The sequence below is a fragment of the Rutidosis leptorrhynchoides genome, chromosome 5, assembly GCF_046630445.1.
Source record: "Rutidosis leptorrhynchoides isolate AG116_Rl617_1_P2 chromosome 5, CSIRO_AGI_Rlap_v1, whole genome shotgun sequence".
Taxonomy (NCBI): domain Eukaryota; kingdom Viridiplantae; phylum Streptophyta; class Magnoliopsida; order Asterales; family Asteraceae; genus Rutidosis; species Rutidosis leptorrhynchoides.
The window spans coordinates 80,992,867-81,137,045 of NC_092337.1; the positions used below are offsets into that span (position 1 = coordinate 80,992,867).

Consider the following 144,179-nt stretch of genomic DNA (forward strand, 5'->3'; position numbering starts at 1 on the left):
TACGAAGATTTTCTTTCCGTAAATTCTAGAAATCAATCATATCTACGTCATCGGTTAAAACAATTTCATATTTACCCATTTCACTCTTTTGTGATAGCTTCACTCGTACGCTTCACATGATCGAATCGTTTTATCCATATCTTCCAATAATGATAAAACTCTATTATTACCTCATATTCTTCATGAAAACATTCTATTGTTATTTATGACAACCTCTACCAAATTTCGGGGACGAAATTTCTTTAACGGGTGGGTACTGTAACGACCCGGAAATTTCCGATCAAATTTAAACCTTAAACTCTATATGTTTCCGACACGATAAGCAAAAACCTTAATGTTGAGTCTAGAAAGTCTGAAATCCATATTCGGATAATTAGTTACCCTATTGACCATGCCCGACGATTCACGAACAATTATGTGTATATAGATATTTATATACAATATATATTTGTTAATTGAAAACGTTAATAAAGTATTAGATATATAATATTATACTTTGAGTATATGTGTTTCAATATATATAATTGATAACTACGCATAAATAACACTATATGAATAACTATTAAATATATATAGTATGTATTATATAAATATTAAATATTTTATCAGTATTATATGATATAATAATCTGACACATTTAAATTGTTATATTATTATAAATAAATATTACTAATATTATGATTATCTTTATTAATATTACCATTATTATAAGTAATTTTTTTTTTTTTTTACAATTTTAGTTATTAGTATGATTAATTATTATTAGTATTTTTATTATCATTATTTATAGTATAGTATTAAAAATATTAATATTATTAATATGAATTATAACATATCAAATACAGATAATTCATAAATACAAATAAAAACAGATAAATATAAAGACAGATATATGAATTAAATAAATATATATAAAACCATATATTTATATATATAATATGTATATATTTTAACATAAAATACGAGTACATATATATATACCTGCAATTTTTTTAAAACATAAACAAATAAATAATAATATTCAGCTCCCTATCTCCATCAAACGTGATTCTTTTGATTTTTATACAGCTCGACTCCAATTGATACATGACAAAATTTGTTATACATCATTGTTAATTGTTCAAATCAGATACAGCAAAACTAAACTTTTATTTTTGTTTTTATTTCATTCTTCTGTTCTTGTGAATTATTTTGTCTATATATATTTTGCTGTTGTAAAAGAAAATCAATTAACTTTTTCAAACTCTTTATCAGACATTAATAGCAGCAACTAGAAACTGTTTAGGATTAACGAGATTAAACAGAAACCAGAAGGGGGAACACGAGAACACTGTTTTTCCAGCTTTTAGGTCATAAATCGAATTCAGGTCGTTTTTCAAAAAGTAACAATGCAGAGTTGTGAGGAATCCCTCACTCAAACTCTCTGTAAAATCTTAAGTCTCAACTCCTTTTAACGAATTCCAATTTCGAAATCAATGTATTTTTTTACAAAAAGTTCAACTTTGAGTTTATAAGGAAATTCGAAAGTGTTATAATGTTTTCTGTTAAATTAAAGATAGATAGAGATTATAGGTACGGTTTAAAACCTTTTTCGTTTAGGGATAATGAACTAAAACAAACTCAAATCCAAAATCACGATTTGAGTTTTTATTTTAATTTTTTTTCTTCAGCGTGTTCTTAAATTTTTTTTTTTCTTTTTCTGTTCGTGTTTGGTAATTTGAATCATCATTTAGTTGTTTCTGTCCCAACCCAAGCCTTAAATTCGTTGTGAGGTTCATTGGATGAATTCAATGGTTGACTAGTTCTTTTGAGGAAGAAGATGAATATGGGAAACAAAAGCTTGGTTTAAAATAATATGCACCTAAAATAAAACAGAAAGATTGAATGGCGTATTGGTTAGGGTGTTTGTGTTGGAGCGGGAGGTCTCGGGTTCGATTCCGGCTTGAGACATATTTTTTTTAGAAAACCATTTATGAGGTAGTTCTATGTTCTAAAAATTATTATTATTATTATTATTATTATTATTATTATTATTATTATTATTATTATTATTATTATTATTATTATTACTATTATTATTATTATTAAGAGTAACCCTAATATTAAGAATGTCATTATAATTAAAACTATCATTTTAGTTAAAAGTATTATCGAAAGTATCATTATTATTATTTTTATCATTGTCTTTTTATTATTAAAAATATTAAAATTATCCTTTTGATTATTATTATCATTATTACTATTATTATTATTATTATTATTATTATTACTATCATTATTATTGTCATTAGGTATTAACTATCTTTTCAAATAAATGTTATATATAAATATATATATATATATATATTTAACAATTACAACATAACAAAAGTTATTTTTTTTAAAAATGTATAAATATGAACGTATGAAAATATATATAAATAATGTAATTAAATAAATAATTATATATATTGTTTCATTACAACTATGTATATTAATAAATAAACCAATGATATAGGTTCGTGAATCCGAGGCCAACCTTATACTTGATCATTGATGTTATATGTATTTTTACTACAAAATACATTAGGTGAGTATATAGTCCCTTTTAAACTCTAAATATTTTGGGATGAGAATACATGCATTTTATGATTTACGTTATGGACACAAGTGATCAAAAATGAATTCTAAGTTGAGTTGTACCATGGCATATTTCTTTATACTTGGTAGCTAATATTTACATGAGGAATGTAAACGCGAATCCTGTTGATAGATCTATCGGGCCTGACAACCCCAACCGGGCTGGACGACCAGTTTTCAACGGTTGCACAGTACTTCGTTTCTGTATACTACACTTGGTACGGTGTAGCGACTATTTAAGAATATGCTGCGATGATTTAAATGTTAAGTATGGTTACCAAGTGCTCAACTACTTTTACATACACTTGCGAGTGTATTATGTTTAAATATATGAAATCTTGTGGTCCATAGTTATAACGCTGCTAGCATCAAACCTATATCTCACCAACTTTATGTTGACGTTTTAAAGCATGTTATTCTCAGGTACGAATTAAGTCTTCCGCTGTGCATTTGCTCATGTTAAGGACAATACTTGTAGTCGATCATCGCAAAGGAACCAAATGTTGATGACTTCGTCCGGATGGATTAGGACGGGTCCTTTCATCAGCCCAGCAGCAGAAACATTCACGTAGAAACAGCTCTGGATATTCTTGGATTCGGAAGCCATTGATGTTCAAAGGCGGCTGCTAATGCGAAATGGCTGATGTTACACATAACAAAATATGAAACATGATGTTATTCAAATCAAAATATCTACTAAAATAACATTAAATTACACTAATAAAAATAGTTTAGAGATGCTGCATAGATACAGGCTAAAAAGATACCTTGAGGGGGCAACCAAGAACAACACCCATAGCGTTGCAAGCTGATAGAAACAACGAAACGATATGCAAATTAATAGCTACATGTATATAAAATCCAAAAAAAATACTTAATTCACAAAACATTGTCATGACTTTGTAATTCAAATACAAATACATAAACTTTAAGACTTACATCTGGTTGGTTCCTTTCAGTATTTGACCTGAGATAATAGACCAACACCAACATCGAAACACATCGATTCAAAACACTCGATATTAAATAAGTATCATCATATAACGGGCGTTGTGAACTCACCATTGCTGTTGCTACTGATTCGGTTGCTGCTGAAATTACGCTGTTTTGACCAAGGCCTTAACTTAGCCAACTAAGTTATGGTACCAACATTAGCATACCCAGTTTCCCTTATTTCTTCAAGATCTTCCCCAACAACTTAAAGTAGCTTGTTGTGTTGTGTGATCTTCCGCTAAAACAACTTAAAGTATCAAACCCCAAGTTTTAACCTGCAACAAAAAAGGGCGTAAAAATATTCAGGTTTCATAAACTTAAAAGGTTGATATTCAACTGATTGCACATGATGATGATATCCTGATAATACTCAAAAAAATACATGTATCGTCCACTTTAATGGTACTTAATTGCATTATCATGGAAGTCTATGTTCAGGTCATACAATAAAACCCGCAATTTCATAAAAAGAGTATACAAAAAATTTGACAACATAAAGCTTTTGGTCAAGAAATAAGCACGAACGTAATACTTGGGGTATGTGTTATGAGTACATAACTTGAACCTTTTTCAAGCATAAGACAAACACGATAAAACTTCATTAGTAATCCAAAGCATAACAATTACTCATAATATCCTCATGTAGTGATTCTAGAAGCGTGCGTTGATTTGATAAAACATTTTATTCGAGTGACAAAAAAAGTATTAAAGTTATGGACAAACTGGAGTTTCGGGTCAACCCATGTTTTGACCCATTACTTAACATGACTTCAGCCTATAACACTTTTTAGCAAATTATTGATATGCTCGTCATAAACAGTAAATAACTGTCAGTAGTACATCATATTTGGCACTTCAGTGATCAACTATATGCGTTGTCTTCACAGTTGAACTGTATTTGATATAAGATAGTGCCCAACAGAACAGTGCAATGAAGTCATGACGTTATGCTTATAAAAGAGATAACAGATTATATATATATAAAGAAAAATTAATCAGTTGATTGATGAACTGGTAGGCTTAGATAGTATTGATCCCATGTGGTCGAAAAGTTAGCTAAAAAACGATATTTAAAAAAGTTTTGACAGGTATATTGGGTTAAATGGGCCAATTCTAAGTGTTTTTTTTAGTATATAACCCGTTGAAAATCAAATGTGAGTTTCTCGAACCGTTAGTCTTGTGAGCTATGAGCTACCTATATGCAAGCATGTTCGATCTTATTTATTAATTGTTTTACCTAAATTCCAACATAAAAAAATCTGAAGAGAGACTAAAGCATAAGATTTATAGATAAAATTATCTGAAGAGAGACTAAAGCATAAGATTTATAGATAAAATTATAATTGTTGCTTCATATATACAATTATAATTTATTAACACATAAGATAATTGTCATGTAAACTTACTTCGAGTAGACATCGTTAACTTACATTCAAATACTCGGTCAACAGTGGACCATTCACCTTGGACACTTCCTACCCACATTTCATGCAACCATAGGCGAACCAACCTTCATCAAAATTCAAAACATATCTTCACAACCATAGCCTTTTACACACTAAGACACCTAAATAATTTCACCCAATTAAAACAGTGATGATAGTAGTTAGACTCGAAGTCTACAAAATGAATGATGCTCTCAATATCTATGTACTATCAATTAATTAACTGCATTGTTGATCGAACTTCATTAATTGTCTTAGCTGGGTCATCCTTATAGTCATCCATGGCTGTGATAAAAAATGGATAAAGATCCAGATTGAGGACTTCAAGTTAAATCGTCTCTGTCTCTAACATTATCGTTCAAAATGTTTGACATAAATAAAGTTCTAAATATTACTATGCATTAGCTATTACATATTATATCCATATTGTTTCAAATTTCAAATTTAACACTTAAGATGAGCTTACGTTGTCCTGAATGCTAGAGAGTTATGTCACATTGATAATTTGCAGACCCGCCCAAGATTACACCAACATTTATCTCTCATTTTTGAAAGGCCCATCATAGTTGAATAAAACGTTGGTTAACTATAGTAGCACCTCTTATAACTTACAAAATCTCTATCTCCACCATAAATAAAATAAGAGCATCCCAAAAATGCTTCAATTGATTCATGGCAATGTCGAACCATAGTGTGATAGTTTCATATTTTGATTCATGCAATATCCAAGTCATAATATCCAAGGCATAAGTATAAACTTTGTCTACCATTGCATCATCTAAAAAACACCATTCGTGTGACTTTACAAAATTTTCAGTAATCAACAACAATTCTTTAAGTGTAATGGTCAGATAATGAAAATAGGAAAATGGTCAGACCTGATGCTCTAGAAAATGTTTCTAAAAAATTAATATTTGACCAAAATGTATAATCCAGCTAAGACTGAAAATTGATATTATTATTATCATATTCAAAATGGAAGAACTGTCTTACAACTAAATACACATTTTCAAAATAGTGTTGCTAAATCTAAATGTGCAAGTACCAACGAAATTTATGAAAAATGGAAGAACTGTTAAGGTCCAAAAATGAAAATTACTAAGTAGAATAAGTAGTGTTACACAAAGAATAACAACTAAAATAAGCTAGTCACCTGTAATTGTTAATTTATCTCCTTTCAGTTTAGCACTGCCAAATCCAAAAATCCTTGTAAAATACATCTCGCCATATACAATTCGAAATCCAGGCATTCAATTGATCGATTTCTGAATGATTAATAAAACAACAAAATTGTCAGAAAAAAAACATATTCGTAATTATCCATAAATCAAGGTGAAAAAAAAATATTTGTTACCTCATCAATTTTAGATCAAACAATTTGAACCCTAACAATTTTTTTCAACCACCAAAAACAAAGAAACATGAGCCGATAGAATAATTCGATGGAGGACGAAGTTGATGTGCGTCAACCAACCATTGTAACTTAGGGTTTTTTACAAATCGAATACCGACGGACTACATCGGTCACCACCACCACACTGCTTAAAACCACCACAGTAACAATCGATTTTCTTTGCCATCTAATCGTCGTCCTCCGCAAGCCGATTTAATAAATGAAGAAGCTTCCGGCGACTTAAAAAAAACTGGTTATATAATATAAAATTTATACCGTTTTGTGAATTAAAGATGGCCAGATTCAATTGAATTAGTATTGATTGCTGATTTATATTAAATGAAAGGAGAATGGCGTACCTGAGTTCACGAGAAATTCAATTGAAGATATTAAAGCACAAAATTAAGCAAAACATGACTGATCCGTATGAAGAAATTAGGGTTTAAGAAAACGGTGAAGGGTCGGAGCAAATCATGTCGACGTGAATAGTGTGAAAACAAATTTAAAACGTAAAAAATCGACGTGAATGGAATTTCGATTTAGATGTCAGGCGATTGAGAAGATTGAAGATGAAGAACAATTAAATTATTAGGATTAATGAAGGAAACCGACTGAATTGGTGTATGTGTGAGAATAGGATTTTTATGTTCTTAATTTTTTTATACAGTTGATGTGTGTTTTTTTTTTTTTTTTTTTTAAAATTCGTATCTGGAAAAGTTGTAGGGCTGACACGTGTAAGCATTGTAGGGGTATAGTAGGGGTACTGTTAGATTGTGACACATTGGATTTATATGTCATGCTTTATGTGAGGTAGGGGATTTATGGAGGGCTGCTTGTAGTGACTGCAAGTATACGAACAATCAGATTAACGATACTTGAAAATCCTACAATCGACGAGTATGATCTTATACTGTATGAACAAACAAAGGCAAAACTTGTGTTTACATGAAGATTATGATAAGCCACCAACAATAATATGGAATCAAGTAACAATTTTATCTAACTAAAAGATCCTGACTATATGGGTACAGAACACATGGTACATCTTCTTTTATATATCACATAAAAAAGAAATAAAAAAAAAATACTAAAGATCGAATTGAGGGATAATGTTCACTTTATAGATGACCTTTTAGAAAGTCCTTGAGTATTTTCGAATTTCATGCACAGTGGATGATATGGAAACAAGATCTTTGTTAAGGGTAGATCCACCTACAATTCACAAACGATAGTGCGTTTACTTGATGAAGAACCCACGAAATAACCCCCAAATGATAGTGCGTTTCTCAAACGATGTAGTTCTAAGTTTCAGAATTGAAATATTTTATTTTGATTGTGACGCCATGTGCATCATTATGCTTCCATATTCAATACACAAAAGAAGAAAAGGCAGAAGTAGTTTGTTACTAATTTGTTCATAAACTTGCCCCAGTGACGCTAGTTCATACACAGTACAAGTAATGATAATACAAGTATAATCATGCACAATATAATCATACGACAAACTCATGCACCCTACATAATTTTATATGAATAATGTCCTAAGCAGGACTCGAACCCATTACTTCAAGGTCAAAGGGACTTCCTGATACTGCTAAGCCAAAAGCCCTTTGGTAGTATAATCATACAATACAATTAGGATTCATTACCAAGTAATAATAATACAGCCATTTTAAACGTAACCAAATCATACCCAGCTTGATTTAGATACCAATTTTCAAACACTATTCCTTGCTTGCACCATACAACTTGAAACCATTTGTATGAACTAAGAGTTATCGATTGAAGACATATTGCATAAATTCAAATATGTCATCTGTTTACAAAATCATTAATGACGATGCCACAAATAAACATTGCTAGAGCATACCCATATAGCCACTGTACCCATATAGAAGAGGCTGATCGCGGTACTACTTTTCATTACAAAAGTTTCAAAAAGTAGTTAGTGTCTATGCTTCCTAGTATTTGAAGACACTAAAAAGCCAATAAACTACAAAATGTCTACACTTCAAAGAACGTCACTAGTAGATACAAACGACAAACACGAGTACCTCTAAATTCTATAATGACCAGGAACAAGACTTGTTAGTGGTCGCTCCCTAGTTTGCAGCAGCTGCCTTTAGCTTCTCCTCCAGTTCACCCTTCTGCAAAAGAAGGTTTAATAGCTTACGGGGAAAAAAACTTAAAAAAAAATCAGATACGAAATAGGCGTGAAAGGAGGTTAATTACCTTATGCATATCAAGGATTATATCTGATCCTCCAATGAATTCTCCATTGATGAATATTTGTGGAAACGTAGGCCAAGAGCTGCATACAAGTAAAGCTGAACATTTAGTTTATCAACTTGGGAGCTTCAATTACTTCAAGAATGTGATTATACTACCTGAAAGCTTTTACTGCATTCTTGAGCTCAGAATCTTCCAATATATTCCTGGAACTTATGGGAACTCCTGAAAAAAAAATTACACAATTTAGAGTCATCTTATATGTTTTTTTTTGTTTAAAATTTGATTTTACCTTTGCATGCCAACAATTCCAATATGAAAAACTAAAGTAAAGTTAAAAATTATAATATCATTCTCAAATTCATACTGTAGAAAATCTTTTCAATAGTATACATTTATAATTATAATTATAATTTATAATCATAATGATAATGATAATGATTAGCCTGTTGCTGTCTTACAACACCCTCAAACAACTTAAGGTATATGAGTAGTAGAATTTCAGTAAATGAAAGGAGGTCCACGAATTTACGCCGCACGTCAATAACAAAAGTTTTAACAAACAACAAAGGGGTCTGCAAAAAGCTATCAGCATGGGAACAAACATAATACAACAAAATTACATATATATTTGTGTAAGAAAAGAAGAATAAAAAAATACAAAATCATGAATGGAAAACTTACTGTATTCTTGCAAGATTTTAACAGCTAGCGAGCTGAATCCACAAAGAGGACGGTTAGGATCTCCTTTCATGTAAACCATCACAGGGTTGTCCTTCACATCCTACACACATTTAACATCAATAAAATGAACAAACCAATATCTTATATCTACCAGGTAAGTTTTACAAATCATCGAGTAAGAAACTTTCACAGCACGAGAGGACTTTGAATAACAACCTACCTTCTCAATGATTTCTCTCAGAGTAATTCTTGTATTTTCAACCTTACTTGTTGGCTTAAAATCGTCATGCGTATCAGGATCATTGGGCGCAGCAGTTGAAAATTGCATCCCATGCTGGTATAATGATCCAGACACCTGAAAATTGAAACACGTCAAGGTTGAAAAAGGTGCAAGACGGGGTCGAGACAGACGTTGACTGACGTTGACTTTTAAATATATAAATATATATATACACACATATTTAAAAGCCACAAAACTTTCGCTGACCAATTTGTATCTATAATTGCTATTTGCTATTACAGCTAATATAATACAAAAAATTGACACTAAACTACGTCAAATTTGATTGATTTGACTGACTTAAACCGATTTTTCGAGTTTTAACCGGCGTTGAGCCGATCTTTCCCGCCTTTCACCCGACTTTTTACCTTTGATGGACTTATTAGACGCCAAAACGAAGACGAGACGGACTACCGCGACCAACTACCGCGATTTTTTCAACTAAATTTCCACAAATACCACAAAACTACAAAACAAGTAATTTTCATGGTTTCAGTTCTAATATATAATATGATATGATATGATTGTTTAACCTATTACAGCATTTCGGCTTATGAGGGGAATAGTGACTTTTGTAACTCATTACCCAACTAGACGCAATAGTAAACGGGTTTGCATCCAACTATGAACTATCCAAGTATATAGCTGTTCTGACCAGAAATAGTAAAAGATTCATTTACAATGCGCAACTTACCTATGTTACCAAAAACAATTCGAACAATTCAGATATGTGTGTTAAATTTAATGATCTGCACAACTGCTCGCTGTTCAGATGCGTTAAGTCCATCATATACACTTACAATTTGAACTAACTAATGAAAAGAGGATTCATATTCATACCAGTGCAGTTGCATGAGTAGTTTTAAATGATTCGATCCCCTTTAAGAACATACTAGATAATGCCTTTGCCATTATTGTAGAGACGAAATCAAAGCTACAGAAAGGCATAAAATACACAATTAGTTTCAACAAATCGTACAATCCAAGTCTATAAATGTGGAAAATATTGCAGATGACATGATATACTACTGTTATATATCAATATCAATTATAATTATGTTTACTGTACTGAAAACAGTTAATTGTAATCACGAATCGCGCATCAATTCATTTGTTTTACATACTTATTTATAGGGTTCTGAATTTTCTAGAACTAGAATTTAAATAAAATCATGAAATAAAGCTTCTATAGTGCAAGAAAACTAGAAAATTTAACAATAAATTTAGGGATTACATGTTTATGAGAATATAGAAAGATGAAAAAGTGGGGAAATGTTACCGACGATGAAAGGGTTGTACGGCCAGGCGAGGGGATACCTCTGCGTTCTTCGGAGCAAATAGAGGGTGCTAGATGTCTCCTGTCTATTTTATTTTCTAGTTATTATTATTATTATTATTATTATTAATTATTAATTATTATTATTATTATTAGAGCTGGATCAACTGCGCGATGCGGAGAGACGTCGCGTATTCATATTTAACGTAGCGTTATGTATTTACATAATTAAAAACGCGTTGTTGCGGGTGTGTTTGAATACACCTGGATAGTACCTAGTATACTTAATGGTGTGCGCGTTTCTGACGCCGAGAATATTGCGTAAAGAAGGGGGACGGAACCATATGTAGTTAGTTTGGGTTGTTTAGCATACGTGTATATATATGTACGGCACATAGCCCGAAATATTTAGCGTTTTTTAAAAAGCATCTGTTTCGCGTGTAGTTAGTTGCGTTGCGTTCGTGAATTTATTTCGAGTTGAATGGTGATGTCCGAGAGATTTAACTGTTGGGGAGCGGGAAGATACGGTCCGTTAAAAAATTTTGAGAAGTTTGTTTAAGTGTTTTTAATAAAATAGTGTTATAAAAGTAATAATTGGATGATAATTTTATTATTATTATAGATATTGCATAGTATATTTCTTTTTGAGTATAAATAGGTGTGTTGAGTTAGAGTTTATGGTATGTATTTTTTTGGTTAACAAAAACACACTCTCTCTCTAGATTCCAAATGCCACCAAACTCTCATTGTACATTTTTCTATAAATAAAAAACCAATTACTCATACCTTTTGTTCAACCTTTGTTTTCTCCGTTTTACAGTATCTCTATCTCTATATACCTTCTACAGTCAAGAACCACTAAAGGTAGTTATAAGCCTACTGAATTATAACACGTTATCAGCACGAAAAGCTTAGTGTAATTAAAAGATATCTCAAACGATCACGAATCACTAATCAAGGTATGAAATTATTAATAATTTTCAGACTCGAATATATCAAATTTTGGACTACTAACATTTATATTTATGTTATTTAAGTTATATATGGTCGGTTATACCACCTAAATTATATTTCTGTAATCTAACTTTTACTAACTTCACTAACATTTATATTTATGTTATTTAAGTTATATATGGTCGGTTATACCACCTGAATTATATTTCTGTAATCTAACTTTTACTAACTTCACTAACATTTATATTTATGTTATTTAAGTTATATATGGTCGGTTATACCACCTGAATTATATTTTCTGTAATCTAACTCTTATTAACTTCACTAACATTTATATTTATGTTAATAAGACCTCATGATTGTACGCAACACGTCATTTGACAACACGGTACTTTATGTACGCAACACGTCATTTGACAACACGGTACCATGGGTCGAGATTAATTCCGATCAATACGAATACGACGGGGTCTTTATATGTTATCTAACATTTATGATTACTTATGCAATTAATCATTATTTATTTCATGCATATTAATGTTTATTCTTAAATTTATAATTTTAAAAGTTAAAATAAAAAAATAGTTTGTATTTTTATTAAAAGTAAATCTTAAAAGTTAAAATAAAAAAAAGTAGTTTGTACTTTTATTAAAAGTAAATCTTAAAAGTTAAAATACAAAAAGTAGTTTGTATTTTTATTAAAAGTAAATCTTAAAAGTTAAAATAAGAAAAAGTAGTTTGTATTTTTATTAAAAGTATATCTTAAAAGTTAAAGTAAGAAAAAAAGGGATGGTAAAATGGAATAGTTTTTTTTTTGTCAAAAATGAAGTATTGAAAATGAAGTGGTCTCCTTCTATAACTAAAAAAAAAAATATACTTTTATCAAATGAATTTTTTTGTGGCCGACAATTTCAAACACGAGTCCGTGTTTAGTTTATCAAGAATATCTCTTGCTTTGGTGAAAGGTCACGATCACGATATCAGGTGTTGTGAAAGAATTAAAAAATTGGTCAAGTGGCCTTTTAAAAACTAGAAAAAAAAATTTAAACAAAAAGTTTTTTTTTATATATTTATAATTTACGGGTAACGTAAAAAAAAGGAAGTTTTTTTAAATAAAAAAAAAACAAAGAAAGTGTTTAAATGAGTTTTACAGAAAGGGGGAAAGCAAAGTAAAATTTTTTTTTTTTTTCCAAACAAAGGTAAATGAAAGTAGGACTTAATATAAGAAAAAAAGTAAACATCTCCTAGACGTGATAAAATCTATCAATGATAAGTATTAGACTTGATGAGCTAAATGTGACAAAAATGTTTCAACATGTCTTATGTTAATTTTCTAAAATAAGTTATTATTATTCCGAGTTTAACACATATACATATGTTAATTAAAAACAACCTTTTTGTTCTTATGTAGTGTTGGGTTGCAATTTTGGTTGTATGCCATAATTCCATCCAGTAGAGTGACAATAGAAAATTTTTGATGATAATCAATAAAAAACTTTTTTCCAAACTTGTCAAATGTTTTGTTAAAAACGTGACCGTTGAAAAAAGGAGGTTGAATAATAAAACTTAAAAAATAAATTATTTTTTTTAAGAGTGTGCATCAAAATGGCCCGTTTAATAATGGGGAGTAAAAATATAGTCAAATTGTTTCAACGAACAAGGGTTCAATTGGATGTCTCTTAAAAACAAATTCGCGGGTACGGGTGATGGATCCAATGGATCCGCATCCACGACCCGCGGGTGCTATCCCTAATTGTGACAAGTACAAATCAACTAAAAGTCTAAAAAATAAATGCTCTTATAGGGACCAAATGTTCACAATAATTGCCTAAGCTAGATATGAAACAAATAGTTCATAAAAAAAAAGGTCGTTGTGCGTTTTCGGGATGATAGCCGAAATACACTTACAAAAGTAGGTCAGCCGTCAATTCTTTATGGCCATATCAACGTAGATCAATAAAATCATTTATGGTTTTGATAAAAGATTAATTAAAAATTAATTGTTTTTTTGGTCTTGGATTCTCGGTAACAAAAGCAAAGGTTGTTTTTGGTTGCCACAACAAACAAGACAGAGGTTGTTGACTTTTGTTGTTAAACATGGCACAAGTGAACAATAACAATAGATTATTGTTTTTGAAAAGAATAATGATGCGTTAATTTTATTGTATAAAATAAAATTAAAGAAAATGGTTTTCATTGATGACTATGAACAAACGCAAACAAAGTGTTTGTGGTATTTGGTGATTAAAAAAAAAAGTGCATCTAAAGCTTCTACTGAAAATAATATGCATCTAAAGCTTCTACTGAAAATTAATGTGCAAGGTACAACGTATAACTATATGGTCAAATTCATTTGAGCCTTCGGAGTCACAAGTATATGATGTATATATATATTACTCAATTAACAAAATAGTAAATCTAAATTAATTCATATGAATAGTAAAACGAAATTAATTAATTTACTATTCACATAAAAAAGCGCATATGATAAAAAGCGCATCGCATATGATAAGCGCATATGATAAAAAGCGAATATGATGAAAAGCACAACGCATATGATGAAAATCGCATATGATTAAAAGCGCATATGGTGAAAAACACAGCGCATATGATTAAAAGCGTATATGGTGAAAAGGATATATGATAAAAAAAAAAACACATATGGTGATTTATAAAAAAAAAAAAAAAAACACATATGGTGATTAATGGAAAGCACATATGGTGATTAATGAAAAGTATATTGTGAAAAAGAATCACAAATGTTTCTTGAAAGAATTCAAGGTAAGATATATGAACCAATTCATCCATCATGTGAACCATTTTGATATTTCATGGTTCTAATAGACGCATCTAGCGGATGGTCTCATATTTGTATGTTATCAAGCCGTAATATGGCATTTGCAAAGTTTCTTGCACAAATTATTAAATTGAGAACACATTATTCTGATTACACCATTAAAAGGATGAGACTTGATAATGCTGGTGAGTTAACATCTCAAGCATTTAATGATCATTATATATCTACAGGGATTGTTGTTGAACATCCAGTTGCTCATGTGCATACACAAAATTGGTTTAGCTGAATCAATAGATAAACGCTTACAGCTAATAACTAGACAATTGATAATGAGTACAAATCTCTCAATATTTATATGTGGACATGTAAATTTACATGCTGCGACATTAATTCGCATTATACCATGTGGAAGTCGTAAATATTTTCACTTAATACTTGATTTTGGCCAAGAGCCAAATATTTTCTACCTTAAAACATTGGTTGTGCAGTGTATGTTCCAATTGTATCACCACAACACAATAAAATGGTTCTTCAAAGAAAGATGATAATATATTTTGGATATAAAACATCTTCAATCATAAGATATATTGAACCCATGATGGGTGATGTTTTTACAGCACGTTTTGCTGATTGTCATTTTAATAAAACATTGTTCCCTAGATTAGGGGGAGAAATAAAAATAAAAAATAAAATGATGCTTCATGATGTGAACATCAATTAAGGTATATTGAACTCGCACAAAAGAATGTGAAACGAAAGTTCAAAAATAATGCATATGCAAGAACTTGCAAATTAATTACTTTATGCATTTACAGATATAAAAAAGTGACTAAATCATATATACCAGCGATAAATGCTCCAGCTCGAACTGAAATTCCAAAAGCTGGCAATAATGTCACTGTTGAGTCTTTGCCACGCATCAAACGTGGAAGATCAATTGGTTCCGAAGATAAAAATCCTCGAAAAAGAAAATCAGCTGATAATGAGGTAAGAGAAAGTGTTCAAGAAGAACCACAAATCAATATTCCTTCTGCAGAGGATATTGATAAATGTAAATACTAAAATTGCGATAAATTATGCAATATTATGGAACCGAAATGAAACTAAAATCTCTATGAGATATTTTCATATAATGTTACAATGACATCATGAATAAAGATGATGATCTGGAACTAAAATCTGTCATTGAATATACAAAATGGACATGATTGAGCTCAATGGACAGGAACAATAAGAGCTGAATTAGAATCGCTCGATAAAAGAAAAGTTTTCGGATCAATCGTTATCACTTTTAAAGATGTGAAACGTATGGGATACAAATGAATTTTTATCCGAAAAGAAATGTGCAAATGAAGTTACAAGGCAAAACTAGACTTGTAACTCAATATTTCCCACAAAGACCAGAAATGAATTAGGAGGAAAAATTATCCTCCTGTAATGGATACAATTACTTATTAGATACTTAATCAACCTGGTAGTTATTTAAATGCATCTCATGAATGTTGTTACTACTTATCTGTATGGATCACTTAATAGTGATATATATGAATATACCTAAAGGGTTAAGGTATCATAAGCATCTAATGTAAAACCCAAGGGAATATATTCCATTAAATCACAAAGATTTCTAAGTGGGTTTATACAAACGGGACGTATGTGGTATAACCGATTAAATGACTACTTGATAAAAAAAAGGGTATAAATATAAACTTATTTTGCACGTATGTTTTATTAAAACAATGTTCGGATATGAGATCGTAGTTGTTTATGTCAATGTTCTTAACATCATATGAACAAATAAAGAGATCTATGAAATCATTCAACTTCTAAAGAATTATTTTGAAATGAAAGATCTTGAAAAAACCAAGTATTACCTTGGATTGAAAATTGAGCATATGCCTAATGGTTTACTTGTACATCAAACAACTTATACCGAAAAGATTTTAAAACATTTTTTTTTAAGACAAACTCATTGTTGTTAGATCACTCAATATTGACACTGATCTATTTCATCCCTGCGAAGATCATGAAAATTTTAACAGATCGGAAGTTCTATATTTTAGTGCAATTGAGGTTCTTATGTATCTTATAGATTATACAAGATCTGACATTTCTTTTGCAGTTAATTTGTTGACAAGGTTCAGCTCAGCCCCTACCAAAAGACATTGGAATGGGATCAAACAAATAGTTTGATACCTTCGGGGAGCTACTGATTTATAATTATTTTATTCTAACAACTCGAAACAAGATTTGTTTGGTTATACAGATGCAGATTATTTATCCGATCTACATAAAGCTAAATCTCAAACTGGATATGTATTCCTAAATGGAGGCACCGCAATATCATGACGTTCTCAAAACAAACACTTGTTGCAACATCATCAAATCATGCCGAAGTGATTGCATTACATGAAGCTACTCGGGAATGATTTTAGTTAAGATCAATGATACAAATCATTATTGATTCTTGTGGACTAGAACGCTATAAAAGCGTAACAACTATCTATGAAGATAATACAGCTTACATAATACAAATGAAAGAAGAGTATCAAAAATGACAGAACAAAACATAAATGCTGACGAGGCGCTAAAGCTATAAACGGTCTTAACGGTCATAAGTTTGATGGAAAAGAATGGTATATTGGTAAGGCTCAGAAAAAGACTGAAAGGGAATAGGAACTGAAACAACGGTTTGAACAAACCATGAAGGAGACTGTAGACAAATCACGAGGGCCAAACTTGTACATAAAAGATTTAGATGATACAGTTTCAGATGAAAACCTCAGATTTTTCTCATATACTCAAGATATCGTAAAAGACAACCAGATTAAAATGAGATACGTTCAATCAACAACTCTGCTGATCTTTATACCAAAGCACTGCTAACTGCTATTTTCAGAACACACGTTCATAATATTGGCATGAGGCATGTTCAGAAGATGTAACAACTCAGGCGTTGCCTACTTGAGGGGGAGTCAACTCTATGCTGCACTCTTTTTTCCTTAGCTAAAGTTTTATCCCAAAGGGTTTTCTTTAGCAAGGTTTTTAACGAGGCAGTACTAGTTATTCACTAATAAAATTATCATCCAAGGGGGAGTGTTATAAAAGTAATAATTGGATGATAATTTTATTATTATTATAGATATTGCATAGTATATTTCTTTTTGAGTATAAATAGGTGTGTTGAGTTAGAGTTTATGGTATGTATTTTTTTGGTTAACAAAAACACACCCTCTCTCTAGATTCCAAATGCCACCAAACTCTCATTGTACATTTTTCTATAAATAAAAAACCAATTACTCATACCTTTTGTTCAACCTTTGTTTTCTCCGTTTTACAGTATCTCTATCTCTATATACCTTCTACAGTCAAGAACCACTAAAGGTAGTTATAAGCCTACTGAATTATAACAAATAGTTTGTTTACACTTTTTACCTCTATAAAGTTTGTCCATTGAATAGTTCAAGGGGGCGTTTTGTAATTTTTTTTGGTGTCGTTTCATGGTGAGCCACTCACTAAATTTGGTTGGTCTTTTAGTATATAGGAATAATAATAATAATAATAATAATAATAATAATAATAATAATAATAATAATAATAATAATAATAATAATTATTATTATTATTATTATTAATTGTTATTATTATTATTATGATTATTATTATTAATTTTGAACGGTAAACTTTTGCATCAATGTATCATTTATTTAAACGACACTCGTCATTTCTACACATACGCCTTCGGGAGGAAACCCGAATCCCCATTACAGGAACCTAATTCTTTAACCATCCGGAGGGGCAGGCGGACTGGGTTTGAATCCTGAACGGATCCGGGAGAAAACCACCTGGAGTCCATCTGAATATACATATTTCACGCAGATTAACTAATAGGATGGGTTGAGCGAGGCTCGAACCCATGACCTAACCCTCAGCTCCAACACACAAGGTGAAGGGATGGCGTTGAAACAATGCTTCGTTGGCATTATTATTATTATTATTATTTTGAAAGACGATACACGCTTCGGACGAAAACCCGAACTGCATAACAGGACCCGATCCATCAATCCATACAGACATGTAAATCAGGCCGAATTCTTGAATGCAGAACAGTAAAACCTCTCACTGGGACTTCTTAGGATGCATGGTAGACCAAAGGATCGAACTGATAACCTCTACCCACCGAATACACAAGGTATAAGTATTAGGATGAACAACTCGGCCTCGAAGGCTATATTATTGTTATTATTATTATTACAATTATGAGATAAATATAAATAAAATTTAATTGATGGCTTATAGAGTGTGGTTAGTTATCTATTTAGGTGTATGGAAGAGTAGTTTATTATTATTATTATTATTATTATTATTATTATTATTATTATTATTATTATTATTATTATTATTATTATTATTATTATTATTATTATTATTATTATTATTATTATTATTATTATTATTATTATTATTATTATTATTATTATTATTATTATATACTAAAATGCATGGCCAAAATCGTAGTTTCAGTTAAATTCAATTGTTGTTTTGAGTTTGCGTTCACACTACAACCGGTTTCTCAACTTCGCTTTACTTTACACAACGACCCCTCGAGTTTACACTTATGCGGGGGTAGAAAGCGTAATTATATAATTTTATTAAAATAAAAGAAACTAACTCCACCCGAAATTTTAACGGGCCCTATCTTCTCGCTCGGTGCGAGTTAAATTTTTCCGAGACCACCGTTCAACTCGAAAAAAATCTGATGAACACAACGCGACTAACTATACGCGAAACAGACATCGTTAAAAAACACTAAATAACGGGCCCTATATTGTCGCTTGGTTTGAGTTAAATTTTTCTGAGATCACCGTTCAACTTGAAATAATTTTACGAACACAACGAGACTAACTATACGCGAAACAGACATCGTTAAAAAAACACTAAATATTTCGGGCTGTATTTCATACATATACATACATGTCCAACAAACAACTCAACCTACTAGATATATTAGGTACCAAACAACGTATATTCAAATTCGACCGCGCGTCGAATACAACCGCAGCAACGCGCGGTCCAATTTTTTTCTAGTTATATTTATTTATTACTCTGTATTAAGTATTCTTTCTTTATTTTTTAACGTCTAATCAATCAATCACTAATCAAACAAAACAATCGATTATTAAATCGATCAAAACTACCCGCAACGAAGTGTGGATTTGTTTTGGAAGGGGAAATTTCCGAAGTGAAGTTTTGGAGTGGTAGAAGATATGCGTTCGTGACTTTTGTTCAGCAGGAATGTGCAAGGTCTGCCGTCTCTAGACTTAACGGTTCGGGTTACTTTGGTCGTGCGATCTATGTTGGGTAGCCTAGGGCCCGGGTTACTCATGACGGTAGGTCCTCAGGTACTCCTATTCGTGCTTACATTAACCTTGATCTCAATCATTCGGTTGTTGCCGGTTTAAATAGGAGTGTTATGCTTGTGGATAAAGTGCCTTTGGATGTTCTCAAACTTAAATGCTTTCTGCTTAAATACAAGATCTTAGTCTCGTCAATTTTTAAAGTGGGTATGTTTGGGTGTATTGTGCTTTGTCAAGACGTTGCTTGTTTCGGTAAATTGCTTGAGAATTCGAACAATGATGAGTTTGTTTTGACCACCCCTTTGGAGGATAAGGCAAAATGTTTCTTCAGGTTTGTGTGGTTAGAGATACGCGGGGTCCCGATTGCTTTTTTGTCAAGTGAAAATGCTACGAATATTGCTAAACATTTTGGACAAGTGTTATTTGTTGCAAATGTTTCTGCTTCTACTGTGGTTAATGCAGGTTCTATGTTTGTCTTTATCGAGTCTCGGTCCGTGAAACACATTCATGAACTTTTGGAGGTTGCCTTGGTTGAGACGAATGTGAATCGTAAGTCAAATGTTTGGGTTAACGAGTTGAATGATCCAGTGCTTATTAATCGCTTGGTTAATGATGAGTTATCTTCGGAGTGGGTGTCAACTTTGAATCGTGACATTATGTTGGATGCTGCTGATTGTCCTATTGCTCCTCTCCATGTGCCGAGAGATGGTGTAGTGGATGGTGGCTTAGTTGATTTGCTTGATACAGATGAGGACGATGGCGTGAAGGTTGTGAATGATTCTAGGGTCTTGGAGGATGACACGGCTCTTAGTAATTGTGGTGATAAGGTGGATGTTTCGGTCACTTCTGAGACTCATAACAAGCTTGGTAATGAGGCTTGTGCAAGTATAAAGGCGACTAATGTTAGGGTTGCTGCTTTTTACATTCCGTATAAGGCTCAATATAAGGCTTTCGATAGTGCTCTTGAGGGCCAAGGTTTCATCAACAAAAAGAGGAAATTGAAAGAAGTCGCAACATTTGAGCCGTTACCGGATGGGGTTCAGCAGGACGATGTGGTTACAGGTGATCTTGGTATGAAGGCATCGACTTCGGGTTTCGTTGCGGGTAAAGGATCTGCAACAAATTTAGATAGAGATAGACTTGATTCCTTTAAGAATAGACGAGTTCGGAAGGTTGCCTCGGTAAAGAGCAAATCAAAGTCTTCGACTAAGAAGAAGATGACATCAGATTTATCGTTTATGTTACGGGATGATATTGAGGATGAGGAAGACGTGGGTGCGACTAAAGGGGACGGGTCGTGTAAGTGGTCTTATGTGGGCTCAGGATCGGGACGTTCATTAGAAAAGGATGGTTTTTTCGAGGTATTCAGAAAGAACTGTTTTGACTCTCCTCCGCCGGGATCTACCAACGGCGAGGATTCGACTTTTTCCTTCAAGGCTTTTGCAGGTAATGGTGAAGACGTGAACAACACTGGCGATGGAGTTTGATTTTGTGTGTTTTGGTTGTGTAGTTCGTTTGTTAGTTTGGTCTCCTTTTTAGTTATTTTCATATTTGTTGTGTATTGTCGTTCTGTTTTTTGGGCCTCAGTTTAGCTCGGGCTTAGGTAGTTGTAGTTCAGTGTTTAGTCGTCTGTTCTCGAGCCCGTCCCTGTTTTGCTTCTTGTATCTTGTTTCTCTTTTTCTCTTTCCGAGAAAAAGATTGGTTATATAGTTTTCGTTTTTAGCAACAAAAAAAAAAAAAAAAAAAAAAGTGTGGATTTGTTTTTCTTGTTATTGTCATTATACTGAATCTATGTGGTCTCATGCATGTGGTGTGTTTTCTTTTTTGTCACATAGTTATGCAACTTGTTGCTTAATTGGTATCAGTGGGATTGATCTCAATCATATTTGACACATACATCTGAAGCTTACAAAATGTTACAAACACCATTTATTTTTATATCTTTTACAATACTGTGTACAATCAAACGTTAAGAAAATAAATGAACACTCTTTTCAGTGCATCATTATTCAATATATTGTAGCTAGCTACCACAATCAAACATTATTAAAAGATAGATGAACACTTGTGGAATGTGTCAAACCCTAGACGACATGTCGAATTGAAACTCACTCGACGCTCATAGAATGAACGAATAAACCTCTGATGTGATCTTTCAACTCTTCGCTCACAAATGTGAAGTGATCTTTGTGTTTATATAGAACATCTATCACGCGAGCCAAGTTGATCGCACAGTTTCTTAGCGTATTGGGACGTCTTTACACATAAGGAACTCATATGAAATATCTTTCCATACATCTTCTATTTTCTTATGTATTACATCATATGCATTCTCCTCTGTAACATCTATTTTCTTATGTATTACATCATATGCATTCTTTTCAGCCATCTTCTGGTGATTCTAGGCGGGATCAAACGCCGATCACCATGGTTGGGAATACTAGATTCGTATCTCTTAACAACGGTTGGTCTGCTAAAGAAAAACGCAACAAAAAAACAACATACAAGGTTGATTCGAAGCGATCGGTGAAAGATTTACAATCTTTCTTTGTGATATATATATATATATATATATATATATATATATAAAGATTTACAATCTTTCTTTGTGACTAACTTCCCTGATCACGCTGATTCAGATGCGTTAAGGAAAGTCTTCGATACATACGGTTATCTTGTTGACGTGTATATTGCTAAGAAACGTGCTAAGTCGGGTAAACGTTTTGCATTTATTCGATTTATGGGGGTTAAACATATGTTAGCCATGGAAAATAGGCTTGCAGATGTGTGGATGGGTACCTTTCACTTGTTTGTAGAAGCTTCTAAATTCGATACCCCTAGTAACAAACAGGTCAACATTGCGCCTACGTTGAAGACACATAGGCAGGCTGCTGTTCCGACCATTGTTTCCTCGTTAAAGACTCCTGTGCAACATACTGTTCCGACATCACCGGTGAGAGATACCGACCCTGTGATATTGAACTCTGTTTCTAAAGGTCCCTCATATGCTTCTAAAATTTCGGATCCTTTTCTGCCACCGAAGAAGATAGTAATTGAAGATGATGATTTGATTTCTATAAAAAAGGAAGATATGGTGGTGATGGTTAAAGTCAAAGAAATAGGTACTCTTTATACTTTATATCAAATGTTAATTACTGAGGGTTTCTCTGACTTTAAAATCCAATACATTGGAGGGTATTGGGTATGGATCAAGTTTGAAACCGTATCCACGTTTAATGACTTCAAGAGTAATTCAAATTTGTTATCAGTTTTTTCTTGTATAAAGGACGCTTCAGACGATTTCATTGTTGATAATAGGATCGTTTGGATTGAGGTGTCAGGTTTACCTACGTGTGCGTGGGGTACGAATGCATCCAAAAAAGTGGCAGCTCTTTTTGGTCGTTTCCTATTCTTCGAATCAAATTGTAAGTTACCTTTATCTTCAACTCGTATGTGTATTGCTACTAAGGAGAACGAGCTATTTCATCGCCTGCTACTGTTGGTATTAATGGGAAGGATGTTGAAGTTTATGTTCATGAAGTAGGTACATGGGCTTTTGATATAGATTCTACCATTGTTTCTGAATCTAAAGACGATGTGAGTGATCAAGGTGACGAGTTATGTAGTAACCAGTCAGAAAATTCTCATTATGTTGAAATCGGGAGTAAGTTTGATCACCTAAAGGAATTCGACGGGGTGGAGTTTGTCACAGTAACCGATAAGCCTAAAGCAAATGTTGAGCCACATGAAGCGACACGGGAAAGGGTTCACAGTTCTGCCTCTAAAAGCGTTAACCAAGACCCTGTTTATTCTTTTTATTCAGGTTCAGGTTCTAGCAACTCATATCCGCCAGGTTATACTGAAGAGCATAACAATAAAAGACTAAATATGGTTTCAGGAAGTTCGATTAATTGCCATACGCCGTTTACTGTTTTGAATCATGAGTTTGGGGCTAAGGGTATGGAGTCAAGTGATGATATTTTTGGTATTGGTGAATTACTTGGTTTCAAATTGAAAGGTTGTACCAATATTTTGAATCGAGAACGTGTGTCTAACTGTTTTAAATGAAGATCATGTCCATTAATAGTTGCGGGTCAAAAGCTTTTGAGAAACGGAGATGGATTCGCGAGTTGTGTGTGTCGATGAAAGTTCAATTTCTTTGCATTCAAGAATCTAAATTGTCTAATTTACAATTGTTTCGTTTAAAGTCTTTTTGGGGAAATCCCAATTTTGATTTTGCTTTAAGTTTGGCTCGTGGATTTTCTGGTGGTATCATCTCGTTATGGGATCCGAATGCGTTTATTAGAAGTCAAATTTGGTGTGACGTTAACTATGTGATAGTTAAAGGTACTTGGATTCGGGAGAATGTAGATGTGTTTATGGTTAATGTTTATGCCCCGCAATCCTTAACGGATAAAATGTTATTATGGGAGATTCTTTCTTCGTTTATGACGGCCAATTCGGGCAATTATATTTGTATGGGGGATTGGAATGCGGTCAGAATTCCGGGCGATAGATGCGGTTCAGAGTTTTATTCTCAAGATGCCCGTTGTTTCAATGATTTTATTGAGGCAAATGTGTTATATGAAATGTTTCTCGGTGGTCCTCACTTCACTTGGCGCACCAAAGATGGTACCAAACTTAGCAAACTTGATAGATTCTTTATTTCTAACAATATTTTTAATGTTGTAGATGATTTAAAAGGTTTGGTTCTTCCCGGCGGATACTCGGACCATGCGCCTATTCTGCTTTTCCAAGATAAGATTGACTTTGGCCCGACTTATTTCAAGATTTTTGATTCTTGGTTTAAACGTTCCGATTTCAATTCTGTGGTGTTAAAGTCGTGGGAATCTGTTATTGCTGCTGGCCATTCTGATATTGTTTCTAAAATGCGTGGTATGAAGGCTTGTCTTAAACAGTGGGCTTTCGACACTCGTGTCAAAGAGGCAGGTCGTGTTAATGATATTGCGAAACAGATTGTTGATCTTGATGCCATCATTGATTCTGGTATTAATCCTTCTGATGTTGTTTCGAGGCGTAATTCTCTTTTCAATGAAAGGCATGATTTGTTGATTCTAAAAGATTTAGACGCTATTCAAAAAGCTAGAATAAAATGGGACGTAGAGGGTGATGAAAACTCGAAGTTTTTTCATTGTTCTCTTAAGCACAAACGTAGTTGTCAACAGATTCAGGGTTTATGATTGATGGCAATTGGGTTGATAATCCTACCACTATTAAACAGAAGTTCTTCGACTTTTTTCAAGATAAATTCGATGTTGTTAATACAGGGGCTGAATTTCCCAACATTGTTCCTCGATATAAACTGTCTAGGGAGGAGGCTGGCTTTCTAGAAAGAGATGTGGACGATTTAGAAATTAAAGACGCGATTTGGAATTGCGGGAGTTCCAAGGCGCCTGGGCCGGATGGGATTTCTTTTCGATTCTTAAAGACATATTGGGATTTATTTAAAGTCGATATGTGTAGAGACATCCGTTTGTTTTTTTCTACTTTTTCTATGCCTCAGGGTGCTAAATCGGCTTTTATTTCTCTTATTCCGAAGGTAAAAAATCCTGTTCTTATTAATGATTTTCGGCCTATTTCTTTGGTGGGTTTTTTCTACAAGATTATTTCTAAGATTCTTACGAACCAGCTTCTGTTTGTCATTGATAAAGTTATTAGTCCCGTGCAATCTGCGTTTATCACAGGTCGTCAGATTCTGGATGGTCCGCTAATTCTAAGTGAGATTTTAACTTGGGTGAAAAATAATAAACAACGAAAATTGTTATTCAAGGTTGATTTCGAGAAAGCATACGACTCTGTTAATTGGGAATTCCTCTATTTCATGCTAGATTCTTTGGGCTTCGGTCAAAAATGGTGTGCTTGGATCAGAGGGTGTCTTGAATCGGCCAAAACGTCAGTTCTTATTAATGGAAGCCCGACTCGTGAGTTTACTATTAAACGTGGCTTAAGACAAGGAGATCCGCTCAGTCCGTTCTTGTTCCTTATTGTTATGGAAGGTCTTCACTTAGCTTTCCAACGTGCCATGGAAAGTAACTTTATTTGTGGAATTAGCATCGGTAACGATAATATGAAATTGTCTCATTTTTATTATGCGGACGATGTTATTATAATCGCTGATTGGTGTTTGCTAGAATTAAAAAGGATCCTCGTTATCCTAGAGATATTCTTTTTGGTTTCGGGCCTCCGGATAAATGTTTCCAAATCGCATCTTTTCGGCATCGGTGTTCTTGATAGCGAGGTAATTTCTTTTGTTAATGCTACAGGTTCTAGAGTTGGTACGTTTCCGGCGAATTATCTTGGGATTCCTATTGGTTTAAATATGAAATTAAAATCTAGTTGGGATTCGTTGGTCGATAAGTTCCGCTGTAGATTATCTTCTTGGAAAGCAAGTCTCATTTCTGTAGGTGGTCGTCTGACTTTAGTGAAATCAGTTTTGGGTAGCATCGCCATTTACTATATGTCTTTATTCAAATGTCCAGAAACGATTTTAAAAAAGATTGAATCTATTCGAGCAATTTTTTTTTTTGGGTGGTAACGGTGACTCTAAGAAATTATCTTGGATTAAGTGGGATAAAGTCCTAGCTCCATTTGACAAAGGTGGTCTCAATGTTGGAAGTTTAAAAGCTTTTAATTTAGCTTTGATTAACAAATGGAGGTGGCGTTTTATTTCCAATTCGGATGATTTGTGGGGTAAGGTAATTATTTCTATTTATGGTAATAATGTTCTAAGTCCCACGTCTAATTGCTCTAGTACGTGGGGAAATATCATCTTAGCTTGTTCCAAAGCAACGAGGGACAGTTTGTTACCTTCAGATATTTTTAAGATGGATATTGGTAATGGTCGCAACACTAGTTTTTGGCACGATGTGTGGTGTGGTAATACAACTTTGGCCAATCAATTTAATCGTATTTATCATTTGGATTTGGGTAAAGATGATAGCATTGCTGATAAATACAATAATGGCGATTGGCAATTCATTTGGTCTAGAGAATCGATTGGAAGCCGAAATATCGATTTCGTCAATGATCTTCGTAGTAGTTTGAATGATTTTATTCTTACGGACCGCGATGATCGTTGGTTGTGTACTTTGAGTAATGATGGTTTTTACACGGTTAAAATGGCGAGAGATTTTATAGATCGATGCAAGCTCCCAGGTTCTGGCATTTCTACTACATGGTTCAATTTCTTGCCTAGGAAAGTTAACGTTTTTTGTGGCGTTTTAGACTTGATGCTTTAGCCGTTCGTTGGAACCTATCCGCGAAAGACATTAATTCTATTGTGTGTCCTTTATGTTCTAATGGGGTCGAAACACGGGATCATTTATTTTTTGGTTGTTCGGTGGCGAGAAATCTTTGGCGTAAAATCAGGGTTTGGTTAGATTGTAACATGCCTTGTTTTACTTCATGGGATTCTTTTTTAGATTGGATACAGGGGGTTCATTTTTCTACTTCATGTCAAAGTCGGATCGTGGCTATCATGTGTTCTTCGTTATGGGCTTTATGGCGATTTCGTAACGGTGTTGTTTTTAACGAACCATTTTGTAATCTTAGTAGTTTGTTTGATGTTATTAGATTACTTACTTTTCGTTGGATTAAACATAGGAGTCATTTAGTTTCAAATTGGAACTTATGGCTTTCTATGCCGTTGTAATCATCCCTTAGCGTCTTGCTAGGGATCGTTTGTTGTTTTTTTTTATATAATATTCTTGGCCGTTAAAAAAAAAAACATCATTTATCTTCATGTAACTTTCAACAAGAGATGCAATATGCATTCTTTCTTGCTCTGTCTACATTTTCATTGACACGATATATAAGCATCAAGTCATAAAAGGTAACGATTATTTTAAATTCATGATCACATATTTAACAATATACCTTGTGGGTGACAATATCGTTCATGAGTCTTGAAATCGCGCAAGAATATTTGCAAAGTTGAGGTTCTGTAAACACCCATTTAAATGACTCTTCTGTGACTATATCACCCATGCCAACAAAAGACGTTGCAGTAAACATGATGTTTCCGCTAGTAAGTAACCCAAGTGCGTTTTGCTCCTCCATTGTTGGTACATACTTTTCGTTAGCCCATTTTGCTTCCAACATGTAGCCTTTAATTAATAAACTCTATCATCTGTTCATCACAAATGACTATCATTTCATGCATCTATAAATCTAATTGCAAAAAGTATAACCTCAAGGTGCTGGTATATTGGTGATGACCTGACTTCCCATAAGAGAGGTCAAAGATTGTAGCTATAGCCCAAAAATAGCATTCAACCACCCTATCAAGGTAAATTTTTCGGCACATCTAGTCCTTTCCACCACCTATCATTTGAGTTATCATACACACTTGTAAGCTGTATTACAAAATTTTTGAGGTACATGATGTGTGAAAAGTGTCGTATAAAATTGTCTTGTAAATAATATGGAAAAATACCGATTTAAGATTGCTACACACTAACGGGCAGTGTACCCGATCGTGTAGTAGTATAGATAATGGTAAAATCCGTGTATCGTTCCAAGGACAGTTATATCAGTCAAACTAGAATTAGCAACTATATTATGATTAACTAAGTAATTAAAGTTAAAAGTACAAGTTTTATATTTTGTGGCTGTTTTAACGATTTAGCCAAATCAAAGAAGGTTAAATGTAAAAACAATATTTTTAGTCTTTTGGTTTATAAGATGCAAATAAATACAAATAAGCAAGTAAGATAGTTTTGAATTAAATCAAAGAGATGAAATGTTCATCTAGATATTTTACCCTCGGTATTGGATGTAAATTAGATATTAAGTCCTGATTGAATAATTATGTGTGTAGTTATCTAATAGGTTTTACTAAGAGTTCTCTCGGATAAACACGCAAATACAATAACAAGCTCAAGGGTTCCCTTTTCACTATAGTTCTTGTATTTGTAATCAAATAACTATAAGCATGCTAATCACCTAAATCGACTCGCCAAGAGTTCTCTTTAGCAAGTACTCAAACTAGAATTACTAAGCGAGGGTTCCCTATAACTTAGACCTTTTCGTTTGTGACTAGTTGATCAACAAGATTAAAGACTTGAATAACAATTGCCTTTGCGTTCGCTCTACACAATTCATTCCTATTTTGTCTAACCATTTTAATCTAGTTTACCCCCTTGGTCCGGTTTAGCAAACAATCAATCTAAGACAAGTTGATTGTAAATTAATATGATACATTAACAAGAGTTCTCTTTATCAACAACATATCAATTAACTAGATACAAATAGTTCTAACAACAATAAGCATGGTTCTCAATTCAAGCTTCAATCTATCACGCATAATACATTCAATCAATAAGATTACATCCAATACCTTGGTTATTAATCTAGACAAACATTATAGAAACTAGCCAATAATCATTGTAACAGACAACAATTCATTCAAATTATAAACTGAAATCATTTCTGAGAACAAGTGAATAACCTACAAGAACAAGAGTTCTTGGATGAAGAAGATGTTGATGGATGATGCTTTGATGTTTTGGCCTCTTCAAAGAGGTTGGAATTCTCCAAAGTACTCCTGAAAATCGCCTCTAAACTTCTCTGTACGTAACTCTATGAAAACAGTCCCCAAAACTGACATTTTAAGGTGGAGAAATTAGGTAAAAAGCAGAAAGTTCGGTCACACCTACTTTGGGACGGCGTCCTAAAAGGCAGGACGGCGTCCCAGTTTATAGACCAAGACGGCGTCCCAAGTATTCAAGACGGCGTCTCCATATGAAGACCAGGACGGCGTCTTCCTTTGTGGGACGGCGTCCTGGATGTATTTTGGGCACTGTTTCGTTTTATTTTTAATATTAGTTCATTTGGACGAACTTTTATATAACGGAAGCCTTGTTTTATCATTTTAGAGTGCTATCTTGATACTAACTCGTATCGGGATCAACCGATGTCATAAATCATCGAAATTCTTTGCAAACTACTCTTCCGATACAAATTCGCGCATCTTGACATATCCCTTGTAGATCATCTTCATTATCTTCGAATATAGAGCATTTTTAGTGATATTGCGATAGATATATATGATGTAATTGAGCAATATCAAAACACCCCACACTTAAACCTTGCTTGTCCTCAAGCAATTCTTTCGTTACAAAGTAGAACACAATCATAATCACACAATATAGATTACATACATTACATGAATCACTCGGAGCACACGAAACACACACGTAGATATGAAACACAACTCACACTATATGAAACACACGCTTTAAGTAACACACTCACGCTATATACTATGGAAACACACGCTTTAAGTATATCACACATTTATTGAAATCACACGCACGCTTTATACACAATGGAAACACACACACACATTCTTGAGAGATTAGAGCCAAGTATCCGAAAAATTTGATCCTAGGGAAATCAGGACCTTGATGAAAACGTTTTATAGTTTTGAAAATATCATGCTAGTTTTTAATACTAGACACGTTTTTCGATTTTGTCGGATTTTTGAATTTTGAAAAATGAGTGCGGGTTTCCCGCTATTGGTCAAGCCAATCCCTCCCACGGTACCTAACATCGTGAGATGTCGGTAGAAAATAATGTGCTTAGGAAGATACACATTACGTCCGAATATCATTGACAATTATGAGGTAATCATCTAATTCGTTAAGTCAATCATAAAGATTGAAGTTTATCAGGCTTAAAAGCTGATATATTACCTTTCCGGAGGTTATCCACTGGAAATCTGATCAATCACTGACAATTTGTGTATCATGGTGCGCTTCCCATTTGGCTAGCAAATCTCCCTCATTGAGATAAGCTTTGACTACCAGTTTCCCTGTTTGATGTTGAGGCCTGGTAGATTTCCAGTTGATTTTAGCAATGACTTTTCAAGACTTTTTGTCACCCTACAACTGGTCTGGACTACAATTTCTGAAATAAATCAGCAAGTGTGTCGTTCGGGAGACTTGACTCCCTTTAGGATGGAATGAATACATCCTGTATGGTCATATAAGTGGTCGGACGCAACATTGTCCTTGTTAGGAGAAACAATGAGGATCGCCCTTAAGGTTTTCGATCTGGCACGAGATCCGGTTTCCGACCACGCTATACAATCACCGCTCTCTCACGGTTTACACTCGTTTTGGTACAAGTGACCTACAAGTTAGCTTACTAAACTAGTAGGATTTTCATTCAAATAATTGAATGATGGAGCAACTTCAAAGACTATTAATAATTTAAAATGTAAACCAACATTTATTTTCTAGATTTTAAGACCATAATGTGTATAACGTGGTTTTTGGGCTTTAATCGTTTTTTAAGGCTATTTGAAAATTTATAAAATTTTTTTTTAAATAAGCTTATAATCAGTTAAGTTTATAAAATATCTTTTAAAAATTTATATTTATGATGGAAATTCGGTTGTTAAACCTGATCTTAATCCGTCTATAAATTTTAAAATCAATTTTTATAAAATTTAACCTTTTACAAGTTATGTCGCCTTGAACGCCTTGTTTTTAGTAAAACGAGTACCCGATAAATTTCTACTCCCCACCCCACACTTGAGATCATGCAAGGCCCTCATTGCATGAAATCAGAAAAAGGATTAAATTTAGAGGGCAAAGTGATAGGGTGATTGTAGAAATTTCCAATTTTTAACCTGTAAATCGTGGAACAAGTAGACGGATGCCGCTGAACTTACTGCCAGCATAAGAGCATCGTCTAGTCCGCGATTATCATCATACACACATCATAATATCAAATGTCGCTGAACTTAATGCCAGTCTTTGAAGTTCAAGCATGCTGCACAAAATAAACAAACCACACAAAGCATATAAAAAATAACGGTGTTTATACAACCACATCCGTTTAATCAAACCACACATTAGTATAATTATTACAAACCATAAATGTATCCAAATACATCACACAAATAAAATAGTCTCAAACCAATAGTACAAAATGATCAAATAGGCACGCAGGCCTAGTTACCGTATGGCCAGGAGTAGTTACCGGAACCATCGCGGTACGGGCGTCCATGCGGATATTCTCTCTCAAATCTTTCCCGGGCTTCTTGCATCGCAGCTGAGGAGTTATAAATCGGATGAGGTGGAGGTGGGTGTTCCGGATCCGTGTAATACTGTGGCGTCAGGCGTGTAGTACCGTAGTACTGTTCAGGGTTAAAATAAAATAGCTCAGAGTTATGGTTATTCCAATCAATACCATAACTGTTCCACCCCTGATCATGTACTTGAGCGATCTGTCGTCGCTCCATTCTTTCCTGACTATCCCACATTTGTTGGTTGTGCCTCCTTTGTTCATTCGGGCTCAATCGCATGTTGTTAACACTACCAACCAAACTGTCCCAATTCTCTTGGGACGGTTGCCACGGAACCTGCAAATTAACATTAGTTTGGGCCTCCATTTCAGCCTCCTGTTCCTGCTCCTGTTCCTGTTGAACACCACTGCCACTCGCGCCACCTGCACCGGCTGCTGCAAAGGGGACCAAATGCCCATTTCTGTCTTTCATAATGATTTCGGCATTAATATAAAAAACCTTTTTCAAAGGTTTCATTATACTCGGTAATTCCTGTAATCTGTCGAAATCAATGTTAAAGTGTCGGGCAAATCGGGTTATGTAGTGTCCTCCTAAGAGTGGTTTCCGTACCCGCGTCTCGGTAGCAATGGAAAGAAAATAATTACCGATTAACCCAGGAATATCGGTATAGGCCCCCCGCTTGATCTGATCCATAATCCACAAATCTAAGGTTTTCACCTTCTCATTACCCTCTATCCTTGCATTAAAAGTACATGCAATGAGTCGGTGAAGCAGCTTATCATCTCGGGCTGCGATTTCATTGTACCGATGTTTGCTTGATCGAAAATGAGCAGGCGCAATATTTGGCTTACAAATTCTGCGCCAATAAGAAGTGTCATCAAACTGATGTCGGCCAACATAATCCGAAGCCCTCAAATATTCACCTAACTGTGTGTCGGTGAATTCTTCAAAAATACCCAAAATTCTACACACCTGAAAACTGCTCAAACCCCTGTCTTGGCCTCCAAGACGAAACCGTAGAAACTCAGCGGATAAATAATCGCTTACATTGCTAAACCGCATTGTAGAGTAGAATTCTTTAAGAAGCACCGGGTAGATTGGTTCATTGATGCTAAAAAGATGTTCCCAAGCATGGGTGACTACTCTATTGTATGGAATGGCGAGTAAATTAGTAACATGACGGCGCATGCCCGCCTCCTCCAATGGCCCCCAAATGAAATACCAAGTAGCATTAATGGGCCTGCGGTTTATTCTTTCAAAGGTTTCGGTGTAGTCATCGTCATTCTGTACCTGATTTAACCAAACCCGAGGATCATTGAGATCCTCCCCTTCTTCTTCTCCCGAAGAAGATGATGAATGATGTTGTTCCTGTGGTGGTGGTGGTTGTCTTGGTGGAGCCAAACCCGATGGCCTTCCCCTTTTAGCCGCCGGTCCTCCCCTGCTAGTTTGTCCCTGCAAAACATTATACACAAAACCAAAAGAACATAGAAATCGTTGTGTTAATGTTAGCCAAAATATAACCGAATAGCAGGAGAGATTAATCACTCAATTCCTAGTTCAAAAGTAGTATGATTCATTTACACAAAAGTGCACGTTCACAAGTTTATACCAGAGTCAACCAAAGTCAACTTGAATTCATTAGCACACTTTCAAAAATGAAAATCATAACATCACAATGTAACACAAACATAGGACTTAAAAGATTCAAGTATGATGTGTCATAGGTCATAGCATTTAACTTTGCATTCTAAACATATTCAACACAAATCATAATGCAATTTTCACAATTTAGCTCAAATGACCATCTTAACACATACATTATGGCATTCTATTGTATTAAATTGATTCAACAGGCCCATACATGTGAAAAACAAGCATACATACTTCAAAAGTTCATTACAAATCCATAATATGCTTAGAAATTTACTATCATTCAAAAATGACCCGGCCAAATTGACATCAACATCACCAACACAATCAAATACTTCACAAGAATCATAAACATCAAACATTAACCCAACATCATGAATTAAGCACTCAAAATTCGGATTTAAATTTACAAACCCTAGCATCATGAACAAACCCTAAAGAACATGTAATCTTAGCAAAATAAACACATTAGGGCAATTTAAACAATCTAAGGCATGTTAATCTTAAAAATAATCAAGCAAATCAAACACCCCACACTAATCTTTAACCAATTTAAAGATATAAACATATAATTCAAGTAATTGATAAAGAAAAGTGAAGAAATGTAGAATCCATACCCAAAAGTTCATGATGAGAAGCTTGAAATCGAAGAGAAAATCACGAATTTGATGTAGAAATTTAGGGTTCTTGAGAGTGGTTCGGTTTTTGGGCAGAGAGAAATAGATAGAATGTGTTTTGTGGATAGGAAATAAGTGGGTAAGGTTTAAAAACGCGTAATTTTTCTGTAACAGGGGTCCGGGACGGCGTCTTCCCTTTTGGGACGGCGTCCTGTTCTTAAAAGTGAGACGGCGTCTACCCATTCGGGACGGCGTCTTGATATTAAAACCGGGACGGCGTCTTGGATATTTGGGACGGCGTCCCGTATAAGTAAAACCCACTGATCAGTTTTTTTTTTGAGTTTTTCGCGTTTAGGGTCGTACGGTAATCATTTTGTACCAAACAAAAATTTATAGCACACACAATACTAACCTAATTACAATGGTGAACCATTTTTTTACGAGTCGTGCACCCAACTCGTCCCCGTTTTGATTTAAGCGTTTTTGTTGAAGTTGAGGCTAACCTCATCCTCAATTTCCAGGGGACCATCAACGTAGTGTTTTACCCGGTGGCCATTCACTTTAAAAGTATCGCCTTTCCAGTTCGCTATTTCAATGGTACCATAAGGGTACATTCTTCTAACCACAAATGGTCCCGTCCATCGGGACTTTAGCTTTCCTGGCGATAACTTAAAACGAGAGTTATAAACAAGGACACGGTCTCCTTTCATGAATTCTTTTGGATGTTTTAACTTTTTGTCGTGCCATTGTTTAGTTTTCTCCTTGTAAATTAGAGAGTTGTCATAGGCTTCAAGCCTCAACTCGTCTAATTCATTTAATTGGGTCAAACGTAACCGACCCGCTTCTTTGTAATCCAAATTGCATGCCCTTAGCGCCCAATGTGCTTTATGTTCAATCTCCAACGGGAGATGGCATGCTTTTCTGTATACCATACGGAAAGGAGTTGTTCCAATCGGTGTTTTGTAGGCCGTGCGAAATGCCCACAATGCATCATATAACTTGTTGGACCACTCTTTTGGATTAGCACCAACGGTCTTCTCTAATATGCGTTTTAATGACCGGTTGGTGTTTTCTACTTGCCCACTCGTCTGAGGATGATAGGATGTTGAAATTTTATGGATTACTCCATATCTTTTCAACACCTTTTCCATTTGCTTATTGCAAAAGTGGGTGCCCCGGTCACTTATTAGAGCTTTAGGCGTGCCAAATCTAGAGAAAAGCTCCATCAAAAAATTTACTACTACTCGGCCATCATTTGTTGGTAGAGGCTTTGCCTCCGCCCATTTAGACACATAATCTATGGCGACAAGTATGTAGAGATAAGAGTGAGATTTTGAAAAGGGGCCCATAAAGTCAATTCCCCAAACATCGAACACCTCGCATACTTGGATGCTTTGTTGAGGCATTTCATCCCGTTTAGTTATTTGACCCGCCCGTTGGCACGCGTCACAAGCTTTGCAAACAGCGTAGGCATCTTTGAATATTGTAGGCCAATAGAAACCGGCCTCATAAACTTTCCTCCCCGTAATTTGGGGACCAAAGTGCCCACCTGTTGGACCACGGTGACAGTCAAGCAGAATTTCGGTGCATTCCTTCCCCGAAACACACCTGCGAATAATTCCATCCGCACATCGCCTGAATAAATAAGGGTCTTCCCAAAAATAGTATTTTAGGTCACTAAAGAATTTCTTTCTTTTCTGATGTGACCAACCAGTTTCTAGGTACCCTCCAACAATATAATTGGCGAAGTCAACAAACCACGGATCCTCCACCTTCTCTACTCTCATTAGGAATTCTCCGGGAAAATCATCTTTAATACTCGATTCATGGAGTACTTCAAGATTGGGATTTTCGAGTCTAGAAAGATGGTCCGCTGCAAGATTTTCTGCACCTTTCCTGTCCTTAATCTCGATATCAAATTCTTGCAAAAGCAAGACCCACCTTAACAATCGAGGTTTTGCATCCGGCTTAGAGAAAAGATATTTTAATGCCGAATGATCAGTAAAGACAACAGTCTTTGATAGGACAAGATAAGATCGGAATTTGTCAAAGGAAAAGACTATCGCAAGGAGCTCTTTTTCTGTTGTTGTATAATTTAATTGGGCTCCTTGTAAAGTCTTGCTCGCATAATAAATGGGTTGAAAACGTTTCTCAACCCGTTGGCCCAAGACTGAACCAACCGCAAAATCCGATGCATCGCACATTAGCTCGAATGGTAAAGACCAATTTGGAGCTATAATTATTGGTGCGTTAACAAGTTTTTCCTTTAAAATTTTGAATGCCTTAGTGCATTCACTTGTGAAAACAAAGGGTGCATCTTTTTCAAGAAGTTTATTCAATGGCGTTGCGATTTTTGAAAAATCCTTAACAAACCGCCGGTAAAACCCGGCATGCCCAAGAAAACTTCTAACACCCTTTACGTTTGAAGGAGGTGGAAGGTTGGCAATGACATCAACCTTTGCTGGATCCACCTGAATACCAACACTTAAGATTTTGTGCCCTAAGACAATGCCCTCTTTAACCATAAAGTGACATTTCTCCCAATTCAGCACTAAGTTTGACTTCTCACACCTGATTAGCATTTTCTCCAAATTTAGAAGGCATGAATCAAAAGTGTCACCGAAGACTGAAAAGTCGTCCATGAACACTTCCATGCAATCCTCAATCATATCGTGGAAAATGGCCATCATACACCTTTGGAATGTCGCAGGAGCATTACATAAACCAAAGGGCATTCGGCGATATGAGAAGGTGCCATAGGGACACGTGAAGGTAGTCTTTTCTTGATCTTCGGGGGAGATGGGAATTTGAAAGTACCCCGAAAATCCATCTAGGAAACAATAAAAGCTATTTCCTGCAAGTCTCTCTAACATTTGATCAATAAATGGTAGAGGAAAATGGTCTTTTCTTGTGGCTTCGTTTAACTTTCGATAATCTATACAAACCCGCCACCCCGTAACAGTTCGTGTTGTGATAAGCTCGTCCTTATCATTGGTGGTAACAGTTATACCACCCTTTTTAGGAACACAATGAATCGGGCTTATCCACGGACTGTCTGAGATTGGGTAGATTAGACCTGCATCTAGCAATTTTATGATTTCCTTTTTGACAACGTCTTGCATATGAGGATTTAGTCTTCTTTGACGTTGCACCACTGGTTTGGAATTTTCTTCCATTAAGATCTTGTGCGTGCAATAAGAAGGACTAATTCCTTTTATATCATGGATTTTCCATGCAATGGCCGGTTTGTGGGCCTGTAACAAGGAAACAAGACGTTCTTTCTCATTTTGAGAGAGAAGTGAGGAAATAATTACCGGAAGCTTTGAATCTTCCTGAAGGAAAGCGTACTCAAGATGATCAGGGAGCGGTTTATGCTCCAAAATGGGAGGTTCCTCAATTGAGGATCGACTCCGGTACTCGCTATCCTTACTCAGGGTTTCTATTTCCTCATCAGTTGGTTCACACTCATTGGCCATCAAAAATGTGGCCATCACATCCATTTCTTCTTCAGTGAATTCATCATCTCCATTTGCCAAATCGTATACACCTGTTTCATCCGATTCGGGAGATTCCTGCAAGAACTCGTAATGCGAATCTATGCTTTGCATGAAATAACAAGTATCATCCGAAGATTCGGGATATTTCAATGACTTGTCAATTGCAAAAGTCGCACTAGCTTCACCAATTCTAAGGGTCAACTGCTGGTCATAAACATCAATGACACATCGAGCAGTATTTAAAAATGGCCTACCCAGAATAATTGGTATTCTCTCATCAACTTCCATGTCTAAAACCACAAAGTCAGCCGGAAAGATCAGATTTCCGGTCTTAACTAACAAATTCTCTATTATTCCTCGAGGGAATTTTATAGAGCGATCAGCTAGTTGAATAGCCATTCGTGTGGTTTTGAGTTCCCCAGGGGCTAATTTAAGGTAAATTGAATAGGGCATTAAATTGATACTAGCCCCCAAATCGGCTAATGCCCTCATGCAATCAAGGTCACCCATTAGACATGGAATAGTAAAACTACCCGGATCTTGAAGCTTTTCAGGAAGTGTGTTAGACACCAGCGCGGAACATCTAGCATTTAAAGTGACTGATGAAACGCTTTCCATCTTCTTTCGGTTAGTAAGTAAGTCTTTTAGGAACTTAGCATACTTTGGCATTCCTGAGATAACATCAATAAAAGGCATGTTTATGTTTATCTGTTTAAACATATCTAGAAATTTTAGCCTTTCGGCTTCCAGCCTTTCTTGTTGTTGTTTTCTTGGGAATGGGAGCGGTGGTTGATATGGTTTCACTACGGGTTTTTCCCGTTCTTCCTTTTCAACCACTTTTTCCGGCTCCTTAACCGGTTCATCGTTTTGGTTCAATGGAACTCTGAAATCAGAATTTTCGGGCATTTGTGGAGCATCGTATGCTAAACCACTCCGTGTGGTAATAACATTTGCGTGCTCATTTCTGGGGTTCTTGTTGGTATCTCCCGGTAAACTACCGGGTTTTCTCTCACTCAGTAAATTGGCTAAACCACTCATTTGTTTTTCCAAATTTTGGATTGATGCTTGTTGGTTACGAAACTGATGTTCATTTTTCTCGTTGGTTTGATTTATGTTTGTGACAAGCTGAGTTTGTGATGCAATTAACTTTTCCAACATATTCTCTAAATTTGACTTTTTCTCCTCCTGTTGGGGTTTTTGATAATAACCCGGAGTTTGTTGTTGGAACCCACTACTTGACCCTTGTTGAAAATTAGAATTTTGACCTTGAGGGTTGTAGGGGTTGTTAAAGTTACGGTTAAATTGGGCTCTACCCTGAAACTGGTTATTATTTCTTTGGCTTATAAAAGCCACTTCTTCTTTTTGAGCCATGGTTAACCCGGCATCACAATCTTTTCCTAAGTGTAGACCACCACAGTATTCACAACCTACTTTCATACTATGGATTTCTTTTGTGATTTTGTCCATGTTTCGGACAACACCGTCTATTTTTACACCTAGGGAGCTGAAGTCATCATAAGCACCGGCGCTTTGGACTTGAGCATTTCGAGTAATTGGGCGTTCTTGATGCCACTCATGAGAATAATCGGCTAATTTCTCGATTATCTCATAAGCCTCTTGCTCGGTTTTGTCCATAATTGAACCTCCGGATGCTTGATCAATGGAAATTCGGGTTGCAACTTCGCAACCCTTATAGAAGATTTGAACCTGTTGAAAGGTATCCAAACCATGGTTTGGACAACCTCTAAGCATTTTGGAAAATCTATTCCATGCTTCGTACAAGGTTTCCATAGGCTTTTGACAGAACTGGGTAATCTCCTGTTGGAGTCTCGCTGATTTAGATGCTGGAAAATATTTCTTAAGAAATTTTTCCATCATACTATCCCATGTTCTTATCGTAGCCTCGGCTAATGAATCTAACCAACTTCTTGCTTCCCCGTGGAGTGTCCACGGGAAAAGTCTTAGAAATATAGCCTGGTCAGTTTCTGGTTTTAATTTGAAAAGAAGACATATCTCTTCAAAGAGACGAATATGTTCGTTTGCGTCTTCATTAGGACCGCCACTAAATTGACACCTATTATTAATCATTTGAAGAATAGGTCCTTTAATTTCAAAATTTACCTCACCCGTGAGCGGAGTAATAGCACTACCTTGTCCGGTTCGCGTCGCTTTCATCCTTTCTGCCATTGATTGTCTTTGTACCAACGGTCTTTCTCCTTCCATTTCAAAATTTGGTGGTTGAACTGGTTTACCAAAGTCTGAATATCTAGGCTTGGTGGTACTTGATTCTGAATCAAAAGTTTCCTGCTTTGATGAAGATTCAAAAATATCAAGCACTTCTTTTGGAATTCTACCAAGCTTTCTATCCGGTTCTGTCAATGGTGTAAATAATGGAGATTCTGAACTTCGGGTATGTGGCATATGCAACCTATAATCTGCCAATCACACAACTAACAAAAACTATCACACATACCGATTCTATAAAATTAAAAATCAAAAACTATTAATAATTTAAAATAATTAAGAAACTACTTAATCACAAATTAGTTAATAATCCTATTTTGACACAAAACTGTCCCCGGCAGCGGCGCCAAAAACTTGATGTGTGAAAAGTGTCGTATAAAATTGTCTTGTAAATAATATGGAAAAATACCGATTTAAGATTGCTACACACTAACGGGCAGTGTACCCGATCGTGTAGTAGTATAGATAATGGTAAAATCCGTGTATCGTTCCAAGGACAGTTATATCAGTCAAACTAGAATTAGCAACTATATTATGATTAACTAAGTAATTAAAGTTAAAAGTACAAGTTTTATATTTTGTGGCTGTTTTAACGATTTAGCCAAATCAAAGAAGGTTAAATGTAAAAACAATATTTTTAGTCTTTTGGTTTATAAGATGCAAATAAATACAAATAAGCAAGTAAGATAGTTTTGAATTAAATCAAAGAGATGAAATGTTCATCTAGATATTTTAACCTCGGTATTGGATGTAAATTAGATATTAAGTCCTGATTGAATAATTATGTGTGTAGTTATCTAATAGGTTTTACTAAGAGTTCTCTCGGATAAACACGCAAATACAATAACAAGCTCAAGGGTTCCCTTTTCACTATAGTTCTTGTATTTGTAATCAAATAACTATAAGCATGCTAATCACCTAAATCGACTCGCCAAGAGTTCTCTTTAGCAAGTACTCAAACTAGAATTACTAAGCGAGGGTTCCCTATAACTTAGACCTTTTCGTTTGTGACTAGTTGATCAACAAGATTAAAGACTTGAATAACAATTGCCTTTGCGTTCGCTCTACACAATTCATTCCTATTTTGTCTAACCATTTTAATCTAGTTTACCCCCTTGGTCCGGTTTAGCAAACAATCAATCTAAGACAAGTTGATTGTAAATTAATATGATACATTAACAAGAGTTCTCTTTATCAACAACATATCAATTAACTAGATACAAATAGTTCTAACAACAATAAGCATGGTTCTCAATTCAAGCTTCAATCTATCACGCATAATACATTCAATCAATAAGATTACATCCAATACCTTGGTTATTAATCTAGACAAACATTATAGAAACTAGCCAATAATCATTGTAACAGACAACAATTCATTCAAATTATAAACTGAAATCATTTCTGAGAACAAGTGAATAACCTACAAGAACAAGAGTTCTTGGATGAAGAAGATGTTGATGGATGATGCTTTGATGTTTTGGCCTCTTCAAAGAGGTTGGAATTCTCCAAAGTACTCCTGAAAATCGCCTCTAAACTTCTCTGTACGTAACTCTATGAAAACAGTCCCCAAAACTGACATTTTAAGGTGGAGAAATTAGGTAAAAAGCAGAAAGTTCGGTCACACCTACTTTGGGACGGCGTCCTAAAAGGCAGGACGGTGTCCCAGTTTATAGACCAAGACGGCGTCCCAAGTATTCAAGACGGCGTCTCCATATGAAGACCAGGACGGCGTCTTCCTTTGTGGGACGGCGTCCTGGATGTATTTTGGGCACTGTTTCGTTTTATTTTTAATATTAGTTCATTTGGACGAACTTTTATATAACGGAAGCCTTGTTTTATCATTTTAGAGTGCTATCTTGATACTAACTCGTATCGGGATCAACCGATGTCATAAATCATCGAAATTCTTTGCAAACTACTCTTCCGATACAAATTCGCGCATCTTGACATATCCCTTGTAGATCATCTTCATTATCTTCGAATATAGAGCATTTTTAGTGATATTGCGATAGATATATATGATGTAATTGAGCAATATCAGTACACGTATAATTTTTACATGTTCAGGCTACCCGGATTTAAGAAAACTATTAATACGCTTATATATTCAGTCTAACTGGGTATCCTATCTAACTGGGGTATTCCGTGACCGTTTTAAACCCGAACCCAAGATAAGCTGCTAGTAACGTTTGAACATGATACCTCTTGTGAGGTAAGCGGGTGATTATTTTCTTTTACAAAAAGTATATGTATGGTAATAAAACTAGTAAGAAAATCAAACGGGTTATATGTGCGTAGTTGCAAATTTGGCTAAGCTCCTTCTTGTACAATGACTGAAGTAAGTTAAACCCTAACTTGGCAAGTTTAAGTAAAGGCTCATTATGAGATCGAATGTTGTTGCTGGTAAAAAGGAATGTAGCGTAATGGCTCTAGTATTTGCATCCGTATTTGTATTGGTTGCTTTAGTGCGTCGTGTATTTGTTAGGAAACCCGATTAGGTGAGCCCAAACAAGACAAGATAACCCAAGTTATCTAACCCACTTCCAACAAACGAAAAATATAGTGATAATCGTAACACAAGCAAGAATGATAAAAACACGGGAATTTAACGTGGTTATATGCAATCGTTTGTGATTGCTTTAGTCCACGGCCAACCAAAGAGTGTTCTTATTGATTAAATTTCGTGGTGGTGAGTTTACAATGAGTTATAATCAGGAACATTTATAGGAGAACAAGAATACATAAGCATGCTTCAAGTAATCATCAACTAGCCATCTTGATCCTCTTTACACCCTTGTATTAGCATGATCACAGCTCTAAAACAAGGTGTAAAGTAGCCCACATGTACCTAAAGTGACAACTTGGACAACCAAATACGGATCCCATGTGCAAAAGTTGATCAACATGCTGACAGCTCACTGCCAGACAACGTGCGCGCCGTGCACACTTAAACGTGCGCGCCGTGCACTCTTGATTCTTCGAGCAAACCTTCTGATCAAGTTTCACCTAGTGCGCGCAGGGTGCGCGCCGCGCACCATCACCGCACACCATCATTTTTCTCTGTTTTTGCACTGTTTTGCTCTGTTTCACGCTTACCGAAATCTGCAAAATCCGTGCAAGTGTTTAAACAGTTTTTAGTGACACTTTTTTTTTCCCAGCTTTTGTTTAAATGTCTCCACACCTCAACAAATCTCCCACTTGGAGACTTTTAACAAACTCAATCTTCGTAAACTCGCCTAATCTAACCAAGAACATTAAATACCATTTACACACCGCCAAACGCCATTTGGGTCCTCCAATTACCGTTTAGAACACGCACCTCAACTCACGGATGAGTAGACTTTCGATATAAGGTCTTCAATGCTACTTGTTAGACTTCAAACATTATTATCCCAAAATAACAACTTTGACCTACTAATTACACCTCCTTCCGTTGAGCTATAATTTGATCACCATGTTACTTGCTTGGGAAAATAAAACACAAACAACAACAACTCTTTGGATTTGACACATATCTCCTTACACTAGGAGATAACGGGTCGTTTGAGTCCGACCCGACTCAATTAACCCCATCGCCCAAGCGATCCACCCGTACACAATAACATCCACCCGATTTATCTTTCCAACATAGAATAAACCACCCGGTAGATCAAACATGTGGACAATGCCATCAAGGCAACCGTGTGAGAATGCATTCACACCCTTGATCTTCCACATAACCGCCTTTGCTTTCACCATTGGAACACCGACTACATACGCGCACACGTCTTTTGACAAACCTGATTTTCCACCACGAGCCAACTCCCACTGTACAGATGTTTCTTTAACAGTGACTCTCATGAAAATCTCTTGTTCATCTTCTTCGGCCGATTGCAACAAAGTTGCCATTGAAGAAGATCTACCTGAAGTAACGAAAGCTCTAGTATAACCAATTCGTCCTGAATCTTCACTAGCTTCAACTTCCCTTGAGCTCCCACTCAAACAAGATCCCTCAATAAACCCGGAAAGCATTAGCATACTAGGAATTTTAACACCACCAAAATCACCTAGCCCTTCTTCAACCATATACTTGGCTCCCCTCTTATACCCGCGAGCAACCACATGACCTCCATTAAACACCTTCCACCTTTGATCTCCAAATAGGACATGACACTTATCATTATCCAACTGCCCAACCGAGATTAACCTACTTTTGAGCTTTGCAATGAACCTCACGTTCTTCAAGATCCAAGTATGTTTAACCATTAGATCACCAATACCCGCAACATCAAGTATACTCACGTTCGCGACTCGAACCTTACCGGAATACGACTTGAAATTTACCATCTCGTTCATGTATGGGGTAGCATGAAACGAGGCATCCGAATCTAAAACCCAAGATTCGTCAAGAACCTCTTCTTGGCACAACAACGCATCTTCGATCACCGCATTCGTTGAACTCCCACCCGACACTAAACTCGGGCACTTCGACCTATAGTGACCTACTTGTTGACAATTCCAACACACCGCACTCTTGCTCCTTGACATACTTCGCGACTTAGCTTTTCCCCGACTGACACTTAGAACCGAACCCGAACTCCTATTCGAATCTTTCCTACGAATACCTTCGCTAAGAATCAAATCACGGATTCCTTCAAAAGTGAGTTTAGTAGTTCCGGATGAACCACTAACCGCCGTCACTAAACTTGACCAACTATCGGGCAATGAAGATAGTAAAAATAACGCTTGTAGCTCATCATCAAATTTAATATCAACCGATTTTAACCGGGTTAAAATCAAATTAAATTCGTTCACATGATCCGCCACCGAGGATCCCTCCATCATTCTAGTGTTCACCAATTGCCTAACTAGGAAAACCTTGTTCAAAGCGGATGGCTTTTCATACATGTTAGATAAAGCCGTAATCAATCCCTCCGTTGTGGTTTCACCCACAATGTTGTAAGCGACGTTCTTGGCCAGAGAAAGCCGAACAACTCCTAGGGCTCGCCTATCCAACAATTCCCACTCGCCTTGATCCATTCCCTCCGGCTTAACACCCTTCAAGGGTTGGTAAAGCTTCTTTTGATAGAGCATATCTTCCATTTGCATCTTCCAAAAACTAAAGTCGGTTCCATCAAACCGATCGATCTTCACATCACTCTTTTCCGCCATTGTTCCCAAATACTCGTAAACCCGAGAGCTCTTGATACCACTTGTTAGGAAACCCGATTAGGTGAGCCCAAACAAGACAAGATAACCCAAGTTATCTAACCCACTTCCAACAAACGAAAAATATAGTGATAATCGTAACACAAGCAAGAATGATAAAAACACGGGAATTTAACGTGGTTATATGCAATCGTTTGTGATTGCTTTAGTCCACGGCCAACCAAAGAGTGTTCTTATTGATTAAATTTCGTGGTGGTGAGTTTACAATGAGTTATAATCAGGAACATTTATAGGAGAACAAGAATACATAAGCATGCTTCAAGTAATCATCAACTAGCCATCTTGATCCTCTTTAAACCCTTGTATTAGCATGATCACAGCTCTAAAACAAGGTGTAAAGTAGCCCACATGCACCTAAAGTGACAACTTGGACAACCAAATACGGATCCCATGTGCAAAAGTTGATCAACATGCTGACAGCTCACTGCCAGACAACGTGCGCGCCGTGCACACTTAAACGTGCGCGCCGTGCACTCTTGATTCTTCGAGCAAACCTTCTGATCAAGTTTCACCTAGTGCGCGCAGGGTGCGCGCCGCGCACCATCACCGCGCACCATCAATTTTCTCTGTTTTTGCACTGTTTTGCTCTGTTTCACGCTTACCGAAATCTGCAAAATCCGTGCAAGTGTTTAAACAGTTTTTAGTGACACTTTTTTTTTTTCCAGCTTTTGTTTAAATGTCTCCACACCTCAACAGTATTCGGGTAGAAAGTGTAGTCTTTTCGAAGAGGATCATTCGCTATATTTTCAAGACAGGATCTTGTGAAAACAAGGGCATCTTCTAGTATAACTTCTCCTTCCACCCTCATGTATGCTGCCTCATATAGATCAAGTAAGCCTTCAACATCATTAGTTAGTGATTCCTTAAAAGCACCACTTTGGTCCTTACAGTAGTTGTTGAAACTATCTGTAATTTCATATATGTAATGCATGAGTAATCAGTAATTTGTTTATCGTATGACATAAAAAAGGGTTATTAACCAAAACGCCTATTTTCAAATGTACTATAACGATACACCCTAAGAAAAAGCAAAAATGGTCTCATAAGTCGCAAGGTGCCCTTGCGACCTTGCGCCTTGGGCTTAAATAAAACGGTATCTAAATCGGAGCTACAGATAAAAAGATATGAGGTTCCAAAGTTTTAAGTTTGTCAGGGTCATGCCAGTCGCAAGACCTTGCGACTTGTGAGGCATTTTGACAATTTTGTTTTTTTAGAGTGAATCGTTATAGTGCGTTCAAAAAATGGACGTTTTGGTTAATAACCATAGTAAAACTTACACAACTAGTGTTATGACAACTTGCCTAGCGCACTCACACTAGCGGAAGCGAGGATATAATTTGTTTGAGACAAACTTACGAGAAATAATAGAAAGCAAATAAAGTAACTAATAACACGACGATTTAACGTGGTTCGGCAAAACCCTGCCTACGTCCACCCCAAGAGTCTCTTTTATTCTTATAATATAAAAGAATCCGGCACAAGAAAAAGTACACTATGAGTTAAATCCAAACCCAAGCCCCTTAGATTTTAGCATAAAATCTAAGTTTCTCGTACACTCTTTTACACTCCTTACAAGAATAAAACTCTCAACCTCACAAATACACACTCTCCGTTGATATTATCGATCAACTGTGTTTTCCCTTTGTGATACTTTGATCCTCCCTGGATTTGATCCCTCTGGATTGAAGCGACCCGTCCTAATCCATCCGGACGAAGTCCATATCGATTATAAACGATTCACAACAGTTGATTACATCGCGAGGTACTTGACCTCTATATGATACATTTTACAAACATTGCATTCGTTTTTGAAAAGACAATCTTTCAATACATCGAAAGTTGACAGCATGCATACCATTTCATAATATATCTAACTATAATTGACTTAATAATAATCTTGATGAACTTCAACGATTCGAATGCAACGTATTTTGAAATATGTCATGCATACCAAGTAATATCTCTAAGATGAGCAAATGCACAGCGGAAGATTTCTTTCATACCTGAGAATAAACATGCTTTAAAGTGTCAACCAAAAGGTTGGTGAGTTCATTAGTTTAACATAAATAATCATTTCATAATTTTAATAGACCACAAGATTTCATATTTCCATTTCTCATAAACATACGTCCCATGCATAGAGACAAAAATATCATTCATATGGATTGAACACCTGGTAATCGACATTCACAAGATGCATATAGAATATCCCCATCATTCCGGGATCCTCCTTCGGACATGATATAAATTTCGAAGTACTAAAGCATCCGGTACTTTGGATGGGGCTTGTTGGGCCCGATAGATCTATCTTTAGGATTCGCGTCAATTAGGGTGTCTGTTCCCTAATTCTTAGATTACCAGACTTAATAAAAATGGGCATATTCGATTTCGATAATTCAACCATAGAATGTAGTTTCAGTACTTGTGTCTATTTCGTAAAACAGTTATAAAAACAGCGCATGTATTCTCAGTCCCAAAAATATATATTGCAAAAGCATTTAAAAAGGGATTAATGAAACTCACCTAATGTATTTTGTAGTAAAAATACATACGACTATATTGAATAACTGAAAAATGCAGGGTTGGCCTCGGATTCACGAACCTATATCATTTGTATATCTATTAAAACATATAATAGAAAGTTCATAATTTCATTTATTAATTATATAGATTTTTATATGTTTGTAGTTATATGGATTTTATACTAAATTTCATTAAAAGTATATATATATACTGTACTTATATATATTTCATCTTATGTTGTATTTGTTTATTTTGTATGTAATTAAAATAGCTAATATCTATACATTTAGTTATATCACTATATCTATGTATATCTATGATTAGTATTAAATGATAAATTCAATAGTTTAATGTATGAAAGTATTTATTTAACAATCTAGTATGTTTGGTATATGGTTTTATTATAAATAGTGTATATGTATTAAGTGTATTTTGTGTACAAAATATTTATTTGTTAAAACGGGTAGTTTTGGTAATTAATAATGATGATATTAATAATCCTATTACTTCATAGTAATACTTATTTTGATAATAGTATTTATAACAATCTTATTATTATTGGTAATCTTGATAAAATACTTTAGTTAATAATAATCATCATTGTAACTAGAGTTATGGTAATAGGTAACTAATACTTGTATTAGTAACAAAAATAATACTGATAATTATAATACACTTATAATAATAATATCAATAAGATTAGTAGTGATAATTCTAATACATTTTTAAATGATAATACTAGCAATATTAATGTTAATATCCTAAATTATATTAATAATCACCTCTTTAATAATAATAACTAACATAATAACAATAACAATAATAATTTATAATAATAATAATAATAATAATAATAATAATAATAATAATAATAATAATAATAATAATAATAATAATAGCAATAAAGATAGAAAACTACCTTAGGAAGGGTTTCTAAAAAAATTGTGCCTCATACGAGACTCGAACCCCCTGTAGTGACCCGAACTTTTCCATGTTTATATATATATTAAATGAAATTGTTATTTACATGATTAAGTGTTTCCAACATGTTAAGCAATCAAACTTGTTAAGACTTGATTAATTGAAATAGGTTTCATATAGACAATTGACCACCCAAGTTGACCGGTGATTCACGAACGTTAAAACTTGTAAAAACTATACGATGACATATATATGGTTATATATATAGTTAACATGATTTTATTATAAGTATGTATCTCATTAGGTATTTTAACAATGAGTTATATACATAAAAATGAGACTATTAATTTAAGAAACTCAAAAACGATATATATAACGATTATCGTTATAACAACGTCTTACTAGGTACATATGAATCATATTAAGATATTGATACACTTGGTTAATTATGTTAAATGATAATTAAATATATTATTAAGTGTATTAACAATGAAATACATATGTAAAAATAAGACTACTAACTTAATGATTTCGAAACGAGACATATATGTAACGATTATCGTTGTAACGACATTTAACTGTATATATATCATACTAAGATATATTATATATCATAATATCATGATAATATAACAATTTAACATCTCATTTGTTATAATAAACAATGGGTTAACAACATTCAACAAGATCGTTAACCTAAAAGTTTCAAAACAACATTTACGTGTAACGACTAACGATGACTTAACGACTCAGTTAAAATGTATATACATGTAGTGTTTTAATATGTATACATACACTTTTGAAAGACTTCAAGACACTTATCAAAATACTTCTACTTAACAAAAATGCTTACAATTACATCCTCGTTCAGTTTCATCAACAATTCTACTCGTATGCACCCGTATTCGTACTCGTACAATACACAGCTTTTAGATGTATGTACTATTGGTATATATACTCCAATGATCAGCTCTTAGCAGCCCATGTGAGTCACCTAACACATGTGGGAACCATCATTTGGCAACTAGCATGAAATATCTCATAAAATTACAAAAATATGAGTAATCATTCATGACTTATTTACATGAAAACAAAATTACATATCCTTTATATCTAATCCATACACCAACGACCAAAAACACCTACAAACACTTTCATTCTTCAATTTTCTTCATCTAATTAATATCTCTCAAGTTCTATCTTCAAGTTCTAAGTGTTCTTCATAAATTCTAAAAGTTCTAGTTTCATAAAATCAAGAATACTTCCAAGATTGCAAGTTTACTTCCAAGTTTTCTAAATCCATTCCAAGTAATCATTCAAGATCAAGAAACCTTTGTTACTTACAGTAGGTTATCTTTCTAATACAAGGTAATAATCATATTCAAACTTTAATTCAATTTCTATAACTATAACAATCTTATTTCGAGTGGAAATCTTACTTGAAATTGTTTTCGTGTCATGATTCTGCTTCAAGAACTTTCAAGCCATCCAAGGATCCTTTGAAGCTATAACTATTTTTCTCATTTCTAGTAGGTTTATCCAAGTAACTTGAGGTAGTAATTATGTTCATAACATCATTCGATTCATACATATAAAGCTATCTTATTCGAAGGTTTAAACTTGTAATCACTAGAACATAGTTTAGTTAATTCTAAACTTGTTCGCAAATAAAAGTTAATCCTTCTAACTTGACTTTTAAAATCAACTAAACATATGTTCTATATCTATATGATATGCTAACTTAATGATTTAAAACCTGGAAACACGAAAAACACCGTAAAACCGGATTTACGCCGTCGTAGTAACACCGCGGGCTGTTTTGGGTTAGTTAATTAAAAACTATGATAAACTTTGATTTAAAAGTTGTTATTCTGGGAAAATGATTTTTATTATGAACATGAAACTATATCCAAAAATTATGGTTAAACTCAAAGTGGAAGTATGTTTTCTAAAATGGTCATCTAGAAGTCGTTCTTTCGACTGAAATGACTACCTTTACAAAAACGACTTGTAACTTATTTTTCCGACTATAAACCTATACTTTTTCTGTTTAGATTCATAAAATAGAGTTCAATATGAAACCATAGCAATTTTATTCACTCAAAACGGATTTAAAATGAAGAAGTTATGGGTAAAACAAGATTGGATAATTTTTCTCATTTTAGCTACGTGAAAATTGGTAACAAATCTATTCCAACCATAACTTAATTAACTTGTATTGTATATTATGTAATCTTGAGATACCATAGAAACGTATAAAAATGTTTCGACCTATCATGTCGACACATCTATATATATTTCGGAACAACCATAGACACTCTATATGTGAATGTTGGAGTTAGCTATACAGGGTTGAGGTTGATTCCAAAATATATATAGTTTGAGTTGTGATCAATACTGAGATACGTATACACTGGGTCGTGGATTGATTCAAGATAATATTTATCGATTTATTTCTGTACATCTAACTGTGGACAACTAGTTGTAGGTTACTAACGAGGACAGCTGACTTAATAAACTTAAAACATCAAAATATATTAAAAGTGTTGTAAATATATTTTGAACATACTTTGATATATATGTATATATTGTTATAGGTTCGTGAATCAACCAGTGGCCAAGTCTTACTTCCCGACGAAGTAAAAATCTGTGAAAGTGAGTTATAGTCCCACTTTTAAAATCTAATATTTTTGGGATGAGAATACATGCAGGTTTTATAAATGATTTACAAAATAGACACAAGTACGTGAAACTACATTCTATGGTTGAATTATCGAAATTGAATATGCCCCTTTTTATTAAGTCTGGTAATCTAAGAATTAGGGAACAGACACCCTAATTGACGCGAATCCTAAAGATAGATCTATTGGGCCTAACAAACCCCATCCAAAGTACCAGATGCTTTAGTACTTCGAAATTTATATCATATCCGAAGGGTGTCCCGGAATGATGGGGATATTCTTATATATGCATCTTGTTAATGTCGGTTACCAGGTGTTCACCATATGAATGATTTTTTATCTCTATGTATGGGATGTGTATTGAAATATGAAATCTTGTGGTCTATTGTTACGATTTGATATATATAGGTTAAACCTATAACTCACCAACATTTTTGTTGACGTTTAAAGCATGTTTATTCTCAGGTGAGTACTAAGAGCTTCCGCTGTTGCATACTAAAATAATGACAAGATTTGGAGTCCATGTTTGTATGATATTGTGTAAAAACTGCATTCAAGAAACTGATTTCGATGTAACATATTTGTATTGTAAACCATTATGTAATGGTCGTGTGTAAACAGGATATTTTAGATTATCATTATTTGATAATCTACGTAAAGATTTTTAAACCTTTATTTATGAAATAAAGGTTATGGTTTATTTTAAAAATGAATGCAGTCTTTGAAAAACGTCTCATATAGAGGTCAAAACCTCGCAACGAAATCAATTAATATGGAACGTTTTTAATCAATAAGAACGGGACATTTCAGTTGGTATCCGAGTGTTGGTCTTAGAGAACCAGAAAATTTGCATTAGTGTGTCTTATTGAGTTTGTTAGGATGCATTAGTGAGTCTGGACTTCGACCGTGTTTTCTTTAAAAATGATTGCTTAACATTTTTGTTGGAAACTATATATTATTAACATGTATATATTATGTGATATATTTATCTCTTAACATGTTTGATATTGTGTGATAGATGTATACCTCTAGCACAAATCCCATTGACTCATCTAATAATAAAGAAGAGTCGAATATATATTGGACTGATTCACAAGTTCCCGAAGAAGAACCGGAAGAAGAATCAGAACCGGAAGAAGAATTAGAACCGGAAGAGGAGGAATCGGAGGAGGAAATAGAACCGGTGGGGGAAATAATAAAACGGTTAAGTAAAAGAAAATCCTCAATCAACCGACCAAGGTTAATTATGGTCAATGGTGTTTCCGCAGAGGAAGCAAAATATTGGGAGGATTACCAATTCTCCGATGAATCGGATTCCGACGAGAATTGCGATGATGTTATAGAAAATACCCCAACTGAATTTAAAAAGGCAAAAGAAAATAATAAGGGAAAGGGCATAAAAATAGAGAAATCTAATTCCAACCCCGATGAACTTTATATGTATCATCTGTAACATCCCAGGTAACACGTTCCCCGTAGCATGATATTGTCCGCTTTTGCCCGTAGGCGCACGGATTTTTCTTGGAGACAAAACACGACGAGCACTTTCCCAGGAGGTCACCCATCCTGGTAGTGCTCTCACCTGAGCACACTTAACTGCAGAGTTCTCATGGGATCTGCTGCGCTTGTGGTCCCAAAACGCGTCATGCTAGGAAAGGTCTCCACACCCTTATAAGGCATGCTTCGTTCCCCTCTGCAACCGATGTGGGACGGATGTAACTCGGATGTTTGCCCCACCACCCCCAACAGCACATGAGTGGCTCTGGGATTATAAGGTAATACTCACGCTTAAATGACACAACACGTTTTGGGATCACAGGCAGAGCAGACGTGTGAGTACGCTACAGTTAAGCGTGATCGGGCGAGAGCACTACCAGGATGGGTGACCTCCTGGGAAAGTGCTTCTCGTGTGTGGTCGCCAAAAAAAAGTCGTGCGCCTGCGGGCAAAGCGGACAATATTGTGATCATGTTAAGCTGGGGTGTTACATCGTCAACCCCCGAAGCCCTTAAGTTGTAACAATGACCCGGGAACCTCTAAACCACCAGGATTTTCTAAACCGTTGTGGAAAACGACAGCTCGTATTAGGGGAACATCATATATCCCTAGAAACTTGGCAAAACGAACCAAAACCGAAGAAGAAGAAACGAGCGAGTCGGAATAAGATTGTTGTATTCGTGTGGTGTAATATATGTGATATAGTATGCTTATGCTTTATGATATATGTAAAAATTGCTTGTATTAATAAGTATTTTTTTTATGAATCTAACTCTTGTCTATTTTACAGTATAAAAACACAAAATGGATAGACAACCCAATATTTTAAGAGACCTAACCGGAGACATGATTGATGAAATCTTGTCTAGAGTCGGTCAGAATTCTTCGGCACAACTATTTACGGCGAAATCAGTTTGTAAGACATTCGAAGAACATTCCAAGAATGTCTTGGTTTATAAGAGACTTTCGTTTGAAAGATGGGGGATATCTCATTGGGAAACCCATAAGTTACGATGTGTTTACTTTGACCATATATTGCGGGGAACCCAAATGCTATTTTACGCAACGGGTTAAGAAATTATTTTGACTCAATGTATCCGAATATAGGACTTCATGATTTAGAAAAAGAGGCTAACATGCAACATAAAGAAGCATGCTATGCTTACGGGTTAGTAATGTTCGCTTCTCACCAAAGTGAGAAAAAGAACATCGGGCTACAACTATTAAACAAAACGTTCCCACAAGTGACGGAGTCGGTAATTGGGGTAAGAAATGAGGTTTTAGGTTATTACGAGACTGTTGGTCATTACGTAACCCTCGTCCCTTTGATGACGTTAGAACAAGCTGTCTTATCAACGGCCATAACGGTTATGGTCCACAAGACCAAGGATGGGAAGTAGTCCTAGTAAAACCAGAATGCATGACTTGTTTCTGGACGTATGAATTACGTGTCTTTATTGCCTTTGCTGAATGACTTGTGTACTAGCTAGAATTATCTTCACAACTATCCTGTATCAAAGTTATTGTGTGCTATATTTCATGCTTTATGTAAAATAAGCAGTATTGTAAGTTTGTAAAATATTGTATAAAAGTTTGAACGCGAAATATTATTATAATCAGTTTTTCATATAGAATTGTAGTAGTTGAATTGTATATTAGCTACTAAGTATGAACTTAACGGGTAGGTACTACCCGAATTTAAACTTATAAAACGCTAATATGAAGAAAAAGCTTTTATAAATGAGTTCATATTATGCTACGAAATACTATTAACTACTCTTAATATTCTGTATGATTAACTTGTTCCATTTGACAATTTTGAAGGAAATGGCACCGAGTACTCGACACACCGTGAATATGAATGAAGAGGAATTCTGTACTTTTCTAGCTTCAAACATAGCCGCAGTACAGGCTGCGCTACATACCAACAATAACCTTGGATCTAGCAATACAGGAAATCGTGTAGGATGCACCTACAAAGAATTCACTGCCGGCAAACCTTTGGAATTTGATGGAACCGAAGGACCGATCGGATTGAAACGGTGGACCGAGAAGGTCGAATCGGTGTTTGCCATAAGTAAGTGTACTAAAGAGGACAAAGTGAAGTACGCTACGCATACCTTCACAGGTTCTGCTTTAACATGGTGGAATACCTATCTAGAGCAAGTGGGACAAGATGATGCATACGCACTACAGTGGTCAGCATTCAAGCACTTGATGAACGAGAAGTACCGTCCCAGAACCGAGGTCAATAAGCTCAAGACAGAACTTAGAGGGTTACAAACCCAAGGATTTGATATTACCACGTACGAAAGACGATTAACAGAATTGTGCCTATTGTGTCCGGGAGCGTTCGAAGATGAGGAAGAGAAGATCGACGCATTTGTGAAAGGATTACCGGAAAGAATCCAAGAAGATATAAGTTCACACGAGCCCGCCTCCATACACCAGGCATGTAGAATGGCTCACAAACTAGTGAACCAGATTGATGAAAGAATTAAAGAACAGACGGCTAAAGAGGCCAATGTGAAGCAAGTCAAAAGAAAGTGGGAGGAAAACAGTGATAAGAATCACCAATACAACAACAACAGCAATTAAAATAATAATCGCAACAATTATCCCAACAATCGCAACATCAATAGCAACTACAACAAACGGCCCAACAACAACAACAACAACAACAGCAGCAACAACAACAATCATCCCAACAACAATAACAACCGCAACAACAACAACAATCAGAAGCAGCTATGCCAAAGGTGTGAAAAGTATCACTCGGGGTTCTGCACCAAATTTTGCAACAAGTGTAAAAGAAATGGTCATAGCGCAGCGAAGTGTGAGGTCTACGGACCAGGGGTTAACAGAACGAAAGGAACAAATGGTGTCGGAACAAGTAATGGCGGAGCAAGTAGTGTCGGAGCAAGTTATGCCAATGTAGTTTGTTATAAATGTGGAAAACCGGGCCACATTATTAGAAATTGCCCGAACCAGGAGAACACGAATGGACAAGACCGCGGAAGAGTTTTCAATATTAATGCAGCAGAGGCACAGGAAGACCCGGAGCTTGTTACGGGTACGTTTCTTATTGACAATAAATCTGCTTACGTTTTATTTGATTCGGGTGCGGATAGAAGCTATATGAGTAGAGATTTTTGTGCTAAATTAAGTTGTCCATTGACGCCGTTGGATAGTAAATTTTTACTCGAATTAGCAAACGGTAAATTAATTTCAGCAGATAATATATGCCGGAATCGAGAAATTAAACTGGGTAGCGAAATATTTAAGATTGATTTGATACCAGTAGAGTTAGGGAGTTTTGATGTAATAGTTGGCATGGACTGGCTGAAGAAGATGAAAGCAGAGATCGTATGTTATAAAAATGCAATTCGCATTGTACGAGAAGAAGGAGAACCCTTAATGGTGTAGGAGAAAAGGGCAACATGAAGCTACATCTTATTAGTAATTTGAAGGCACAAAAACTAATAAGAAAAGGTTGCTATGCTATTCTAGCACACGTCGAGAAAGTACAAACTGAGGAAAAGAGCATCAATGATGTTCCCGTCGCAAAGGAATTTCCCGATGTATTTTCGAAAGAATTACCGGGATTACCCCCACATCGATCCGTTGAATTTCAAATAGATCTTGTACCAGGAGCTGCACCAATAGCTCGTGCTCCTTACAGACTCGCACCCAGCGAGATGAAAGAACTGCAAAGCCAACTGCAAGAACTATTAGAACGTGGTTTCATTCGACCAAGCACATCACCATGGGGAGCTCCTATTTTGTTTGTCAAGAAGAAGGATGGTACATTTAGGTTGTGTATTGACTACAGAGAGTTGAACAAACTTACCATCAAAAACCGTTATCCACTGCCGAGAATTGACGACTTATTTGGTCAACTACAAGGCTCGTCGGTTTATTCGAAGATCGATTTACGTTCTGGATATCATCAAATGCGAGTAAAGGAGGATGATATTCCAAAAACTGCTTTTAGGACGCGTTATGGTCATTACGAGTTTATGGTTATGCCGTTTGGATTGACTAACGCACCAGCTGTATTCATGGACCTTATGAACCGAGTGTGTGTGCCATATCTTGACAAGTTTGTCATTATTTTCATCGATGACATACTTATTTACTCAAAGAATGATCAAGAGCACGAAGAACATTTGAGAAAAGTGCTAGAAGTATTGAGGAAAGAAAAACTGTACGCTAAGTTTTCAAAGTGTGCATTTTGGTTGGAAGAAGTTCAATTCCTCGGTCACATAGTGAACAAAGAAGTATCCAGGTGGACCCGACAAAGATCAAAACCATTGAAAAGTCGGAAACCCCAAAAACTCCGAAGCATATACGTCAATTTTTAGGATTGGCTGGTTACTACAGAAGATTCATCCAAGATTTCTCCAAAATAGCAAAACCCTTGACTGCATTAACGCATAAAGGGAAGAAATTTGAATGGAAGGATGAACAAGAGAAGGCGTTTCAATTATTGAAGAAAAAGCTAACTACGGCACCTATATTGTCATTGCCCGAAGGGAATGATGATTTTGTGATTTATTGTGAAGCATCAAAGCAAGGTCTCGGTTATGTATTAATGCAACGAACGAAGGTGATTGCTTATGCGTCTAGACAATTGAAGATTCACGAGCAAAATTATACAATGCATGATTTGGAATTAGGCGCGGTTGTTTTTGCATTAAAGACTTGGAGGCACTACTTATATGGGGTCAAAAGTATTATATATACCGACCACAAAAGTCTTCAACACATATTTAATCAGAAACAACTGAATATGAGGCAGCGTAGGTGGATTGAATTATTGAATGATTACGACTTTGAGATTCATTACCACCCGGGGAAGGCAAATGTGGTAGCCCACGCCTTGAGCAGAAAGGACAGAGAACCCATTCGAGTAAAATCTATGAATATAATGATTCACACTAACCTTAATACTCAAATAAAGGAGGCGCAACAAGGAGTTTTAAAAGAGGGAAATTTAAAGGATGAAATACCCAAAGGATCGGAGAAGCATCTTAATATTCGGCAAGATGAAACCCGGTATAGGGCTGAAAGAATTTGGGTACCAAAATTTGGAGATATGTGAGAAATGGTACTTAGAGAAGCTCATAAAACCAGATACTCAATACATCCTGGAACGGGGAAGATGTACAAGGATCTTAAGAAACATTTTTGGTGGCCAGGTATGAAAGCCGATATTGCTAAATATGTAGGAGAATGTTTGACGTGTTCTAAGGTCAAAGCTTAACATCAGAAACCATCACGTCTACTACAACAACCTGAAATCCCGGAATGGAAATGGGAAAACATTACCATGGATTTCATTACGAAATTGTCAAGGACTGCAAGTGGTTATGTTACTATTTGGGTAATAGTTGATCGTCTCACCAAGTCAGCACACTTCCTGCCAATAAGAGAAGATGACAATATGGAGAAGTTAGCACGACTGTATTTGAAGGAAGTCGTCTCCAGACATGGAATACCAATCTCTATTATCTCTGATAGGGATGGCAGATTTATTTCAAGATTCTGGCAGACATTACAGCAGGCATTGGGAACTCGTCTAGACATGAGTACTTCCTATCATCCACAAACTGATGGGCAGAGCGAAAGGACGATACAAATGCTTGAAGACATGCTACGAGCTTGTGTTATTGATTTCGGAAACAGTTGGGATCGACATCTACCGTTAGCAAAATTTTCCTACAACAACAGCTACCATTCAAGCATTGAGATGGCGCCGTTTGAAGCACTTTATGGTAGAAAGTGCAGGTCTCCGATTTGTTGGAGTGAAGTGGGGGATAGACAGATTACGGGTCCGGAGATAATACAAGAAACTACCGAGAAAATCATCCAAATTCAACAAATATTGAAAACCGCCCAGAGTCGACAAAAGAGCTACGCGGACAGTAAAAGAAAAGATATAGAGTTTGAAATTGGAGAAATGGTCATGCTTAAGGTTTCACCTTGGAAAGGCGTTGTTCGATTTGGTAAACGGGGGAAACTAAATCCAAGGTACATTGGACCATTCAAGATTATAGATCGTGTCGGACCAGTAGCTTATCAACTGGAGCTACCTCAACAACTCGCGGCTGTACATAACACTTTCCACGTCTCAAATTTGAAGAAATATTTTGCTAAAGAAGATCTCACTATTCCGTTGGACGAAATCCAAATCAATGAAAAACTTCAATTCATTGAAGAACCCGTCGAAATAATGGATCGTGAGGTTAAGAGACTTAAACAAAACAAGATACCGATTGTTAAGGTTAGATGGAATGCTCTTAGAGGACCCGAGTTCACCTGGGAGCATGAAGATCAGATGAAGAAGAAATACCCGCATTTATTTCCAGAAGATATGTCAACACCTCCAACTGCTTAAAATTTCAGGACGAAATTTATTTAACGGGTAGGTACTATAGTGACCCGAACTTTTCCTTGTTTATATATATATATATTAAATGAAATTTTTATTTACATGATTAAGTGTTTCCAACATGTTAAGCAATCAAACTTGTTAAGACTTGATTAATTGAAATAGGTTTCATATAGACAATTGACCACCCAAGTTGACCGGTGATTCACGAATGTTAAAACTTGTAAAAACTATACGATGACATATATATGGTTATATATATAGTTAACATGATTTTATTATAAGTATGTATCTCATTAGGTATTTTAACAATGAGTTATATACATAAAAATGAGACTATTAATTTAAGAAACTCGAAAACGATATATATAACGATTATCGTTATAACAACGTCTTACTAGGTACATATGAATCATATTAAGATATTGATACACTTGGTTAATTATGTTAAATGATAAGTAAATATATTATTAAGTGTATTAACAATGAAATACATATGTAAAAATAAGACTACTAACTTAATGATTTCGAAACGAAACATATATGTAACGATTATCGTTGTAACGGCATTTAACTGTATATATATCATACTAAGATATATTATATATCATAATATCATGATAATATAACAATTTAACATCTCATTTGTTATAATAAACAATGGGTTAACAACATTCAACAAGATCGTTAACCTAAAGGTTTCAAAACTACATTTACATGTAACGACTAACGATGACTTAACGACTCAGTTAAAATGTATATACATGTAGTGTTTTAATATGTATTCATACACTTTTGAAAGACTTCAAGACACTTATCAAAATACTTCTACTTAACAAAAATGCTTACAATTACATCCTCGTTCAGTTTCATCAACAATTCTACTCGTATGCACCCGTATTCGTACTCGTACAATACACAACTTTTAGATGTATGTACTATTGGTATATACACTCCAATGATCAGCTCTTAGCAGCCCATGTGAGTCACCTAACACATGTGGGAACCATCATTTGGCAACTAGCATGAAATATCTCATAAACTTACAAAAATATGAGTAATCATTCATGACTTATTTACATGAAAACAAAATTACATATCCTTTATATCTAATCCATACATCAACGACCAAAAACACCTACAAACACTTTCATTCTTCAATTTTCTTCATCTAATTGATCTCTCTCAAGTTCTATCTTCAAGTTCTAAGTGTTCTTCATAAATTCTAAAAGTTCTAGTTTCATAAAATCAAGAATACTTCCAAGATTGCAAGTTTACTTCCAAGTTTTCTAAATCCATTCCAAGTAATCATCCAAGATCAAGAAACCTTTGTTACTTACAGTAGGTTATCTTTCTAATACAAGGTAATAATCATATTCAAACTTTAATTCAATTTCTATAACTATAACAATCTTATTTCGAGTGGAAATCTTACTTGAAATTGTTTTCGTGTCATGATTCTGCTTCAAGAACTTTCAAGCCATCCAAGGATCCTTTGAAGCTAGATCTATTTTTCCCATTTCCAGTAGGTTTATCCAAGGAACTTAAGGTAGTAATGATGTTCATAACATCATTCGATTCATACATATAAAGCTATCTTATTCGAAGGTTTAAACTTGTAATCACTAGAACATAGTTTAGTTAATTCTAAACTTGTTCGCAAATAAAAGTTAATCCTTCTAACTTGACTTTTAAAATCAACTAAACAAATGTTCTATATCTATATTATATGCTAACTTAATGATTTAAAACCTGGAAACACGAAAAACACCGTAAAACCGGATTTACGCCGTCGTAGTAACACCGCGGGCTGTTTTGGGTTAGTTAATTAAAAACTATGATAAACTTTGATTTAAAAGTTGTTATTTTGGGAAAATGATTTTTATTATGAACATGAAACTATATCCAAAAATTATGGTTAAACTCAAAGTGGAAGTATGTTTTCTAAAATGGTCATCTAGACGTCGTTCTTTCGACTGAAATGACTACCTTTACAAAAATGACTTGTAACTTATTTTTTCTGACTATAAACCTATACTTTTTCTGTTTATATTCATAAAATAGAGTTCAATATGAAACCATAGCAATTTGATTCACTCAAAAACGATTTAAAATGAAGAAGTTATGGGTAAAACAAGATTGGATAATTTTTCTCATTTTAGCTACGTGAAAATTGGTAACAAATCTATTCCAACCATAACTTAATCAACTTGTATTGTATATTTAGTAATCTTGAGATACCATAGACACGTATACAATGTTTCGACCTATCATGTCGACACATCTATATATATTTCGGAACAACCATAGACACTCTATATGTGAATGTTGGAGTTAGCTATACAGGGTTGAGGTTGATTCCAAAATATATATAGTTTGAGTTGTGATCAATACTGATATACGTATACACTGGGTCGTGGATTGATTCAAGATAATATTTATCGATTTATTTCTGTACATCTAACTGTGGACAACTAGTTGTAGGTTACTAACGAGGACAGCTGACTTAATAAACTTAAAACATCAAAATATATTAAAAGTGTTGTAAATATATTTTGAACATACTTTGATATATATGTATATATTGTTATAGGTTCGTGAATCAACCAGTGGCCAAGTCTTACTTCCGGACAAAGTAAAAATCTGTGAAAGTGAGTTATAGTCCCACTTTTAAAATCTAATAGTTTTGGGATGAGAATACATGCAGGTTTTATAAATGATTTACAAAATAGACACAAGTACGTGAAACTACATTCTATGGTTGAATTATCGAAATTGAATATGCCCCTTTTTATTAAGTCTGGTAATCTAAGAATTAGGGAACAGACACCCTAATTGACGTGAATCCTAAAGATAGATCTATTGGGCCTAACAAACCCCATCCAAAGTACCGGATGCTTTAGTACTTCAAAATTTATATCATATCCGAAGGGTGTCCCGGAATGATGGGGATATTCTTATATATGCATCTTGTTAATGTCGGTTACCAGGTGTTCACCATATGAATGATTTTTTATCTCTATGTATGGGATGTGTATTGAAATATGAAATCTTGTGGTCTATTGTTACGATTTGATATATATAGGTTAAACCTATAACTCACCAACATTTTTGTTGACGTTTAAAGCATGTTTATTCTCAGGTAAATACTAAGAGCTTCTGCTGTTGCATACTAAAATAAGGACAAGATTTGGAGTCCATGTTTGTATGATATTGTGTAAAAACTGCATTCAAGAAACTGATTTCGATGTAACATATTTGTATTGTAAACCATTATGTAATGGTCGTGTGTAAACAGGATATTTTAGATTATCATTATTTGATAATCTACGTAAAGCTTTTTAAACCTTTATTTATGAAATAAAGGTTATGGTTTGTTTTAAAAATGAATGCAGTCTTTGAAAAACGTCTCATATAGAGGTCAAAACCTCGCAACGAAATCAATTAATATGGAACGTTTTTAATCAATAAGAACGGGACATTTCACCCCCGACCTCTCGAAAACCCGCAACACTCCTAACCATTGGGCTGTCGTCCATTTATCTGATTTAAACTGGGATCTGTTTGTATAAAACCCGTATTATCTTGTTCTTATACCTTCTTCTTCCTCACATCAATTACTCGATCAGAGAACTCCACTTAAAAACAGATAACGAATAAAGGGTTGTATTAAAACTTGAAATTTAATCATAAACGACCTGTAATGCATTCTTTGTTCAATTAAACGAAGTAAAAAAAAAAAAAAATTACAGGCTTGCTGTACTGTCGCAAGGCACAACACAACTCATAATTTGATTCAACTATTAAGACATTTTTAGACTAAGAACATAACATGAAAAAGGTAGCATTAATCCTCTAGAAACTGTTGAGACCATTAATTTCCACTGAAACATCGTATAAACTTTCAATTCAATCTTGAAACAACGTTTGACTTTTTATTTTCAAAACTTTGACCCCAAAATTTGTTTTCAATTCAAGGATTTGAGGATTGAAACTTTCTAGATAGATGTAGTAGAAGATTTTAAACAACAATGAATTAATAATTTTTGAAATTGATTGCAAAATTCAAATTTTTGAATAATCGACCAAGAACAGAGGTATACGTTCATATTTTCTGTGTTTTCTTTATTTTCTTTTCAATTGCAGGAGGAGTTAGCATACTGTAAGGATAGTAATCGACTATATGAGGCAGTACGTGACTTGATCGATTGAAACCGACTGGTAACAAATTGGCGACATAATATTCGTTTCCAAAGAAAACAAAATAGAAAGATACAGGAGTTAGATAGGGACATGGAACTGAATTATTTGGTGATAAAATACTTAATATTCGTTCCTAATTTGTATTCACATGGTAAACTGATAAAAGACAGAATCAAAACTTTACACAGATTTATTTGATACAGAATCTTATTTATTTTGTGAGTTTATAAAATTAATAATTTATATATATATAATTATATTATAAATACAATAATATTGATTTATATATTGTATCTGAATATATATATATCAGTGTATATATATCTGATTTTATGTGCTTGTATATATACATATCTGTATTTATATATCTATATGTATATATATATATGTATTTATGAATTATGATTTATCTTGTTAAATAATAATTATAACTATAATAATACTTTTAATGTTACAAATAATAATAATAACATTTTATAATATTATAATAATAATATTCTAGATGATAATATTATCTACAATAATATTGCTAATAATAATATTAATTATGATGTTACTAATATTATAATTTATTATTAGTAATAATAACATTAGTGATAAAAATATTATAACCATTTATTTATTTATCATACTTTATATTTATATATAATAATATCCCTAATACTGATTTTAATATTAATGGTAATTTTTATAGTGATGAGAGTAATAATATCGATATAACAATTTTATTTTAACATGTAATTTTTAATATATTAATATTACATATTGCTTATGAAATTTTATATTTTATATAATGTAATAACTTATATTAAGTAGTAATTTCTTATATATGTATATATACATCACAGTATATAAATAATAAGTATTGTTAGAAGTTACATATATACATATAGATACATAATAATATCATGTATATATATTTATATTAAAATACTTAATTGTTTATTATTTTATATGTTTAATTCCAATTGATTAAAGTTTATTTTTATTAATTCAAAATATTATATATATCCTTTTATCTTTATCTTTATATGTATATATATATATATATATATATATATATATATATATATATATATATATATATATATATATATATATGTATATATATATATATGTATGTATATATGTATATATATATATATATATATATATATATATATATATATATGTATGTATGTATATATGTATATATTTATTTACATACTTACTTACACACAATGGCTCGTGAATCGTCGGGAATAGCCACGGGTTAAATGATTACATGAACACAATTCAAAGTTTTTCAGACTCAACATTACAGACTTTGCTCATCGTGTCGGAAACATATAAAGATTAAAGTTTAAATTTGATCGGAAATTTCCGGGTCATCACAGTACCTACCCGTTAAAAGAAATTTTGTCCGAAATTTGATCGAGGTTGTCATGGCTAACAATAAGAATGGTTTCTTGACAAATATGAGTTGATAACTAAAGTTTTATAATTATTGATTAATATAGATAAATTGATTCGGCTACTTGAAGAGTACGAGTGAAGCTATCACTAAAGAGTGAAACGAAGAAATAGGGATTCGTCTTAGCTTTTGACGTAGTCAGGGTTGAATTCCGGAATTCGAGGGATTCAAAGGAAATCTTCGAAATCTAAAAGATTTGATTCTTGGGCGAATAAGGAAATTAAGATCTCTATAATTAAATACGGTGATCTGCCTCGATTACTTTGTCTGATATTTCCACTATAAATTAAGCTCTTCCGTTCCATTATTCTCACCATTCCTATTCTTTCTTTCTTAGTTCATACATCCAAAAGATTGTGAAAATGCTTAATCCATTTCTAATCCTTGATATTTTCCCAATTATCATTTCTGTCATCCTTCTTTTCGTTCTTCCACCAGAAAAATCTATTTACTTCTACTATCGCCTTGGGGTGATACTATTCTTAATTATACCGTGTCTTTATATTGCTATTCGTATTAACATCCACGGTTTGTAATCTTCGTGTTGTTATTGGGCTTTATATTTTCTCTTATATTTTGGAGCTCTTTGCCTTTTTATTATCTTCTCGACCTCTAGTAAAGCGAGTAACGGTCCAGAATTCATAAGTATGGAGTTTCGAATGAACATCATGTTCTAAACAAGAAAGAACATATTAGCACGATTTGATTTGTCAAATTTCCAGAATCACTGAGAATAGAACCTTCAAGAATATATTTTCTTGATATGTTCAGAAGTTAAGTAGAATGAAAGAGTTATGTAACATGGCACGTGATGACGTTAGGATCTGTAAATTATCACGTCCCATTAGAAACTCAGCATGACTTACTGTAATATAATCACGTTGATCAAGTGTCATTATATTAAACTAATTCATGCATCAATTTCTTTACATTTCTCCAGAATTCATTCATAAATTAAACTTAGATTTTTACAGAAGTTTCCAATTTAACGAAACACAGGAAGCACGAATAGGTATATAATTTTGGACAAGAATATTTATGAAAATATCCTCAGAAATATCGAAGATATTTATGATGATATTTTGAAATTTTCAAGTTCTAAAGTTGATGAGAAAAATTTTTCGCAAGATTTTAACATGACTTCGGAGCAAGATATTCTCTAAAGATTTCAACGGATCCAGAATTACCTGAATTCTTTGAATATAGGGTATGGTCCTTGTATTTATCCTTGGTCTCCTTTGTGATTAGCTCAATCCGTTTTCCAGTTCCAACTTTTCTGAGCTTTTCCAACATACTATTCTTTATCATCAACTTCTGATGATTAACGTCGTTTACGGTTGTCTATGGTTTCTGCTGCTTCATTTAGCTTTTTCAACATTCAGAGTATTGATTTGTAGACTGAGTGCTTTTCAGGATTTCAGATGAAAGATCATAATTCTAAGAGATGAATGTTATACATATAACTATTGATGTAGATATGCTGTGAGTTTTTAAAGTACTGATTGCTGATTCCCGATAATTGGTATGTCAATTCTTGTTACAAGATGCGGATGAGTATATGATAGGGTTTCAATGAATAAATATAATGATTTATCAGAGAGATTTAAACCAAGAAGCAACGAGGTTGCTGGTACGTCTGCTGGTAATATGGTGGAATATAAAAGGTTCCCCGATAACGATGACGAAGGGCAAACTTATATATCAAGGTTATAATAAGGTTGTTTCAAACGAAAAGTTGAAGTTAACTTGTTGGAGCTGTGACAAAATTTGCTATTTTGAAAGGAATTGCAATGTTATTTTCGGTAATAGCAATGTCAAAGGAGCTAGCACAGACACGTGTTAAATGTTTACTCAGGTTCTGAGTGTTTTTAGGTGCATAACTACATGCATCAATCTCTTCTTCCGTAGATGGAGTGCGGTTGGTTCATCCTATCGATTGAAGTGTTTTCAAGAATTATGAAATGTTTGAATCGCAGATTGTAATCGTCAAGATACAAATGAGGTTTAAGTTGAAATCAAGTGGCAAACTTGAAGAATTGTTTAGTTTCATATGTTATAATCAATATTTTAATTCATTTTAATTGTCCAATGTTATTAGTCCATAGTCGATAGTCTACAGTTGACAATCCAATAATTCATATATAGTTTAATATATAATATTCGAATTTATTAATACGTGTCGTGACCCGTGTACATGTCTCAGACTCGATCACAACTTAAAGTATATATATTATTATAGAATCAACCTCAACCCTGTATAGAGAACTCGATCATTACTGCATATAGAGTGTCTATGGTGATTCCAAATAATATATATAGATGCGTCGATATGATATGTAAAAACCTTGTATACGTGTCCAGATATTTAAAGTGCGTAAAATGAATAACAGAAAATAAATGACGATAAATAAAGTGCGTAAAGTAAATAACAGAAATTAAATGACGATAAATAAAATTGCGAGAATATAAATTGCGATAATTAAATTGCGGTAAATAAAATGTAACCAGTTAGCTAGGAACAGTTAGCGTGGATTCTTAACAATATTTCAATTAGTTAATTCGTTTGTTTCTAACAAATTTTATTTTGTTCAATGTTATATTCATTATGCCACTTGTTGGATTCTGAGAAGTCAAAATCCAAATATGAAATTGAATAAAAATTGTTATTCTGTGGTGAACGGATTCGTATATCGGTGGTTGTAAATAGGATAGTAAATGACTGTTGAATCAGATTCGAAGAATGTACAATGTAACTTATTAATATGAAATCTAAATATTCCTCGGGTATTACCTACCCGTTAAAATATTTTCACCATTAACAGTTTGTACAAAAGAATTTTTAATTACAATCTTTATGAAAACATATATACATATATATTTTCTTCAAACGTAATCATGGATTTAATGAGTCAATGTGATATTAAACTCATCAGATTTATGGCTAAAACTAGAGTACATAATCTCTAAAACGTTAAAGATTACATAATTGCCATGAAGGACGAAGATAGTTTTATGTAGAACGATTCATAGAACGATGATTATATTCGAGATACCGAATGAGACGTTGAGGCGTGTGACGTTGAAACTTGGGTTGTTGGTGGTAATGGTATTGATGTTGTTGCTGAAGCTGGTAAGTTTTGCACCATATTCTGCAAATTGATTACTCGAGCACGAAGCTTGTTGGCGTCTTCCATTATTCCAAAATGATTGTCGGTTGGAACGAGCAGCTGAATAAGGTTTAGAATTATGGATAGAATATAATAGTGTTGATATATTCGGGAAATGTGGGTGAAAATGGTGTTTCGAACTGGTTCGCCGGTAAGTGCTTCAGGTTCATCGTCAAGAGGTAAATTCGGTTGGTGGAAGGGATCGCCTTTTTCGCGTCTCTTTTGATGAAGTCGACTATGAACCCATCAGATGAATTGGGGATGACTGATTGGTTGATTCATTCTGGTGACGCTGATAGGTGAATATTCATGTCGGAATAGCTGTCGGAATAACTATCGGGATAGCTATCGAATTCTGAGGGACTCGAACTGGTTGAGGGATTCATCTCGTACGATCAGATGAAGGATTTTCGATAAGTAATAGATTATAGGATGTAGATTAGTACCCTGTAATACATAATTTACATATGCATATATAATACTAAAATCCCATAAGTTACGGAGAAATCTACGGAAGCTGTCAGGCAAAGTCTCATGTAACAGATATGCTAAGATATGAATTAGCAGATACGCTAAGATATGAATTTTGTCTATACACTATTCATGCAATCATTGCAGTAAGCTGTGTCTAGACTAAGAATGATAAGCAGGTAATTTCCTAAGGATGATAAGCAGATGATTTCCGACACGAAATGATAAGCAAAACTTTTGACATGCAGACACGGTCGAAGTCCAGACTCACTAATGCATCTAAACAACTATCAGTTAGACATACTAATGCAAGACCTGGTTCGCTAAGACCACTGCTCTGATACCAACTGAAGCAACCCGTCCTAATCCATCCGGACGAAGTCCATATCGATTATAAACGATTCACAACAGTTGATTACATCGCGAGGTACTTGACCTCTATATGATACATTTTACAAACATTGCATTCGTTTTTGAAAAGACAATCTTTCAATACATCGAAAGTTAACGGCATTCATACCATTTCATAATATATCTAACTATAATTGACTTAATAATAATCTTGATGAACTTCAACGATTCGAATGCAACGTCTTTTGAAATATGTCATGAATGACTCCAAGTAATATCTCTAAGATGAGCAAATGCACAGCGGAAAATTTCTTTCATACCTGAGAATAAACATGCTTTAAAGTGTCAACCAAAAGGTTGGTGAGTTCATTAGTTTAACATAAATAATCATTTCATAATTTTAATAGACCACAAGATTTCATATTTCCATTTCTCATAAACATACGTCCCATGTATAGAGACAAAAATATCATTCATATGGATTGAACACTTGGTAATCGACATTCACAAGATGCATATAGAATATCCCCATCATTCCGGGATCCTCCTTCGGACATGATATAAATTTTGAAGTACTAAAGCATCCGGTACTTTGGATAGGGCTTGTTGGGCCCGATAGATCTATCTTTAGGATTTGCGTCAATTAGGGTGTCTGTTCCCTAATTCTTAGATTACCAGACTTAATAAAAAGGGGCATATTCGATTTCGATAATTCAACCATAGAATGTAGTTTCACGTACTTGTGTCTATTTCGTAAAACAATTATAAAAACAGCGCATGTATTCTCAGTCCCAAAAATATATATTGCAAAAGCATTTAAAAAGGGATTAATGAAACTCACCTAATGTATTTTGTAGTAAAAATACATACGACTATATTGAATAACTGAACAATGCAGGGTTGGCCTCGGATTCACGAACCTATATCATTTGTATATTTATTAAAACATATAATAGAAAGTTCATAATTTCATTTATTAATTATATAGCTTTTTATATGTTTGTAGTTATATGGATTTTATACTAAATTTCATTAAAAGTATATATATATACTGTACTTATATATATTACATCTTATGTTGTATTTGTTTATTTTGTATGTAATTAAAATAGCTAATATCTATACATTTAGTTATATCACTATATCTATGTATATCTATGATTAGTATTAAATGATAAATTCAATAGTTTAATGTATGAAAGTATTTATTTAACAATCTAGTATGTTTGGTATATGGTTTTATTATAATTAGTGTATATGTATTAAGTGTATTTTGTGTACAAAATATTTATTTGTTAAAACGGGTAGTTTTGGTAATTAATAATGATGATATTAATAATCCTATTACTTCATAGTAATACTTATTTTGATGATAGTATTTATAACAATCTTATTATTATTGGTAATCTTAATAAAATACTTTAGTTAATAATAATCATCATTGTAACTAGAGTTATGGTAATAGTAATAATAATAGGTAACTAATACTTGTATTAGTAACAAAAATAATACTGATAATTATAATACACTTATAATAATAATATCAATAAGATTAGTAGTGATAATTCTAATACATTTTTAAATGATAATACTAGCAATATTAATGTTAATATCCTAAATTATATTAATAATCACCTCTTTAATAATAATAACTAACATAATAACAATAATAACAATAACAATAATAATTTATAATAATAATAATAATAATAATAATAATAATAATAATAATAATAATAATAGTAGTAGTAGCAATAAAGATAGAAAACTACCTTAGGAAGGGTTTCTAAAAAAATTGTGCCTCATACGAGACTCGAACCCCCAACCTCTCAAAAACCCGCAACACTCCTAACCATTGGGCTGTCGCCCATTTATCTGATTTAAACTGGGATCTGTTTGTATAAAACCCATATTATCTTGTTCTTATACCTTCTTCTTCCTCACATCAATTACTCGATCAGAGAACTCCACTAAAAAACAGATAACGAATAAAGGGTTGTATTAAAACTTGAAATTTAATCATAAACGACCTGTAATGCATTCTTTGTTCAATTAAAGGAAGTAAAAAAAAAAAATTACAGGCCTGCTGTACCGTCGCAAGGCACAACACAACTCATAATTTGATTCAACTATTAAGACATTTTTAGACTAAGAACATAACATGAAAAAGGTAGCATTAATCCTCTAGAAACTGTTGAAACCATTAATTTCCACTGAAACATCGTATAAACTTTCAATTCGATCTTGAAACAACGTTTCACTTTTTATTTTCAAAACTTTGACCCTAAAATTTGTTTTCAATTCAAGGATTTGCGGATTGAAACTTTCCAGATAGATGAAGTAGAAGATTTTAAACAACACTGCATTAATAATTTTTGAAATTGATTGCAAAATTCAAATTTTTGAATAATCGACCAATAACAGAGGTATACGTTCATATTTTCCGTGTTTTCTTTATTTTCTTTTCAATTGCAGGAGGAGTTAGCATACTGTAAGGATAGTAATCGACTATATGAGGTAGTACATGACTTGATCGATTGAAACCGACTGGTAACAAATTGGCGACATAATATTCGTTTCCAAAGAAAACAAAATAGAAAGATACAGGAGTTAGATATGGACATGGAACTGAATTATTTGGTGATAAAATACTTAATATTCGTTCCTAATTTGTATTCACATGGTAAACTGATAAAAGACAAAATCAAAACTTTACACAGATTTATTTGATACAGAATCTTATTTATTTTGTGAGTTTATAAAATTAATAATTTATATATATATATAATTATAATTATATTATAAATACAATAATATTGATTTATATATTGTATCTGAATATATATATCAGTGTATATATATCTGATTTTATGTGCTTGTATATATACATATATGTATTTATATATCTATATGTATATATATGTATTTATGAATTATGATTTATCTTGTTAATTAATAATTATAACTATAATAATACTTTTAATGTTACAAATAATAATAATAACATTTTATAATATTATAATAATAATATTCTAGATGATAATATTATCCACAATAATATTGCTAATAATAATATTAATTATGATGTTACTAATATTATAATTTATTATTAGTAATAATAACATTAGTGATAAAAATATTATAACCATTTATTTATCATACTTTACATTTATATATAATAATATCTTATATTAAGTAGTAATTTCTTATATATGTATATATACATCACAGTATATAAATAATAAGTATTGTTAGAAGTTACATATATACATATAGATACATAATAATATCATGTATATATATTTATATAAAAATACTTAATTGTTTATTATTTTATATGTTTAATTCCAATTGATTAAAGTTTATTTTTATTAATTCAAAATATTATATATATCCTTTTATCTTTATCTTTATATATATATATATATGTATGTATGTATGTATATATATATATATATATATATATATATATATATATATATATATATATATATATATATATATATATATATATATATATATATATATTTTACATACTTACTTACTTACACACAATGGCTCGTGAATCGTCGGGAATAGTCACGGGTTAAATGATTACATGAACACAATTCAAAGTTTTTCAGACTCAACATTACAGACTTTGCTTATCGTATCGGAAACATATAAAGATTAAAGTTTAAATTTGATCGGAAATTTCCGGGTCATCACATAGATACCTTCAACCTTCTGCATGAACATCTATATATATGCGCGTACATGTGGCTACACCTGTAGTGACCCGAACTTTTCCATGTTTATATATATTAATTGAGATTGATATTTACATGATTAAATGTTTCCAACATGTTAAGCAATCAAACTTGTTAAGACTTGATTAATTGAAATATGTTTCATATAGACAATTGACCACCCAAGTTGACCGGCGATTCACGATCGTTAAAACTTGTAAAAACGACATGACGATATATATATGGATATACATATGGTTAACATGAGATTATGATAATTAAGTATCTCCATAAGTATATTAACAATGAGTTATATATATATAAACAAGACTACTAACTTAAGGATTTCGAAACGAGACATACATGTAACGATTATCGTTGTAACGACATTTAAATGTATATATATCATATTAAGATATATTAATATATCATAATATCATAATATCATGATAATATAATAATTTAACATCTCATTAGATATAATAAACAATGGGTTAACAACATTAATTGAGATCGTTAACTTAAAGGTTTCAAAACAACACTTACATGTAACGACTAACGATGACTTAACGACTCAGTTAAAATGTATATACATGTAGTGTATTTAGATGTATTAAAATACTTTTGGAAGACTTCAAGATATATATCAAAACACTCATACTTAACGAAAATGGTTACAGTTACTTTTCCATTCTTTTCTTTCATCAAGAATTCTAGTCGTATTCTTACCCGTATTATACACAGCTTCAAAACGTACTTACTATGAGTATATACCAATAGGAACTAGCATGGGATTCCACTCTTGATTATGTCATGTATGACTAATCAATTTTAACTTCTACCATGAACTAGTCAACTAACTAGAACTCCTTTTAACCCCACTCACCAATTACCACTCATCATTCACTCCATTTCACTTCCAATTCTCTTTCTAATTCTCTCTCAACACACATACACACACACACTATTATGAACGTATTTTTCCAGTATTTAATCATCATCTTCATCAAAAATCACTTCAAGAATCAAGCTATAATCATCATAGGAAGAACACTTCAAGAACACTTCAAAAATCCCTTCAAGTTTACTAATTTACTTCCAAGCTTTCTAATCCATTCCAAGTAATCATATAAGATCAAGAAACCTTTGTTATATATAGTAGGTTATCTTTCTTATTCAAGGTAATATTCAAATTCAAACTTTGATTCAATTTCTATAACTATAAACTACCTTAATTCGAGTAAAAATCTTACTTGAACTTGTTTTTGTGTCATGATCCTACTTCAAGAACTTTCAAGCCATCCAAGATCCTTTGAAGCTAGATCATTTCTTGTCACTTCCAGTAGGTTTACCTACTAAACTTGAGGTAGTAATGATGTTCATAACATCATTCGATTCATATATATAAAACTATCTTATTCGAAGGTTTAAACTCGTAATCACTAGAACATAGTTTAGTTAATTCTAAACTTGTTCGCAAACAAAAGTTAATCCTTCTAAATTAACTTTTAAAATTAACTACACACATGTTCTATATCTATATGATATGCTAACTTAATGATTTAAAACCTGGAAACACGAAAAACACCGTAAAACCGGATTTACGCCGTCGTAGTAACACCGCGGGCTGTTTTGGGTTAGTTAATTAAAAACTATGATAAACTTTGATTTAAAAGTTGTTATTCTGAGAAAATGATTTTTATTATGAACATGAAACTATATCCAAAAAATATGGTTAAACTCAAAGTGGAAGTATGTTTTCTAAAATGGTCATCTAGACGTCGTTCTTTCGACTGAAATGACTACCTTTACAAAAATGACTTGTAACTTATTTTTCCAACTATAAACCTATACTTTTCTGTTTAGATTCATAAAATAGAGTTCAATATGAAACCATAGCAATTTGATTCACTCAAAACGGTTTTAAAATGAAGAAGTTATGGGTAAAACAAGATTGGATAATTTTTCTCATTTTAGCTACGTGAAAATTGGTAACAAATCTATTCCAAACATAACTTAATCAACTTGTATTGTATATTATGTAATCTTGAGATACCATAGACACGTATACAATGTTTCGACCTATCATGTCGACACATCTATATATATTTCGGAACAACCATAGACACTCTATATGTGAATGTTGGAGTTAGCTATACAGGGTTGAGGTTGATTCCAAAATATATATAGTTTGAGTTGTGATCAATACTGAGATACGTATACACTGGGTCGTGGATTGATTCAAGATAATATTTATCGATTTATTTCTGTACATCTAACTGTGGACAACTAGTTGTAGGTTACTAACGAGGACAGCTGACTTAATAAACTTAAAACATCAAAATATATTAAAAGTGTTGTAAATATATTTTAAACATACTTTGATATATATGTATATATTGTTATAGGTTCGTGAATCAACCAGTGGCCAAGTCTTACTTCCCAACGAAGTAAAAATCTGTGAAAGTGAGTTATAGTCCCACTTTTAAAATCTAATATTTTTGGGATGAGAATACATGCAGGTTTTATAAATGATTTACAAAATAGACACAAGTACGTGAAACTACATTCTATGGTTGAATTATCGAAATTGAATATGCCCCTTTTTATTAAGTCTGGTAATCTAAGAATTAGGGAACATACACCCTAATTGACGCGAATCCTAAAGATAGATCTATTGGGCCTAACAAACCTCATCCAAAGTACCGGATGCTTTAGTACTTCGAAATTTATATCATATCCGAAGGGTGTCCCGGAATGATGGGGATATTCTTATATATGCATCTTGTTAATGTCGGTTACCAGGTGTTCACCATATGAATGATTTTTATCTCTATGTATGGGATGTGTATTGAAATATGAAATCTTGTGGTCTATTGTTACGATTTGATATATATAGGTTAAACCTATAACTCACCAACATTTTTGTTGACGTTTAAAGCATGTTTATTCTCAGGTGAATACTAAGAGCTTCCGCTGTTGCATACTAAAATAAGGACAAGATTTGGAGTCCATGTTTGTATGATATTGTGTAAAAACTGCATTCAAGAAACTGATTTCGATGTAACATATTTGTATTGTAAACCATTATGTAATGGTCGTGTGTAAACAGGATATTTTAGATTATCATTCTTTGATAATCTACGTAAAGCTTTTTAACCCTTTATTGATGAAATAAAGGTTATGGTTTGTTTTAAAAATGAATGCAGTCTTTGAAAAATGTCTCATATAGAGGTCAAAACCTCGCAACGAAATCAATTAATATGGAACGTTTTTAATCAATAAGAACGGGACATTTCAGTTGGTATCCGAGCGTTGGTCTTAGAGAACCAGAAAATTTGCATTAGTGCGTCTTATCGAATTTGTTAGGATGCATTAGTGAGTCTGGACTTCGACCGTGTTTTCTTTAAAAATGATTGCTTAACATTTTTGTTGGAAACTATATATTTTTAACATATGAATATTATGTGATATATTAATCTCTTAACGTGTTTGATATTATGTGATAGATGTCTAAATCTAGAACAAGTCCCATTGACTCACCTAATAATAATGAAGAGTCAAATGTAAATTGGAATGATTCGTGGACTGATTCACAAGTTCCCGAAGAGGAACCGGAAGAAGAGTCGGAACCGGAAGAAGAATCGGAACCGGAAGAAGAATCGGAACCGGAAGAAGAAATAGAACCGGTGGGGAAAATAATAAAACGGTTAAGTAAAAGAGAATCCTCAACCAACCGACCAAGGTTAATTATGGTCAATGGTGTTTCCGCTAAGGAAGCAAAATATTGGGAGGATTACCAATTCTCCGATGAATCGGATTCCGACGAGAATTCCGATGATGTTATAGAAATTACCCCAACTGAATTTAAAAAGGCAAAAGAAAATAATAAGGGAAAGGGCATAAAAATAGAGAAATCTAATTCCAACCCCGATGAACTTTATATGTATCGTCAACCCCCGAAGTCCTTAAGTTGTAACAATGACCCGGGAACCTCTAAACCACCAGGTTTTTCTAAACCAATGTGGACAACGACGGCTCGTATTAGGGGAACATCATATATCCCTAGAAACTTGGCAAAACGAACCAAAACCGAACAAGAAGAAACGAGCGAGTCGGAATAAGATAGTTGTATTCGTGTGGTGTAATATATGTAATATAGTGTGCTTATGTTTTATGATATATGTAAAAATTGCTTGTATTAATAAGTATTTTTTTATGAATCTAACTCTTGTCTATTTTACAGTATAAAAACACAAAATGGATAGACAACCCAATATTTTAAGAGACCTACCAGGAGACATGATCGATGAAATCTTGTCTAGAGTCGGTCAGAATTCCTCGGCACAACTATTTAAGGTGAGATCAGTTTGTAAGACATTCGAAGACCGTTCCAAGAATGCCTTGGTTTATAAAAGGCTTTCGTTCGAAAGATGGGGGATATCACATTGGGAAATCCATAAGTTACGATGTGTTTACTTTGACGCATATATTGCAGGGAACCCAAATGCTATTTTACGCAACGGGTTAAGAAATTATTTTGACTCAGTATATCCGAATATAGGACTTCGTGATTTAGAAAAAGCGGCTAACATGCAACATAAAGAAGCATGTTATGATTACGGGTTAGTAATGTTCGCTTCTCACCAAAGTGAGAACAAGAACATCGGGCTACAACTATTAAACAAAACGTTCCCACAAGTGACGGAGTCGGTAATTGGGTTAAGAAATGAGGTTTTTAGGTTATTACGAGACTGTTGGTCATTACGTAACCCTCGTCCCTTTGACGACGTTACAACACGCTGTCTTATCAACGGCCATAACGGTTATGTTCCACAAGACCAAGGATGGGAAGTAGTCCTAGTAAAACCAGAATGCATGACTTGTTTCTGGACGTATGAATTACGTGTCTTTATTGCCTTTGCTGAACGACTTGTGTACTAGCTAGAATTATCTTCACAACTATCTTGTATCAAAGTTATTGTGTGCTATATTTCATGCTTTATGTAAAATAAGCGGTATTGTAAGTTTGTAAAATATTGTATAAAAGTTTGAACGCGAAATATTATTACAATCAGTTTTTCATATAGAATTGTAGTAGTTGAATTGTATATTAGCTACTAAGTATGAACTTAACGGGTAGGTACTACCCGAATTTAAACTTATAAAACGCTAATATAAAGAAAAAGCTTTTATAAATGAGTTCATATTATGCTACGAAATACTATTAACTACTCTTAATATTCTGTATGATTAACTTGTTCCATTTGACTATTTTGAAGGAAATGACACCGACTACTCGACACACCGTGAATATGAATGAAGAGGAATTCCGTACTTTTCTAGCTTCAAACATAGCCGCAGTACAGGCTGCGCTACATACCAACAATAACCTTGGATCTGGCAGTACAGGAAATCATGTAGGATGCACCTACAAAGAATTCACTGCCTGCAAACCTTTGGAATTTGATGGAACCGAAGGACCGATCGGATTGAAACGGTGGACCGAGAAGGTCGAATCGGTGTTTGCCATAAGTAAGTGTATTGAAGAGGATAAAGTGAAGTACGCTACGCATACCTTCACAGGTTCTGCGTTAACATGGTGGAATACCTATCTAGAGCAAGTGGGACAAGATGATGCGTACGCACTACCGTGGTCAGCATTCAAGCACTTGATGAACGAGAAGTACCGTCCCAGAACCGAGGTCAATAAGCTCAAGACAGAACTTAGAGGGTTATGAACCCAAGGATTTGATATTACCACGTACGAAAGACGATTCACAGAATTGTGCCTATTGTGTCCGGGAGCATTCGAAGATGAGGAAGAGAAGATCGACGCGTTTGTGAAAGGATTACCGGAAAGAATCCAAGAAGATATAAGTTCACACGAGCCCGCCTCCATACAACAGGCATGTAGAATGGCTCACAAACTAGTGAACCAGATTGAAGAAAGAATTAAAGAACAGACTGCTGAAGAGGCCAATGTGAAGCAAGTCAAAAGAAAGTGGGAGGAAAACGGTGATAAGAATCACCAATACAACAACAACAGCAATTACAACAATAACCGCAACAATTATCCCAACAATCGCAACATCAATCATAACTACAACAAACAGCCCAACAACAACAACAACAACAACAACAGCAACTACAACAATCATCCCAACAACAATAAAAACCGTAACAACAACAACAATCAGAAGCAGCTATGCCAAAGGTGTGAAAAGTGTCACTCGGGGTTCTGCACCAAATTTTGCAACAAGTGTAAAAGAAATGGTCATAGCGCGGTGAAGTGTGAGGTCTATGGACCAGGGGTTAATAGAAAGAAAGGAACAAATGGTGTCGGAACAAGTAATGGCAGAGCAAGTAGTGTCGGAGCAAGTTATGCCAATGTAGTTTGTTATAAATGTGGAAAACCGGGCCACATTATTAGAAATTGCCCGAACCAGGAGAACACGAATGGACAAGGCCGCGGAAGAGTTTTCAATATTAATGCGGCAGAGGCACAGGAAGACCTGGAGCTTGTTACGGGTACGTTTCTTATTGATAATAAATCTGCTTACGTTTTATTTGATTCGGGTGCGGATAGAAGCTATATGAGTAGAGATTTTTGTGCTAAATTAAGTTTTCCATTGACGCCTTTGGATAATAAATTTTTACTCGAATTAGCAAATGGTAAATTAATTTCAGCAGATAATATATGTCGGAATTGAGAAATTAAACTGGTTAGCGAAACATTTAAGATTGATTTGATACCAGTAGAGTTAGGGAGTTTTGATGTGATAATCGGTATGGACTGGTTGAAAGAAGTGAAAGCAGAGATCGTTTGTTACAAAAATGCAATTCGCATTATACGAGAAAAAGGAAAACCCTTAATGGTGTACGGAGAAAAGGGCAACACGAAGCTACATATTATTATTAATTTGAAGGCACAAAAACTAATAAGAAAAGGTTGCTATGCTGTTCTAGCACACGTCGAGAAAGTACAAACTGAAGAAAAGAGCATCAATGATGTTCCCATTGCAAAAGAATTTCCCGATGTATTTCCGAAAGAATTACCGGGATTACCCCCACATCGATCCATTGAATTTCAAATAGATCTTGTACCAGGAGCTGCACCAATAGCTCGTGCTCCTTACAGACTCGCACCCAGCGAGATGAAATAACTGCAAAGCCAATTACAAGAACTTTTAGAGTGTGGTTTCATTCGACCAAGCACATCACCGTGGGGAGCTCCGGTTTTGTTTGTCAAGAAGAAAGATGGTACATTCAGGTTGTGTATCGACTACCGAGAGTTGAACAAACTTACCATCAAGAACCGCTACCCACTACCGAGAATCGACGACTTATTTGATCAACTACAAGGCTCGTCTGTTTATTCAAAGATTGACTTACATTCCGGGTATCATCAAATGCGGTTGAAAGAAGATGATATTCCAAAGACTGCTTTCAGAACACGTTACGGTCATTACGAGTTTATGGTCATGCCGTTTGGTTTAACTAATGCACCAGCTGTGTTCATGGACCTTATGAACCGAGTGTGTGGACCATACCTTGACAAGTTTGTCATTGTTTTCATTGATGACATACTTATTTACTCAAAGAATGACCAAGAACACGGTGAACATTTGAGAAAGGTGTTAGAAGTATTGAGGAAGGAAGAATTGTACGCTAAGTTTTCAAAGTGTGCATTTTGGTTGGAAGAAGTTCAATTCCTCGGTCACATAGTGAACAAATAAGGTATTAAGGTGGATCCGGCAAAGATAGAAACTGTTGAAAAGTGGGAAACCCCGAAAACTCCGAAACACATACGCCAGTTTTTAGGACTAGCTGGTTACTACAGAAGGTTCATCCAAGACTTTTCCAGAATAGCAAAACCCTTGACTGCATTAACGCATAAAGGGAAGAAATTTGAATGGAATGATGAACAAGAGAAAGCGTTTCAGTTATTGAAGAAAAAGCTAACTACGGCACCTATATTGTCATTGCCTGAAGGGAATGATGATTTTGTGATTTATTGTGACGCATCAAAGCAAGGTCTCGGTTGTGTATTAATGCAACGAACGAAGGTGATTGCTTATGCGTCTAGACAATTGAAGATTCACGAACAAAATTATACGACGCATGATTTGGAATTAGGCGCAGTTGTTTTTGCATTAAAGACTTGGAGGCACTACTTATATGGGGTCAAAAGTATTATATATACCGACCACAAAAGTCTTCAACACATATTTAATCAGAAACAACTGAATATGAGGCAGCGTAGGTGGATTGAATTATTGAATGATTACGACTTTGAGATTCGTTACCACCCGGGGAAGGCAAATGTGGTAGCCGATGCCTTGAGCAGGAAGGACAGAGAACCCATTCGAGTAAAATCTATGAATATAATGATTCATAATAACCTTACTACTCAAATAAAGGAGGCGCAACAAGGAGTTTTAAAAGAGGGAAATTTAAAGGATGAAATACCCAAAGGATCGGAGAAACATCTTAATATTCGGGAAGACGGAACCCGGTATAGGGCTGAAAGGATTTGGGTACCAAAATTTGGAGATATGAGAGAAATGGTACTTAGAGAAGCTCATAAAACCAGATACTTAATACATCCTGGAACGGGGAAGATGTACAAGGATCTCAGGAAATTTTTTGGTGGCCGGGTATGAAAGCCGATGTTGCTAAATACGTAGGAGAATGTTTGACGTGTTCTAAGGTCAAAGCTGAGCATCAGAAACCATCAGGTCTACTTCAACAACCCGAAATCCCGGAATGGAAATGGGAAAACATTACCATGGATTTCATCACTAAATTGCCATGGACTGCAAGTGGTTTTGATACTATTTGGGTAATAGTCGATCGTCTCACCAAATCAGCACATTTCCTGCCAATAAGAGAAGATGACAAGATGGAGAAGTTAGCACGACTGTATTTGAAGGAAGTCGTCTCCAGACATGGATTACCAATCTCTATTATCTCTGATAGGGATGGCAGATTTATTTCAAGATTCTGGCAGACATTACAGCAAGCATTAGGAACTCGTCTAGACATGAGTACTGCCTATCATCCACAAACTGATGGGCAGAGCGAAAGGACGATACAAACGCTTGATGACATGCTACGAGCATGAGTTATTGATTTCGGAAACAGTTGGGATCGACATCTACCATTAGCAGAATTTTCCTACAACAACAGCTACCATTCAAGCATTGAGATGGCGCCGTTTGAAGCACTTTATGGTAGAAAGTGCAGGTCTCCGATTTGTTGGAGGGAAGTGGGGGATAGACAGATTACGGGTCCGGAGATTATACAAGAAACTACCGAGAAAATCATCCAAATTCAACAACGGTTGAAAACCGCCCAAAGTCGACAAAAGAGCTACGCTGACATTAAAAGAAAAGATATAGAATTTGAAATTGGAGAGATGGTCATGCTTAAAGTTGCACCTTGGAAAGGCGTTGTTCGATTTGATAAACGAGGGAAATTAAATCCAAGGTATATTGGACCATTCAAGATTATTGATCGTGTCGGACCAGTAGCTTACCGACTTGAGTTACCTCAACAACTCGCAGCTGTACATAACACTTTCCACGTCTCGAATTTGAAGAAATGTTTTGCTAAAGAAGATCTCACTATTCCGTTAGATGAAATCCAAATCAACGAAAAACTCCAATTCATCGAAGAACCCGTCGAAATAATGGATCGTGAGGTTAAAAGACTTAAGCAAAACAAGATACCAATTGTTAAGGTTCGATGGAATGCTTGTAGAGGACCCGAGTTCACCTGGGAGTGTGAAGATCAGATGAAGAAGAAATACCCGCATCTATTTCCAGAAGATTCGTCAACACCTTCAATAGCTTAAAATTTCGGGACGAAATTTATTTAATTGGTAGGTACTGTAGTGACCCGAACTTTTCCATGTTTATATATATTAATTGAGATTGATATTTACATGATTAAATGTTTCCAACATGTTAAGCAATCAAACTTGTTAAGACTTGATTAATTGAAATATGTTTCATATAGACAATTGACCACCCAAGTTGACCGACGATTCACGAACGTTAAAACTTGTAAAAACGACATGACGATATATATATGGATATTCATATGGTTAAAATGAGATTATGATAAGTAAGTATCTCCATAAGTATATTAACAATGAGTTATATACATATAAACAAGACTACTAACTTAAGGATTTCGAAACGAGACATACATGTAACGATTATCGTTGTAACGACATTTAAATGTATATATATCATATTAAGATATATTAATATATCATAATATCATAATATCATAATATCATGATAATATAATAATTTAACATCTCATTATATATAATAAACAATGGGTTAACAACATTAATTGAGATCGTTAACTTAAAGGTTTCAATACAACACTTACATGTAACGACTAACGATGACTTAACGACTCAGTTAAAATGTATATACATGTAGTGTATTTAGATGTATTAAAATACTTTTGGAAGACTTCAAGACATATATCAAAACACTCATACTTAACGAAAATGGTTACAGTTACTTTTCCATTCTTTTCTTTCATCAAGAATTCTAGTCGTATTCTTACCCGTATTATACACAGCTTCAAAACGTACTTACTATGAGTATATACCAATAGGAACTAGCATGGGATTCCACTCTTGATTATGTCATGTATGACTAATCAATTTTAACTTCTACCATGAGCTAGTCAACTAACTAGAACTCCTTTTAACCCCACTCACCACTCACCAATTACCACTCATCATTCACTCCATTTCACTTCCAATTCTCTTTCTAATTCTCTCTCAACACACACACTGATAAGGCTAAAAAGGAACATATATTTCATAGCATTATCCCCCAAGAAAGACAAGATTTTAGTTGCAATTGTTCCATTTTCAAGTAATATTCGTTTATATTAAATAAGTGCGAAGACAAAAGGCGAAAACGACGAATTGAAGACACAAAGGTCCAAAAAGCTCAAAAGTACAAGATACAATCAAAAAGGTTCAAATTATTGATGAAGAACGTCTTAAAATGACAAGAGTACAAGTTACAAAACGCAAAGTACACGATATAAAATTGTACGAAAGGACGTTCGAAAATCCGGAACCAGGACATGAGTCAACTCTCAACGCTCGACGCAACGGTGTAAAAATTACGAGTCAACTATGCACAAGAATAAAATATAATATTTAAATAATTCATAATAAGAATAATATTAAATAATAAAAAGTTGTTAATTGAGCATAGTTCAGGGGTCGTAAATGAAAATTCAATTTCAGAATTCGCCTATAAAAGGCAGTGTATTCGATCGATATAGGACCACCTTTTTCTATCCTAAATCTATCTTTCTATTTATATATCTTTCCCCTTAATATCAAATATCAATATCTATATTTTATAATTCTCTATCATAATGTTAATGTAATCAGATATAACAATAATCTTAATTTTAATTTTAAATTATGATAATAATAAGATTTATGATAGAGATCGTTTGAGTGTGTAAGTCGAAATTCTGTCCGTGTAACGCTACGCTATTTTTAATCATTGTAAGTTATGTTCAACCTTTTTACATTAATGTCTCGTAGCTAAGTTATTATTATGCTTATTTAAAACAAAGTAATCATGATGTTGGGCTAATTACTAAAATTGGGTAATTAGGCTTTGTACCATAATTGGGGTTTGGACAAAAGAACGACACTTGTGGAAATTAGACTATGGGCTATTAATGGGCTTTATATTTGTTTAACTAAATGATAGTTTGTTAATGTTAATATAAAGATTTACAATTGGGCGTCCCTATAAATTACCATATACACTCAATCGGACACGATGGGCGGGGTATTTTTATGTACGAATAATCGTTCATTTAACCGGACACGGGAATGGATTAATAGTCACTAGAATAATTAAAACAGGGGTGAAATTATGTACAGGGACACTTGGTATAATTGATAACAAAATATTAAAACCTTGGGTTACACTCAGTTGACATCCTGGTGTAATTATTAAACAAAGTATTAAAATCTTGTTACAGTTTAAGTCCCCAATTAGTGGAAAATTTAACTTCGGGTATAAGGATAATTTGACGAGGACACTCGCACTTTATATTTATGACTGATGGACTGTTATGGACAAAAACCAGACGGACATATTAAATAATCCAGGACAAAGGACAATTAACCCATGGGCATAAAACTAAAATCAACACGTCAAACATCATGATTACGGAAGTTTAAATAAGCATAATTCTTTTATTTCATATTTAATTTCCTTTATTTTATATTTAATTGCACTTCTAATTATCGCATTTTTATTGTTATTTTATTTAATTGCACTTTTAATTATCGTACTCTTTAATTATCGCAAGTTTATTTTATCGCACTTTTATTATTCGCAATTTCATTATCGTTATTTACTTTATGCTTTAATTTAAGTCTTGTATTTATTTTTAATATTTTACATTTGGTTTTAACTGCGACTAAAGTTTTAAAATCGACAAACCGGTCATTAAACGGTAAAAACCCCCTTTATAATAATAATATTACTTATATATATATATATATTTGTATTTTTCTAAAAGTAAACTAATATAGCGTTAAGCTTTGTTTAAAAAGATTCCCTGTGGAACGAACCGGACTTACTAAAAACTACACTACTGTACGATTAGGTACACTGCCTATAAGTGTTGTAGCAAGGTTTAAGTATATCCATTCTCTAAATAAATAAATATCTTGTGTAAAATTGTATCGTATTTAATAGTATTTCCTTGTAAAAATTAATAGTATTTTATAACCCTCTGCTTTGACATCAAGTATTTTTGGCGCCGCTGCCGGGGATCGCCGAAGCGAAACGCTATATAAAAAAAAGGAATCTAGACAACTAGTTACCTTATTTTAAGATATATTAAAAAAAAAAAAAAAAAATTTCAATATTTCTGTTGACTCGTGACACACACAGTATCTACTCCCTTTTGCTTTTTCCTTTCTATTCGACCACTCACACCCTTTTGTGGTCATAAACAATGATACTTCTTGAATACCTAAACTTGTGGAATTATTATAATTAAGTTGTATTGTTGTAATGTTTAAGTGTGTTATTATAAGTGTTCATTCTAAAAAAGAGATTTTATTAGTAAAATTAATACTATAATAGTTGATAATTTTAAATTTTGTATTCAATCAAAGTGAATATATATCTTAATCGGAAAAAAAAAAAAAAAAAGTTCTAATCACAATTTCACCTACTTGACAAACGAGAATACTTATCTCCCATTCTTTAAATTTCTTAGCTTTATTTCTTATCACCCAATTTCTTAGCCTTATTTCGTACCTAGTGTTAAGTTTTAGTATTTTGCCATAGATTATTTTATTTTTAGATTTTAAGGCTTTGCCGTAAAATCCCTTAAGTGCTTATTCCTTAGACTAAGTTTTAGGTGCTTTAGAATTTTGCGACGCCATTTTCCGCGCTATTTTCTTATTTTTATTTTTCGACGCGTTTACCTATGTATCAATTACAATTCCAATTAGTGATCTCCATTTGTAGCTTTAATTTTAAGATAGTGATCGTTATAAGGTTTGATTAGTTGTGTGTTTTAAAGTCTTTTAAGCCACTCTTCGTTTTTTTTTTTCATTTTTTTTCGACACTTTTCGACGCGCAATCTATTTCTTCCTTATTTCTCGTCATTCTAGTTATAGGACATAGAATTTTATCTACTTCTTATCTAATATTTCTTAAACGGAAAGAAAAATTATCTAAGTGGTTAAGTTAATAGACGTTGACATTTTTCTGGTTCGTAGTAATAGTTGGATTTGTACGTGGACCGGGTTATTGGAGCCAAACAGTACTCAATTATATTGAGACCAAACGAATCCTGCCCCTCTGCTGCATCTTTTAGCTATTCGAAACGTGGGCAAAATCAGAAAAGTCTATTGATTGGATAACTTATATAATTTTTCTTTCCTTTTTAAAAACTAATAGGATATTCAGTGAATGCACCGAGCAAGACGTTCACCACCTTTTGTACGCTCACCACCTGTAACTCGATCAAGACATCTAGCAAATATTGTCGCCGTTGATTTTTCTTTAGAATCGTCATCCAGTCGACCAAGTACTCCAATTCAAATTTCCGATAATCCATTTTTTGAAACCGACCTCACAATTGAGAATTCGGAGAATATTCAGGGACAATTCGTAGATCCTGAACCATTAAATTTTCCTCCGGAACCACCAATCATTCAAACAGAGATTGTTGAGGAACGAACCATTAAATCAGAATCCTCTAGTGATTCAGATTCAACAAATTCAATTATGGAAAATCTGGAACCTTTAAGTATGGAAGACCAAATGAGAGCTAAACGCACTGGCCAAGGTCACGCAATTACTCATCCTGACATTAATGCGCCAGATTATGAAATCAAAGGACAAATTCTACATATGGTGACTAATCAATGCCAATTTAGTGGAGCGCCGAAGGAAGATCCAAATGAACATTTACGTACCTTTAATATAATCTGCACACTATTTAAAATCCGAGAAGTTGAGGATGAACAGATATATCTCATGTTATTTCCCTGGACTTTAAAGGGAGAAGCCAAAGATTGGTTGGAATCGTTACCTGAAGGGGCGATCGATACATGGGACGTTTTAGTTGAAAAATTTCTTAAACAATTTTTTCCTGCATCTAAAGCCGTAAGACTTCAAGCAGAAATTGTTACGTTTACACAGAAACCAAATGAAACTCTATATGAGGCGTGGACAAGATATGGAAAGTTGTTAAGAGGATGTCCGCAACATGGTTTAGACACCTGTCAAATAGTACAAATATTCTACCAAGGATGCGACATCACTACAAGAAAAGACATAGATATAGTAGCTGGTGGTTCTATTATGAAGAAAACCGAAACTGATGCTTACAAAATTATTGATAACACTGCTTCCCACTCACATGAGTGGCACCAAGAAAAAGATATCGTTAGATCATCTAAAGCAGCTAGAGCCGATTCTAGCCATGACTTAGATTCCATTTCCGCAAAGATAGATGCTGTGGAAAGACGAATGGAAAAGATGACTAAAGATATTCACTCAATACGAATTAGTTGTGAGCAGTGTGGAGGACCACATTTGACAAAAGATTGTCTCAGTATTGAATTAACAATGGAACAAAGAGAGAATATTTCATACATAAACCAAAGGCCTGGAAATAATTATCAAAATAATTATCAACCGCCAAGACCAATTTACAATCAAAACCAGAATTATAACCGAAATATTCCGTACAACAACCAACAAGGTCCTAGCAATCAACAAGTATCCAATAATACTTACAATCAGCAAAGACCTAATTTTCAAAACAAGCCACCACAACAAACTGATGATAAAAAGCCGAATTTAGAAGATATGATGACGAAGCTAGTTGAAACTCAAACGCAGTTTTTCACATCTCAGAAACAAACCAATGAACAAAATGCTCAAGCATTTAGAAATCAACAAGCTTCTATTCAAAATCTGGAACAAGAAGTAAGTAACCTAGCAAGGTTAATAGGTGAAAGAAAATCGGGAAGTTTACCTAGTGATACAAATGCTAACCCCCGGAATGAAACAGCTAAAGCTATTACCACAAGAAGTGGTACAACGCTTAAACCACCGGAAATACCTGTAACTTCTGATGAAGCTATTCCTACTCCACAAGAACCACAACCTGATCAAGATAAGGAAAAAGAACCGGTAGTTGATAAGGTTAATGAAGATAACACAGTTAAGGCTAAACCTTATGTTAAACCATACCAACCACCACTTCCTTACCTGAGTAAAATGAAGAAAGAGAAACTTGAAGCCGAGCAATCCAAATTCTTGGATATGTTTAAACAGATAAATGTAAATCTTCCTTTCATTGATGTGATTTCAGGAATGCCTAGATATGCTAAATTCTTGAAAGATCTAATCTCAAATAGAAAGAAAATAGAAGAACTCTCGGCTGTTACTATGAATGCTAATTGTTCAGCAGTGCTGTTGAATAAGATACCAGAAAAACTATCTGATCCAGGAAGTTTCACAATTCCATATTTTCTGGGTAGTCTTAGTTCAATAGAAGCATTGGCAGACTTAGGTGCTAGTATAAATCTAATGCCATATTCACTATACGCTAAACTAGACCTTGGAGAATTAAAACCAACAAGAATAAGCATACAACTAGCCGATAGATCAATAAAATATCCTAGAGGAATAATGGAGAACATGCTAGTTAAAGTTGGTACTTTAGTATTTCCAGTAGATTTTGTTGTTTTGGACATGGAAGAAGATTCTCAAGTTCCTCTCATATTAGGAAGACCATTCTTAAACACGGCTAAAGCAATGATAGACGTGTTCGGTAAGAAATTGACCCTAAGTATAGAGGATGAGAGTGTTACCTTTTCAGTTGATAGAGCAATGCAACAACCACAATCTGCAGATGATACATGTTATTATATTCAAACTATAGATGCACATGCAGAATTATTAGAAGAATTTCCAGAATTACAAGGAACAGGAGAATGTTCTTTAGGAGAAGGTAATGAACCAATTGATGAAACTGAAATGTTAGCTACACTTATAGCTAATGGATATGAACCAACAACAGAAGAAATTCAAATGCTAAAAGAAGAAGACAGATATCGATACAAATCATCGATAGAAGAACCTCCGAAATTAGAGTTAAAGCCACTTCCAAACCATTTGGAATACGCTTATTTACATGGTGAATCTGAATTACCTGTAATAATATCGTCTTCTCTTACTAAAAATGAGAAATCACAACTCATTTCTGTGTTGAAAGCTCATAAACCAGCCATTGCATGGAAGATTCATGATATTAAAGGAATAAGTCCTTCGTATTGCACACATAAAATCCTTATGGAAGAAGGTCATAAAACGTATGTGCAACGCCAACGAAGACTAAATCCTAATATGCAAGATGTAGTTAAGAAAGAGATTATTAAACTGCTAGACGCAGGTCTAATTTATCCAATCTCTGATAGTCCATGGGTAAGCCCAGTTCAATGCGTGCCTAAGAAGGGTGGCATGACTGTCATTACAAATGAGAAAAATGAGCTTATTCCTACTAGGACTGTAATAGGATGGCGTGTGTGTATTGATTATAGAAAATTAAATGACGCCACCAGAAAAGATTACTTTCCCTTACCTTTCATAGATCAAATGTTGGAAAGATTAGCCGGAAATAGTTACTATTGTTTTCTAGATGGATTTTCCGGATATTTTTAAATTCCAATAGCACCCGAAGATTAAGAGAAAACCACATTCACGTGCCCTTATGGTACTTTTGCTTACAAACGCATGCCATTTGGACTTTGTAACGCCCCTGCAACCTTTCAAAGGTGTATGATGGCGATTTTTCACGACATGATAGAAGAATGCATGGAAGTATTCATGGATGACTTTTCAGTCTTCGGTAATACATTTGAATCATGTCTAGTTAATCTTGAACGAATGCTTATTAGATGCGAACAATCAAATCTAGTACTTAATTGGGAGAAATGCCATTTCATGGTTAAAGAAGGCATCGTTCTTGGACATAAAATTTCAAAAGAAGGAATTGAAGTGGATAGAGCTAAAGTAGATGTAATTGCTAAACTTCCACATCCCACCAATGTTAGAGGAGTTAGGAGTTTTCTAGGGCATGCCGGTTTTTACCGACGTTTCATAAAAGATTTTTCTAAAATTGCCACTCCTATGAATAAACTCCTAGAAAAGGATGCTCCATTCATCTTTTCAGATGATTGTATCAAATCTTTTAATATTCTTAAAGAAAAACTCACTAATGCGTCGATCATGATAACGCCAAATTGGAATCTACCATTTGAACTAATGTGCGATGCAAGTGATTTTGCAATGGGAGCCGTTTTAGGACAAAGGATTGAAAAACGATTTCAACCTATATATTATGCTAGTAAGACGTTACAAGGAGCACAAACGAACTATACAACTACTGAAAAAGAACTCCTTGCTATTGTCTTTGCTTTTGACAAATTTCGATCATATCTCGTTCTAGCAAAAACGGTGGTCTATACCGACCATTCTGCTCTTAGATACTTATTTTCAAAACAAGATGCTAAACCAAGATTAATCCGTTGGATCTTACTCTTACAAGAGTTTGATATTGAAATCCGAGATAAAAGAGGAGCAGAAAATCTCGCCGCTGATCATCTTTCTCGTCTTGAAAATCCTAAGTTAGAAGTTCTAAATGAATCGGCCATACAAGACAACTTTCCTGATGAATATCTATTGAAGATAGATTATAATGAAATCCCATGGTTTGCAGACTATGCAAACTACTTAGTTTGTGGATTCCTTGAGAAAGGATTATCGTACCAAAAACGAAAGAAATTCTTCAGTGATATAAAACACTATTTTTGGGAAGATCCACATCTGTTTAAAAGTTGTCCCGATGGAATAATACGCCGATGTGTATTTGGAGATGAAGCTAGTAAAATATTAAACCATTGTCACACAGGACCAACAGGAGGGCATTATGGGCCTCAACTAACAGCACGAAAAGTTTATGATGCTGGATTCTATTGGCCTACAATTTACAAAGACGCACACCTTCTTTGCAAATCCCGTAATGCTTGTCAAAGGGCCGGAAAAATAAGTCAACGTGATGAAATGCCACAAAATGTCATCCAAGTATGTGAAGTATTTGACATTTGGGGTATTGACTTTATGGGTCCATTTCCAAAATCTCATAATAATCTATATATACTCGTAGCCATTGATTATGTATCTAAATGGGCGGAAGCACAAGCTCTCCCAACTAACGATGCACGAGTTGTAGTCAACTTTTTAAAACGTCTTTTTGCAAGGTTTGGAACACCGAAAGCTTTAATAAGTGATCGGGGTACTCATTTCTGTAATAATCAACTTGAGAAAGTTCTTAAAAGATATGGAGTAACTCATAAAATCTCCACCGCATATCATCCACAAACAAGTGGACAAGTTGAAAATACCAACCGAGCCTTAAAACGTATTCTAGAGAAAACCGTAGGATCAAATCCGAAGGAATGGTCCATTAAATTGGAGAATGCACTCTGGGCTTTTAGAACAGCCTACAAAACTCCAATTGGAACCACACCTTTTAGACTTGTTTATGGAAAAGCATGTCATCTTCCAGTAGAAATTGAACACAAAGCATTTTGGGCTTTGAAAACATGTAATCTTGATTTACATGAAGCTGGACGTCTACGATTAAGTCAACTAAACGAATTAGAAGAATTAAGACATGAAGCATACGAAAATTCGTTAATCTATAAGGAAAGAACGAAGAAATGGCATGATAAAAGAATCAGAAGTTCAAAAGAATTTAAAGAAGGAGACAGAGTTCTTCTTTTCAATTCACGATTCAAGCTATTTCCTGGAAAATTGAAATCAAGATGGTCTGGACCATTCATAGTCAAAAGAGTTTTCCCATACGGAACGATAGAATTAATAAATTCAAATGGGAATGAATTTAAAGTTAATGGTCACAGAGTTAAACATTACATACATGGTCCGATGGAAGTCGACAACGAAGTTAATCACAATTTCGACACCACAGCTAACTAAGTGTGGGGAGAATCAAGTCTTTAAAGGATAATATGTATTTCTGTTAGAGTTAGATTGTCTGTTTTCGTGTAGTTCTCGAAAATGGAACCCGAATGGTCTTTCCCTAGCAGACCCTAAAGAACTAGTCTTCTCCCCCCATTCTGAATTTTTATTTTTTTTTAGGTTTTTACAAAATGAAGACTGCCTGTGAACTAAACCATGGTCTAATGCTACACGCTTTGATCACTAAACGAAATAATGACATACTACCGAGTGAATTAGTATCAGTAATCAGAGAAAGAATGGACGGAGTTAGAAAAGAATCCAGATGCGAAGATAATAAATTACAATTTGGTAAAGGAAAATCAAAATCCGCAGCGAAAAGAAGAGCACGACACCTAGAAAGATGTCACAAATGCGGAAAATGGTCACATGGAGGTAAATGTTCAAATAATCAAACCTATTCAAATACCGAATTTGTTACTTTATGCAGAGACGGACCGTTCATATGTTTAGAAGAAAAGACACTGAATGCTCGAGGTTACGCCTATGTAGCCATGGAAAACCAATTAAACCGACTATCTTATGAATGGGATAGATCATATAACTAAGAAATCTATTTCACAGGTATGTCTGTACAGTTTTTATTTTTATTTTTATTTTTAACCTTTTGATAATAAACGCTAATTTATTCGCTAAAAAGTATTAAATTGGTATTGAATAAAATTAGGTTTGGCGACCGAAATTATTGATATCATTCAAAAATTTATTACATCACTGCGAAATTTAACGTTTATTCTTAAGGTATAAATATCTTTAATCAATCAACCCAAAATATTTCAAAAATTCGTCATGAGTTAAATTAGGTCTTGGAACCGAAATTACTTTACCGAAAAGAGGGGCGCATATTTTTGATAATATTTGATTGATTAAAGTGGGATAAAAAGCCAAAAAGATTTTTAATTTTATTTTTACCATGTTTTTAAAATTAATATTTAAATCTTAAATTAATATTGTAAACTTTGTAAAAACAATATTTTTAAAATTGTAAATATTTGAAAAATTAATATAAGTTTGGTGTGAATTTTTAATATTAATTTTGAATTTTATATTTAAGTTGTGTGAATTTAAAAACAAAAATTTACTTTATCTCATTAAGTTAAAAATATGATTTTTAAAATTCATCGTAAGTTGAAGACTAGGTCATTGAACCGAAATTGCTTTACCCGAGGGAGGGACGAGAGTTATTATTATCATTATTTTTAATCTTATTGAATTAAAGTATGCCAAAAACATTAAAAAAAAAACCCTAAAATCTTAGCTTTTAAAACAATCGCTACAAAAAGACAAATTTTAAAATTTTGTCGAATGACGGACTAGGACATCGATCCGAAACGACCTCGTCCTAAAAAACAAGAGAAACAAATTTTTAAAATTAATTAATATTTTTTTATAAGTTAAAGATTTCTAAAAAAAAAAAATCCAATATGTTTGGAAACTTTGGTAAAATTTAATCATTTTTCTATGCAAATCACCCTCAATAATTTAAATTGTTACTGATTTCTTGCAAATGAGGGCATTGCAAGATCTTAAGTGTGGGAAGGGGTTAAATTCTTTCGGATTTTAAAATTTTTATCTTAAACACTGGGTTACCATTAAAAATACTAGTAAAGCAGTAGTTGTATTAGAATCTAGTGTTCTCTGATAATAAAGAACAGCCCTAGTCTTATATACTGACTACCCAATTTTAGTAAAAATTTTCAAAATTTTCAATTAAATGAACTCAAAATCATGTTTATACATATTTATGAACGATAAAACTAGGTTTTAACACCGAAATTATTGTAACCTCGGAAAGGACATAAATTGAGAAACAAACCAAAATGTTAAAATTCATTTAAGAACAGAATAGAGGAGAACAAAAAGGCAAATAAAAGAAAATAAAAGTCAAGTGTGGGAAAATTTACCAAGTTATTTTAAACATATGTAACATATTTCTGTAACAAATAATTTAAGATACTTTTGTTTTGGACTAAATTGACCGTTTTACCCGTAATATTATAATAAAGATAAAAAGATGGATCTACACGATGAATCAATTCCATCATTAAAAGGAAGTAAAGTCTTCCGAAAAAGACACGCGCTTCTTGATTTAGGTCAAGAAGTTGTCATCCAGACCAGCTGTAGGTTGACGAAAAATCTAGAAAAGTCATCACTAAAATCAGCAGGAAATCCACGGACCTCAGCATTAAACAGGGTCGCCAAGTGGTCAGACTTATCCTAACCATGAGAGGATCTGTCTTGTAAAATGGGGAGGACGCCGTGCAAATTAGCTTGATAAGACTAATGAATCAGACCCCCAGAAAGGATAATCTCCTTAAAGAGTAAAAATCAGCTTTTAAGACTGATATTACTCAATCCTAGAGATTGACCTTAAAGATTGAGAATTCAAACTCATGGAATTCGATGATATCTAAACTCGAGCTTGAACGAGAAAATATTTTGATAAAAAATACAAACCGATTTGTTTTCTGAAAACCCATTTTCAATGCGTTCATTACCATTGAACGTAAAATCCTAGGAATTCACCTGGAATTCATTAGGTCATCTGAACCAAATCGGGTGTCAACCGTAAGAACGGTGGTTGCATAGCATGGTCGGAGACAGGACCTTGTGCCAGACCGAAAAATCATAGGATGATCTTTACTATTGCTCCTACCAAGGATAGTACTAGCATCCGACACGTAATTAGACCATGAACAAATGCATGTCATTAGACATTGCCTTAACAGTTTCTTGTTCATCGCTTTCCTTTACAACCGGACGGTAGTTTACCGAAAGGTAATATACTGAACAAGTAAATTGGATGTGTGCTATTCGATACCGGGATAGCAGTGGATTACACGAGCCTAAAAGTTTTAGCCAAAATATTGATCCACAAATATATTTTGCAACACCAATGATGGATCAAATCAGAAAACTTGTCTAGGGTAAAATCTAGCTTGAATTTTCAAAAGATCAAATGTTTTCATAAAGATCCAATTTCCTTAAAGGATCTAAATTTTTATAGTCATGTGGGACTGTAAACCGCCTTTCAAATGTGCACTTTGCTTTGGAAACCGAAAGTAAATCGGCTATTTGATTGCCAGTGTCGTTGACCTAAACCCGAGGCAACTATAAAAGACACACCCACCTTTAACCACATCGTTACTACCATTGTTTATACCGCCGTATTGAAGTCACTGATGTACAAAGTGTGAAGAATAAAGAAGTGATTCAAGTGTTTTTCAAGACTAAATTGCTTGAGGAAAAGCAACGCTTAAGTGTGGGAATACTGATAAGGCTAAAAAGGAACATATATTTCATAGCATTATCCCCCAAGAAAGACAAGATTTTAGTTGCAATTGTTCCATTTTCAAGTAATATTCGTTTATATTAAATAAGTGCGAAGACAAAAGGCGAAAACGATGAATTGAAGACACAAAGGTCCAAAAAGCTCAAAAGTACAAGATACAATCAAAAAGGTTCAAATTATTGATGAAGAACGTCTAAAAATGACAAGAGTACAAGTTACAAAACGCAAAGTACACGATATAAAATTGTACGAAAGGACGTTCGAAAATCCGGAACCAGAACATGAGTCAACTCTCAACGCTCGACGCAACGGTGTAAAAATTACGAGTCAACTATGCACAAGAATAAAATATAATATTTAAATAATTCATAATAAGAATAATATTAAATAATAAAAAGTTGTTAATTGAGCATAGTTCAGGGGTCGTAAATGAAAATTCAATTTCAGAATTCGCCTATAAAAGGCAGTGTATTCGATCGATATAGGACCACCTTTTTCTATCCTAAATCTATCTTTCTATTTATATATCTTTCCCCTTAATATCAAATATCAATATCTATATTTTATAATTCTCTATCATAATGTTAATGTAATCAGATATAACAATAATCTTAATTTTAATTTTAAATTATGATAATAATAAGATTTATGATAGAGATCGTTTGAGTGTGTAAGTCGAAATTCTGTCCGTGTAACGCTACGCTATTTTTAATCATTGTAAGTTATGTTCAACCTTTTTACATTAATGTCTCGTAGCTAAGTTATTATTATGCTTATTTAAAACGAAGTAATCATGATGTTGGGCTAATTACTAAAATTGGGTAATTAGGCTTTGTACCATAATTGGGGTTTGGACAAAAGAACGACACTTGTGGAAATTAGACTATGGGCTATTAATGGGCTTTATATTTGTTTAACTAAATGATAGTTTGTTAATGTTAATATAAAGATTTACAATTGGGCGTCCCTATAAATTACCATATACACTCAATCGGACACGATGGGCGGGGAATTTTTATTTACGAATAATCGTTCATTTAACCGGACACGGGAATGGATTAATAGTCACTAGAATAATTAAAACAGGGGTGAAATTATGTACAGGGACACTTGGTATAATTGATAACAAAATATTAAAACCTTGGGTTACACTCAGTTGACATCCTGGTGTAATTATTAAACAAAGTATTAAAATCTTGTTACAGTTTAAGTCCCCAATTAGTGGAAAATTTAACTTCGGGTATAAGGATAATTTGACGAGGACACTCGCACTTTATATTTATGACTGATGGACTGTTATGGACAAAAACCAGACGGACATATTAAATAATCCAGGACAAAGGACAATTAACCCATGGGCATAAAACTAAAATCAACACGTCAAACATCATGATTACGGAAGTTTAAATAAGCATAATTCTTTTATTTCATATTTAATTTCCTTTATTTTATATTTAATTGCACTTCTAATTATCGCATTTTTATTGTTATTTTATTTAATTGCACTTTTAATTATCGTACTCTTTAATTATCGCAAGTTTATTTTATCGCACTTTTATTATTCGCAATTTCATTATCGTTATTTACTTTATGCTTTAATTTAAGTCTTGTATTTATTTTTAATATTTTACATTTGGTTTTAACTGCGACTAAAGTTTTAAAATCGACAAACCGGTCATTAAACGGTAAAAACCCCCCTTTATAATAATAATATTACTTATATATATATATATTTGTATTTTTATAAAAGTAAACTAATATAGCGTTAAGCTTTGTTTAAAAAGATTCCCTGTGGAACGAACCGGACTTACTAAAAACTACACTACTGTACGATTAGGTACACTGCCTATAAGTGTTGTAGCAAGGTTTAAGTATATCCATTCTCTAAATAAATAAATATCTTGTGTAAAATTGTATCGTATTTAATAGTATTTCCTTGTAAAAATTAATAGTATTTTATACCCCTCTGCTTTGACATCACACACACACACACACACACACACACTATTATGAACGTATTTTTCCAGTAGTTAATCATCATCTTCATCAAAAATCACTTCAAGAATCAAGCTATAATCATCATAGGAAGAACACTTCAAGAACACTTCAAAAATCCCTTCAAGTTTACTAATTTACTTCCAAGCTTTCTAATCCATTCCAAGTAATCATCTAAGATCAAGAAACCTTTGTTATATACAGTAGGTTATCTTTCTTATTCAAGGTAATATTCATATTCAAACTTTGATTCAATTTCTATAACTATAAACTATCTTAATTCGAGTAAAAATCTTACTTGAACTTGTTTTTGTGTCATGATCCTACTTCAAGAACTTTCAAGCCATCCAAGATCCTTTGAAGCTAGATCATTTCTTGTCACTTTCAGTAGGTTTACCTACTAAACTTGAGGTAGTAATTATGTTCATAACATCATTCGATTCATATATATAAAACTATCTTATTCGAAGGTTTAAACTCGTAATCACTAGAACATAGTTTAGTTAATTCTAAACTTGTTCGCAAACAAAAGTTAATCCTTCTAACTTGACTTTTAAAATTAACTACACACATGTTCTATATCTATATGATATGCTAACTTAATGATTTAAAACCTGGAAACACGAAAAACACTGTAAAACCGGATTTACGCCGTCGTAGTAACACCGCGGGCTGTTTTGGGTTAGTTAATTAAAAACTATGATAAACTTTGATTTAAAAGTTGTTATTCTGAGAAAATGATTTTTATTATGAACATGAAACTATATCCAAAAATTATGGTTAAACTCAAAGTGGAAGTATGTTTTCTAAAATGGTCATCTAGACGTCGTTCTTTCGACTGAATAACTACCTTTACAAAAACGACTTGTAACTTATTTTTCCGACTATAAACCTATACGTTTCTGTTTAGATTCATAAAATAGAGTTCAATATGAAACCAAAGCAATTTGATTCACTCAAAACGGATTTAAAATGAAGAAGTTATGGGTAAAACAAGATTGGATAATTTTTCTCATTTTAGCTACGTGAAAATTGGTAACAAATCTATTCCAAACATAACTTAATCAACTTGTATTGTATATTATGTAATCTTGAGATACCATAGACACGTATACAATGTTTCGACCTATCATGTCGACACATCTATATATATTTCAGAACAACCATAGACACTCTATATGTGAATGTTGGAGTTAGCTATACAGGGTTGAGGTTGATTCCAAAATATATATAGTTTGAGTTGTGATCAATACTAAGATACGTATACACTGGGTCGTGGATTGATTCAAGATAATATTTATCGATTTATTTCTATACATCTAACTGTGGACAACTAGTTGTAGGTTACTAACGAGGACAGCTGACTTAATAAACTTAAAACATCAAAATATATTAAAATTGTTGTAAATATATTTTAAACATACTTTGATATATATATGTATATATTGTTATAGGTTCGTGAATCAACCAGTGGCCAAGTCTTACTTCCCAACGAAGTAAAAATATGTGAAAGTGAGTTATAGTCCCACTTTTAAAATCTAATATTTTTGGGATGAGAATACATGCAGGTTTTATAAATGATTTACAAAATAGACACAAGTACGTGAAACTACATTCTATGGTTGAATTATCGAAATCGAATATGCCCCTTTTTATTAAGTCTGGTAATCTAAGAATTAGGGAACAGACATCCTAATTGACGCGAATCCTAAAGAAAGATCTATTGGGCCTAACAAACCCCATCCAAAGTACCGGATGCTTTAGTACTTCGAAATTTATATCATATCCGAAGGGTGTCCCGGAATGATGGGGATATTCTTATATATGCATCTTGTTAATGTCGGTTACCAGGTGTTCACCATATGAATGATTTTTATCTCTATGTATGGGATGTGTATTGAAATATGAAATCTTGTGGTCTATTGTTACGATTTGATATATATAGGTTAAACCTATAACTCACCAACATTTTTGTTGACGTTTAAAGCATGTTTATTCTCAGGTGAATACTAAGAGCTTCCGCTGTTGCATACTAAAATAAGGACAAGATTTAGAGTCCATGTTTGTATGATATTGTGTAAAAACTGCATTCAAGAAACTGATTTCGATGTAACATATTTGTATTGTAAACCATTGTGTAATGGTCGTGTGTAAACAGGATATTTTAGATTATCATTATTTGATAATCTACGTAAAGCTTTTTAACCCTTTATTGATGAAATAAAGGTTATGGTTTGTTTTAAAAATGAATGCAGTCTTTGAAAAATGTCTCATATAGAGGTCAAAACCTCGCAACGAAATCAATTAATATGGAACGTTTTTAATCAATAAGAACGGGACATTTCAACACCAACTACCAATTTCATGTGAAAAGTAAAAACAATTCAAAGGCCACATGCGCCACATGCAGTCTTTTATTCTTTGATTTCACACCATCCCAAATGTGAAAGCAAATAACCACCCTATTTTCTTTTTGACTTCTTTATTTTATCATGTATTCCATATTCAACATAAATGTGAGTCACCTATTTTGACTACCGTCCAACAATCTCCACCTTGACGAACATTTATCTTCTTCGTCATCGAAAATACTAACACAAAGTATTTTCACCATTGGCCTCCTTATCCCCACTGCACATACCTTGAATCACCTCGGTTCTGAACCCTTATTCAAATAACACGGCCAATAATTATGTGCAACTAACCCTGTCAACTTACCTAGTTGACACCGGAGAGGAGTCTCGAATCACCTCTTCCACCACAGTAGGATTTTCCTTCTCACCATCGTCTACCTTAGTCAAACATATCCCAACATGTTCCCGACCTGTTTCCTGCGTGCACCCTTTTAAAACCTTCGAGACATGAGTACATTTTGTACTCACCACCAGACGATATAAACCCTCATACTTCTCTCCCTTCATCAGGACCTTCACGCCACATGTGATTTTCATAACTCCACCTATGGCCGAATAGCCGTATCCTTGAGAATCCAACACGCATAAGGAAATTAGATTCTTGCACATCCTTGGTGCGTACGCCACACCACCAAAAGCGTAAGCAGCTCCGTGAAACAATTTTATTTTCACCATGCAAACACCCTCAATATCACATGTTGAACCATCACCTAAAGTTATCACCCCACTTTCTTTAACATTAGCTTATCAAAATAAGCTTCCTTGGAACACACATGCATCGTATAACCAGAATCTAAAATCCATTCATCTTGAGCAGAAGTAGAACTTTTGGAGATTGTGAGAACATCTCCCACCAGTACAATAACTGCTACCACAGCCGATGAACCCCCAGATTTACCTTCACCATTCCTCCAGAGTGGACAGTCCGTCCGTAGTCACCCCACTCATGACATTTATAGCACTGGATACTCTTCAAGTCGTCTTCTGATCTAGACCTACTGTTATCACTAGATCTCTTCTTGGCAAACCTTCCCCTTCCATGACTAACCATAGCAAACCCATGCTCAAAACGGTCATCGGATCTTCGTCTCTTATCTCGCGAACTGGGAAGAGATGAAAGAAGAAAAAGGGTCTTATCTTCTTCCTCCTTTAAACCTCAACTTATTCAGGTTGATTAACCAGACCATTAAACACATCCATGTGTTCAATAATATACCAATCGTCATCCGCCATCTCAAATGGCTCCACCTTAAATTGCATACCGCCGTTTCTCGCCATCTCCAAACAAAAAACTATCTGAAACACCTGGATGCTCTGATACCACTTGTTATGACAACTTGCCTAGCGCATCCACACTAGCGGAAGCGAGGATATAATTTGTTTGAGACAAACTTACGAGAAATAATAGAAAGCAAATAAAGTAACTGATAACACGACGATTTAATGTGGTTCGGCAAAACCCTGCCTACGTCCACCCCAAGAGTCTCCTTTATTCTTATAATATAAAAAAACCCGGTACAAAAAAAGTACACTATGAGTTAAATCAAAACCCAAGCCCCTTAGATTTTAGCATAAAATCTAAGTTTCTCGTACACTCTTTTACACTCCTTACAAGTATAAAACTATCAACCTCACAAATACACACTCTCCGTTGATATTATCGATCAACTGTGTTTTCCCTTTGTGATACTTTGATCCTCCCTGGATTTGATCCCTCTGGATACCTTCAACCTTCTGCATGAACATCTATATATATGCGCGTACATGTGGCTACACCAACTACCAATTTCATGTGAAAAGTAAAAACAATTCAAAGGCCACATGCGCCACATGCAGTCTTTTATTCTCTGATTTCACACCATCCCAAATGTGAAAGCAAATAACCACCCTATTTTCTTTTTGACTTCTTTATTTTATCATGCATTCCATATTCAACATAAATGTGAGTCACCTATTTTGACTACCGTCCAACAACTAGTATACTCACCACATGAGACATAGAAACTTTGTTGTCGCATAAGTCGAAACCAAAGGGAAGGGCTACTATCAATCCAGTTGTCGCCATATATATCATATATCTTCTGCAAGGCTTTCTCAATATCATCCTAAAAATAATAGGCTATACCAAGACGTTGAATTGCATCTATCAACTTCAATAACTTCGTATGTTCGCTTGACATATCCAAGGCTGCAATGATATTGTTCCTCACTTCTTTCTTCAAATCTTTGACGATTTGTTCTACCCCGACTTGCTCTGCTTGCTACATTCGTTCACCAGAAATGATCATCAAACTTGTTTAAGCCATAACTAAGAGCCAAGTGGCTAGGACCTGAAATCCTTGCAAGAAGTCTCGGGTTAGAATGTCGTGGTGGTCAGGGAATGTTTGAAAATTGAAACGACTCGTCCATATTACTATAAATGCTGTACGTTATTCATTGGTCCCATAGCGAGGTATTTGACCTCTATATGATACATTTTATAAAATATTGCATTCGTTTCATAAAAAGACACACCCTTATTATACATAATGCATGTTTTAAACAAGTGGGCGATCATTTAAGAAATAATCCCCATAATACATCGGTTTCCAAATACTACACACGTGACATAACAGTCAAATATAATACATGACAAAGGTTTTATTGAATGAAACACTTCATTTAAACAAAAGCATGATACTCCATGCACAGCTTACTCAGATAATGCAATAGCGGAAGACTTTCTTAAGGACCTGAGAATAAACATGCTTAAACAGTCAACACAAAAGTTGGTGAGATATATAGGTTTAAAGCTAGCATCGATATAAATATAGACCACAAGATTTCATAGTTATAAATATTTCAATAAAGATATTCTATAAGTTGTTGAGCGCTTCGGTAACCATACTTAACCATAAATGTAGCATATTCCCTTTATTATGAAATCTCCCTACACTGTACCAAGTGTAGTAAAAATGAAGTATTATGCAACCGTTTACGATATAGAGCGACTAGCCCGGTTGGGGTTGTCAAACCCGATAGATCTATCAATAGGATTCGCGCTTACATGTTCTTACAACATGTAAATATTAGTTACCAAGCTATTAGGGAAGATATGCAATGTGGTACAACTCAATATTTTTAGTACTTGCGTCCATGGCGTAAAACATAAAATGCATGTATTCTCATCCCAAAATATTTTTAGAGTTTAAAAATGGGACTATATACTCACGGTAGTAAAAGTATATTAATAATAAGTTTTCAGCTTATTAAAAATATGGCCGTCGTCCTTGGATTCACGAACCTATAACAATAATAATGATTCAGATAATAATACGACATGTGAATAAAATAAAAAAATTCATAGAATACTTATATATTAATTTTTAACATTTTTATGTTAGTAGTCCTTTGTTAGTAGTCCGAAATAGTCCGAAATGTCCAACAGTCCAATAATCGGTATATATAATCTTAGAATTACCCCTCGAAGTATTGTATACGTATTGTATTTACATCAACCCATAGATGTATTGTATACATATTGTCTTAGAATTTATCAAAACGTATTGTATACTTATTGTCTTAGGATTTATCAAAACGTATTGTATACTTATTGTCATGGAATGTACCAAGATTATTATATATATATACAATCTTGAAATTAACTAATATTATAATATTTTATTATACTAATGATAATATGTCCAAATACATATAGGAAAAGTTAGCAAGGATATGGTTAATATAGTTTTTACAATATAAATTTTTAGCAGATTTTGTTTTGCTCGCCAAATATTCATTACAACTCCGTTTAAAGTAAATCAAATTGCTATGGTTTCATAATGAACTATAATATTTAGAACTAAACTGAAAAAGTAGTGGTTATAGTCGGATTTACAGGTTACAAGTCATATTTGAAAGAGGTAGTCATTTCCGTCGAAAAACGACATCTTGATGACCATTTTGAAAAACATACTTCCACTTTGAGTTTAACCATGATTTTTGGATATAGTTTCATGTTCATAAGAAATATCATTTTCTCAGAAGAACAACTTTTAAATCAAAGTTTATCATAGTTTTTAATTATCCAACCCAAAACAGCCTCCGATTTTACTACGACGGCATATGCCCGGTTTTACGGTGTTCTTCGTGTTTACAGGTTTTAAATCATTAAGTTAGCATATCATATAGATATAGAACATGTGTTTAGTGGATTTTAAAAGTTATGTTGGAAGGATTAACTTTGTTTGCGAACAAGTTTAGAATTAACTAAACTATGTTCTAGTGATTACAAGTTTAAATCTTCGAATAAGATAGTTATATATATATGAATCGAATGATGTTATGAACATCATTACTACCTCTAGTATAGTAGGTAAACTTACTGAAAATGATGAGAAAGTAACTTGAGCTTCAAAGGATCTTTGATGGCTTGGAAGTTCTTGAAGCAGAATCATGACACGAAAACAAGTTCAAGTAAGATTATTACTTGATTTAAGGTAGTTATGTTTATAGGAATTAAACCAAAGCTTGGATATGATTATTACCTTGATTAAGAATGAAAATTTACTAAGATTAGATGGAAGTTCTTGATCTTTGATGAGTTGTTGGATTGGATTAAAAAGATTGGAAGTAATCTTGCAACTTCTTGATTCTAGGTTGTTTTTATGATGATTAAAGCTTGTAATTGAAGCTAAATGATGGGAAAAATACTTGGAGATGATCAAGTATGAATTTAGGAGTATTTTGAGAGAGAATTAGGAGTGTAAGTATGAGAAAATAGAATGAAGAAATGGTGTGTATGCATAAAAACGTTTTTAGTTTATAAAGAAAGAAAAGATTCCTAATTTTGTTTTCTTGCTAAATAATTCATGCTACTTGATAAATGGTTAGTTCCACATGTTCCTTAATCATTTAAGGCTACTAAGGAGCAGATTTTTATTGGTATATACCAATAGTAAATACATCTAGAAGCTGGGTATAATACGAGTGCAAATACCGAGCGAATACGAGTATAATTCTTGATGAAAACAAATGGGAATACAATTGTGATTATTTTTGTTAAGTAAGAGTGTTTTGATATATGTATTGAAGTCCTTCAAATGTGTATTAATGCATCTTAATACACTATATATATATATATACGTTTTAACTGAGTCGTTAAATCATCGTTAGTCGTTACATGTAAGTGTTGTTTCGAAACCTTTAAGTTAACGACCTTGTTAAATGTAATTAATCCCATTGTTATTATATCTAATGGGATGTTAAATTGTTATATTATCATGATAACATAGTGTGTTAATATATCTTAATACGATATATAAATATTAAGACGTTATTACAACGATAATCGTTACGTATATATATCGTTTCGAAATCCTTAAGTTAGTAGTCTCATTTTATGTATATAGTTCATTGTTAATATACTTAATGAATGAGATACTTAATTATCATTTCATCATGTTAAATATATATATATATATATATATATATATATATATATATATATATATATATATATATATATATATATATATATATATATATATATATATATATATATATATATATATATATATATATATTATCATGTTATTTACAAGTTATAACGTTCATGAATCATCGGACAAGTTGGGTGATCACACGTTTACATAAAATTCGTTTCAATTAATCAAGTGTTAAAAAGTTTGATTGCTTAATATGTTGGAAACATTTAATCATGTAAATATTAATATTGTTCAATATATAATCATGGAAAAATCCGGGTCATGACAGTACCTACCTGTTAAAGAAATTTCGTCCCGAAATTTGAAGTAATACCTATTCAATGGGCGGTGTTTGTAAACAGCTGTGGATATTTCTGTTTCATTTGGTCCTCTCTTTCCCAAGTGAACTCAGGACCTTTTCGAGCATTCCAACGAACCCTAACTATAGGTATGTTGCTTTGCTTGAGCCGTTTGACTTCACGATCCATGATTTCGACAGGCTCTTCTATAAAATGCAGTTTCTCGTCGATTTGGATTTCTTTAAGAGGAACAGTGAGGTCTTCTTTTGCAAGGCATTTTCTTAGGTTCGAGACGTGAAAAGTATTATGTACTCCAGCAAGTTGTTGTGGTAGCTTAAGTCGATAAGCCACCGGTCCAATACATTCGATGATCTTGAATGGTCCTACGTATCTTGGGTTCAGTTTACCCCTCTTACCAAAGCGTATCACACCTTTCCAAGGTGACACCTTTAACATAACCATGTCATCAACCTAAAATTCTAACGGCTTCCTTCGAACATCAGCATAGCTCTTTTGACGACTTTGGGCGGTCTTCAATCTCTCCTTGATTTGCACAATCTTTTCAGTAGTCTCCTGTATGATCTCGGGACCAGTCAGTTGTCTGTCACCTACTTCATTCCAACAGATAGGGGATCTACATTTTCTTCCATAAAGTGCTTCGAATGGTGCAGCATTAATACTCGTATGATAACTGTTGTTATACGAGAATTATGCTAATGGTAAATATTTATCCCATCCGTTTCCGAAAACGATCACACATGCTCTAAGCATGTCTTCAAGAGTCTGAATGGTCCTTTCACTTTGCCCATCGGTCTGAGGATGATATGTAGTGCTCATATCCACACGAGTCCCTAGAGCTTCATGTAGTGATTGCCAAAACCTTGACGTAAACCTACTGCCGAGATTAGATATAATGGAAATAGGTACTCCATGTCTTGAAACAACTTCCTTCATGTATAATCGTACCAATTTCTCCATCTTATCCATTTCCTTCATAGGTAGGAAATGTGCAGATTTGGTGAGACGATCGACAATTACCCAAACGGTGTCATAACCCCATGCAGTCTTTGGTAGCTTCGTGATGAAATCCATGGTGATACATTCTCATTTCCATTCTGGGATTTCTGATTGTTGAAGCAAACCTGATGGTTTCTGATGTTCCGCCTTGACTTTGGAGCAAGTCAAACATTCTCCAATGTATGTTGCAATATCAGCTTTCAAATTTGACCACCATAAGTGTGCCTTAAGATCTTGATACATCTTTCCAGCTCCGGGATGTATCGAGTATCTCGTCTTATGTTCCTCATCCAAAACCAATTTTCTTAACCCTTTAAACTTCGGTACCCAAATACGTCCATTAAAATACCGGGTTCTGTCTTCTCGTATCTCAAGTTGCTTGACTAAACCCATGAGCATCTCATTTCCAAAGTTTTCTTCAGTAAGAGCTCCTCGTTGAGCCTCCTTTATTTGTGTAGCCAGGTTTGTATGAATCTTCATATTCATTGCCCGTACTCGAATCGGCTCTCTTTCCTTCCTGCTTAAAGCATCGGCTACTACATTTGCTTTCCCGGGATGATAGTGAATTTCACAATCATAGTCATTTATCAGCTCCACCCACCTACGTTGCCCCATGTTCAGTTGTTTTTGGTTGAAGATATGTTGAAGGCTTTTATGGTCGGTATACACAGTACATTTAACCCCGTACAAGTATCGTCTCCAAATCTTTAATGCAAACACCACTGCTCCCAATTCTAGATCATGAGTCGTATAATTTTGTTCATGAATCTTCAGTTGTCGGGATGCATATGCAATAACCTTCTTTCGTTGTATGAGGACACAACCAAAACCTTGTCGCGAAGCGTCACAATAAATTACAAAATCATCGTTTCCTTCAGGTAACGATAGAATAGGCGATGTAGTCAACTTCTTCTTCAATAATTGAAATGCAGCTTCCTACTCAGAAGTCCATTCGTACTTCTTCCCTTTATGTGTTAATGCTGTCAATGGTTTGGCTATCCGGGAAAAATCTTGAATAAACCTTCTGTAATAGCCAGCAAGACCCAAAAATTGGCGTATTTGCGTCGAAGTCTTTGGGGTTTCCCATTTTTCAATGGCTTCAACCTTCGCAGGATCTACCTGAATTCCTTGACTGCTCATGATGTGACCAAGGAATTGTACTTCCTTTAACCAAAAGGCGCACTTAGAAAACTTTGCGTATAACTGTTCTTTCTTCAACAGTTCCAGCACCAACCCTAAATGTTGCTCATGTTCTTGTTCATTTTTGGAATAAATAAGAATATCATCAATAAAGATGATAACAAACTTATCCAAATACGGACTGCATACCCGATTCATGAGGCCCATGAATACAGCTGGTGCGTTTGTCAGCCCGAACGGCAAGACTAAAAATTAATAACGACCATAGCGTGTCCGAAATGCGGTTTTCGGAATATCTTCTTCTTTGACAAGCAACTGATGATATCCCGATCTTAGATCGATTTTGGAGTAAACACGTGATCCTTGCAGCTGATCAAACAAGTCATCAATTCTCGGTAATGGGTACCGATTCTTGATAGTTAACTTGTTTAATTCGCGGTAATCTATACACATTCGGAAGGATCCATCTTTCTTCTTGACGAATAAAATTGGAGCTCCCCACGGTGAAGTATTCGGTCGAATGAATCCACGGTCCAGTAATTCTTATAACTAGCTTTGTAACTCTTTCATCTCAGATGGTGCAAGTCTGTATAGAGCACGAGCCACTGGTGCAGCTCCTGGTACTAGATCTATTTGAAATTCTACAGATCTAAATGGAGGTAATCCCGGTAACTCTTCCGGAAATACTTCAGGAAAATCTCTTGCCACAGGCACGTCATTGATGCTCTTATCTTTTTCCTTCGTTTTGACTTTATTAACATGTGCTAGGATAGCATAGCACCCTTTCTTCATGCACTTTTAGACTTTCAAGCAGCTAATGAGTTTTAGCTTTGAGTTACCCTTCTCTCCATATATCATTAATGCCGTTTTATCCTTACGAGGAATGCGAATTGCCTTCTTAGCACACACAACTTCAGCTCCTATTTTGGACATCCAGTCCATGCCGACTATTACATCAAAACTTTCTAATTCTGCGGGTATCAAATCAATTTTAAATGTTTCACCGGCTAACTTTATTTTACAATCACGACAAATTTTATCGGCTTTAATTAGTTTACCATTAGCTAAATCAATCATGTACTTAGCATCTAGAGGTAATGATGAACAATTCAATTTAGCATAAAAGTCTCTACACATGTAACTTCTATCGGCACCAGTATTAAATATAATAGATGCTGATAAGTCATTAACGGTAAACGTACACGTAACAAGCTCCGGGTCTTCACATGCCTCTCTAGCATTAATAACAAATGCTCTTCCCCATGCAGGTCCATTATTCTTCTCTGGATTCGGGCACTGGCTCTTAATATGACCCTGTTTCCCACACCCGTAACAAGTAACTGTAGCCAGGGCAGTTCTATTTGCATTGGTGGCAGGAGTCTTGGTGCCATTTGTATTTGTAACAAGAACCCAACAATCTTCAGCAAGATGACCCCCTCGATTACATTTGTTGCACACCACATTGCAAAAACCATTGTGATGTTTGTGACATCTGTTACATAAGGGATTACGCCCTTTGTAACCCAAGCTTACACTACCCGCACCTTGCATGGTTTCCTGTTTCTTGAGAGATTGTTGCTGGTGACCTCGATCACGGTTTCCATCCCACTTTCTTTTGTTATCCGATACCTTGGCATCGGTATTTGATGCGTTCTTATCCAGGATGATCTGATCCATTAGCTCGTTTGCCATGGTGATAGCTTCATGAATTGTCTTGGGTTTGGATGCTGTAACATTGGCCTTGATGTTCTTTGGCAGACCATCTTTGTACAATTCAATCTTTCGCTCTTCCGTTGGTATCAATTCAGGACATAACAAGGCCAATTCCATGAATCGCCTGTTATAGTTGGTAAGTTCCGTTCCGACAACTTTCAGATTTCGTAACTCGGCTTCCATCTTCCTAACCTCGTTCCTTGGGCAGTATTAGTGGATTAGCATATTTTTTAATTCCTCCCAATGAGTATCATATGCTTCATCTCCCCCTACAGCTTTTACATAGTTTTTTCACCATGTAAGTGCACCATCCTGTAATGTGCATGAAGCATACTTTGTCCGATCCCCTTCCGCACAACCACTGATTTTAAATACGGACTCCAGTTTTTCGAACCATCGGGTTAAACCGACTGGTCCTTCTGTTCCACTGAATGATGAAGGTTTGCAACCTTGAAATGCTTTATATGAGCATCCAACACGAGGGTTTGTGTTGTTTGCTACTGCTCTTGCCGCTTCGACCCAAAGCATTCGGTCGTTTACGCGTTGTTTGATAAGCTCCTCAATTTCTTGTTCCGTCATTCGATTTAATCGAGCCATATTTCTTCAATAAACATATAAGATAAATAATCACATAGAATATTATAGATGTAGCAAGTAATTAATGGTACATCGTGGCACATTAATAATATGAACCAATTATTATAAAAGCATTTTCTTCTTATTAGCGTTTTATAATTGTAGCTCGGGTAGTACCTACCCGTTAAAGTTCATACTTAATAGCTAGTACACAAATTAACTACTACAATCATGATAATATTCTATCATGAAAAACTTAATGCATTAATACTTTACGCTTATTGTTTTGGTACAATATTTTACAATAATTCAATACCACTATTTACATAAAACATATGTAAGATGAAATATAGCACATGATATATTATTATACAAGGCGTGAAGTCGAATAGCTACAAAAATAGATTAGAAACAACGAGGCTTCCTTGGTAATTCAAAGAAATCTGGGAAATCATAGAATTTTCGCTTCCCTACTGTCAGAGTGCGTATTTCAGCGGTAAGTCTAGGTTTTGGTTGGGTTTCAGTAGATGACATTTCTATAGTATTGGTAAGACAAGGTTGACTAGTTGTGGTAGTATCGGGAGCACTTGGTACAATAATTGTTTTATTAGTTTCTTCTTTTGGAATTTCTGGGTTGTCGATTATAGGTTCCTCTTCTGGTTCCTCTGGGAATTGTGAGTCTTCCAAAAATGCATCCGACTCCAGGTCATCATCGTCATCAGTTATATAGATGATTGATACACCTTCCTTCGGGTCATCTTCGTTATCAGATAAGTCGATGATTGGTACTTTTGCTGGAGATTCAACTTCGGAGTCGCTGAATGTGATAATGAGATTGGTGCTAGAAGTAGACATCTATCACACATTAACTACCACATTAGTAATATACCACATAATATTTATATGTTATAATATTTAATTTCCGACCAAAAATGATAAGTAATGGTTTTCAAAAACAAGTTCGGTCAAAGTCCAGACTCACTGATGTAACCTAACAAATACCGGTCAGACACACTAATGCAATTTCTGGTTCGCTAAGACCTCTACTCTGATGCCAACTGAAACGACTCGTCCATATTACTATAAAATCGGTACGTTATTCATTGGTCCCATAGCGAGGTATTTGACCTCTATATGATACATTTTAGAAAATATCGCATTCGTTTCATAAAAAGACACACCCTTATTATACATAATGCATGTTTTAAACAAGTGGGCGATTATTTAAGAAATAATCCCCATAATACATCGGTTTCCAAATACTACACACGTGACATAACAGTCGAATATAATACATGAGAAAGGTTTTATTGAATACAACACTTCATTTAAACAAAAGCATGAGACTCCATGCACAGCTTGCTCAGATAATGCAACAGCGGAAGACTTTCTTAAGGACCTGAGAATAAACATGCTTAAACAGTCAACACAAAGGTTGGTGAGATATATAGGTTTAAAGCTAGCATCGATATAAATATAGACCACAAGATTTCATAGTTATAAATATTTCAATAAAGATATTCTATAAGTTGTTGAGCGCTTCGGTAACCATACTTAACCATAAATGTAACATATTCCCTTTATTATGAAATCTCCCAACACTGTACCAAGTGTAGTAAAAACGAAGTACTATGCAATCGTTTACGATACTAGAGCGACTAGCCCGGTTGGGGTTGTCAAACCCGATAGATCTATCAATAGGATTCGCGCTTACATGTTCTTACAACATGTAAATATTAGTTACCAAGCTATTAGGGAAGATATGCAATGTGGTACAACTCAACGTAGAATATATTTTAAGTACTTACGTCCATGGCGTAAAACATAAAATGCATGTATTCTCATCCCAAAATATTTTTAGAGTTTAAAAATGGGACTATATACTCACGGTAGTAAAAGTATATTAATAATAAGTTTTCAGCTTATTAAAAATATGGCCGTCGTCCTTGGATTCACGAACCTATAACAATAATAATGATTCAGATAATAATACGACATGTGAATAAAATAAAAAAAATTCATAGAATACTTATATATTAATTTTTAACATTTTTATGTTAGTAGTCCTTTGTTAGTAGTCCAAAATAGTCCGAAATGTCCAACAGTCCAATAATCGGTATATATATAATCTTAGAATTACCCCACGACGTATTGTATACGTATTGTATTTGCATCAACCCATAGACGTATTGTATACGTATTGTCTTAGAAATTATCAAAACGTATTGTATACTTATTGTCTTAGGATTTATCAAAACGTATTGTATACTTATTTTCATGGAACGTACCAAGATTATTATATATATATACAATCTCGGAATTAACTAAGATTATAATATTTTGTTATACTAATGATAACATGTCCAAATATATATAGGAAAAGTTAGTAAGGATATGGTTAATATAGTTTTTACAATATAAATTTCGTCCATACAACGTTAATTTTAGCAGATTTTGTTTTGCTCGCCAACTATTCATTACAACTCCGTTTAAAGTGAATCAAATTGCTATGGTTTCATAATGAACTGTAGTGTTTAGAAATAAACTAAAAAAAGTAGTGGTTTATAGTCGGAGTTACAGGTTACAAGTCATATTTGAAAGAGGTAGTCATTTCCGTCGAAAAACGACATCTTGATGACCATTTTGAAAAACATACTTCCACTTTGAGTTTAACCATGATTTTTGGATATAGTTTCATGTTCATAAGAAATATAATTTTCTCAGAAGAAAAACTTTTAAATCAAAGTTTATCATAGTTTTTAATTATCCAACCCAAAACAGCCCCCAGTTTTACTACGACGGCGTATGTCCGGTTTTACGGTGTTCTTCGTGTTTACATGTTTTAAGTCATTAAGTTAGCATATCATATAGATATAGAACATGTGTTTAGTGGATTTTAAAAGTTATGTTAGAAGGATTAACTTTGTTTGCGAACAAGTTTAGAATTAACTAAACTATGTTCTAGTGATTACAAGTTTAAATCTTCGAATAAAATAGTTATATATATATGAATCGAATGATGTTATGAACATCATTAATAACTCAAGTATAGTAGGTAAACCTACTGAAAATGATGAGAAAGTAACTTGAGCTTCAAAGGATCTTTGATGGCTTGAAAGTTCTTGAAGCAGAATCATGACACGAAAACAAGTTCAAGTAAGATTACTACTTGATTTAAGGTAGTTATGTTTATAGGAATTAAACTAAAGCATGGATATGATTATTACCTTGATTAAGAATGAAAAGTTACTGAGATTAGATGGAAGTTCTTGATCTTTGATGAGTTGTTGGATTGGATTAAAAAGATTGGAAGTAATCTTGCAACTTCTTGATTCTAGGTTGTTTTTATGATGATTAAAGCTTGTAATTGAAGCTAAATGATGGGGAAAATACTTGGAGATGATCAAGTATGAAGTTAGGAGTATTTTGAGAGAAAATTGAGAGTGTAAGTATGAGAAAATGGAATGAAGAAATGTTGTGTATGCATAAAAACGTTTTTAGTTTATAAAGAAAGAAAAGATTCCTAATTTTGTTTTCTTGCTAAATAATTCATGCTACTTGACAAATGGTTGGTTCCACATGTTCCTTAATCATTTAAGGCTACTAAGGAGCAGATTTTTATTGGTATATACCAATAGTAAATACATCTAGAAGCTGGGTATAATACGAGTGCAAATATCGAGCGAATACGAGTAGAATTCTTGATGAAAACAAATGGGAATACAATTGTGATTATTTTTGTTAAGTAAGAGTGTTTTGATATATGTATTGAAGTCCTTCAAATGTGTATTAATACATCTTAATACACTATATATATATACATTTTAACTGAGTCGTTAAATCATCGTTAGTCGTTACATGTAAGTGTTGTTTCGAAACCTTTACGTTAACGACCTTGTTAAATGTAATTAATCCCATTGTTATTATATCTAATGGGATGTTAAATTGTTATATTATCATGATAACATAGTGTGTTAATATATCTTAATACGATATATAAATATTAAGACGTTATTACAACGATACTCGTTACGTATATATATCGTTTCGAAATCCTTAAGTTAGTAGTCTCATTTTATGTATATAGTTCATTGTTAATATACTTAATGAGATACTTAATTATCATTTCATCATGTTAAATATATATAAGTTCATATATATTATCATGTTATTTACAAGTTATAACGTTCGTGAATCATCGGACAAGTTGGGTGGTCACACGTTTACATAGAATTCGTTTCAATTAATCAAGTCTTAAAAAGTTTGATTGCTTAATATGTTGGAAACATTTAATCATGTAAATATTAATATTGTTCAATATATAATCATGGAAAAATCCGGGTCTTGACAAAAATGGTCACGGATTAATCCGGTTAGACCATGTACATCAGAGTAAGAACACTCGCCTTAGCTCCCAGGTAACTCGAACAGGAAAACCTCATCACATGCATGTAAATTATAAATGAGCGTTCATCTTATATTTATAGGTAATACATAATCTACGTACCTCATCGTCGTTGATGATAAACTGATCGCCCCATACGCTTTTGGGAACTTCACGAAGGGGGCGAATAACGTCTTTTTGTATAACAGACATGTTCTAGTACTGCTAGATTTGTGTATTCGTAAATGAGTTGCTCTTAATATAACATATACGGGTATTTAACTAAGCCTATTTAATTATTTATAGCAATGGGCATATCCTTTTTCTTAATTTATTTGTTAGTTAAAAACTAACTAGTTGTGGAGCCCTCGCTTCGCGCCGGAGGTTTCGTTTTGAATGCGAGTTAAAAAAAAGTCTTGATCTATTTTGTAAAAAATAATTTTTTTCGACATCTAACATTGAAGGGTTGTTCCTTTTGTGAAAGTTGCTTCTTTTAGTTTTTTTTTTTTTTTTTTAAAGTTAGTTGATCTATTTTATAAAAAAGAATGTTTTTCGACATCTTTTAGCAGCATTGAAGGGTTATTACTTTTATGAAAGTTGCATCTTTTATCGTTGAGGAAGGAAAAAAAAAGGTAGTTGATTTTTTTGTAAAAAAGAATTTTTTTCGACATCTTTTGGTAATATTAAAAGGTTGGTTCTTTTATCGTTGGAGACAAAAAAAAAGGAGAAATAAAGAAAATATCTCTGATTACTATTGATGAATAGTGCTACAGAGTTTTGTATAGTAATAATACGGAGTATATTTTTTGGAACTCGTATTTCAACTAATTAGAGTAGTACAAAGTTGACCAAGTGGAAGCTAGCACACAACCAACGGCTGCTGATATACATTTTGATTGGGCTGTAGAACATCATGAGTGTCATATCACTCAATTTCATTAATGGTAACAACCACCATGAATTTTAGCTCATCATTTGTAAAGGCCAAGTTATATTTTCAGTCTCATTTGCAAACAATTCAATTTACTGATGCTGCTTGATTAATCAAATGTGGTGTAAATTGTAATTATCATTTCTAGTTTGTTGGATTGAAGTTTCATCAAGAGGTCTCAAATCCTTACAAGAGGTTTTAACCTCAAACCTCTCTAGAATTAGTGACGGAAAAGGTCGAATCAGTCCAGCGTTGTAAACTCGGGATTACTCGGCAATTACTAGGTCCCATCTGATTAATCAAAAGCGGTCAAAAGTCGGTCAACTCCCGGTCAATGGAGATTGATCAGGATTAATCAAATCAACATCCGATTAATTGGTCACCAACAAGTGGGGATTAATCAGGATTTTTCGGTCAAAGTAGAACTTCATCATTCAATTTCAAACTTAACAAATATCCGACTAATTCCTAAATGATTCCGGATTTGTCCATTACTCGATTATTAAAAGGTTTATGTTACCGAAACCTTGACGGGCCTACATCGGCTGCCTTTTACACTGAACTGACGAAGCGTCTACATATGTGGTTGGTCAATCAATTGATTACCCACCAATGTCCAGTATTGTTCTCGTGACGATCAAGGATCGAGCACTAGAGCTGACCAAACACTAGAGGATCAAGCCCGAAGGCCAACAAACCCGAGGTTCAAGCACAAGGCCGATCCAACCTCTCGCAATTAAAAATAATATTTGCATCACATGAGGATTGAACGTGGGTGTAATATTAAATTACCTCAACATGTGCAAACCACTTAGGTAAACATTCGATTCGATGACCGCATACATCTAAATAAAAATACTCATTATCTATTAATAGTACATTTAGAAGCCTTAAACTGTTACATATTTATTTCTCTTGTAAACTAAAATCCATAAAAAGAAAAAACTTCATGTTTTTACCACTTACATAGACCCTTGGAGATGGCAAAGTCTTAAAGTTTATCTTTCTGTTAACAAGTTTCCACCATTATGAAAATTACTACCGCTATGAACATTATCTCCATTATATGATTTTTTATTTTATTTTATTTTAAATCTTGTCGAACTTCAATAACTAAAAAAAATCATAAAGTTTACCTATCCTTTAACAAGTTTCCACCAATCCGACCAACGGTATATTATGAAGATTACTACCGCTTTAAACATTATCTCCATTAAATGATTTTTTTTTTTTTTAAAAATCTTGTTGAACTTCAATAACTAAAAAAACACCTTATAAGCCGACAATAATAATCAAATAATAGAAAAAATCTTATTTCAAAAGCTAGTTACATTGATTAAAAGAATAGAGTTTATGGTAAGATACAACAAATAATTGTATAGCTAAATTCATGTAAACTTTCATATCACAAACATGCATGTACTCTACTCTACTAGACATCAATTAATAATAAAACTAATATATTGTATATATTTTTTTCAAAAAAATGAATAAAATTAAATAATTAATTTGTTTAATTATAAATTGTGAATATTTAATTATGATTAAAATTTTGTTTACGATAAATCTTTGATATATACATATACACAAATAATATATATACATATACACACATATAAATATATATAAAATATATACATACATATATACATACATACGTACATACATATAAGTATATATATATGTTAAGTATATATATACATATACATATATATAAAAAGACACACACACACACGTGTATATATATATATATATATATATATATATATATATATATATATATATATATATATATATATATATATATATATATATATATATATATATATATATATATTATGATATCGTTTTAAAATCTTGTTTCTAACATGAAATTCAATAACTGAAAAGAGAAAACTAAACACCTTATAAGCCGATAATAATAATTAAATAATATGAAAAAATTTATTTTAAATGCTAGTGTCATACCCCCAAATAGGGTCGGGGGTAAATATGACTTCACAGTATCACAACAAAAGTATATATAAGCGAAAACGACTCTAAATGAGACGTTTTAATAAAACTATATTTGATTTGCAGCGGAAGCGTAATAATGTTTTACATAATGAAATTCATATGTAAATAACAAATGTCTAACAAATGATAAGTTCTAAATATGTGGACTTCAATACATTAGCTAGCAAGGCAACATAGGGCAGCACATAAGCTAATCTTCACATGAGACAAACATGCTTAAAAATGTCAATACAATGGTTGAGTGAACATCATAGGTTTAATAATCAATAAAGTTTTAGACCACAAGATTTAGTTCAAAACATTAAAATATCAATATGCCATGAGTTATAATATCGAGCTAAACATAAACCCCTGACATTGCGCGTGTGTCGGTAATCATTATTATGTACCCCCTTGACAATCGGTCAATGGGTAGAGACGTCACTCTCAATAGGCCTACTCACAATAATTAAGCTTGCAACATTTCAATTCCAGCAATTAACGATATTATGGTGGGGATTTGCATGTAAGAATACAAGTTAACAAAGTCTCACGAAGTTGCATATCAAAAAGTTTAGGCACTTGTGTCTAAATTGTAAATCATTTAAAAGTAAGCATGTGTCTCACCCCAAGATTTATAAAATTCAATAAAATATGTAAAAGCGGGGCTATGAGTTCACCTTAAATCGAAGATGAAGATAAATCCACGAATGAAAGAACTAGAGTATATGACCAGGCCTTCAACCTAGAGATTGATGATGCAGCGAAGGCATACGAATTACACTATTATTTTTAATACGAAATACGGTACAATTTACATAAGCTTTAATTATTTATATAGATGGGATATACCTAAACTTTGCTACAACACTATATGCAGTGTACCTAATCGTAGAGTAGTGTAGTTTTTAGTAAGTCCAGTTCGTTCCACATGGAGCTAGTTGATTACGTACTATATTTTTATAAAACTATATTTATACAAAATATATATAATTATACATAATAATAATATATAAAAGGGAGGTTTTACTGTTTAATGACTAGTTTGGCGATTTTTAAAAAAGCGTAAAGATAAATGACGATAATTAAAGTGCGTAAAATAAATAACCATATTTAAATGACGTTAATTAAAATTGCGAGTAATAAAATTGTGATAAATTAAATGACAGTAATTAAAAGTACAATGAGAAATACAATAAAAGTATTATGCTTATTTGAACTTCAGTAATCATGATGTTTGACGTTTTGATTTTAATTTATTTCTCTGGGTTACTTGTCCTTTGTCCTGGATTTATTTGATACCTATCTGGTTTTTGCCCATAATAGTCCATCGGTCATAATTATAAAATGTACGTCAAATTAACCTTATATCCGAAGTCAAATATTCCAACTAATTAGGGATTTAGACTGTAACAAAGTTTTAGTACTTTGTTAATTACACCAGGTTATCGACTGTATGTAATCCAAGGTTTTAATACTTTGTTAACAATTACACCAATTATCGTTGTATGTAATCCACCCCTGTTTTAATTAGTCCATGATATATTAATTCATCCACTTGGCCAAAATGAATAATAAATTACCCAATCCAATTGATTAATTAAATGATTGTAAAAGATTCCGTATAAATGTCACTAAATAGGACATTCACAATCATTGATTAATCATTAGATTAAATAATTTAAGAATAGATTTGACAGACTCCAATGAGTTATCGTTCTATTAGACAATTACCCCCGTCCATTAATAGTCCATAGCCCAATGTCCACAAGTGTCGGTCTTTTGTCCAAACCCTAATTATGGTCCAAAGTCCAATAACCCCGTCTTAATATTTAGTCCAACATCACGATTACTTCGGCTCAAATAAGCATAATAATAACTTAGTTATGAGACATTAATTTAAAATGGAAGAACATAGCTTATAGTGATTATTAATTTCGTAGCGTTACACGGACAGAGTTTCGACTTAAAACCCGTAAAACATTCGTTAATAACCCAACTAACTTATTATTAATCTTAATTTAAAATTAAAATTATAAATATAAATATATAAATATAGATTGAGAGATTGAAGTAGAAAAAGGGGTGAGGAGTTCGGCAGAATGCTCGAGCTTTTATAGGCCAATTTGTGTCCAACTGCTCCGCTATCGCGATGATTTTCTCCTTTATAGCTCCGCGATGGCAGAGCTCTAGCTTCCAGCTCACCAAGAGTTTTAAACGTGGGCTGCTTTGAATTATAATATATAATATATATATATATATATATATATATATATATATATATATATATATATATATATATATATATATATATATATATATATATATATATATATATATATATATATATATATAATTAATTATATATTGTATTATATTATATATTATATATATTCTTGTGCATAGTTGACTTGTAATTTTAGCTCCGTTGAGTTGTACGTTAATACTCGGTTCATGTCTCGGTTCTAGATTTTCGAACGCCTTTTCGTATGATTTAATATCTTGTACTTTACGTTTTGCGGCTTGTACTCTTGTCATTTTTAGACGTTATTCATCAATAAATTGAACCACTTGGATTGTATCTTGTACATTTGAGCTTTTTGGTCATTTGTGTCTTTAAATCTTCGATTCTGTCTTTTATCTTCACCTTTTATTATTTAAACGAATATTACTTGGAATTAGAACAATTGCAACTAAAAGCTTGTCTTTTTGGAAGGATAATGCTATGAAATATATGTTCGTTTTTAGCATTATCAAATATTCCCACACTTGAGCGTTGCTTGTCCTAAAGCAATATAGAACTTGAAATAAAACTTCACTAGAATCACTTCTTTATTCTTCACACTTCATACATTAGTGATTTTGAAAAGGCGGTATGAACAATGATAGTAACGATGTGGTTTGCAGTCCCACATGACTATAAAAATTTAGATCATTTAGAAAATTAGATCTTTATGAAAACATTTGATCTTTTGAAAATTCATGCTAGATTTTACCCTAGACAGGTTTTTCGGAATAACCCTTCACCGGTGTTTGAAAAATGTTTGTGGGTTTTGTGGGTTTTATATTTTAAAATTTTAGCTCAAAACTTGCGGTTTTGTGTCACCCACTTGCTAACCTTGTATTAGGAAAGCACACGTCCAGTATACTTGCTCCGTCTATTACCTTTCGGTAAACTACCGTCCGGTTGTAAAGGAAAGCGTTGAACAAGTAACTGTTAAGGCGATGTCTAATGACATGCGTATTATCATGGTCTAAAACGTGTCGTATACAGTTACTATCCTTGGTAGGAGCAATAGTAAAGACCATTCTATAGTTTTTCGGTCTGGCACAAGGTCCTGTCTTCGACCATGCTATGCAACCACCGTCCTTACGGTTGACACCCGATTTGGTTCAGGTGACCTAATGAATTTCAATGAATTCTTAGGATTTTACGTTCAATGGTAATGAACGCATTGAAAATAGGTTTTCAGAAAACAAATCGGTTTTAATTTTGATCAAAATATTTTCTCGTTCAAGCTCGAGTTTAGATATCATCGAATTTCATGAGTTTTTAATTCTCAATCTTTAAGGTCAATCTCAAGGATTGAGTAATATCAGGCTTAAAAGCTGATTTTTAATCTTTAAGGAGATTATCCTTTCTGGGGGTCTGATTCATTAGTCTTATCAAGCTAATTTGCACGGCGCCCTCCCCATTTTACGAGACAGATCCTCTCATGGTTAGGATAAGTCTGACCACATGGCGACCCTGTTTGATGCAGAGGTCCGTGGATTTTTTGCTGATTTTAGAGATGACTTTTTTAGATTTTTCGTCAACCTATAGATAGTCTGGACGACAACTTCCTGATCTAAATCAAGAAGCGCGTGTCTTTTTCAGAAGACTTTACTTCCTTTTAATGATGGAATTGATTCATCATGTAGATCCATCTTTCTTTCAAATATATTACAGTAAATCGGGAAAAACTGATTAGTGTCATCCAAAACAAAAGTACCTGCAATAATCTGTACAAAAATATGTGATATATGTTTTAAATAACTTGGTAAATTCTTCCCACACTTAGCTTTTATTTTATTTCTTTCTTTGCCTTTTTATTCTCCTCTATTCCATTTTAAATGAATTCAAGCGTTTTGGGTTGTTTCTCAATTTATGTCCTTTCCGAGGTAACAATAATTTCGGTATTATCACCTAGTTTTATCGTTCATAAATATGTATAAACATGATTTTGAATTCATTTAGTTGAATTTTTTTTAATTTTTCACAAAATTTGGCAATTAAACCAAGTGTAAACCCGAGAGAATTTATAACCCCTTCCCACACTTGAGATCATGCAATGCCCTCATTTGCAATGAAATCAGACAAAAAATTAGAATTCACGAGGGCAAATAGTATAGAAAGGGAGTTAAAACCTCTTAGAGCCAAAAAGCCCTAACTTGCGCTGTTTGGAGTTGAATTGTTCCTTATTACCCATTTATCGTCTCTTGTTCACATGTTTCGTCAAAAATTAGTTACTTTTGCTGAACTTACTGCCAGTCTTTGAAAGTGCGATGTTTTACCCTGTTTTGTACATGAGATAAACTACAAACATATATACATATTTTTGAAGTTGGGTATATTACCCCACATAATATTTTTGGCATACTTTAGATCAATAATATTAAAATAATGATAAAAAAATTTTTTTGCCCTGTCCGTGGGTAAAGCAATTTCGGTTCTATGACCTAGTGTTTAACTCACGACGAATTTTAGAAATCATTTTTTTTAACTTAATGAAATAAAGTAAATTTTATTTTTTAAATTCACACAAAACTTAAATTTAAAATGCATATTAATTTCATACAAAACCTACAAAACAAAAAAATTCAGAATGGGGGGAGAAAACTAGTTCTTTAGTGTCTGCTAGTGGAAAAGACCAATCGGATTCCATTCTCGGAACTTCACGAGAACAGAACAACTAACTCTAGACAACATTTTCTTTTTAGAACATTTGAATCTCCCCACACTTAGGTAGCTGTGGTGTTGAAATTGTGATTAACTTCATCGTCAATTTCTCTTGGACCATAATCAACTTGCATATCTGTGACTTTTGCTTTAAGCCAGTGGCCGACTTTTTCTGTAACATTCACAAATTCAACTAGTTTTGCCTTTTCTTTAGGTGACAGATTGGATACTAACCGGTTACATAACTTAAAGTTTCCCTTAATTCTAGCATCGTAAACTCGTTTATAAAGTTTCTTCATTGAACTGTTAATAACGGGGTCATTTAATTTCGTATTAACAATGAGGTTCTTTGTTATCAAGCCCTCATTAGGTGTTACTTCATCTTCCCCACACTTAGGCATTTTATTATTGTTAAGCACTACCGTTGGAGTTGGTAAAACAATATGTTTCTCATTGATCATTTTTATTTGTTCAACGGTTTTGGTTGGTGGAGATTTAGACCTTCGAATCACAAAGGTGATCGATTTTTCACCATTACTAAGTGTCATTCTACCTTTTTTACATCAATTAACGCCCCGGTGGATGCTAAGAATGGTCGACCTAAAATTAGAGGAATGTTTGAGTCCTCTTCTATGTCAATGACAATAAATTCGACTAAAAAGGTTAAATTACCCACTTGAACGGGTAGGTTGTCAGCAATTCCAACTGGGTGCTTAATGGTTTGATCAAAGAGTCGAACTGTAACACCCTGAATTTTGTGCGTCAGGAAATGTTCCTGAAAGTGTCAGAAAATGTGTGCACCAGAAAGCGCCGCTAAAAGTGAACCTAACACTTGTGCATTTTCAGAATTTACATCAGAATCAGAATCTGTCAACCTTAGTCCCTGAACATTTAAATTTAAAAGCTGACAGACTGTTTGGACCATCGTGTGCGCCGCACATGGCTAGGGGTGCGCGCCGCGCACACTGCCAGCGACAGTTTTCTGCCTTTTTCTATATTGAGTTAAATGAGGGGCTTTTTGGTCTTTTCACTTGAGGACGGATCTGTAGCCTTATTGGCATATTTGGATCCAATTATGGATCACTTTCACATCCACAACTCTCTCATCTTCAAACCCTAGAGAGAGGAAGAGTTTTAAAGAGGGAAAGCTCCATTTGGAGAAGAAGGAGGTTGACTCGGGTTAGGATACAAGAGTTAAGGTTGTTCACCTCGTTCACGGCTACGTTGTAACAACCCTGATTTTTTCCGTTACTTCCGTTAACCTTCCGTTAGTTTATTTAACGGCAATTATTTAACTTTTATGCGTTTACGTGTATTAAATGCGTACTTGATCTTCGGAGGGTTTCAATAATTAATATGGGTTGATATTAATTCAAATAAATATTTCGGATAATGAAATACGATAAAAACGATACGATTTTAATAATAGCTTTTTGGGCAACGAAACGCTCGGGTTTATTTTAATAATTAATTTTATTAATTATTAACTTTTTAAAATATTTAATTTATTGGGTTTTTAATAAACTAAGTGATTGGTTGCGTTTAACGATCGGGTTAGCGTTCCGGGCCTTCGTGTTGGTCCCTTGATAACAACAGGAGTATTGTAGAGGGGGGGGGGGGGGGTGAATACAATTTCTTTTAAGATAACTTAACAGTTAAACTCGATTAGTATTCAAGCATGCAAATAAATAGAGTCACATGTAATTTTTAACAGTTATTCTTTATTGATTGAATCACAAAGAATCACAACTATCCTTGGCGGAATGATAGTTGGTTGATACAGATTACCTAGATTATAGCTAAGAGGTAAACTAATAGCTATTATACGTTTTGACTCTATAAAAATAAACCCACACCACTAGTTGTTACAATAGTGGATACAACAATTTATAGTAGTCCTATTAACCGTGTAATGGTTCTATTGTCCACTGGTACATAGGATGTCTGTACTTGTGGAGACAACTATATCAGAGAGCATGCTATCTTCTTTCCTCTTTGGTAGCTATTTGCAGGAACACCCCAATTCGATTTGGCACCACTATTTGATTAAAAAAATAGAATGTTGTGTTCCCTAGGTGATGACAAAGTATAACCCATGTCTGCACATGCGTTAAACTTCTGCATTCCCACATGGTCTTGTAAGGTCACTTGTCAGCCGCCGACGCGTGTCCTTTTCTGTTCAACTTTGTCTTTGACTTTTGTTGAATAGTACCATTGATGTAGACCACTCGGGAAATGACTATGCTTATAATAGAGCATAGCTGTCTTGTGTAGTGAGCTGCATTCCAGCTGTGCTGGTTCTTCATTGCTGAGCCACTTCATGTTCTTGATTTGCTGAGTACACATCCTGTGCTGATTGAAGAACACTGTCTACCTTGTGCTGGTAGACTGAGCAGCAAACTAAACACTCGACAAAGCAATATCTGCTGTCTATACATGAACAAACTTGTGCTGACTGCACATAACACTTTAGTGCAAATAAATTACAGTTTTGTCATAATTAAATCCTTAATTATTTTGGGGACTCAACAATCTCCCCTTATTTGATGATGACAAAACCTATGACATATAGAGAAAACACTAAAGTCAGCACGGAGGGACCTAATAAAGAATAGGCAGTAAATTTGTCCCTTTTTAAGTTTGTTTTGGGATCTTTTGCCGAGTTATCCATATCTTATAATTTGATATGATTTTGAAGATAAACTCATTTCACTTTCATTACAACACAATATGTACAGTAATTACAACAACAACAGAATGAAAACTAAATTAAACAAAAGATACAATTTGAGCACATAGGAGACTATCTATCTTTATCTTTTTCTCGTTCTTCTTCAGATAGCTCCTCTTGTTTGATTCTCCAGGCTTCAAGGAACAGATTGAAATGTCCCGTTCTTATTGATTAAAAACGTTCCATATTAATTGATTTCGTTGCGAGGTTTTGACCTCTATATGAGACGTTTTTCAAAGACTGCATTCATTTTTAAAACAAACCATAACCTTTATTTCATAGATAAAGGTTTTAAAAAGCTTTACGTAGATTATCAAATAATGATAATCTAAAATATCCTGTTTACACACGACCATTACATAATGGTTTACAATACAAATATGTTACAACAAAATAAGTTTCTTGAATGCAGTTTTTACACAATATCATACAAGCATGGACTCCAAATCTCGTCCTTATTTAACTATGCGACAGCAGAAGCTCTTAATAATCACCTGAGAATAAACATGCTTAAAACGTCAACAAAAATGTTGGTGAGTTATAGGTTTAACCTATATATATCAAATCATAATAATAGACCACAAGATTTCATATTTCAATACACATCCCATACATAGAGATAAAAATCATTCATATGGTGAACACCTGGTAACCGACATTAACAAGATGCATATATAAGAATATCCCCATCATTCCGGGACACCCTTCGGATATGATATAAATTTCGAAGTACTAAAGCATCCGGTACTTTGGATGGGGCTTGTTGGACCCGATAGATCTATCTTTAGGATTCGCGTCAATTAGGGTGTCTGTTCCCTAATTCTTAGATTACCAGACTTAATAAAAAGGGGCATATTCGATTTCGATAATTCAACCATAGAATGTAGTTTCACGTACTTGTGTCTATTTTGTAAATCATTTATAAAACCTGCATGTATTCTCATCCCAAAAATATTAGATTTTAAAAGTGGGACTATAACTCACTTTCACAGATTTTTACTTCGTCGGGAAGTAAGACTTGGCCACTGGTTGATTCACGAACCTATAACAATATATACATATATATCAAAGTATGTTCAAAATATATTTACAACACTTTTAATATATTTTGATGTTTTAAGTTTATTAAGTCAGCTGTCCTCGTTAGTAACCTACAACTAGTTGTCCACAGTTAGATGTACAGAAATAAATTGATAAATATTATCTTGAATCAATCCACGACCCAGTGTATACGTATCTCAGTATTGATCACAACTCAAACTATATATATTTTGGAATCAACCTCAACCCTGTATAGCTAACTCCAACATTCACATATAGAGTGTCTATGGTTGTTCCGAAATATATATAGATGTGTCGACATGATAGGTCGAAACATTGTATACGTGTCTATGGTATCTCAAGATTACATAATATACAATACAAGTTGATTAAGTTATGGTTGGAATAGATTTGTTACCAATTTTCACGTAGCTAAAATGAGAAAAATTATTCAATCTTGTTTTACCCATAACTTCTTCATTTTAAATCCGTTTTGAGTGAATCAAATTGCTATGGTTTTATATTGAACTCTATTTTATGAATCTAAACAGAAAAGTATAGGTTTATAGTCGGAAAAATAAGTTACAAGTCGTTTTTGTAAAGGTAGTCATTTCAGTCGAAAGAACGACGTCTAGATGACCATTTTAGAAAACATACTTCCACTTTGAGTTTAACCATAATTTTTGGATATAGTTTCATGTTCATAATAAAAATCATTTTCTCTGAATAACAACTTTTAAATCAAAGTTTATCATAGTTTTTAATTAACTAACCCAAAACAGCCCGCGGTGTTACTACGACGGCGTAAATCCGGTTTTACGGTGTTTTTCGTGTTTCCAGGTTTTAAATCATTAAGTTAGCATATCATATAGATATATAACATGTGTTTAGTTGATTTTAAAAGTCAAGTTAGAAGGATTAACTTTTGTTTGCGAACAAGTTTAGAATTAACTAAACTATGTTCTAGTGATTACAAGTTTAAACCTTCGAATAAGATAGCTTTATATGTATGAATCGAATGATATTATGAACATCATTACTACCTTAAGTTCCTTGGATAAACCTACTGGAAAAGGGAAAAATGGATCTAGCTTCAATGGATCCTTGGATGGCTCGAAGTTCTTGAAGCAGAATCATGACACGAAAACAAGTTCAAGTAAGATCATCACTTGAAATAAGATTGTTATAGTTATAGAAATTGAACCAAAATTTGAATATGATTATTACCTTGTATTAGAATGATAACCTACTGTAAGAAACAAAGATTTCTTGAGGTTGGATGATCACCTTACAAGATTGGAAGTGAGCTAGCAAACTTGAAAGTATTCTTGATTTTATGAAACTAGAACTTTTGGAATTTATGAAGAACACTTAGAACTTGAAGATAGAACTTGAGAGAGATCAATTAGATGAAGAAAATTGAAGAATGAAAGTGTTTGTAGGTGTTTTTGGTCGTTGGTGTATGGATTAGATATAAAGGATATGTAATTTTGTTTTCATGTAAATAAGTCATGAATGATTACTCATATTTTTGTAATTTTATGAGATATTTCATGCTAGTTGCCAAATGATGGTTCCCACATGTGTTAGGTGACTCACATGGGCTGCTAATAGCTGATAATTGGAGTGTATATACCAATAGTACATACATCTAAAAGCTGTGTATTGTACGAGTACGAATACGGGTGCATACGAGTAGAATTGTTGATGAAACTGAACGAGGATGTAATTGTAAGCATTTTTGTTAAGTAGAAGTATTTTGATAAGTTTATTGAAGTCTTTCAAAAGTGTATAAATACATATTAAAACACTACATGTATATACATTTTAACTGAGTCGTTAAGTCATCGTTAGTCGTTACATGTAAGTGTTGTTTTGAAACCTTTAGGTTAACGATCTTGTTAAATGTTGTTAACCCAATGTTTATAATATCAAATGAGATTTTAAATTATTATATTATCATGATATTATCATGTATGAATATCTCTTAATATGATATATATATACATTAAATGTCTTTACAACGATAATCGTTACATATATGTCTCGTTTAAAAATCATTAAGTTAGTAGTCTTGTTTTTACATATGTAGTTCATTGTTAATATACTTAATGATATGTTTACTTATCATAGTATCATGTTAACTATATATATATCCATATATATGTCATCATATAGTTTTTACAAGTTTTAACGTTCGTGAATCACCGGTCAACTTGGGTGGTCAATTGTCTATATGAAACATATTTCAATTAATCAAGTCTTAACAAGTTTGATTGCTTAACATGTTGGAAACATTTAATCATGTAAATATCAATCTCAATTAATATATATAAACATGGAAAAGTTCGGGTCACTACAGTACCTACCCGTTAAATAAATTTCGTCCCGAAATTTTAAGCTGTTGAAGGTGTTGACGAATCTTCTGGAAATAGATGCGGGTATTTCTTCTTCATCTGATCTTCACGCTCCCAGGTGAACTCGGGTCCTCTACGAGCATTCCATCGAACCTTAACAATTGGTATCTTGTTTTGCTTAAGTCTTTTAACCTCACGATCCATTATTTCGACGGGTTCTTCGATGAATTGAAGTTTTTCGTTGATTTGGATTTCATCTAACGGAATAGTGAGATCTTCTTTGGCAAAATATTTCTTTAAATTCGAGACGTGGAAAGTATTATGTACAGCTGCGAGTTGTTGAGGTAACTCTAGTCGGTAAGCTACTGGTCCGACACGATCAATAATCTTGAATGGTCCAATATACCTTGGATTTAATTTCCCTCGTTTACCAAATCGAACAACGCCTTTCCAAGGTGCAACTTTAAGCATGACCATCTCTCCAATTTCAAATTCTATATCTTTTCTTTTAATGTCAGCGTAGCTCTTTTGTCGACTTTGGGCGGTTTTCAACCGTTGTTGAATTTGGATGATCTTCTCGGTAGTTTCTTGTATAATCTCTGGACCCGTAATCTGTCTATCCCCCACTTCACTCCAACAAATCGGAGACCTGCACTTTCTACCATAAAGTGCTTCAAACGGCGCCATCTCAATGCTTGAATGGTAGCTGTTGTTATAGGAAAATTCTGCTAACGGTAGATGTCGATCCCAACTGTTTCCGAAATCAATAACACATGCTCGTAGCATGTCTTCAAGCGTTTGTATCGTCCTTTCGCTCTGCCCATCAGTTTGTGGATGATAGGCAGTACTCATGTCTAGACGAGTTCCTAATGCTTGCTGTAATGTCTGCCAGAATCTTGAAATAAATCTGCCATCCCTATCAGAGATAATAGAGATTGATATTCCATGTCTGGAGATGACTTCCTTCAAATACAGTCGTGCTAACTTCTCCATCTTGTCATCTTCTCTTATTGGCAAGAAGTGTGCTGATTTGGTGAGACGATCAACTATTACCCAAATAGTATCAAAACCACTTGCAGTCCTTGGCAATTTAGTGATGAAATCCATGGTAATGTTTTCCCATTTCCATTCCGGGATTTCGGGTTGTTGAAGTAGACCTGATGGTTTCTGATGCTCAGCTTTGACCTTAGAACACGTCAAACATTCTCCTACGTATTTAGCAACATCGGCTTTCATACCCAGCCACCAAAAATGTTTCTTGAGATCCTTGTACATCTTCCCCGTTCCAGGATGTATTGAGTATCTGGTTTTATGAGCTTCTCTAAGTACCATTTCTCTCATATCTCCAAATTTTGGTACCCAAATCCTTTCAGCCCTATACCGGGTTCCGTCTTCCCGAATATTAAGATGCTTCTTCGATCCTTTGGGTATTTCATCCTTTAAATTTCCCTCTTTTAAAACTCCTTGTTGCGCCTCCTTTATTTGAGTAGTAATGTTATTATGAATCATTATATTCATAGATTTTACTCGAATGGGTTCTCTGTCCTTCCTGCTCAAGGCATCGGCTACCACATTTGCCTTCCCCGGGTGGTAACGAATCTCAAAGTCGTAATCATTCAATAATTCAATCCACCTACGCTGCCTCATATTCAGTTGTTTCTGATTAAATATGTGTTGAAGACTTTTGTGGTCGGTATATATAATACTTTTGACCCCATATAAGTAGTGCCTCCAAGTCTTTAATGCAAAAACAACCGCGCCTAATTCCAAATCATGCGTCGTATAATTTGGTTCGTGAATCTTCAATTGTCTAGACGCATAAGCAATCACCTTCGTTCGTTGCATTAATACACAACCGAGACCTTGCTTTGATGCATCACAATAAATCACAAAATCATCATTCCCTTCAGGCAATGACAATATAGGTGCCGTAGTTAGCTTTTTCTTCAATAACTGAAACGCTTTCTCTTGTTCATCATTCCATTCAAATTTCTTCCCTTTATGCGTTAATGCAGTCAAGGGTTTTGCTATTCTGGAAAAGTCTTGGATGAACCTTCTGTAGTAACCAGCTAGTCCTAAAAACTGGCGTATGTGTTTCGGAGTTTTCGGGGTTTCCCACTTTTCAACAGTTTCTATCTTTGCCGGATCCACCTTAATACCTTCTTTGTTCACTATGTGACCGAGGAATTGAACTTCTTCCAACCAAAATGCACACTTTGAAAACTTAGCGTACAATTCTTCCTTCCTCAATACTTCTAACACCTTTCTCAAATGTTCACCGTGTTCTTGGTCATTCTTTGAGTAAATAAGTATGTCATCAATGAAAACAATGACAAACTTGTCAAGGTATGGTCCACACACTCGGTTCATAAGGTCCATGAACACAGCTGGTGCATTAGTTAAACCAAACGGCATGACCATAAACTCGTAATGACCGTAACGTGTTCTGAAAGCAGTCTTTGGAATATCATCTTCTTTCACCCGCATTTGATGATACCCGGAACGTAAGTCAATCTTTGAATAAACAGACGAGCCTTGTAGTTGATCAAATAAGTCATCGATTCTCGGTAGTGGGTAGCGGTTCTTGATGGTAAGTTTGTTCAACTCTCGGTAGTCGATACACAACCTGAATGTACCATCTTTCTTCTTGACAAACAAAACAGGAGCTCCCCACGGTGATGTGCTTGGTCGAATGAAACCACGCTCTAAAAGTTCTTGTAATTGGCTTTGTAGTTCTTTCATCTCGCTGGGTGCGAGTCTGTAAGGAGCACGAGCTATTGGTGCAGCTCCTGGTACAAGATCTATTTGAAATTCAACGGATCGATGTGGGGGTAATCCCGGTAATTCTTTCGGAAATACATCAGGAAATTCTTTTGCGACGGGAACATCATTGATGCTCTTTTCTTCAGTTTGTACTTTCTCGACGTGTGCTAGAATAGCATAGCAACCTTTTCTTATTAGTTTTTGTGCCTTCAAATTACTAATAAGATGTAGCTTCGTGTTGCCCTTTTCTCGTATAATGCGAATTGCATTTTTGTAACAAACGATCTCCGCTTTCACTTCTTTCAACCAGTCCATACCGATTATCACATCAAAACTCCCTAACTCTACTGGTATCAAATCAATCTTAAATGTTTCGCTAACCAGTTTAATTTCTCGATTCCGACATATATTATCTGCTGAAATTAATTTACCATTTGCTAATTCAAGTAAAAATTTACTATCCAAAGGCGTCAATGGACAACTTAATTTAGCACAAAAATCTCTACTCATATAGCTTCTATCCGCACCCGAATCAAATAAAACGTAAGCAGATTTATTGTCAATAAGAAACGTACCCGTAACAAGCTCCGGGTCTTCCTGTGCCTCTGCCGCATTAATATTGAAAACTCTTCCACGGCCTTGTCCATTCGTGTTCTCCTGGTTCGGGCAATTTCTAATAATGTGGCCCGGTTTTCCACATTTATAACAAACTACATTGGCATAACTTGCTCCGACACTACTTGCTCCGCCATTACTCGTTCCGACACCATTTGTTCCTTTCGTTCTATTAACCCCTGGTCCGTAGATCTCACACTTCGCCGCGCTATGACCATTTCTTTTACACTTGTTGCAAAATTTGGTGCAGAACCCCGAGTGATTCTTTTCACACCTTTGGCATAGCTGCTTCTGATTGTTGTTGTTGTTGCGGTTATTATTGTTGTTGGGATGATTGTTGTAGTTGCTGTTGTTGTTGTTGTTGTTGTTGTTGTTGGGCCGTTTGTTGTAGTTGCGATTGATGTTGCGATTGTTGGGATAATTGTTGCGATTATTGTTGTAATTGCTGTTGTTATTGTATTGGTGATTCTTATCACCGTTTTCCTCCCACTTTCTTTTAACTTGCTTCACATTGGCCTCTTCAGCAGTCTGTTCTTTAATTCTTTCTTCAATCTGGTTCACGAGTTTGTGAGCCATTCTACATGCCTGTTGTATGGAGGCGGGCTCGTGTGAACTTATATCTTCTTGAATTCTTTCCGGTAATCCTTTCACAAACGCGTCGATCTTCTCTTCCTCATCTTCGAATGCTCCCGGACACAATAGGCACAATTCTGTGAATCGTCTTTCGTACGTGGTAATATCAAATCCTTGGGTTCGTAACCCTCTAAGTTCTGTCTTGAGCTTATTGACCTCGGTTCTGGGACAGTACTTCTCGTTCATCAAGTGCTTGAATGCTGACCACGGTAGTGCGTACGCATCGTCTTGTCCCACTTGCTCTAGATAGGTATTCCACCATGTTAACGCAGAACCTGTGAAGGTATGCGTAGCGTACTTTACTTTGTCCTCTTCAGTACACTTACTTATGGCAAACACCGATTCGACCTTCTCGGTCCACCGTTTCAATCCGATCGGTCCTTCGGTTCCATCAAATTCCAAAGGTTTGCAGGCAGTGAATTCTTTGTAGGTGCATCCTACACGATTTCCTGTACTGCTAGATCCAAGGTTATTGTTGGTATGTAGCGCAGCCTATACTGCGGCTATGTTTGAAGCTAGAAAAGTACGGAATTCCTCTTCATTCATATTCACGGTGTGTCGAGTAGTCGGTGCCATTTCCTTCAAAATAGTTAAATGGAACAAGTTAATCATACAGAATATTAAGAGTAGTTAATAGTATTTCGTAGCATAATATGAACTCATTTATAAAAGCTTTTTCTTCATATTAGCGTTTTATAAGTTTAAATTCGGGTAGTACCTACCCGTTAAGTTCATACTTAGTAGCTAATATACAATTCAACTACTACAATTCTATATGAAAAACTGATTATAATAATATTTCGCGTTCAAACTTTTATACAATATTTTACAAACTTACAATACCGCTTATTTTACATAAAGCATGAAATATAGCACACAATAACTTTGATACAAGATAGTTGTGAAGATAATTCTAGCTAGTACACAAGTCGTTCAGCAAAGGCAATAAAGACACGTAATTCATACGTCCAGAAACAAGTCATGCATTCTGGTTTTACTAGGACTACTTCCCATCCTTGGTCTTGTGCAACATAACCATTATGGCCATTGATAAGACAGCGTGTTGTAACGTCGTCAAAGGGACGAGGGTTACGTAATGTCCAACAGTCCCGTAATAATCTAAAAACCTCATTTCTTACCCCAATTACCGACTCCGTCACTTGTGGAAACGTTTTGTTTAATAGTTGTAGCCCGATGTTCTTGTTCTCACTTTGGTGAGAAGCGAACATTACTAATCCGTAAGCATAACATGCTTCTTTATGTTGCATGTTAGCTGCTTTTTCTAAATCACGAAGTCCAATATTCGGATATATTGAGTCAAAATAATTTCTTAACCCGTTGCGTAAAATAGCATTTGGGTTCCCCGCAATATATGCGTCAAAGTAAACACATCGTAACTTATGGGTTTCCCAATGTGATATCCCCCATCTTTCAAATGAAAGTCTCTTATAAACCAAGACATTCTTGGAACATTCTTCGAATGTCTTACAAACTGATCTCGCCTTAAATAGTTGTGCCGAGGAATTCTGGCCGACTCTAGACAAGATTTCATCAATCATGTCTCCGGGTAGGTCTCTTAAAATATTGGGTTGTCTATCCATTTTGTGTTTTTAAACTGTAAAATAGACAAGAGTTAGATTCATAAAAAAATACTTATTAATACAAGCAATTTTTACATATATCATAAAGCATAAGAACACTATATTACATATATTACACCACACAAATACAACTATCTTATTCCGACTCGCTCGTTTCTTCTTCTTCGGTTTTGGTTCGTTTTGCCAAGTTTCTAGGGATATATGATGTTCCCCTAATACGAGCCGTCGTTGTCCACATTGGTTTAGAAAAACCTGGTGGTTTAGAGGTTCCCGGGTCATTGTTACAACTTAAGGACTTCGGGGGTTGACGATACATATAAAGTTCATCGGGGTTGGAATTAGATTTCTCTATTTTTATGCCCTTTCCCTTATTATTTTCTTTTGCCTTTTTAAATTCAGTTGGGGTAATTTCTATAACATCATTGGAATTCTCGTCGGAATCCGATTCATCGGAGAATTGGTAATCCTCCCAATATTTTGCTTCCTTGGCGGAAACACCATTGACCATAATTAACCTTGGTCGGTTGGTTGAGGATTCTCTTTTACTTAACCGTTTTATTATTTCTCCCACCGGTTCCGATTCTTCTTCCGGTTCCGATTCTTCATCCGGTTCCGATTCTTCTTCCGGTTCCGACTCTTCTTCCGGTTCCTCTTCGGGAACTTGTGAATCAGTCCATGAATCATTCCAATTTACATTTGACTCTTCATTATTATTAGGTGAGTCAATGGGACTTGTTCTAGAGGTAGACATCTATCACATAATATCAAACACGTTAAGAGATTAATATATCACATAATATTCATATATTAAAAATATATAGTTTCCAACAAAAATGTTAAGCAATCATTTTTAAAGAAAACACGGTCGAAGTCCAGAATCACTAATGCATCCTAACAAACTCGATAAGACACACTAATGCAAATTTCTGGTTCTCTAAGACCAACGCTCGGATACCAACTGAAATGTCCCGTTCTTATTGATTAAAAACGTTCCATATTAATTGATTTCGTTGCGAGGTTTTGACCTCTATATGAGACGTTTTTCAAAGACTGCATTCATTTTTAAAACAAACCATAACCTTTATTTCATAGATAAAGGTTTTAAAAAGCTTTACGTAGATTATCAAATAATGATAATCTAAAATATCCTGTTTACACACGACCATTACATAATGGTTTACAATACAAATATGTTACAACAAAATAAGTTTCTTGAATGCAGTTTTTACACAATATCATACAAGCATGGACTCCAAATCTCGTCCTTATTTAACTATGCGACAGCAGAAGCTCTTAATAATCACCTGAGAATAAACATGCTTAAAACGTCAACAAAAATGTTGGTGAGTTATAGGTTTAACCTATATATATCAAATCATAATAATAGACCACAAGATTTCATATTTCAATACACATCCCATACATAGAGATAAAAATCATTCATATGGTGAACACCTGGTAACCGACATTAACAAGATGCATATATAAGAATATCCCCATCATTCCGGGACACCCTTCGGATATGATATAAATTTCGAAGTACTAAAGCATCCGGTACTTTGGATGGGGCTTGTTGGGCCCGATAGATCTATCTTTAGGATTCGCGTCAATTAGGGTGTCTGTTCCCTAATTCTTAGATTACCAGACTTAATAAAAAGGGGCATATTCGATTTCGATAATTCAACCATAGAATGTAGTTTCACGTACTTGTGTCTATTTTGTAAATCATTTATAAAACCTGCATGTATTCTCATCCCAAAAATATTAGATTTTAAAAGTGGGACTATAACTCACTTTCACAGATTTTTACTTCGTCGGGAAGTAAGACTTGGCCACTGGTTGATTCACGAACCTATAACAATATATACATATATATCAAAGTATGTTCAAAATATATTTACAACACTTTTAATATATTTTGATGTTTTAAGTTTATTAAGTCAGCTGTCCTCGTTAGTAACCTACAACTAGTTGTCCACAGTTAGATGTACAGAAATAAATCGATAAATATTATCTTGAATCAATCCACGACCCAGTGTATACGTATCTCAGTATTGATCACAACTCAAACTATATATATTTTGGAATCAACCTCAATCCTGTATAGCTAACTCCAACATTCACATATAGAGTGTCTATGGTTGTTCCGAAATATATATAGATGTGTCGACATGATAGGTCGAAACATTGTATACGTGTCTATGGTATCTCAAGATTACATAATATACAATACAAGTTGATTAAGTTATGGTTGGAATAGATTTGTTACCAATTTTCACGTAGCTAAAATGAGAAAAATTATTCAATCTTGTTTTACCCATAACTTCTTCATTTTAAATCCATTTTGAGTGAATCAAATTGCTATGGTTTCATATTGAACTCTATTTTATGAATCTAAACAGAAAAGTATAGGTTTATAGTCGGAAAAATAAGTTACAAGTCATTTTTGTAAAGGTAGTCATTTCAGTCGAAAGAACGACGTCTAGATGACCATTTTAGAAAACATACTTCCACTTTGAGTTTAACCATAATTTTTGGATATAGTTTCATGTTCATAATAAAAATCATTTTCTCTGAATAACAACTTTTAAATCAAAGTTTATCATAGTTTTTAATTAACTAACCCAAAACAGCCCGCGGTGTTACTACGACGTCGTAAATCCGGTTTTACGGTGTTTTTCGTGTTTCCAGGTTTTAAATCATTAAGTTAGCATATCATATAGATATATAACATGTGTTTAGTTGATTTTAAAAGTCAAGTTAGAAGGATTAACTTTTGTTTGCGAACAAGTTTAGAATTAACTAAACTATGTTCTAGTGATTACAAGTTTAAACCTTCGAATAAGATAGCTTTATATGTATGAATCGAATGATATTATGAATATCATTACTACCTTAAGTTCCTTGGATAAACCTACTGGAAAAGGGAAAAATGGATCTAGCTTCAATGGATCCTTGGATGGCTCGAAGTTCTTGAAGCAGAATCATGACACGAAAACAAGTTCAAGTAAGATCATCACTTGAAATAAGATTGTTATAGTTATAGAAATTGAACCAAAGTTTGAATATGATTATTACCTTGTATTAGAATGATAACCTACTGTAAGAAACAAAGATTTCTTGAGGTTGGATGATCACCTTACAAGATTGGAAGTGAGCTAGCAAACTTGAAAGTATTCTTGATTTTATGAAACTAGAACTTTTGGAATTTATGAAGAACACTTAGAACTTGAAGATAGAACTTGAGAGAGATCAATTAGATGAAGAAAATTGAAGAATGAAAGTGTTTGTAGGTGTTTTTGGTCGTTGGTGTATGGATTAGATATAAAGGATATGTAATTTTGTTTTCATGTAAATAAGTCATGAATGATTACTCATATTTTTGTAATTTTATGAGATATTTCATGCTAGTTGCCAAATGATGGTTCCCACATGTGTTAGGTGACTCACATGGGCTGCTAAGAGCTGATAATTGGAGTGTATATACCAATAGTACATACATCTAAAAGCTGTGTATTGTACGAGTATGAATACGGGTGCATACGAGTAGAATTGTTGATGCAACTGAACGAGGATGTAATTGTAAGCATTTTTGTTAAGTAGAAGTATTTTGATAAGTTTATTGAAGTCTTTCAAAAGTGTATAAATACATATTAAAACACTACATGTATATACATTTTAACTGAGTCGTTAAGTCATCGTTAGTCGTTACATGTAAGTGTTGTTTTGAAACCTTTAGGTTAACGATCTTGTTAAATGTTGTTAACCCAATGTTTATAATATCAAATGAGATTTTAAATTATTATATTATCATGATATTATCATGTATGAATATCTCTTAATATGATATATATACATTAAATGTCTTTACAACGATAATCGTTACATATATGTCTCGTTTAAAAATCATTAAGTTAGTAGTCTTGTTTTTACATATGTAGTTCATTGTTAATATACTTAATGATATGTTTACTTATCATAGTATCATGTTAACTATATATATATCCATATATATGTCATCATATAGTTTTTACAAGTTTTAACGTTCGTGAATCACCGGTCAACTTGGGTGGTCAATTGTCTATATGAAACATATTTCAATTAATCAAGTCTTAACAAGTTTGATTGCTTAACATGTTGGAAACATTTAATCATGTAAATATCAATCTCAATTAATATATATAAACATGGAAAAGTTCGGGTCACTACACAGATAAGGTACATCAGCAGGGTCAAATACAGGGATATGAGGAGGTAGAATGATGGGGCCTTTTTCGCTTGGTCCTTCACCAGTGGATTGCTTTCCTTTAGGTTTTTGAGAGAGGACTTCATCTACATTCACCACTGGTGCATTCCCAAACCTTGTTGCTTTCTTGAAGAGCTGTTGGAGTTCAGATTTAAGTGTATTTTTGATAGCACTTTCACCTTTACCAATGAAATACTCCAAGATCTCCATCCATTCACTAAATCCAAGGGATCTTAACTCATCATAGTTTATTCTTTCTTAAACTTTATTCTCCCTTACAACATTGAACGCTCTTTTTGACCCTCTGTTTACTTTGATGATCCTGCTGGGATTGGATCTTCTATTCATCACATCACCATACCTGCTCCTATAATAATGATCAGGAAATTCACTGGTACGAACAGATTCTATAGGAGCAATAGTAGGTGCTTTCTCAGCAGCTTCAATCTTATCAAATGTTTTATCCTGTTCTTTGACAATGGCTTTGGCTAATTCTAGGGACTCAGCCTCTTGCTTTCTATCAGCAGCCAATTTGTCTTCTATATCCTGGAGCCTTACCCTCTCAGCGAGTTCAGCATCAGCAGCCTCCCTTCTTTGAATTTCAGCTTGTAGACCCAACAAATAATTGTCGACAGTGATTTTCAGGGATTTTGCTGTTTCAATCATCTTTCTACCCTCTTCAGTTCTCAGGGCAGCACGATACTCCCTTAGATCCATACCCAGCTGGTGAGCCTCTTGAAATTGAGCTTTCTCCTCATCAGTAGAGAGCCTTTGACCACTATTGTTTAAGTATACACCAATTTCAATGCCATAAGTCAAGGCAGTGATGTAGAGTGGCTGATCAAGGGGATGATGCAGCAATCTAACTTGGTGTATCCTTTCATTGATAGCAGCTTATCTTTGCTCAAGCAATTACTGTACAGTGATCTCCAGCCGGTAAGCATCTCTTTCATCTGGATTCATTTTAAATAAGTCTGGCTCACCACGGGTAACTGAATCATCTTCCCAAGTTCTGTGTTTATCATGACGTTTTGGAGAAGATGGAGGATACATGATTGATTCACCTATGCCATATGAACTCACTGGAAACTGATTGACACGATTATCCTTTGTTCTGTTAAAATAAGTGAGGGTCTGGGGAGAGATAGGTGATTGAACAAATAAATGATCTCCACTACCCCAGACTATAAAGTCAGCAGGATTAACCGTATCATCATCTTGATTAGCACCCAGCTCAACCACCTTGGCTGGGTCTTCAACACTTGTAACACCTAGCAGCACACTTCTGGCTGGGTCTTCATTCACAGCACTCCTTGCTGTGTCTTCAGTACCAGCTGACTGATTAGTATCAGCTGGTACAACCACCTCAGTATCTTCATCAGCTGCCTTAAATAAGGGTCCTTTCCTTAGGGGCTGATTGTCCCTAGGAGCAGATTTCACCCTTTATTTATTTATGGGCATGGGTTCAGCTGATGGTTCTTGTGTTGATACTGGCTTAAGTGGAGGCAGGTAGGGAACGATAGCAAGATGCTCCCCCTGAATATCATCATCAACAAGATTGATTGTTTTTGCTGCCTTATGTTGTGTAGCTGGCTGTGCAGAAGATGTTGGGCGAGAAGATGAGCTGGTTTCTATCATAGCATCTAACCACTTCATAAAAATGTCAGCTCTAACTCCTCCCCCTAACTCAGTAGATGCAAGATAATCTTTCATTTCTTCTGGAGTCATCCGTTTGATCCTATCTGCTCGCTCAGCATGCAGCTTTGCCCTCTTTTTGTCGTATTTGACCATGAATTTGGCATTTCTTTTTCGTGCATCTTTTTTGAATTTATCAATGCCAATCAGGTCATCATCAATATCCCTCTTTTTCGGGGTCAGCCATCTCCTATGCTCAATTCTGTGGCGTTTAAGAGCAACATAGGCATCCCATTTGACATTGAAGGCATCATTTAATTCTTGCTGTCTCTTCTGATGTCTCTCCATTTTTCTTTTCATTCTTCTTTCAATAGTTTGAGAGATAACAAAAGCTTCAGCAACAGCCAAAGCAGAAACATCACTGGGCTTACTGCCAGAACCAATATCATCCACTGATGTGGCAGACATACTGGGTTGAGATTCACCAGCTGCCTGTACACCAGCTTTAGTATGAGCGTTGCTGGGCTTAGTGCCAGAGTCTTGACCAATAGAACCATCACCACCATCACCATCACCATCTCTCCTTGGTTATTTTGGAGCCTTTTCATGCTCATGCTCCCCCTCTGATTGTTTTCTCTTTTTGAGTTTCTTTTTAGATTTCTTCTCCCCCTTTTTGTCATCAGCAGAGGCAGAAAGGTGAACAGGGGAGACCTGTGCATCAAGGTCACTATCTGAATCTGGAACAGAGAATGCAAAATTGTTCCAGTCAGCAACTTCAGGAGTAAGATGGGCACCAGGATCCACGCCAAATTGTCAAAGAAGGAGGTTGGAAGACCTAACTTCATTCCTTGCAACACCCATAGCCATCTGCTCAACCATGGCCCTAACATCACCCTGTAGGGTAGCCAGTCGATGCATATTTTCAACCATTTGAACATAGGCAGAAGCAGGAATCATGTTAGCCATTTGCTGTTCTTGTGAATCCAATCTCTCATGTAGCACTGTATTTTCTTCATTAAGAAAAAGAATTCTGCGATTTGCAGCATCTAAATCAGCTTGAAGACGGGCAATGTCCTCAGTATACTCATTGTGAGAGATGATTCATTTCTTTAAGTCCTCCTCCTCTTCATGTTGTTTGACAATGGCAGCCACCCCAAGATCTGCAAAGGCACATACTTGTTTGAGTTGGGCTTCAATATTGGAAGTGGTAGCTTGCCCAGCACTACGTATGGCTTCAGTCACACTATCAGCAATAGCAGTGCGAATGGTGGATTGTAGATCAGGTGTAACCCCGGCTAGTGTCTTATAGACAGCCACGGTGGAGATGTCAGCCACCTCATCAGCATTAAATTTAACATAGCTGGTTGAGGGGTGGTCAGAAGCAGCTAACACAGGATTACCTCCGTAGGGTGGTGGAGGTGGAAGGTCAGAATCTGACTCGTCACCATGATCACCATTATTTTTACCTTCACCTGAAGGTTTAGAACCACTGGTATCCTTGTCAGCATTAAGATCAGCATCATCAGTGAGATCTACTGGTTTATCTTTGGTATCAGTCACATTATCATGAGTGACTGATTCATCCTTACCAGCACCTTTATCAGCATCACCATCAGAAGAAGAAGATGATGAGGAAGAAGCTGATGAATCAGAAGGTACTGGTGAATCAGGAATATGCTGCATAACATATTTACCAGTAGAGGGATCTCTGATGAACTTGAGAGGCCTCCATGTACCAGGCCATGGAGAAGCATCTGGAGCCATGCCAAAAAAATGATAATATGGCTGCTCGTTAATCTATTCTAAAGTAGCCAGCCTCTCATAAACTTCTTCTTAAGCTGGTCGATCAAGCTGAGACAATAGTTCAGTCAGCTCCTCACGAGGCAATTTGCTGGCTGAGACTATGGCAGTTTGAGGAACAATAGTTAGCTGATCCACCAGTAGAGTAACTCTAGGAGTAATAGACGCTCCTCGATAGATGAAGTTAGGTACAACTTCAGCAGGATCTGGTACCTAGCACACATAAGGTTTCTTCTCAGCAGAAACAGTAGCACGAGAAGAGTCAGTAGTGGCAGAAACAGAGGTACCAGCATCCATAACGGGTTTCATAGAACCAGTAGCAGCGGTAGGTAACTGTGCAGTAGGTGAAGAAGCAGCATCTGCAACATCTTTAAAGAAAGTATCCGGTGTGGAATCAGAAACATCCGGAATAACACTAGTAGAATCAGTATCCACCGTTGGCTCTGTGGGGACATAGCCAACATAGCCAGCATTAACAAAATCAAGACCCTCCAGAACAGTATTACCCTGTGAACCAGAATCTGATGGAAAAGTAGCACTTTCACCAGCATCCATGATAACATCAGATGAAAAGTAGCACAAGTACTAGCATCCACAATAACATTTTGTGCATCGGTAGCAGCAGCAGACGCAATGTCACCCTTTGGTTCAGTGACAGGTTCATCAAGTAGAACATCCTTAACAATATTATCAATTACCTTTTTAAGAACAGGAGGATCCACTATGATTTCATCTTCCACTTCAGGTGTAGTAGTGGAAGCAGCAATACTGGGAGCAGTATCACCAGCAGCTGTAGAAGCAACAGTACTAGCATCAGCGCCACCAGTAGGAGAAACAATAGCACCAATACCAGTAGCAGAGGAAGCAATCTGCTCAGTAGAAATAATATCATCTTTAACTTGCTCCCCCTCTGCCTGTTCATCTACCCTGCTAAGAACTGAAACAATAGAATATTTTATGTTAACAACTGTAGAACCAAATAAATTTGACTCAACAATTGCATCTGGTGTTGGTCTCTGTGGATAGACTGGTGATTTGGTCAGCCCTTCGAATGAGACAGAATAAGGTGTCTGTAAGTACAGCTGTGACTCTGCTGACTCATTGGCGACACATCATGACCCAGATAGTGTAAGAGTTCTGGCTAGTAATGATGTAGGAGTGAGACTCTTATCATGATCCGAGTAACATAATGGCTGTGCAGTATCCTGAGCTGGTTCCACACGATGAGGACCCAGCTCAAGTTTGCTTTGGGGGTCAGGTATGTGCTCTGCTGGTTGTACTGTCAGCAGAGGATATAACATTAAGTTCAATTTTGAAAAATGTAGAAGTGTCTGGCTAGAAGAGTAAGGGTTGCTACTCTTCTTAACACTAGTTTTAAAACCAGTCAGCTTGGGAGCCAGGGTTATACCTTTAACTCCACTTTCATTTCTCAAGTCAGCAGATAAAGGATTTTTAATTATGATAGAATTTTCTGCTGTTTGGTCTAGAAACGCACCAGGTTCCATAGCCACATCCTTTGTAGGAGCAGCAGTTGAGACTGGTGCAATCTCCCCTGTGGTGAGCCTGGAGCCAGCTTTTGCTCGTTTGGATTTGCTTGTTACCAAGAAATAGTTAAGCAACGGATTCCAATACTAGAAGTGAATAGTCAGTATATAAGACTAGGGCTGTTCTTTATGATCAGAGAGCACTAGATTCTAATACAACTACTGCTTTACCAGTATGTGAGACGGTGGCTGTACTAGTTGAGGTAGCTGGCTTCTTCCTTTTTACAGCTGGCTTTCGCTGAGGTCCCTCCCTGTAACATCCCATTTTCCCGTACGTATCGAAAGGTGCTCACTTAATCATTTATACGTTTATAACTCGTTAGCTTATGCACAAATGTATGAATATATGCGTAGATATATATATATATATATATATATATATATATATATATATATATATATATATATATATACACACACACACACACATATATGTTTACTTGATAATGTGTGCATGTATAAGTTTAATCATGGGTTTGGTTAGCGTTAACTCTTGTGAGACTATTGTTGAAGGCTAGGTGAATATAGGAAGCGGGTTTGGAATGTACAAATTAAATAAAATTGAAAATTGTTTAAATCGGTCGAACTGTCCAGTTACAGCCTTAGGCCGCGCCGCAACAGTTGGGTCCGCGCCGCGGCATATAAAGTAACTCCAGATCAGAAGTCAAGTTAAAAGGGGTCATTTTTCCTTCGTTAGGTCGCGCCGCGACAAATGG

At 34.2% G+C, this 144,179-nt stretch overlaps 1 protein-coding gene and 1 pseudogene across 1 annotated transcript; both read right to left on the bottom strand.

Annotated features, from left to right (window-relative positions):
* Positions 1 to 8,170: 8,170 nt before the first annotated feature.
* On the bottom strand, positions 8,171 to 11,028 carry LOC139848164 (monothiol glutaredoxin-S15, mitochondrial-like). Its single transcript, XM_071837896.1, has 7 exons — positions 10,923 to 11,028; positions 10,484 to 10,577; positions 9,584 to 9,718; positions 9,364 to 9,463; positions 8,838 to 8,904; positions 8,683 to 8,761; positions 8,171 to 8,597 (listed from the first exon to the last, which is right to left on the bottom strand). Exons 2-7 carry the CDS (start codon positions 10,553 to 10,555, stop codon positions 8,553 to 8,555), a joined length of 498 nt encoding a protein of 165 aa, XP_071693997.1. The 5' UTR covers positions 10,556 to 10,577; positions 10,923 to 11,028; the 3' UTR covers positions 8,171 to 8,552.
* An 11,107-nt stretch (positions 11,029 to 22,135) lies between these two features.
* On the bottom strand, positions 22,136 to 114,845 carry LOC139848783 (beta-caryophyllene synthase-like; annotated as a pseudogene).
* Positions 114,846 to 144,179: the final 29,334 nt, after the last annotated feature.

Coding starts and splice junctions, on each gene's coding strand:
- LOC139848164 (XM_071837896.1), bottom strand. CDS start 10,555: ATGGCAAAGGCATTATCTAGTATGTTCTTAAAGGGGATCGAATCATTT. Junction 8,762..8,837: donor AATGCAGTAAAAGCTTTCAG/GTAGTATAATCA, acceptor ACTTGTATGCAG/CTCTTGGCCTACGTTTCCAC. Junction 8,598..8,682: donor TAATCCTTGATATGCATAAG/GTAATTAACCTC, acceptor CTTCTTTTGCAG/AAGGGTGAACTGGAGGAGAA.